The sequence below is a fragment of the Hibiscus syriacus genome, unplaced genomic scaffold (genome assembly GCF_006381635.1).
Source record: "Hibiscus syriacus cultivar Baekdansim isolate YM2019G1 unplaced genomic scaffold, ASM638163v2 tig00117021_pilon, whole genome shotgun sequence".
NCBI classification, from domain to species: domain Eukaryota; kingdom Viridiplantae; phylum Streptophyta; class Magnoliopsida; order Malvales; family Malvaceae; genus Hibiscus; species Hibiscus syriacus.
The window spans coordinates 314,731-458,909 of NW_024063527.1; the positions used below are offsets into that span (position 1 = coordinate 314,731).

Below are 144,179 nucleotides of genomic sequence, written 5' to 3' on the forward strand. Positions count from 1 at the left end.
GGAGTTACCCCTGCATTGCAGGAGTTCGTGCGTGGAGCTTTTGGGAAAGCTGGGAGGAATGAAGACATTGATAGAGTTTTAATGGAAGCAGGTGGAGATTCGCTGGGCGTCAATCTCGGTCTTTTGGACAGTCACCACGGTCACCCTCTAGACCTGCTGAGATGGGTGGATGGCAGTCATATGGTTCTCCACTGATGGGAGGAGGACAGCAATATTCTGGTTCTCCACAGATGGGAGGAGGACAGCAATATTCTGGTTCTCCACAGATGGGAGGAGGACAGCAATATCCTGGTTCTCCACAGATGGGAGGAGGACAGCAATATTCTGTCTCTCCACAGATGGGAGGACAACAATATTCCGGCTCTCCACAGATGGGAGGACAACAATATTCCGGCTCTCCACAGATGGGAGGTCAGCGATATTCTGGACCTTCTCATATACCAGGAAACAGTTATGGTAATGGAGATCAGCTTAGATATTGACGCAGGAGTGATGCAAGGTTTCATTTTCACTCTGGAACTCATCTTTTTGTGCTTCTATTTTTATTATGGTTTAACTATTCTTGTATTCAAGGAGACCTCACAAATATACTTGAAAGTTTGATACATTTCTTTATGTCATTTTTAAGTCTTTGTGGAGAACGCTATGCCAAAAATGTATTAGAACTGCACTTGTCTGTCAATCAGTAATAGTACTAATCCTGGCAAAATTCATCATTGTTTTATTTGACTGCAACTGCATCTTTAGTAATAATGTTTATTGAATTGAACATTTTGTGATTTTTTCCATATCTTTGGGCTTTGGCTGCAAATACTAGCTCACTTGATATCTCTGAGAGAGAAACCGCATGTTTCAGTCTTGTTTTTTAATACATTAATTCACATCATCACAATTTCATTGAGAATCACAATATAGACTAAGTGAGAGCTACTAGGTGAAAAGATGAAGATGTTTTTGTTAACAAGACACTTTTTTTGTTGGTCATAGTTCTTTGCTGGAAGGGCAACCTTTTGCAGTGTGTTGTCGTCATTTCTCTTATTAATAACTTTAGATTCTCCTGTTCCATCCTATCCTTCAGAAAAAGACTGATGTGCTAGATCAACCAGTTATATTTGCATCCCCCCTCCTCTTCCAAGAATACTTCAGCAGCTCTTCAATCCCTTGAGTTTATCCTTTCTGTAGATAATTGCAGGAAGGTCTTCAGCATTTTTTTATTCAATATGAGCTTCACTACTTTCTTCTTGCAGCATCTATGATGGAGGGTGACATTCACGTCAACTAGCCCATTCAAATGGTGCAAAGCTGGCTGTAGATGTTATTTTACCTGTTTTTCTTCATCATATTGGCTAGGCAGGTCTTGATGCTCGTGTTTCCACCCAAGCAATAAATTTTAGACTGTTATCAAAGTCAGGAGTACGTTCACCTAGAGCCAAGTTCACACTTCATTTTAGTTGGCAATGTAAATGTCTTTCGGACTGACCATACTGGAAGAATCCCCAGGTGCGGCTGAAACTTTTGTCTTTGTTTTTTGCTGTTTTAATCAATTTTATTGCCGCTTCTCGTTCACACCTGCTAATCCTAGTTTATGAGTCTGGCTTGCCTTCACATTAGTTATTTCCTTGTATGTGTATTCTGTCTGTATAAATACCTATATTATTTCAATAATAAAATGGCTTCCTCTTATCTCGCAACATGATATACTGAGCTTAAATTCTTTCTCAAACTTTTTTGGGGAAAAGTTTTCGACACTTTTTGCTTCCTTTGAGGGTCTCCATTTTGGTAACATTTTAGTCTCACCGTCAGGGGGTTGCACGTCCACTTTTCGGAATGGTTGTCAAAATCCGTCACGCTTTACTTTGGTTTCTACAACAGTGTCCATGTCGGCAGGTGGAGAGCGTGTAAAGGGTTTCTGATGCCATTTTTCTCCTCAGAGGGTTTCTGATGTCAACTTTCTCCTCATACATTGGTATTTTGTTTTAGTCAAACCCTAGTGATTATTTGCTGCTGCCTCCGTTGACTTTTTTGAGTAAAGCTGTTTCCTGTGTCGCTATTCATTGGTATGGTTTGGTTGTATTTCTGGTACAGTGAATTATAGGTTTTAAATTGAGTGTATATTTCAATTCGTTACATGTACATTTGGCTTAATTTTGCGACATTCTTGTTGTACCGGAGAACTCTTTTGTGGACTGACTTTGTTAGTGGACTAATTGATTTTACTTGGGTTTTAATGAAAATAGTTGATAGTGAGATGATCCCAGTTAAATAGGTCCGCCCATCTGGAGTGGAGTGACACGGTTCGTTTCTATCTATGGAGTAGTATAGGTAAGGCCGATCACTTGAACCTCTTATTGATGAAACCATATGATTTGGCTAAAGCAAGATTACAAGTCTTTTTTCCCCCTTTTGCAAATGAAGAATTCCGTGATGGTTAGGCAATTGGTCCTGAATTTGTTCAAAATTTGATGGATTATTTGGACGAAGAATCTAGTAATTTTTTAAAATGTTTTTAAGGCCTCCTATCGTACTAAATGAGGATAAATCTATCAATATGTATGTATGGAATTTTTTATTAAAATAAAGATAAAATAGTTTTGGAGGAGAAGAGAATATGGAGAATAGAGAAATTTTGGGAAGTTTAGAAAATCAAGAATGATGAACAAAATGAATTAGTTAGGATTTATTTTAATAAAAATCATTAGGAAATTTTAGAGAATTAAAACCGGTTGAAAAACTAACATAAAATGAGAAGAAATTACCTTGTTTTTAGGTCTTATAACTTTGACCCTCCTACGGTTTATTCTTTTTTAGCTTTAAAATTAAGATTAAATAATATTATCAATCTCTTGTGATCCAGATCTTTCAAATATTAATTAATTAATGGAACTTATTTTTTAGACCTTAATAAGTCTCAAATCCACATAATTAAATATTTGAGGAGTTCTTGTGTTTGTTTTTTTATTTTCGAAATTCAATCCGATTATCTCATCAAATTTCTTCATTTTTGTTAATCCAGATTTTGAGATGTTGCACAAAGAGAAGACCAAACTGAGGCTGATCATGGTGAGCTTCAGAGTTGTGGTCATGGGTATGCTACTGAGGCAACGACTCAACTTCAACACGTGCTCCCTCAGTGATTGGTAGTCTGATGAGTAGCCCAAAAATACACATGATCAGGACCTAAACTCTATTTGTTCTTGTTGAATGGTTAAGGCACTGGCAACTCAATTTTAAGATACTTGTAATCGTCGATTACAACATTTTCTAAATTGACTGTGATAGCCGCAACACTCGGTTCATACTCCATAAGTAGACCCCTTAGAATGGTAGCTATGTTGGCAGGTCTTAGGCTATTGGAATTCCACTAAATACATCAGTGATTATGTTTCCGACTATCACCAGACCCATCAGCGTAGAATTATTTTCTTCCACTTTGGGCTTGTCTTTATCTTTCACCTTTATTTATTCATATTATTCTAATCTTTGTTTTGTATTATCTTAACGAGACTATAAACACTGATAGAACTAAATCGTATTAATATAAAAATAACTAGGATTTAATCTTGTTAAATCCAGAATAAAATAAATACTAGATTTGCGGAAGCGTACTTAAATTAATTGAAAGGTTGAAATCTTTGAGTCTTTCTTTGATTGTGATATTCCAAGAGATATAATTCCCTTAGGTATAAGCTCTCTAACGGAATAAATAGAAATACGAGAGTATTTTTTTGATCATAACTCCTTTATATAATGATTTAAGAATCAGTTTATTTATACTTATAATTATGCCCCTATCGAATTATAATATAACTTTAATAGTATCTACACTTTTATTTTATGACACTTCTAATACATTATAATTTTATAACATAATGATCACTTAATTTATGTCATATTTTATTATAACAATACATTATAATATACTCATAATTATAGATTTTTAAAAAGTTTCAATCATGAATCCTGTTGTTTATTTTTAAATCAATAATTATCCTGCCCCAGATTTAAACGCTACTTAAAGTCTTTAGATTTTTTTATTGAACTCCTTTATATAACGATTTAAGAATCAGTTATTGTTTATACTTATAATTATGCCCCCATCGAATTATAAATATAACTTTAATAGTATCTACACTTTTATTTATGACACTTCTAATACATTAATTTTATAACATAATTGATCACTTAATTTATGTCATATTTTATATAACATATACATTATAAATATACTCATAATTATAGATTTTTAAAAAGTTTCAATCAATGAATTCCTGTTGTTTATTTTTAAAATCAATAATTATCCTCCCCAGATTTTAAACGCTACTTAAAAGTCTTTAGATTTTTTTTATTGAAACCTTTCTATACAGTAGACAAAGTTTGGAGTTTGGATGGGACCTATTTCCAGGGAAAGTCCGAGAAACAAAGCCTAATCTAAGGTTAAATAACATCAAGAGATAAGCTCAATTAAAATATAATAAAAAAATATTCATTTCGATTGAACGTAATTGAAAATGTCAAATTTTTAATACTTTTAGTTAAATCGAAAATGTTACAATTTTTATAACATTTTTCATAACATTTTTAGTTGACAATCGAAAATATTATATTTTTCATAACATTCAACTGAAAATATTAAAAAAAACTCTAACATTTTAGGCTATGTCCAACCGAATATAATATATTTTTTTATCGTATTTTAGATTGCATCCATTTGTTACTTTCCTTGACCTTAAATAAGTTGTCGTATCATAAAATTACCCAAACAAGCTTTCAAATTTATTTGGACCCTAGGAGATTTTATGTCAAGGGGGCGAATTTGAATTTATAAATTATAAGAGATAAAAATAAATTTTTAATAAAAAATATAAAATATATAATGATTTTAGATTTTTAGGACGATCACCCCACCTGTTCCCTTATGTACATCCCGATTTGGACCCGCAAATTATTCCGAGAATAGACAATATTGGAGAATCAAAGGAACCGGAGATAAAGTCGAAAACATCTTCTAACAAAGTCAACACGGACTGGAAAGTTTGATGATTGAAATCCAATTAAAATATATGCAAAATCAACAGTCAACACGTGTACGGTATTTTTAATATTTAAATAATTATAATGTATATTTTCAGCATTTTAGTCATCGATAATTAATTATGCAAACACAATTGTTCGAGCTATAATCCTTTAAGATAATATTTTTTTTAATCATTAAAATCACTTAACGAGTTCATGAATTTGTCAAATTTATAGAATAGATTCCAATTTAATCATTTGTATGCATTATTTGTTCTACCTTTTTAATATTTTATTTATAAAATGAACTTTTCAATAAATTTAAATATGTAATAAATATATTTAACTCATATTTAAGTTTAAATATAATATTTAAATTCAATAAATAGTAAACAATTTGGATTCTGAATCACAATTTACATATATACAACCTGAAATGCAAATGGATATGGATCGTAGGTGTCAAAGTGTAGGGACTTAAGTGTTTAAATAAGAAGTAAGATTACTTGAAATTAAGGGTCCTTGATTCCTAGCCCTATATAAGCTGCCCTCTGATGAATGATTGATGATCCCTACTCCCTAGCTTTTAGCAAGCTTGCCAAGCCCCACACAGTTCACAGACTACATCCCACACTGCAGAACCAGATCCTAAAGGAATGCATTAGATATATTATAAAATTTTTGTATCATTCACTTATATTAAAATATTTTTTAATTATTATAATTTTGAAATTAAAAAATAAATTTGAGATCATAACCCTCAATTGATCATAATACTGGATTGTAGTAGACATACAAGATATGCTACCTTTTTTTTTATTAATTTGTACTAAATATAGATAATATCTGCTTAAAGATAATTCTCAATCATGATATCAACCACTCACATCCATGACATTTATGATGCACAAACATGAAATATCAAGAAACGACAATAATTCATGGCGTTATAGTCATATTTAATGTCAAACGATTAAATTTAGTCTAATCTACAAACTTATAAATAGCAATCATATCTTAAGTGTAACACATGATGAGCGTCAATATATAAAGTCCTTGTAAGAGGAAGAGAGAAGGAAAACATTCTAAATTGTACATCTTTATTACACTTATGGGAGGGAAGATGAAGAATCTTTTAACAAAATAGTCGTAGACTACGAATTTCATTCAAATTAGGAGTGAGCGACTTACTGTCGACATAATACACATTGTTACTATCAACAAGTATTTATTGTATCTTATCAATATTGAATTATTAACAAGCGCGATGTTTTTTTGACAAATAAATTAAAATTTATAAATTTACTACGAATTATCTTTATCGGTTTGATAACTTAAGTTTGAATTTACAAAATTTTTTTTGAGTATATAAATTTAATTATTTTAATTCATAAATAATATTGAGAAATATTAAAAATTTTAGGGAAAAAGTAAAAAAAATCAAACATTTTGAGGGCACCTAATTAAAATATTAAAAAATGTTAAGGGATGTGTTGACAAATTATCAAAATCTTGGAGGGCCAAGGCTCTGAACTGGTGGTCCCGAGTCTTCAGTCTCCCACCCCTAATATGTTCAGTTTGTTTTGACCACCCACGCCTTTGGACTGGACCACATAATGCATTATATCATTTCGTTTCCGTTTCTCTCTAAACCAGGTAGAGTACAGATACAGAGAAAAGCTATAAATAATGCATGTGATTTTTTAGTTCATTTTCTTACAAACACTACGCCATGTATTATTGTTACTATCCACCCACTGTTGAACCCCATTTGTCGGCATTGCATCATCCCATGTGGGTCACTCGTTTTGTTTTGTTCCCGACCCAATGAATATCTCAACCAGTTATTTAACTTAACGTTACAGTCCTAAATCTCGTTTTAGTTACATTGCGTGTATCTTGATTATAGATATACAAACACTATTAAGACCATTACAGGTAAGATAACGATAGTACAATAATAATTTTTATTCCCATAATGGAAATCCTGATTTCGACCTCATCACTGCATACCAGTTGCAATATAAATCCGGCCTTACTGGTGATCAACATGGTAATTTTTTTAGTTGGCAAAAGTAATTAGAAGAAAGAAATAAAGGGTGATGTCCCAATCCGGTGTGTCAAATCAGTCAAATCTCTCAATGACCGTGGTGTCAAAGGTCCAATCATGTGTTCCAAGGGCAGCATAAACGTGAGCGTGAATGTGCAAGTGTCATGCGCTGCTCCTTTACCCCTTGATCCCCTGCAGCCTAACTCCTCTCCAGTCCCCACTAGGTTGCAATAAATTCAAGCTCCCTCCTCTGTTTGAGAAGGATCTGAGTGGATGAAAATGGAGGTGTGGCATTTGTGGTCTGTGATTGTGGAGTGGTGGGAGTGGTTTGCTTCTTGGCGTATAACAGCATGTGGTTGAGTTCGGAAGGGTGAGGAGGAAGCTGTGGGGCAGGGCATCAAGGGACCATCACGTCTTTCATATACGGCAACCTCCCGGAGATGCAGAAGGTCCAATCCCAAGCACTCGCCTCCGCTCCTCATAATGCCCATGATTTGTTGCCCACGACTACACTTCATCTGTTTTCCCATATTTCGTCAAGTGGAGAAAGGAATTCGGTAACGTCATAACTCTTCCTTTGCTTTTTTCTTCTTCATCAACTCGGGTACTTCTGCAAATTTCCACTCCTTTTTACAACTCTGCTATTAATTTTCTTTTGTCACTGTAGTACTGTACCATTGCCTTATCACATGAAAGATCATGTTTGTGATTTCGGTTTTCAAAAGAACTATCTCCAACAAGAACACAAACGAAGCCGAGAATTCCGGCATTTGATGTTTTGGTGGTGGATGTTCAAATCCCAGAAATGTTTGGGTTTGAGTAGTAGGAATAATTTCACAGTAACATGCTCTCGTGTAAGGCACGTATAAGGAGGAGAAAAAAGTAAAGGCAAGCCAAAGCTATTACTTTGAGATAAATATAAAATAATATTTATTTAAATATTTTTAATTATTTAATAATAAATATATTTTGGTAAACTCAGAAACTCGAGAAATAATAACAGTTGGTGCAGGAAAATAGCTTTAGAACATGTAACTGCTGGCATTGTGGCGGCAGACTCGGATTTCAGTCAACTGACCCCTCATTCATTCACGATTAAAAAAGAAATTATATCATAACAGTCTATAAGTAATATACTACTAAATTTTTTTACTACTGATGTTATTATTATTTTTTAATATTTTTGATAAAAAATTATTTAAATTATTATTATTTTATTTAAATATAATTTTTTTAATATTTTTAATAAAGTGTCTAATAATAATAAAATCGGTAACAAATATTTAAATAATATTTTATCGGATATGTTAATAAAATTGATAAACGTATAATAAAATAAAATTAATAAAATAATAATATTTTAAATAATTTTTATTAAAAATAATAACAAAATCAGTTATAGCAGGTGAGAGTCCTCTCGATTCAAACAATTAATATCCAACACAAATCAGAAAACTTACCATCCCGAACCCACTATTTTCTCTCTCCTTTATTTTTCTGTATAATTTTTGTCCGTACCTAAGCACGTGACGCGTGTAAAGTATTTTTCTTTTTTTATTTGTTTTGTCCATTTTGTTTATATGTTGATTATGATTGAGATTAGCATGAACATCATCAACCAATCAAGTTGAATTTGTATTTTTTTGGAACTGTAGGTCCAGTATACACATATTCCACAGGGACGAGACAGCACTTGTATGTGAACCAAGCAGAGCTGGTGAAAGAAATGAACCAGTGCATTAGTTTGTGTTTAGGTAAGCCTTCTTATATAACAAAGAGACTGGCACCTTTGCTCGGCAATGGCATTTTGAGATCCAATGGCCTCGTTTGGGCGCAGCAGAGGAAGATCATTGCACCCGAGTTCTTCATGGACAAGGTTAAGGTAAGTGTGTTCCAAACTCAAAGCGGTACCCTAGTATTAAATTGAGATTGCGAAAGTTTTGCGGACTTGATTTATTTTCTAAAAATAATTGTTTTTATGTTACGGATCTGATTTGCGGGGTTGCGGTGACTTTGCAAAACGTTACGATGCAACCACAATTTAATACTATTTGAACCTAAAAAGAAGCAATGATGAAACCGATACATTTAGGACATGAATTTGAGTAAAATGAAGTGAATGAGCAGGTAATGGTGGGGCTAATGGTGGAGTCCATGCAACCGCTTATAAGAAAATGGGGGGACAGCATTGAGGCCCAAGGTGGAGTGGTGGCAGACATTAGGGTGGATGAAGATTTGAGGGGATTCACAGCAGATGTGATTGCTAGAGCTTGCTTTGGGAGCTCTTATTCTAAAGGGAAAGAGATCTTTTCCAGCTTAGGGAACTTCAAACAGCCATTTCCAGGCAAAGCTTCCTTTTCGGAGTTTCAGGCTACGGTACGTATATGTGCTTCAACTCACTTGTAATATTTGGGAAACTTTGTATGTCACTCTTTACATTACATCACACATTGTTGTTCTCTTACGTATTCATGCAATTGTGAATGCAGACTTCTGCCGATGAAGAAGCAAAATGGGATCCATAGTTTGGAGAGAGACATCGAGTCGTTAATATGGGAAACGGTGAAAGAACGCGAAAGCAAATGCAAAGAGGCATGTTCTTTAGAGAAGGATTTACTTCACCTGATATTAGAAGGTGCCTGAATGACCAAAGTCTTGGTAAGGATTCATCCAAGCGCTTCATTGTTGATAATTGCAAGAATATATACTTTGCGGGTCACGAGTCTACTGCCGTTGCTGCCTCTTGGTGCCTCTGCTGCTTGCGCTGCATCCTGAGTGGCAATCTCGTGTTCGAGCGGAAGCGGCCGAAGTTTGCGGAGACTGCTTGCGGGATGCAGATTCCATCACCCTCCTGAAAACTGTAAGTAACAAAGGCCAAGCCTCACACTTCCACACACTCACTATGTAAGTAAAAATGATGCAAGGGTGTTGAATGGTTGTAGGTAACCATGGTGGTTCAAGAAGCTCTGCGTTTATATCCACCGGCGGCATTCGTGTCAAGGGAGGCCCTTGATGAGATCCAACTTGGGAATGTGACTATTCCCAAGGGAGTATGCTTATGGACTCTAATACCAACTCTGCATAGGGACACTGAGATTTGGGGTTCAGATGCAAATGAGTTCAAGCCGGAGAGGTTCAGTGAAGGGGTCTCGAAAGCCTGCAAGTATCCTCAAGCCTATATTCCATTCGGAGTAGGTCCTCGGTTGTGCTTGGGCAGAAACTTGGCGATGGTTCAGTTAAAAGTGGTGCTTACCCTCATAATCTCCAAGTTTACGTTCTCCTTATCGCCGAAATATCGACATTGTCCTGCTTATAGAATGATAGTAGAGCCTGGGAATGGTGTACATATTCTGATTAAGAACATCTAATACCTTTGAGGATTACACGTTGAACTTGGGAGTGGCCTCAGCCACTAGGTTTAGATGCCTTCGAGGATTCACCAGCTGGGCAGTGTCAGTCCTGTCGGTATAGAGTGAACTTGGACAATGATGTTGTAAACTGTTTTGCTTCCTCATCAAAAATAAAAAATCTAACATCTTCCTGTGCTATTCCTAAGTAGGTTACAGAGTAGAAATATTATGATAATTTTATTATGAGAAAATAGAAATTACAACTTCTCTCGATCTATTATGGAGAAAATAATGATAATTTTCTCTTGATAAAAAAGAAAACAACTCTCAAGAAACTCTCTAAATTCTCTAGTATTGGAAGAAAATTAGAATGTTTTGGAATAATTTTGAAGTTAAATAGGTTAATATATTTATAATTAAAATTTAAAGACTAATCTTGTAAATAACCTAAAAAAAATGATCAAATTAAGTATTTGACCCTTGTACATTCTCAACAAAATACGGCTAATTTTTTCGGTGCCATTAATTTTGCTCCGAAAGCAACCATTTGCATCAAATGGCCAGCCACTTTTGCTGACTTTTCAACAGTTTCTAGCATGTGAAAACTTTTCAAATTTTGCTTCTAGTTATATGTTTAATTTCAATAGTCATATTTTGAATGGAACGAAGAAGGGGCGATGATCGAATGAAACACAACTATCGTCTCCTCCATCTCTGATGACAATATCAGTTTTTATGTTACATTCATAAGATTTTTCCTTTCACCACCCAATTTCATTTTTCATTACTTATTTATAATGTAATATTGTAAATTAAGTATAATAATTTTTACTTTATACAAATATATTTATATCTTCTCTCGATTTCATCTGCAAACCGTATCTCTGTGACGCGTCCCGCTTATCAGAACCTTTGGAGTTTCTGAGAAGCCTCCGAAATTTCATGTCCTCTACATAACCAACAACATTAATGTTTTGCACGGGAAGAACCCGCATTGGACCAAAACTAACATTCAAACACTTGAATTAACAGAATTAAGCAACATGAAAGTATCTTCAAAAGTTAGACTGCGTTGCTCAAAATTGCCACTAATAGCTTAAATTGCGGCTGTGATTCCTTGTTATTGTGGAAATTCTCCTTTACACCGCTATTTATTGCAATCGGACTATTATTTGAGTCTCTGATGGCCATGTCTATCTGCTGCCATTGTGAGAGAGTTAATTATATTACAAGTGTTGAGTTAGCAAACACGTGTATTGTTTAGTTTGTATGAAAGTGGTTAGGTGGTTAGCTGACATGGGTTGTTGCCAACTGCATGAGGTGATTGGGTGTTATAAGCATTGTATTGTTTCCTAAAAATGGCAAGTATTATTCCACGTGAAAAAAGAAGTTCATCGTTTAGCTTCTGGTTATTAGAATGCTTTCTTGGGTATTTCATCAACAAAAAGCCTTTGGAAGAAACATCATGGAACTTTTTCCTTGCCAATTTCAAGTTATTGATGCCTGCAGAATAAAATTTGCCTTAAGAACTAAGTTTCATTCAGATTATAAACGGTGAAACCATTACCATAAGAATTCAACAGTTTGAAGAATAGATTTAACACAGAAAACAAATACCTAAGCTATCGGATTCAACAAAATTTATATTAAGATTGAGAAGAAAACTACAACGTTTGAAGCTTAAACAAAACTTCAAACTCTTGACACTCCTCTTAACGTGTACGCCAAGATGTTTTTAATTTTACGACGTAAGAAATTCTTAGGATATGCCTTACAATTTATTTTCTAGTTGAGAGAAGAGGACAAGACTGAGAAAATCAGTAGTAATTAATTCATATAATTATTTTTTTAGACCAAATTATTATTAATGCATTTTTTTTTGTTATTAAATGGGCATATTTTTTAAGGGTAAACTATATCATTGACCACTCATCTATTTAGTCATTTTACTTTTACCACCAATCTTTTAATTTTATTATTAACTGCAAGTGGCTTGATTGACAACAATTAAATAGATAGGTGGTCTAATTGACAAAATTAAAAGATAGGTGGTAAAAGCAAAAAAAGGGTTAAATAATTGAGTGGTCAATGGTATAATTTACCCTTTTAAAATGGGGAAAATTTGAAAATCAGTAATATGGATATAAAAGTTGAGTAACCAAATTTTGGCATTTGTGAAATGCATCTCTAACATCCATAATTTTAATATTATTCTTCCAGTTTAAAGAATGGTATGTGAGCTTCATGTGGATATTATAAAATAGGCTTCTAAATCATTTGAATATTATTATCAGTGATAGATTAAGGAGGTGAGTAGGGGCTCTCCTAAAATCTTCAAATTTCTCTTATCTTTTAGATTTATTTTGTGTATTTTTTATTGATAATATGTTTCTACCGTCTAAAATTTATAAGTTTGCTCACCTCTAAACTTATATAAATTCACACCTAATACAAAATCACGCGTGAAAAAATTCAAGGAAATTTGGACCTAAAATAAAAAAAGACCAGAAATTAATGTGAGCAAATTTTTTTATATAAATTATTAGTGTTAAGAGGAAGAATTAACTTTTGTTACAAATACAAATTCAATAAGCAATGTGGTAAAAGAAAATTCAAGGACCAGTATGGAAAGTATGTTAAAATTAGAGGACTAAATAAAAGTATCCTTTTGAAAACCATAAATAATAGTAGTAGATTGTTTCCGATTGTCTGGATCACTGTAATATTACGCCTGCTTTAATTTCATTGCTAAATAATCTCAAGCAGATAGTGGGACTTTCTCCTATTGGATGACCTTTTCCCTTCTTTATTATGAACGGATTGTATTTGTAAAACTCGTTGATAACTGTCTTATTTGAAATTTACTTAATCTAATTTAGAAGATAATTATATCTTATATACATTTATCAAATATTTTTCACACTCCAACATTCATTAATACAATATTGATTACTTTAAGATGAAATACAATAATTTAGCGGGAAAAATAGAGCTTTTTTTTTTATTAACACGAGGTAATTGCAATAGTATATTAAAAAAAGTCAATTGACAAACAACGGACATACACACTGCACACGCAACTGTTCTAACCCGATACCTCAATGGAAAAAATCACTTCTTTTTATCATTTAGACAGATAAATTCATAAACTTTTGGATCGAAATAGATAATCTCGTACATTGAATTTGACCAGTGTCCTAAATTCCTCTTTGCAGACAAAGAAGACCAATTATTGATTTGCTGAACAACCATGGGTTATACAAAAACATAGGAGGAGATAAATGGCCACCATCCCATTGATTTCATGCTAAGTATCACAGTAGGCATAGTTGATCATGTAAAAACAAAAACAAAAGCTCTGTGATCAGTTGTGCCTAAACAGTAACAACTGATCAGGAGGAGATAAAATGCCACTATGCCATTGATTTGCTAAATCTCACAGCAAGTAGTGTTGTCGTATCCTGGCTCGATTTTCTTCCCACCACATTCTTGCCTCCATTTCTCCAAATCTTTCTCGGCTGCAATGAATCATTCATACATATCAAGAAACAAACTATGGTTTCTTATTACTACTAACACTTCCATTAAATATTAAGCTCCCTTCTATAATTTGTAGATGGAGCCATGGGGAAGCGGACAAACGTCCCGTGAATTCACAGCAGGACAACCAGGGTCATGGAGGTGAGGGGGCCAGTTTCCAACTTGTGCTAGCAATAATATGGCCTTGGTTTTTGGATCATCTGAAATACACTGGAACCAACCTAATCAATCCAATAGGACCATGGACTTGTCTGCTTCTGTCAGCATAGTCCCGTTACTTTACTAGGAACTATTTAACTCAAAAAAGGTAATTATGATATCAATCTATCCCGCCATACTTCATCTAAGAAAATAAAATACAAAACCCTCCACTCAGAATTTAATCATGGAGCAAAATGCACAATGGAAGTAAAGCAAGGTAGACTTGAGGTCTCATGCTTCAGTCAAATAAGCAAAGAGCTAGCTGAATCCTATGATAATACATTTTAGATTTAAGCTGTTTATCAAAAGTTTGCAAAGGGCAACGCTCATTTTATTTACAGATGACCAACTCAGAAAACATTACGGTCATTTTCTTTTGCAAGTAAGGATTTGACCTCAAATCTTGACTTTAACCATTAATAGAACCTATTCCAAATGGCTTAAAGCCAACTCTAGAGCAATGAAGGACAGAATGGGCGGTTGGTAATAATCAGCAAGAAAACATAGGACCAAAAGAAAAAAAATTTGACTTTTATTCCATTGATTCCCACATCTGGAATAAAGAATATGGCTTATCATAGAGTTTAATCTTATAAGACTACTTGAACAGTTTTCACCTTTATTCCATCTATTTTGTATACCAAACAAAATACATACCTGAAGCGGACACGTTTAAGCTCACGAGAGCCACCTGGAAGTGCTCTAATAGTGAGGTATACCCCTGGTTCATCCTGCTCAACCCATTCGGTTTCTATGTCACTGGCATTACTAATGGAGGGCTCTCCAGAATAATCTTCTCTTGATGAGCTACTCCTTACAGAGCCATCTACAGATGATGTCTGAGTCTTGGCTCCACTAATGCTGGAGAGTTTCGGTGTTGAAGCAAGTGCAGCTGAGTCATAATATTGACGGGATTGCACTGGGTGATGATCTAGGGAATCCAATGAAGAGTAGCCCATTCCTGTTGGTCGCACAAAGTTGCGCGGCTGTTCTTTGTTCATGGGTGGAGTCACAGGACTGTCCTTTACTGATTCAACTCTTGATCCCTGTAGAGAGTGGACAAAAACTAATTTTAATACGAGAAGACTTAAAAAGCTTATGGGCTGTTTAAAAACATACGAAAGACTTCCACCAACTGATGTTAAAGACAATAAATAAGTTGATGGAAGAAGCTAACTTCATCTTCAGATCTTGAGGGAGTTGAAAGTGGGGCTGCTTGATGGTTTAAGCGTTGAACATTGTACAACTCCATGGCCTTGTCGTAGTTCTCTGACCACCACCTTTGAGCTTGCCATTTTGACTGATTAAATTAACAAACGAATAGATTAGCACTCCAAGCAATCACAAGAAACTATAGAATGAAAAAGGAGCAAAAGCTGATAATTGCAGAGCTTGAAGTTTCAAAATCCTTGAAATGACAAGTGTGCCGAAAAGAGTAAACAATTGGCTCTTCAACTGATCTACAGAAGCTTAGTGCCTTGATAATTCCAGTTGAATCCATTAACAAAATAATCATGAACATCAGTTGATTTCAAAATGTTATCAAGAGGAACCAATTAATTAACTTGCAGAGTCATAGATGTTTAAGTTTCAAACTGATATATAAAAGCACAAATGCTCTTTGTGCAATACTGTCCAAATATATTTTTATACAGTAATTATCAAACTAAATATCCCATCAATTTACCAGCCAAATATGCATATAAAAGGTGGGTCTTCTCTTCAAAAAAAATCAAGGAACCATTGCAGAATTGGAATCATATGCTTTCATATATTGGTGGTAATGTCCTTCGGTCCAGTATAGCCAATATTTTCTAGTTGAAAAGGCAAGAGATTACATTATCTCAAAGTGCAATACGAGGTTAAAAATAAAAATAAAAAGTAGAGGAATGGAAAAATTAGTCTGACTTTTTCGCTTTCAGATTTCTAATAAGTATATAATCATCATTTCTACAAATTATGCAGGGTGATAAGTCAGGAAACAACCAGGAATTTGTAGTCATGTATGTTCAAAGTCTTCTGTCAATATTATAATGTGAACATAATGAGATAAAACTGAAAAATGAAAGAACTCAGATTCAAACCTTGGAGATAATTTTGAAAAAGAAAAATAGTTAAGTGACCAAAATTAAACCAATGGTGTTTTGGGGTGGGGTAGTCACAAACCTCAAAAAGTTAGTGCTTATGAACCATAAAACGGACATAAAGGATACCTATTCAAGGATGGGATGTAGATTGAGCTTATTTGTCCATGAGAAACCAATATATTGTCCTCACTATTGCATAACCACTAGCAATGCAAGAAAAGCTATAATGCCTAGTTGGTCAAGCCATAGAGAGAAACTCACATCTAGGGGCCAATTCAATGATGGGATATAGATTTTTCACTCACAAAGCCTCTCATGAAAATTGAGATAGAAAAACAAACATGAAGTGACAAAGGATAATGTCAAAATGTCTAGCTCCAATTACCACAATCAACATACTTACCACTTGCAATAAAAAACCAACGAACAGAAACCTCCAGTATCAACCAAAGAGCCAAGAATGGCAACCAAAGCACAAGGAGACAATTCCAAAGCAAAACAATATAAACACTTGAAAAGCAGATATTTGAAGCGTTTGAATCAAAGAGTAAATCACAAATATGGCTACCATTTCAAAACAAAAAATGTGATCACATCCAGACAAATCATAACCTTCACTATCATATATACCATTAGCAAAATAAAGTACCTGAATCGAATTAGTTTCAGGTCATTCCCTCCTTCAGACAATGAGAGGAAAGTGATTAAAACACCAGGCTCCACATGTACAACCCATTCTTTAGCTTCATCTTCCTCCATAAACACTACTGATTCTGTACGGCCACTAACTGATGTTGGGGTACCTTCTGCACTGGAAAGTCCCTTCAGTCTCGATTCCATCTCTTTGCCCCAATTTCGGGGAGTATATCTTCCAGTTCTTCGGTAAGGGCAATAGAAATGTTCTGAGTCAGAGGCAGCATCAGAGTCAGCATAGTTCCGGTTATGATTCGATGAACCAGAACACGGCTTGCAGTTCTTATAAGCTCTTGATGCTTTCAATGCAATGTCCTTGATCTGAAATTTATATAAAAGGAAATGCCCACTGTCACTAAAAGCCTTTTGTTATTGGAGAAAGAAAAGGTAGAAAACAAAAACAAATTCAGTGATTTTTCGCTTTTCCCCTTTTCTTCTGAAAACTAAAAAATTAGAAAGAAAAACAAACTCGATAAAGATTTAAAAAACAAACACGAGCATAACAATAAAGCCATAAAAAATGATTCACAACTTAATTTTGCAATTAAGAACAGCATCAAACCCATCAAAGTCGAATTATTCACAATCGCCCTTTTCCCGCGTTTTCTCGGGAAACAAACAGAAAAAGAATATAAGCAAATTAGTACATATATGTATATGCATATAGTGAGTAAAAAAAATACCTGAGAAGTGAGAGCTTTAACGGCTTGCCTAGTCCTAGGAGTTTCCAAAGTATCTTCATCCTGTTGACGACCAACAGATCCACCGTTGTTGTTTAGCTGCTTTGAACAAGTTACACACGTTAACATCTTTCCTTCTCTCAGTCTCCTAATCTCCTCTCCCCCAAATAACAAAAGCCTAGATCAAATTCGACAACCAAAATTACTAACAAATACAAAATGCATCTGTGAAGGAAAATAAAGCTTTTTATGGGGAATTTATGTAGTCAAGGGTTCCTTTAGAATCAAAAGGAATAGGTCGGCTGCTTGAATTATCATTGTGTGAATGGAAGAGTAAAAGGAAAGAGAATAATCAAGGGGAACCAGGCAGATTGACATATAATAATAATAATTATGAGAATTTTGGATATTAATTAACGAATCCAAAAACCAAAAAAGTGGCCGTTAAATGTCATGATTTTTTTGGTTGGAAATAGAAAAAAATTGATCTGTTTCCTCTGCTTCTGCCTTTGTTTTAGGGTAAACTACAAATTTACTCACTCAACTATCATTCTGGTTTTATTTTGCTAACTATTATTAAAAACTAACAAACTTTTTTTTATTTTTAACAATTATGATACTTGAAAATCACCATTAATTCTCTAATGGATGACCAAAATAAAAATGAAACCAAAAATGTAATGTTAGTGATTATTTTAAAAGAAATAATAGTTTGCTAACCAAAACATAACCCATATTTTAGTTTGATGACTAAATACGTTGTTTACCCTTTTATGAATAAGGCTATTGAGATTTGGGCTAATTTGTCGAGTTTTCTTTCTTTAACTTAAATTTAAATTATAACGAACCTTGAGGTCGTGGGATCGAGTCTTATGGAAGACATTTCATAATTTGGAGGTTTCCTACGGAAACTGCTCTCAACCTAGTATCGGGGGTAACCTACTATCTTACCTCTCCCTTATCCCATTACACATGGGAACAAGGGACAACCATTTTATTAATATTATTAGATTTCTTATTGGACTCAAATAATATTTCCCAAAATATGCTAATGTAAATACGAAGTTCCCAAAATTAGGCTCAAATTAACGTAATCTTGTATTATTTTACTTAACTGTGGATTGAGAAATATTTTTAAGATAATATACATATATAATTTTATTTAAAATAATATAAATAAAATTTTAGAATAAATAGAATTAATAAAATAATTAATTATCAAGAAAATTTTATATTACAATATATACACGTGTTCATTCTCATATAAGCATATATCCGCTATTGATTTTACTCGTATCATAAGTGAGACCTAAATCTAACTTGCTTATACCCAACGTTTGTACAAATAGTCGTTATATCTTATATTGTTTTTTAGAACATTTTAATTTCGAAGTTTAAATTTTTCATTAAAATAACTCATGATAGATAAAAACTGTTAGTTAACTAACGTTAAATCATATTACAGACGTAACATGTTCACGTATGTGATCAGTGGTTTGGGATACATGCTTCTCTGAGGTATGATCAGTGATGGTCCTTCCCACCGTTTCAAATTTTTAATTTTTTTCCTCCCATTTTTTTTTGCCAGGTTCTCTCCTCTTCATGGCATTTGTTCTTGATTTTAATAGAGGATCGATGAATTGATTTTTAAGAACTGAAGAGATTAGAACAAGGGTTGAACGAGATAAGGACATGTCGTCGGGTTCTTGGGTAGGTAAAGTATAAGATTTTCAGTTGAGGGGATGACGATCAACGTGTGGGAGGAGAGCGGCTGAAGGGTAGCTTAAGAAATTTTTTGATCTGGATTGACCCAATTTATTCTTAGTTTGAATTAGACCCGTTTAGCATAGGATTGGGCCCTGAGCTGAACCATATGAATTTGACGCTGACAAACTGGACTTACCCTCGAAAATTATTTTTAATTGTGACTTTGATTGGGTAGTTGTTAACCTGATTAACTTTAAATTTATTTAATGACGGGCTAATTTGAATAAGGTTATTTTTCTTCTACCGAGATGAATTCTGTTTGATTACTGATTATAATATTTTATTTTCTGTATGCAGTTTTATTAGAGGGGTTGCAAAGGTTGATTGTCTAATTATTCATAAATGGATTCTTTATTGGTTGTGAATGTTTTCTTTTGTGTGTGAATAGTACGCGGTGATTGTAGGGTAATATTTTTTTATTAATTAATTGACAACGCATATATACTTTGTTTGAACCCATGAATTTAAGGAGAATAAAATTAATTTTTTTTACGACCGAGACTATTTGATAGATTCGAAGATGTTATCTTTAAAATAATAAAATTTAGTAACACCGTATAATCATTCATAAAATGACTACGTAGGTAGAATTTTTTTTTATAAAACTATGTGATTATATTTAATTTTTAATTTGATTTGATTTAATTTTGAACCTAATCATGTGTCATTTGATGCATATGTGAGATGTAAAGAATCAAACTTTTGTGTTTTCATCTAGAAATGAAGGCAGGAGAAATGGAGTAAATGTTTGTTTTCATACCCAACAAAGTGTAATTGATGTTACTAAAACCAAACACAAATAAACACCAGAATCAGTATGTAACCTATGTCACTATTTGAGCTAAATTATTGTCTGATAAGACACAATGGAAGAAAAAGAATATAAGGAAAGAAAAGGCAGAAAATAAATGGCATTTAATCAATTTGCCTTGTCGCCTGCCTCCCATTTGTCCTCCATATGTGGAAAAATAAAATCCATGCTATTGCTGCTGCTGCTGCCTGAATTGAACATTGCATCAGCCATATCCGCCACTGCCGGAAACTCGACAACCTCCCTTCCATATCGGCTCCCCATGGAAGCTGCACCACCACCGGCTGCTGCTGATGCAACTGCATCGCCGCCACCTCTTCCACCTGGACTCGAACCCGAACCCAGACTAAACTCCATTGAGAGCCATGTTCCCAAAGGAGCTACTGATGAAGAAGAAGTCGGTGGAGGTAGGGTAGGCTGAGAAACCATAGCCATGGGATCTTGAATCAGCGGCGCAATGGAGGGGGCGGTGGAGGACATGTGACACGTGTGCTGACCAATGTAGGTTACTTCAAATGTGTGAAAATCATTGTCTAGACGCTGCACTTGCTTCTTTGCCGGGCAGTTATACAACTTTTGGTGTGTGCACCTGTAGTATGCCCTGAAAACCAACCCCTCATGTTTATCATTTTACCTACTTTTTCACCTTTTTTTTTTTAATTTTAATTTCAAATCTAGACATCATCAACTTGATTGTATGCATGCATCCGATGGGAGATGCAAGGATTTCTCAGGGTAGTACTTGCATACTTTAAAATTCAAATTTTTTTATATTAATTATTCATTTCATTTATAGTATATACCCTAAAATTTTATTTATATTCATCCTAAAATAATTTTTTATTAATTAATATATATACCCACCCTCAAAAATATTTTTAGATCATTCGTTACATACATAATACATGATCATCATCGCTCATTTAAAGGTGTGAACTATGAAACATCCGCCCACCACTTTATTATCTCTACATAGGTTAGTATATAAAATGGTGAATTCTTTTATCAAGATTCATATATAGAGCAGTCAACTATTTAATTTTATTTTCGTGGGAAAAGAAGTAAGCAGACAAATATTAAAAAATTTATGTAGGAGGAGACCGGGTCAAATTTTAAGCGACCTCTTGTGCCTGATAAAAGTTTTGAATCTTCAAGAAACTAATATGTTTAAACATGCATGCATATATATGCCATGATTTGAATTATAAATGCATAAATAATGAAGTTTTGAATGAATGAAATGATTGATTTACCTAGGGTACCTCGAACCCAGAATTTCTTTCTGTCCATATTTCCTCCAAGTGTAGTTGTCCTCCGGAGGAAGGTCGGTATTCCCCATCTGAGGAGCCGGCACTCTCATTCTACATTTCTCTTCATCATGCTTGCTGCTGCTGTATTACAAGTAATGAGCAAAATATCAATATGATACATGCATGTATGTACATATGTGTATATACATATATATATATATATATAATCTGGGAAATTAAGTTTCGAACCTTCTATGTGAACGTTGAGACGAGGACGAAGAACCTCCAGCGGAATCCGACACCTCCATGGCCTGGATTTCTGCCCCTATGCTAATGCTGGTTCTGCCAGATTGAATCATATCCATTGCCTGTGTAATGACGCCATAATTCAACAATTCCTGCAAACTGGGATCAGTCTGCTGCTGAGATGAACCCTGGTGAGGATGAGCATTGTTCAACATTTCTTTGGCACTGGCAAACGTGTTTATGATATCATCGCATGACTTTGAAAGTGTTTCGGGCTGGTTGGCTAAATCCCCGAGCCTTGCTTCAAGCTCTTTAGTCAATCTGCAGCCATGGAGGATTAGAGACAAGGCTTGTTGTACTGGATCCATGGGGTTCTTTTGCTTTGCTCTGGGATCGAAGTGGAACATAATTTAAGGGGAAGATTTAAGCTTGTGAAATGGGATTTAAATGTTGTCTGCTTTTTTGGTGTGTTTCTAAGCTGCTGCCGATGAGTGCTAATTTTTCAAAGTATTTAACGTTCCTTCTACACGGTATATTAAAAAGGGGAAAAAAGGAGTTTGAAAAACGACCGAGTCTAGCTCTGATTTGCCCCTTCAACCATCCTTGGCCCATTGGCAATGGGAGGGAGAGTCTTCACCTCCACCTTGCCTCGTTGAAACCACCTTTAAGACCTAGAAGAAGATCGACGAATTTTCTTTGGTTTGAAGCTTTGACCATTAATTGGGTCTTGAATGGGAAATTCGAGATATTTTCATCTTCTGGATTCCATGGACTTAAGACCGCTCCATTTTGTTACTAATTTCCTTCCTTTATTCTTTTTATACGGCAGAATATTTTTAATAATCATTTTTTATTAATTTAAGGTTATAACAGATAATAACTTCTTTTCTAAAATTCTTAATCATTTTACAATAAATACTCGAATACCCTACAATCTTCATTCGTACTCGAACACAAGATCTCTAATTTCAATAAAAAAAATTTAACTCTTAATTTTTATTAAAAAATTTCGGCTACTTTATTCTTATGAAAGTAATGACATCATCTAATTTGTCTTTTACTGTCACTTCATCAATAAAATAATAAAAATATAAAAAGAAAAACTATATATATTATCATTTGAATAAAGATAAATTATCTATTTTTAAAAGGTATAATGTTAAAGTTAACCTCTTAATATTTGTTCCAATGGTTATTCTGACTTTTTTTAGTTATTTTAGATTATAATATTTTAATTTTTATCAAAATGATCCATGTTAAATGAAAGTTATTTAATTCACTAACCAACGATGAATATAGGTCCAAGTCTAATTAGGTCATGACCAAAATGGGCAAATTATTTATGAGATCACCTATTTATTTTTTAGTTTTATTTTGATCACCCAACTAATATTTATTTTAAATCACACTTAATGTTACGTTTTGATTATGTTTTAGTCACTCGTATTTAAAAAAATTAACATTGATGTATCATTATAAGATAATGTCATGCCATGATTGAAAAATAATTAAAAAATATCATGTTAACATCATTGTTATTTATTTAATGATTAGTGATCAATATGTAACATCACAAACTACGGGTTAGTGACTAAATCGTAAATTTTCAGAATTTGGTGATAAAAGTAGAATAGTTAATTAGTTCAATGATTTATGTAGAGATATTTCCTGAAAGTTATTAGTAATTATCAAAGGAATTAAAGGGTAAAATGGTTATTTGACAAGAAAGATATTTCCCCCTTTTATAAGCATGAATCACGTTGAGGGGGGAGAGTTATCTGAAAACTCTCTTATTCTTCTTCTCCTCTCTTCTTCACGTGTGCCAAGCTAGAGCAAATGTGAGTTTTCTATTTAGTTGATTATTTGTTGATTTTATAGTTGGGTTTTGATCATTAGATGATAACTAAGCTTAAGGAAAGCTTAAGTTATCTTATAATCAAAAGATAAAGGAGTTAGGGAAGATTAAAGATTTTGAGTTCTTGAATGAAATCTTGGAATAGAGTTCATGTAACATCCCAAATCAGGGTCAGTGACTAAATTGTAAAATTTGAAAGTTTTATGCTCAATTTAGAAATAAATTAAAAGTCTTAGGAGTTAAGTAAAAAATTTTAATATTGGATTAAATAGCAAAGATGGATGAACTAAAGGGGCAAAATGGTCTTTTCATGGGCAAGATTTTTATCTTCCCTTTTTGAGTATTATAAAACGTGGGAAATATGAGAGAGTTCCAAACTTCTCTTCTTCATTCTCTTCTTTTCCACCGTGAAGCCATAAGCAAAGGTAAGATCTCTTGTTAGTTGATATTTAGTTGAATTTAGGATTTGGTTATGATTATTGGATGCTAATTAAGCTTAAGGAAAGCTTAAATCATCTTAAAAACAAAGGATGGTGGAATTAGGAGAGATTAAAGATTAAGAGTTTTTGAATGAAATTTTGGAATATAGTTCATTACTCAAATTGGAAGTTGAATTTGACTTGTCATCTATGAGAATAAGAAGCTAGAAGTGTTAGAATTAAGTTTAGGTAACATGGAAAAATTGGTATGATTCTTGAATGCTATGTGGAGGAGTGGATTTTTAAGTTAAAGAGATATTGAATGAAAATTTATTAGTTTAAGTATGTATATTTGAGTTAAGAATATTAAAGGAAGTGAAATAGGAAGTGTGGAACTTAAAATGAAGTGATTTTCGAGCTCAAAATGTGATTTATGGGCTAGGAGAATCGGTACCCATTCAAGGGGAACCGATACCCCCTCTAACGAACCATAATTTACAGAATATCGTGGGGGAACCGAAACCCCCACAGGAGGGAACCGATTCCCCCTAAAGGAAAGTTGTGAATATTGGTTTAATAGGTTCGTGTAAGTTGCTAGTATCCAATTACAAGGTGTAGGTATCTAATAATTGCCTTAAAATGTACATTTATGTAGATTCTAAGCGTAAAGCAATTCCGAAATATTTGGCAAGTAAGATTGATCAAGGAAAAGATAAGAGATCGATATTGACTAGTGAGGCCAGGTGAGTGCATATTATTATAATATACGTATTGAATATGGAAATTGGACTTGCGACAAGTCTGTTTCCAATATGATTGTATGAGTAGAAGTATGATTATGTTTGATATTGTGTGAATATGTTTTGTTCGTATTATATGTTATGTGGTATGAATTTATATGATATAAGTTATATGACAATGATTTATGTATTATAGGAAAATTGTTATATGAACATGTGATATAAGTTATAGGATCACAAATTATGTAAGGTAACCACGACTTATGTGTTAACAAGAGAAAGTGACATAAAATATGGAACAAGATATAAATTACCTGATTTAGATATAAGGGAATTGGTGGAATCAACTTAAGGGATTAAATAAAATGTGAGATAAGTTAAATAACATTGACCTATAGAACAATATGAGATTAATAGATATAGATATATATATATTAGAAGATATTGATAGAACTGGTTATAGGGATATGTAAGACCAATTATATGGTAAAGATCTATGAAGCTATAGGAAGATGTTATAGGAGCTTTTGATGATAATTTATTAGAAGACTTGCATATGCGATAAGTATGTGAAACTGAATTAGGTAAACATGTGTAAAGGTTATATAAATAATAGAAATATAAACGAGACAAGTAAGTAATGATATGATCAATTATGGGAAATTGTGCATTAGAGTTATAAGATTTATGGAGAATGGAGGAAAACTAGATAAGACTGAACTATAAAAGGAACTGAGAATAATATATCACTTAGGAGATTTGGATATAAAGTGATGATATGCACATAGAATATAAAATGCATGTTTATAAATATGACCATGAATGATGTGAATAGGAATAATTTAAGTACTATATAACTATGAGTATTTGAGTATGTATCTAGGTGATATGATGTATGAGGTCGTATGAAATATTATAAGACTCTGTGATTATATGAGAAACCAAATAGGTACAGGTGAATTATATGGAAATGAACTACGTGAATGGGTGTGATCTTATGAAAATTTATGACGAGCCATGTGAATGAACTATAAGATTATGTGTATATGTAATTATGAAAAGTCATAATAATAGAATGTAAGCAAGGTGTCAAGAAATGTAAAATGACACGAAAAGTTATATAAGCTACGTGATATGTGAAAGTGAACTATGTGTTATGTGAAATGATAAGTATAAAAGAAAATGCACATGTTATGTGTCTTGAGAGCTAGGGGTATAGTTGGCATGCTAAGAGTCGAGGGTCTACGCGGTCTTTCGGGATATAAATATAATCTTTGGAACATGTGTGAAGTCTTGTGAGACACATACTTGATCCCTAGTATATGTATATGATTCTTAAGGAATGATATGTGGTCCTTATGGACATTATTATATGGCACTACGGTGCAATTCTACGCAGCACTCCGGTACAATTCTACGTGGCACTTCGGTGTAATTATACGAGTTGTGGTGACAGCATTAATGCACAACCTCTATAGACTCACATATCTATGGTTCTCACATGTGTACATGGGCTAATAAATGAAATAATATAAAATAACCTTGCATGATAGTATGTGATTGGTTTGTAATCTTTATGGTGTGAAGTGATATATGTGATATGATGATGTGTATATAGCTTGGTTAAGAGGAATTGATGCAATAACATATGACAAAAAGATAAAGAACAAAAATAAGACTAATAAAGAGATAATAATAAATACCTTACATATGATTTACATATTTTGTGCTATGAAATCTGTTATAAGAATATGTGAATGATGTGTGTGTACAAGTGGATAGTGGTTGCATGACAGAATGTATGATTTTGTATGATATAATAAGTATAGATTATGAATGCATTAGTAGTGGTTATATGTTTTTATGACTCACTAAGTCATCGACTTAGCGTGTGAGTGTTTCACACGTAGGTTTCGGAAAGCTAGAAGAAAAGTGAAGAGGAGTAAGACCGGTCAGTTATTTCTTACCGAAGATCAGATAAGAAAAGATGTGTTGAATTAGATGTATTATGTATATTGAATATAGTTGGCATGTACTAATTGATTGAGTTAAACAAATAACTGTGACTTTAATGAAAGTTTTAAATTTTCTCGAGTTTTTGTCATGAGTCAAAGTTTGAAAAGTCAATGTGACACCTCGGACTCGTATCCGGGTCGGGTACGGGTTGGGGGTGTTATAGTTCATAATTAGAAGTGGAAGTCAAATTTGACTTGTCATAAGTGGAATTAAGAGATATGAAGTGATATAATTGAAATTAGAACATATTGAAAATTGGGGGTATGATTCTTGATTCTATACGGAGAAAGGAATTGTGAGGTTAAAGATGGTTTATATGGATATTATGTAATGGCAATTTGGTTTAATGACATGATAGGGGTTTAAAATAGAAGAATTGAGTGAAGAGTTGATGATTTTCGGGTTGAAATAGTGAATTTTCGTGCATGAATAGTGATTTCTGGGCAAAAATTTACAGATTATGCAGAGGGTATAAATACCCTATGGGGGATATCAATACCCCCTAAAGGAAAATGAAATTTTGATTCATTAAATTAGTTTAAGTTATTAACATCAAGTTATAAGGTTTGGGCTTCTGATAATCGTCTCGAAAATTATGTTTATGTAGATATTGAGCCTAAACAAGTTCCGGAACAATCAAAGAATTAGGATCGAATCAAAGCAAGGCTAAGGTGAGTGCAATTTAATTTGTGCTTATGTTATAGAACGAACATTAGCTTGCGATGAGCCAGTTAAGGAGTTACTATGGTAAGAAGTAACTCTTAAAATGTTATTGTATGTGACATGAGTTACATGATTATATGTATATGTGATATGTTTAACATGTTGCTATATGTGTTGTGTGATATATATATGTGCTTACATAAGAACAAGAGAAATAAAATAAGTTATGTGATAAGGATATAGAGAATGAAATGAATGACATGAAATGCGTGTATACTTGATTATATTAGTGGATATGTTATTGTAAGTGTTAAGTGGCTTATGTAAATAAATGAAAAGGTGAGATAAAATAAGTAATATTTACTTATAAGGTAAAAGGAGATTATATGAACATATATTATTGATAGGGCACATAAGACTATATGTCTATCCTTTAATGTAATAAAGCGAAATAAGTCAAATGATATTGAAGTATGTGAATATAGTATATGTGATAAGTGATGTATGTGAAGCATATTATAATAAGAGATGACAATGATTTACATGTCATATGAACACAAGAGAAGTGTTATATTCTAAGTGACATATGATTATGAAATCATATGAAAAGTGAAATGTGCATGTGAATAAGTGAAATGATATAAATGATATTGCCCATGTTATGTGATATGAGAGCTAGTGGTATAGTTGGCATGCCAAGAGTCGAGGGTTTACCTATGTTCTATGGAACATATGGACATAATTACCTATGTCTTTCGGGATATATGGACAGTATACCTATGTTCTAAGGAACATATGGACAGTTTACCTAGGTTCTTTGGGACCTATGGAAAATTGCCGAGGTTCTTTATGACCTCTGGATAGGTCATTCGGGACATTTATACGAGTTGTGGTATCGGTTCCCTTTTAGCAATCTGAAAATTTTTACCATTCGGGTATTGTTCACGGTATTGTTCATTATTGTTAACAGTATTGTTCATTATTGTTAACAGTACTGTTCATTATTTGTTCACAGTACTGTTCATAAAACGTATATTTTCTTAAATTAGTTATAACGAATACAATTCAATAATATATGATCATATTTTCTTATCAAATGTTATGTTATTTTGCAAGAATAAAGGTTTTGAAATGTCAATGTGACATATCGGACTCGTATTCGGGTCAGATATGGGTTGGGGTGTTACACAATATATATATATATACACACGAAATGTTTTTAGATAATATTTTTATTATATTTATATTGACTCAATCTATAAAATTTTTCTGGATTTGTCATTGGCACTAACGATTAATAAATATTACTAATGTGTACTAAATTGCTAATATCATATGTCATGTCACTCGAAGTGATGACATAACACATATCACATCACTTAATATAATAATATAATATATATATCACATCATCTAGGATAATGACATAATATATGTCATATCACCTAATGGGAAGATATAACTATATTATGTCACTAAGATGATGACATGACACATTCCACACCACTTAAAGTAATGACAAAACTTGTGACACGTAATCAATTAAGTACACGCATAAATACCACAGATGGAAATGTTTCAAAAAAAAGAACTAAAATAATAACTCGAGTAAATATTAGAGAGTAATTTTAACAATTATATATATTTTTTAAAATTTTAATGACGTGATAAAAGTGCAAAATAATTTACGTCAACGTAAAACTATGATTATTATTATTATTATTATTATTCCATCGTATCTAGGCTTAGCTTAACAAACAAATAAAATTCTGAATCTCAAAGGAATACAATAAAAATTTAAGAATTAGGATAATTAAACTGAGGTAAAAAGTCATCCTATATTTTAAAAAATGAATAGGTTTTTTACTTTTACCGTTTGTGGCGTAAGAGGGTCGAACCCTTTTCGCACGTCAAGGATCTTGACCCATTTGGTCCACAGGATCGCTGAAAACACAAATCATTGGTGGTAAATGCTAGTGGTGACAACATGCCAATTTTATAAGCTACAAATCTACAACTATAATAAAAGAGTTGCATTAACACTCAAGTTGAATAATTCAAATGACATTTTTTAAAAGGGTAATTATAAGAAATTTTAAAAATATAAAATTTCTTAATTTTAAAAAACTAATATTTCGTATATTAAAAAATATTATATAATCTTTTATATTTATTTAATTTTTTTTACAAATTATAATTTTCAAAAATTTTGTAAATTTTCAATTATATAAAAAATATAAAATTTTCAGAAAAGACTATACTTTTTTTCTAGAATTTATTATTTCATGGAATTTTAAATAATTTTTATAAATGATAAAATTTATATTTTTAGGTTTTTTATTTTTGAAATAATAAAATTAGTATTTTTTTTAATTTATATAGTTTTTTTATATTTTAAAAATAAGTTACGTGAAACATGAATTATAACAATGATAATTAGTCTAGAACGTACATTTAGACATTTGAGAAGAATTTGGCATACCAAGTAATTTATGTAACATTTTTATGCAACTAAAATGTGCCAAAACATTTAAACATAATAAACTATGTCTATTAATTTTAACCTATCCTCACAAGTTTGTATGCTTGAAATCTATATTGCAATCTAGATGACATGAAAAATGCATCAACGTAATAGGATTAGACATTCTCAAGTACATGTGCAAACATAACATAGTATTACACATAACACAACAAAGTTCACTATTCAAGCATGATACCCTTACACGAACCAAGCAAGCTCAATGATTAAGGGATTGTTGTTATCTCTTGAGGTCTCAGATTCAAGCAAAACGTCTACAAGATTGTACAAGTGTTTATCGTCAATTAATTGAGAGTATTTCGAACATATATTATCTTATATTCACCCTAGACAGACTAATAGAAAAACATGATGTTCCTAAGCACCGATCATATATTATTTGAGGGAAATGTTAATAGATTATGAACGCATGATACACGTTGATAACCAAAAGGTTGAAGCGATTGATATGTGTTGTGTTGAATTGAGAGACTGGGTCAAGACCAAATATTGTGAGCATAATTCCATGCACATTTTCTTAGTTGTTTCCTTCCCATTCATGAAAAGAAGGGGTTTTTACTTTTACTGCTTTGGGTTTGGGCTTTAAACAAAAAGGAAAAGAAGCCACGAGTAAGAGCAGCTAAAGCGAGTCAATGTTGATCTGGGTTTGAATCCTTCCCATATTTTAGGATCGGATTCTCACCTATATATTTATGTGGATGTAATGATTGTAATGTACATATTGCAAGTGGTTGATATATTCTTCTAAAGTGAATGATCTTTTTAGGGTAAGAATTGAACCCTGATCATTAGTTGTGATAGAAAAAGACCTTTCATTCCATTTATATCATGTTTTTTTTCCTTCAACTATCTCAAGTCTCAAAAGGGTTATTACTGTTTTGACCAAGTAAAAGCCATTTTTGGCTATCTGTGATCTCAGTTTGGGATGGTAATTTTTTTCAAATCCGACTGATTTTGACCTGTTTCGATCCAGTTGGATTGATTTTTTTATATAAAAAATTAAATTCGAGTTGGGTCAGGTCGAGTTCAAATTTAGGGTGAAAACAATCTAATATGACCCAATATAATATTATAAATATTTTGTATATATTTAAAGATAATTGTAATAATATCTCTTTTTATTTTATTTTTCAATTAGGTCAACAATACTTGCGAGTTTTCGAGTCGAGTTGAGCTCGACTCAACTCGTTTACAGCCATACTCGAGTGACGTGACCAAACAAATTTTCATTTAGGGTAATTTAAAAAAATGGTTATTATATTATTTCAAAATAATTTTTTTGGATGTTAAAATTTTAAATTATAAAACGAGTTTTACATTTAAGGTTTTATTAGAAAATAAGTAGCAAACCATTAACTTTTAGTAATTGTTATTAAATGAGTAGTATTTTGTTTGTCTCCTCAACTGTGTATAGTGATTAACCTAGTTTAGGCCAAAATCTTAAACTCAACAATATATATATATATATATAATAGTAAGTGTAAAATAGTTTAAATATAATTTTGATAAAACTATCACAACTAACCTGTCTAGTTGAATGGTAAGACGCTTGGACTCTTTTCAAAAGGGTTAGACTTTGATTCCTTTTTGTAAAAAAAAAATCTCATTAACTTTATTTTCATAAAATAATGACATGTATCATCATTTTATTGGTCGAATAAAATTATTAATAAATTTTAAATCATCGATGACGAGGAAAACATAATGTATAGATAAAACAATAATAAATATTATGTCAATACCATCATTGATTTTTTAAATGCATAGACCAAAGCAGTTATGTTAATATTATTATTAATTTTTTAATTATAGAATCAACATAAAAACATATCGTTAAGTATGACTTTCAAGAAATAATCAAAATATAAATATTAAAAAATAAGTAAACAAATAAATGATTTATTCTTTAATTTATTTATCCGAGTTCACGTACTCTAAAATAGAATTGAAAAGTTAATATACAAATAAACGATGATTGAAATTAATATGACAATAACTCTAGTCATCACTGCACAGTTGGAACCCAAACCACATATTCCAAAATTAATTGTAGTTTTGATTTCATCCTTCCAAAATAAAGAATAATAGTGTCTCATTAGAATAGAGACCACGTTTTTCATAAATGATCTATTATGATGCATCAATCAACATGAACAGTCGTCGGTAATGATAGCATGAACTACAGTGCGATGGCAAAATTGGATTAAGTAAGATGTTGAAAAAAATGGATAGTATAAGATGACCATAAAATTATTTCATGAGATTGAATAATTGCTACAATAATATCAAAAGTCTCGAATGATTTGAAGTCTTTTTTATTAGGAGTCGTGTTTGTGTCTTTTATTTTCCCAAGTTTCAACAATGAGTTGATACAGAAGATGTGTTTGTGCATCAGTCAGCTTTCAGACGTGACATCTTTCAAGTGACACTAACAATCGTCCTATTTCATCGAACAATTTTGCGGGAGTATTATCTGAGAAATTTCACCCCCAAGTTTTTATCTCTTACGCCCATCGTGGTGTATAAAAATAAATATTTATTTTATCTTATTAAATTTGTTCTTTTTGAATTTTAAAATTATTTCATTTAAAATATCTTGTTAAAAAAGTTAACAACTAATAAGATTTATATATTTTTTTATCTTTATTCTTTACGTATATCAAAATAAATATATTGAATTTATCCATTATTTTTTAAAGATAATTTAATTCATCGTCTTATTTTATATAATTTGATATATGACTAAATAAGTTTGTTAAAACTGTATGTTTGAGGAGAATAGTTATGATTCCGTCTTCCTTGACGCATAGAAAAGAAAGAGAAGGCTTCATTATTTGCATGGGTTTGGGCTTTGCAATTAGTTGGGTTAAGATATGAGCGTATTTCATGAGCCTTGTTTAGTTTAGTTAAAGATGAGCCTCACAAAATCATCTGTTTTAAGCCACTGAAACACGGGTGAAAAGTAATGGCTTTGGCACACACCCTCGTCTACGGCTGCAACCATCACTTGGTTAAAATCAAGTTATGCTCAGATTCAACTCAGACACCTAAACCCATTGATTTCTCTGGTGGATCCCAACCAAAGAAGCGTTGCTTGAGGTGCAAAACCCTGTTCTCCGATGCTGATAATTCTCCTACTGCTTGCTCCTTCCACGGCCATGCCAACGGTATCTTCTTTCTTACTCTCTATCTATCCAAAGTTCCAAACCCAATACAAAGATTTTGGTATAAGCTGATTTGGTTGTTTGCAGGGGAGAAAGGATTGTTTGCACTGGCACCACCACACCAGGGGATTGATGGGGACTGGAGCGATGCCTCTGGGGTCATAGTGTACAAATGGAATGAAGAAAACAATAGGCCAAACACTGGGCGTCTCAATTGGAAGAAGAGATGGAGTTGCTGTCAAGAGTATGATGAAAATGCTCCTCCTTGTTCCCGTGGATGCCATGTCTCCTACGACGATGGCTTCACTTTGTATTAGATTTTACAAACTCTTACCTATATATTTAGGATGATAGAACAAACCAAAAGATCTTAATATTAAAGAAATAATTGTTATTCTTAGAGATTCCGAGTTGATACAACAGTTGAGTTTAACGTGTGTTAGTGTTATCCTTTAAGGGGAAGGAGTTGAGTAATTGATCCACCAAAGTTTAAAATAAATATCATTGCTAATTGCTATACATATATTTTAGTATACAATTAATAAGTGCGAAGCTTAAATCCCAACAATTACACCTGTTTTCTTCATCTCCATATTACTAAAAAAATACAAAATTTTCATAACAAAAGTAGACTATCCAGAGAAGAATCTGGTGAAGAAATTTCCAGACTTGGAGTTCTCCAAGCATGCAACATGAGCATAGCTTCCGAGCTTATCAACTTGCCTTGCCTCACCTCTTGTATCTTTCTTGCACACCTTGCATGTTTTGTCCACCCATCCTTCTTCCACATATTCTCCATCCACTGCTCTCGGTTCCAGTCCGTTCATTTATATATTCGACAAAATACAAAACATTATTTAATTAAAAAAACCCAAAATTATATCTAAACCCCCCAAAATACTCATGCATACCTTCAACATAGGATTTGAAGAAATCCTTGTATGTCCCTCCAATTTTCCTTCTCAGAGCACCATACTGCATGCATCAAACAACACTTGTTTAGACTTCCAAATTTTGGTTTAATTTAATTTTGCTCATCCTAAAATTATGATGACACGTAAGTGTCGTCATTAAATTTTTTTAATGAGGGACTAAAATGAAAACAAAACGTAATATCATGTATAATTTTAAAAAAAGATAGTTGGATGACTAAAACATAACAACATGTAAATTTTTTAACGATAGGTGATAAAAATGAAATCAAAACGTAATGTTAGATATGATTTAAAAAAATAGTTAGATGATCAAAACAAAACTACAAGAATAAGTGAATGACTAAATACATAGTTTACCTAATGAGTTGAAATTAGAAAGAAAGTGTCACCTGTGCCCTTGACATTCTGCCACCTAACCTGGTGGCATCTCTAGCCTCATCCAAGAGCTTGGCATTAGGGATGGCAAACGGGCAGGTCGAGTGTGGATACCCCCTCTCTTATTCCCATACCCACCTAATATTTTTCAATCTACCACCCATCCACCACTCATGATGGGTACAAATTTTCAAATCCACACCCCTCCACGAGGGTACATTTTTAAATCTATCCCCACACCCACTACTCACTAGCGACATATATACTCATCTAGACTCGCCTGACAACAAACTAATGGGATGTTAGAGTTGGTTCCCAGACAGTTCGTGATGGGGTAGCAACGCATGCTTCAATTGGTCAGAGGAGTGGCTCTACGAATGTTATGGAGACAGATTGTTGGGAGCATGTAGTCGCAGAGCTGGATTGTTGAGTTGCTTTCGATATTAATACTCATAGTGCACCTAATATGGGTTTTGAGGGACTAAAAAATATAGAAACTGCTGCTTTTGATGTTAATGCATATAGTACGGCTAATTTATGTTTGGATGGGCAGCATGGGCTAAAGAACATGGAAAATGACGTGGTTAGTGAGATTATGGATTTAATCAAAGAGCCGAATATTTCCCTAATTGAAGATCAGATTAAAGACTAAATATCCTTAATATTTGGTTAAATTATATGTCATATATTATACAATATTAAAATTTATAAATTAGTCTCTAAAATTACACCTAAATTTATAATGGTCCAAAATCTAATAGATATTTAGCTGGGTGGGCGGATGTGGGGCGGACGGATGCGGGGCGGATAATGTCTCAAACCCATTACCCTCCCACCGCCCACGACGGGTACCACTTTATAAATCCACACCCGCCCACTACCCGCTAAAATTATACCCATTCCCGTGGAGCGAATACAGTACGGAATCCATGAAACTGTACCCGTTTGCCATACCTACTTGGCATCCTTTGCTGACCTAACTTTAGAGAAATCCAGAGCCTCAATCACACTGCTAAACAAAGATTGTTTGCTCTTCTTCTTTGTCCCTTCTCCCTCAGCCTTCTCCTCTTGTTGTTTAGCTGAAACTCTAAACAATGTTGGGGAACTCTTGCCTCTTAACCTTTGGCTGAGAATATGTTGCTCAGGTATAATGCTTTGAGAAGGTGACAACGGAAGAGCCCTTGGTCCCATGCTTGCTTTGGTTTTGGCAATGGCGTCCTCCACGAGGTTAACCAAGCTAGCTTTTTATATATATATAGAATCATAGTCACCTGGTGAATTTGGTGGCTACAAGTCCAATACGTGGCCCTTTCACAAGCATACATTAACAAAGCAGAAATGTCATAATAAAAATTTCATGGCCAACAACAGGCATAGATTGTAGATTAATCAGACACCACTTTGTGGTAGAGGGTAATTGCATTGTGCTTGGAGTGTAGCATACAAGGCTACAAAAACTACTTACATCATAGGCTTACACCACATAAACCATGCCCACCTCTAGTAATGATACGGGTGGAACCTTGAGTGCCACGTCTGTTCCACGGCAGTTCCTTCTCAAGAAATTGTGCCCGAAATTGATGGCCAGTCTCTTCAAAACCGATGATCCTTGCTTTGCTCGAACATGTGAATAGCCTAGTATGAATGCAGTCCCGGCTTCTTGGGCTGCTATCAGATCTTGTATCTCTTCTCTAAACTGCAACTCCGTGTTGGTCCGGACACTGGATTCGGAGTGGTCGTTGATGGCAAATCTAACTCTTCTTTCAACAGCACGCACAGGCTCCATTTCAATGACATCCGTGACACTCTCTACGGTCGAGAATCCAACAGATACACTTGCTGGTTGCATGCTTTTCTCAATCTCGTAAGCTGGTGTGCCAGAGAATGCAATCGTCCCTATCACGGTTAATCTACATTCACTTGTTGATTCATTTGAGCGGATGACAACATCAGCCTTGGCGGCACGGGGACTGTCCTGGCTTAGATATCAATCATACTGAATGAAATCAGCCAGTTTGGAAATTAGTTATGATTCAAAAGAATCAACATCCTGATGCATCTATCACGGTTAATCTACATTCGCTTGTTGATTCTTTGAGCGGATGACAACATCAGCCTTGGCGGCACGGGGACTGTTCTGGCTTAGATATCAATCATACTGAATGAAATCAGCCAGGTTGGAAATTAGTTCTGATTCGAAAGAATCGACATCCTGATGCATGTCTCGGTAACCATAACTAACAATGCACCTATAACAGCTATGAGCAGAAGGACCTACACGACCCACAAAATAACGCTCAGCTGGGGGTACAAAAGGGACAGGTACTGATTTTACACACACAGAGACAAGAACGCAATGGAAGGCAGGAAGGTTTGTGACAAAACGAGAGAAGTTGGCCGGGATTCGAGGTTCGAAAAAACTAAGCCGATACCAGGTACTTGAGCAATTCCTAAGCTTGGACCTAATTCTAGTAGCCATTCTAGTGATACCTTACTGCACTAAGTTAATTAAAGATTGCCGGTAATTTCCGAGTTAATTAAGCGAGGAGTTCACGTTTCGGATCATTTGTGTTGTCCTTTCTGCACTAAGTTTCCAGAATCTATTAATCATTTACTGCTGAATTGCGAGTTCGTATGGCAGATTTGGCAATGCTGGTGCTTTGTGTGGAACAGTAGTATGATGTTTCCTTCGAATGTTAAAGATTTGCTGCAGGTATGGTATTCTCAGAACTTCAAAAAGAAATTTCGGGCTTTATGGATCATCGGTTTTTTCGGTATTATCTGGAATATATGGTTGTGGTGAAATAAGAACAGATTTCAAGGCAAGTCGTTTTCGGTCGATCAGATTTTTCATTCCGCTATGGTTCTGATAGGTTTGTGGGCTAATTCACTTTGGCCATCGCTAATTCCCAGTATTCAAGATTTCGTACGTACTCCAGATTCTTTATTGATTGGAAATTGATGATAGTGTATTTGATTATTCTGTAAAGTTTCTCCTTATTATGTCGGAAGTTGGGTTTCAGCTGCTCTTTAAGGATGTTCGATTCCTATAATTCCAAGATTTTTTGTTCTTGTCTAGTTCTTCTGATGCAATCAAAGTCTAGCATTTACGGTTCACTATTTTGAGTTGTCATTGATTGAGCTTTTGAAGGTTCTGGGAAATTGTAATGTTGTTGTTCGTACCAGTTGTCTGCGAGGAGTTTAATAGTTTTTGCATATGAATTTTCTGGTTGCTAGAGTTTTGCTAGGCCATTTTTATCCTTTTAGTTCTCAAAGCGTTGCAATTTATATTCAGTAGAGGTGAAGGGCAAAGGTGTTTTATATATGGGTTCTAAGTTCAAGGTTGGAGCACGTGTTTAGTGGTTGTGGCAAATGCAGCTTCCTGCTGTCCATGATTCTGTTTCGAGCCTAAGGTGTCTTTTGCTCGAAGATTGATGTCCTTGGTTTAGATCGATGCTTAGTGTCTGGTTAAATTGAATGGTCTATATCTTTGTTTCTCCATGTCTGGAGTTAGGGATGGTGGTTGTTTTGTATGATCAACTTTATTAAAGATGTTCTTTGATTTTATCTACCTTAAGGATTACTCTTTTTCCTCCATATAGGTTTAAGGAGGGTTTTTAATGAGGTCCTTGAGGTAGTGTACTTTGTAACATTTCAATACAAAATACCTTATTTCAAAAAAAATTAGATCATATTTAAATTATAGATAAACTACATGCATAATCACTTTATTATAGAAGGATTTTAATTTAATCAATTAAACTACTTAATTATTTAAATATTACTAATCAAATCATTTGTCATTAACAGCGTCCTCTATAGGCGATAAAAAAAATAAAGAGAAGACAGTGAAGACAGAGAAAGCGACTCAAAGAATGGAACTAGTAGAGGAGGGAGAGTGTTTGGCAGAATATGGTGAATTTAGATCCTAAGTTTAATTTAGTCTTAAAAAATTCTAAAATTCTCCATTGAATCATTGAATTTCGTATTTTATTCGATTTAGTCTATACAACTTCTGATCAGATCCAATTAAGTCCCTAAAGTTCTATTTTTTTAATTAAGTCCCTAAAGTTCTATTTTTTTTAATTAAGTCCCTAAAGTTCTATTTTTTAATTAAGTCCCCAAAATTCAAGTTTAACAAAAAATGACTCAATTAAAATTGAAAATAAAAATTTAACCCCAATTGAAGGAGTGAAAACCAGCCTTCGCTACCTTTGGCTTGTAGTAGTTAATTAATCAGTGTCAAAATCATTGTGCTAATTTTGTCTTCAAAATCACATCACTTTCCATGGTAAAAAAAATATAGCCACTGTCATTATAATCTACACATTCCACCACAGTAATCTCAAATTACACAAACGTATCGACAACGAAGGCTTCAATTTTATTTTGTCTATAGTTTACTGTCTTGAAAATAAACACACGACTATATATTCCATTTATTTACAGAGGAATATATTTATATATGTACATAGAGACAGATTAGAAATGAAATATGTAAGAAAGAAGGAGAAGAAAACTTGAGATGACATGGCAGTCTTAACAGATAATACTGAGGTCAGTGACCAATCCCTGGGCTTGGAACATCACCTTGTCTCTTGTAGAAACCATTGTAATCATAATCATCAGGGACTTGAACATATCCTGAATAATCGAAAAGCCTTGTTCTTCTTGTTGTTGTTGATTCCATATGGCATGCAGATGCAGGCTCACAACTCCACCTAAATTTGCTGCTGCTAAACATAATGGACACTACAAGCAGTAGTGCAATCACAAGCATCAGCTCCTTCTTTGCCATCTCGCAAACTGCTCAGTTTCGGATTAATATGAGCAGGTTAGTTTTGAAGGAAGGTAAGATATAGCCAGCTGAATACTTCGCAGGCCACTTACCTGGTAGCATCATGATTATAATGAGATAAATAAGTATTATTGCGTTCATAAGAAGTAGGGCCACAATAATCATGATAACAGCCATCGAGCACACAAATCAAGTGCGTGGGTACGACATTTGATCTGTTCGAACCTCGGACGTGATAGATGGTCAAACTATGTATTCCAATTAAGTTGGTTATAGCATTTCAACGTTACGGGTTAACTGATTTATGTTTTATTCACTTTTCTTTATTGATTTTGAAAAAATATATAATATATGATCACTTTTATTTTTATTTAATTAAGATATAATTGCAAGGGTTAATTGCAGTTGACAGATTAGGTGTCGTGACAGTTAAATATTTTGGTATAATCACATATTTTGTCTACGTTATTTACCTCAATTTAGTTATACTTTTAATAAATAAAAATCAATTTAATCCTCCAATCGAATGATGCCACATGTCATTGGTGTCATGTGTCATCATTCGGTTGGAAGACTAACTTTATTATATATAAAAAACGAAGAATATGTAAATAACAATGATCAAATGTGTGATTATATCAAAATATTTAACTATCACATCACCAAATCTGCCAACTGTTAACGACAGTTAACCAGTGGTGACATCTTAATTAAATAAAGGCTTACATATACAAAAGGTTCCCAACGTATGTCTTTCGTTCTAGTTTAGTACCTAACGTTTGTTTCGTTCTAGTTTGATGCCTAACGTTTCATTTCGTAACTCAAATTGGGTCAGACCGTAACGGACTGTTAAGTGACATGTTTCACAACCTGGTAATTTTAAAAATTTTATTTAAAATTTAAAAATTTAAAATTATATATATATATATATATATATATATATTAAAAAAGAAAACACAAATTTTGAAAGAAACCTAAAACTTTGAAAACTTTCATTTCAACCCCTAAACCCACGTTGGCCATCACCTTTTGCCGTCGATGAAGCTCCACCCGACCTCCCCTCCCCTCAGCGACAAAAACACCCATGAAATTGTGACCGATCGACAGTTGATCGACCGTCAAAATCGTTTGGGATCGTGATTTTCATCATAGGGTTAGTAGGGTATAAACGTTGATTTGTCATCGATTAACCGTCAATCGATCACGATTTTATGGGGGTTTTGGTCGTTGAGGGAAGGGGAGGTCGAGTGGAGCTTTGTCGACGGCAAAAGGCCGCGGTCGACGTGGGTTTAGAGGTTGAAATGAAGGTTTTCAAAGTTTTGGGTTTATTTCAAAATTTGTGTTTTCTTTATATATATATATATATATATATATAATTTTAATTTTTTTAAATTTTTAAAAATTACAAAGTTGTGACACATGTCACTTAATAGGAAAATTAACGTCACTGACGGTCCGAACACCTAAATGAGTAACGGAATGGAACGTTAGGCCTCAACCTGGAACGAAATAAACATTAGGCACCAAACTGGAACAAAAGGCATACGTTGGGCATCTTTTGTATATTTAACCCTTAAATAAAAATGAAAATGAACACGTCTTAGTTAAATAAAAATGAAAGTGGCCACATCTTAGTTAAATAAAAATAAAAGTGACCATATATTATGGTTTTTTTTAAATCAATGATGCAAGTGGACAAAACTCAAACATAAATGATCAGTCATATAATTAAACCAACATTACACCCACTTTAGTCAATTATTTTTTTCTTTTGAATAGTGTGAGACTACAATTGTTTGACTCTAATTATTTCTACCAAAGGAAACAATATCCGGTAAAGCTTGGCATGCTCATCTCACCCTTCTACCATAGAAGATTTCACATTCCAAATGTCAGCTAAACATGGATTAACGTATGATTTTATGTTAAAGAATAAACTTATAAAATATAGGAGTATAAGCACAAATTATCAATAAAAAATACAAATTATATAAAAAATTAAAATTTATAGAAGATGACCACCCAGCAATCTCTCCGAGTCTATCCGTGCTGCCAAGGTCCAATTGTGTTAGAACCATATTGGAACAAACCCAACATTAGTCTTTAATTTCCAGAACCAAATGGAATTTAAGTAGATCCATCAATCTCTCTAGAGGATAATAACTTGTCAGCATATAATAACTTGTCAGCATCAGTCCATACACTAAGTCTCGGCCAATGGCCCATCGGCTTATGCATTGATGATGCCCATACCTACAACTTAACAAACATTCATTCCTTACCAAATATCAGACATGAAAAGAAAAAGTTTAAATATGGATTTCATCCCTTACCAAATGTTGATAACTTTTAAGGATCTAATCTTCATAATTTATAAAAGTTGAAAAATTAATTTAGTTGTCTTGATGGTAAAACATGTGAAATTGAACTACTAATTTTTGTTAATAATAAGCACCACATCGTTAATTATCGTTAAAGGGTAACATGACATGCTAAATTAATAAAAAAAAGTCTTAGTTGTCTCTTAATTATAATTTATTGATGGGAAAAATTAGGGTATGGTGGCTTATGGCGGTTCATCCCTTAGATTTAGATAGAGAATCATAGCCAATTACTCGATGGAAGATAAATAGAGAGCAGAAGGCGTTTCAGTAGTCGTCGAGAGAGAAAGCCGGAAAGAGGGTAAAGACATCTTTTTTAGTCTTACATGGTGACTTATATATATTGGTCCTTAATTTTGATGTCAGTCCTAGATTGATTATGGTTATTTGTTGGTTGACAGTTAAATAGATTTGACTATCAGACAATGAATTGCAGATAATACAGGTCTGTCGATGGCCACATCAAGGTGTTGTAACTTTTTACAGGGTACATAGTTCTGACCACTTCAAGGAACACTAGAACTTTGGAGGAACAACAATTGAAATGTGATTTTCGACATAGATTCAAATAAGGTACAACATATCTAAAATTTCATTTTTAATAATTTTAAAATTTGTAGGCTACAATTTAAAAAAATTAAAAAATTAGAAAATATATGAAGAATTCAAAATTTAATTTTAAAATCATAAAAACATTTCACCAAATTGTAATTTTTTAAAAATCATATATTAAAAAACATTCACTCGGATCATTTAATATGCACTATGCAACATATCTATTCTTAATTGATTAATTAATTAAATTTCAATAGTTATATAAAGAAATTAAAGCCGTGATATTATTCATAAATTTGTTCAAAGCTTGAAGTAAAGTCACGAGTCTATATGTGTTATAGAAAAACAATAGGAGAGCTGAGCGTACATGGTCATGGTCGGTTGAGGTAGTTGAGTCATTTTACCAGCAACGTGCAGTGTTAGGTGCTCATTAAGATATTTCAAATCACAACAAACACGTGTCTCACTCAACTAATTAAATCCAGTTTAATTAACGATAATCCCTATTAACATCTCTAATTACATTTTAATTATACAATGTATTGGAGCATTTTCAGAACCATCCTACACAACTTGTATCTGATTATTGTATGCTCATATCTTCAATAATTAATTAAAGAGTTCGTTTTGCTGCCCTTTACGCGCGGCTTCGAATTCCAACTGGAGCACTTCGTTTTTTCTTTTAACTTTTACATAACAAGAGAACTATATATAGGACTCCAAGGAGATTTAAACTCGAGATTTGTCAGAAATTACATAAATAATTCTATTTCATAAGCAATTGTGTTCGAAGAGTCGTCCTCGTAATGTACCTATGCGGTATTGATATGAATTAGCAAATCAAATAGATTGGTTACCGATGTTGTTCGCTAAGATAATACTGGATAAAGATTGTTTGTTATGAAGAAACCATTCAACAAATCGATTCTTGATTCAATCAGTCCGATTGATGTTCCAACAGCATTGTATTTAGTAGGATAGAAAGTTCCCACTTCTTAAAGAATTCAACTAATTAGAATGTAATTCCAAGGTTTGCCATATGAAAATTAGTTTATTTTCTTTGGAATGCAATACTACCTTGAGAGTTATTTTCTCACAAACAATGAAAGTGATTCCCTAAATAATTGGTTATAAAGTTACTTTCTCATGCACGTGGAAAGTTTAAAAAAATTAAGTAAATTAATCTTATTTTATTAAAGAATATGTTTTAATTGTTTTAATAGTTTGGAGTAATTATAAGTATAGTATCTATTCAAAATCTTTATTAATCATTTACAATATATGCACATCCTACATATACAACTATACATATTTAAGACTAAAAAATAGAACGACACTTGTCTTTTAAAATAAGAAAAATTGTATATCTAAATTTAAAAAATATATATAATTTTAATTTTTTAATTTTAAATAAAAAATTTAAATTATCAGGTTGTGACACATGTCATTTAATGGGAAAATTAACATTCTTACTGGCCGAGGCACCTAAATGGGTAACATTTGTAACGTTAGACGCATGGATGAGACGAAAATTAGTTTAGGCAACCTTTTGGAAAATAGATATAGTTTGGGCACTTATTTTGGTATTAAGCCTTAAGGGTGAGCAAAACTCGACTCAATTTGACTTCGAGTTGTAATTTCATAAACTCGACTCGAAAAAAATTTCAAGTTCAAATCGAGTTGTAAAATGCAACTTGAATAACTAAAATAACTCAAAAATTTTAGTTATTAATAGATTAATTTTCAAGTTTGAGTCGAAGTTTGAATCGAGTCCCTCGATTTTTTATGGTATATGTAAATCACATATGAAGAAAATACGAAAAAAATATATATGTATTGTATATGATTATAAAATATCATTTAAATTGAAATAAAATAATGTCATAATATTGTAAATATTTATAATTAAATTTAAATAGAAACTCGAAAATTTGACTCGATGCGAATTTTATAAACTCAACTCGAAAAAATTTCAAGTCAACTCCGAGTTATGAAATAAGACTCGTCAACTCGAAATTTTTTTACTCGACTCGATCGAACGCTCACCCCTATTAAGCCTTCTTTTTATTTCTATAAACTTTTTATCTTAACTCTATATCCATTTTTATTTATAATCATTGAAGAATTATAAACAATAATTTATCTCTTAATCACTAACTCAATCTATGTGAAGATTATATTTACTCATTACTTTATTACTTGTTTCGATTATATATTTGCACGAATCACTCATCTATATTTATACGCAACAAATCCTTATTTCAATCAACACCAAATCATACATCATCAAATTTCTAGAAATCTCAGTTGAGAACATCTAAGAAAAATCATTAAATCCTAGAACTCTCATTTTAATTTGTCAAACCAAATTTAAAAATCTCTTAATAAGTTTACATCATCTAGATATCAAATATTAATCAAGAAAAAAATTACCATTTTGAATTAAAATTTCGAATGAAAAATCTATAAAAATTGAAAATCATATTTAGAAAAATCAAACTTTGATCTAATTAAAAGCAAAATCACTTAAATAAGTGATATACGAAGTAAAAGAATCCATTATTTGTACGAGGGAGAAGCTGTACAAAGTGATAAAAGTAGGGCACTATTACGTAACCTAGAAGGACTATAATTAGTAATTACAGAGTCATAAAAGGTTGTGTTTGTATATGGCATGAAAAAAAAAGTGATAAATTGTGAAACCGAATGGCCATTAGCAACCAAAGCAAAAGGACATGACATATAGACGTTGGCCATGTTAGTGGTTAAGTAAAAAAAAACATGGCAACTTAATTTTCTGTGACTTGCACGCTTGAATCTTTGCTTATTTTCTATTTGCTTAGCTTAGGCTAGGCTGCATGTTTACTCCCCAAATCTAACTAACCCTACATTGAAACTTACTAAAAAATATATATAACTTACTTTAAAGTTAAAAAAATTAGAAATTGAAAATGTAATAAAAATTATAATATTTTAGGTAGTTTGCCCTAGAATTAAACATGAGTGAGTTGAATTTGGGTCCCTTTAAGAGGGTGTTTGGATCAAGGAATGTGAGATTCCCATGGGAATGGAATCCACATTCCCATGTTTGGTTGGTCGGGAATCTCATTCTCGGTAATGTTTTATTACTAATAGTAGATTTTTTGGGGTATATTATCAGGAATGTCATTACCTCCCTTTCCTTAGGTATTGTTGTATTACCGGCGTTTTGGACTAAAATGCCCTTAATTTTTTTTCCTCAAAAATATCATTCTTCTGTCATTGAATAATAAAAAATTATACGAATGTTAAATTAAAAAATTATCCTTAAACTATTTTAGATTTACAAAAAAAAGTCTATAATTAAAATTTATATAAAGTTCAGGGGTTAAAATAAAATTTTACCCTTTCATTAAGCTTTTTTATATTTTCAATTTTGTAAAAAATATATATATAAATTTTATGAATTTAATTTTTTAAAGAAAATATATAAATATTTTCCAACATGATAAAAAAACAAAACTATAATAAGGACAATTTGGTCAAATATACAATCATCTATTATTCCTTTAACCAAACACGGTATTACTGCTAAACCAACCAAACACAAAATATATCATTCTCAGTAATCTTATTCACTGATAATCTTACATTCACACTGGTAATCTTACATTCCGTGAACCAAACGCACCTTAAGAGTTTTACTGTGGTAAAGGATAGTATATTTCTCACAAATGATTCGAACTCGAGTATCATTCTTTAATATACGTATGTTTATCCAAATTAAAAAAATAAATACTACTCAAATAAAAAAGAGAGAGGCGATAATTGGGACCTATAATCAAATCCATTCAACGTTGCAATATTCCAATATGATATTTAGTTGATGGCTATGAAATAGACAAAAGCCAAAACAATAGAGTACATGTATTTAGTGTTTTACTTAAAAACTATGTAGATCACAATTTCTTAAGAAAAAAAGGCCTAGCGGGTGCCCAATTAACCACCTCAGCAATAGACAGCCACCACTTGGAGACACAGAGCCTCTCAAATACCTTCCCCTATCTCCAGCAATGGCTATTGCAAACTCCTCTAAAACTGCCCACCTTCAAATGTTTGTCCAAACTGCCAATTCCCAGGTGCCACGTCGTAGCTGGTGACTGTCCTTCCGTCACTGGTGGTCACTTGGAAAGACAAGCTCTGGCCATTCAGGTAAGAGTTACTCTGCCAATTTTGGCCCCAGTTTCTAGACATTGATTGCCATCCTGTCTTGGAGCCCTTGATCGACACAGAATGTACATCTCCTGCACCTCCAACGTTTGTGATCAACACCAAGTTGAAGTAAGAGTGGCCGTTGATTGTAAACCTGATCCTTCCTTTCTTCACACAGGGGACCCTGTTTAATTCACGCCAACATTTTTATTACGAATGTTTATGGATTTATTCGAAAAAGGGTGTGGGTTGTGGATGCTTACCTTCTGAATGAAATCGGAACGATTCCGGCGCGGTATTGAGCGATTTGCATGAAGGCAGGCTCCGCCATGTCGAAGTGTTGGAGGGGAGGATTGCACCACCCACCGTTGTCGTTGGACAATGCCGGGTTTGGTGGGCAGAAGTTGGTTGCGGTGACGATTATGGAACCGGGCAGGCACCATTTGGGGTCATTGTCACACCTCATTTCGTAGCACGAACCGCAGCTCAACCCATTGTTGAACAAGGCTGTGCTGAGTGCTGCGGTGTTGGTCCCGTACCCTTGGCTGTACAAGTTGCCGTATCCACAGGCACCTCCTGAAAATAGCATAGCAGTAAGCCATTTGATGTTAGTTACTGCACTTTTGGGAATTCAAACTTTGCTTTAACTTTTCACTACTTTTTCACGTTACACGTACTAAGCAACTTCTCCGGTTAAGGGATGGTTGTTATCTTTAGAGATTTCGGGTTTGAGACCGTCATTTGTAAATGATGTTTGAGCGTTAAATATAAAATAATTAAGAGTTTCTTAAAGAGATAATATCTTGTAAAAAAAATACTACTTTTTAAGCTCACCCATTGTGCCGGATGCGTCACCTCCGCCATAGAACGTAGCATGGCCGCCTTGCCATCCTCCACCGTAGTCACCGAAGACGCTTGGTAGGCAAAAGTTGAAGACAAATAGTAGAAGAGAAGTTGCAGGAAGTGCTGTCATTGCCATTGTGAATGTTAACTAAAAGGGTTGTGTTTGATGGTTTGTGAGTTGCTGGTTAGGGGGAAAGGGGGGTTTATAGGAAATGAATGGGAAAAAAGGGTAGGGGGCGGTGGAGTTTAATAGAAAGAAGAGATAAGTTGAGGGACGAAAACATATTTTGAGGTCATTTACAAGGGATCAAAGCCTGCACATGGTAATGTTCCAGTTAGACTACCAACCCTCTCATGGGCCCCACCTCCCACATGCATTTCTCCTCCCGTTTCGATCTTGTTCTTGCCTTGTCTCATTCACTATCCAAAAATAAGAACAAGAAGGCTAATAAAAGATAATGATTACTGTTATACTAGTTCCATACGTCCATTGTGCACCATCTAAAGTACTGTTTCGGAGTTAAAAGACCCTTGTTATCATTGACGTCCACAATCATGGTCTCCTTGTTATATATCAAGGATTCGACTATAGATTTATTAGACGACATCTCCTTATTCTATTAACTCTTTGTTTTCTTCTACCATGGCTTCCCCAGTAGATTTGCGTAGTGCTCTCCCTGGAGAAATCTTTATTGCCTTTGATGTGGGGCTGCGAGCTCGTCTTTTCCCGGTCTACTTTGGTAGGCTACAGGGGGATGAAATAAGGGAACATTGTAATAATTTTATTTTGAAGAGTAGAAGCTGTCCCATTTGTAAAACTCACTCGTTGTAGACAAATTCGGGTTTTGGTGAATCAATGACCAATCAACGCATTCAATACGGGAAAACCGGTAACAAGGACATGTCTGGTCTTGAAATGTGAATGTATTTTAATGTTGCTTCAGAGGTTTTGATTGTAGGAAAATAAAAATTCCCCTTGGCCTTGCCATTTATTACACTACAACTGAGACCTTCATCTTCAGCTATCTAAACAGGGAAAGCCTGCCAACCTCAAAGCAACGAGCATCTGAGCTTAACACCTAATGATATTCTAATACACAGTTGAAATAGTTTAAAATAAAATTTCATTATAAATATCCATGAAGTAGTAAGAGAGAGAGAGAGAGAGTAAAAATTAAGAATCATTTGTCGGCAATTTGATCATCATTGATTGATGATTAAAATCATTAGCATACGTGGGAGATTTAATATTTTTTTTTCATAAACTTGAGAGGATTGGCAGTTATGAGAATGATTAAATTACATCTTTGTTTAAGTATTAATTATTTTTTCCACAATTTTAGGGGATTATAATTTAATATATTTGTAATATTTTTTAATTCATAGAAAATATTATATACATTTTACGTGTATAATTATTCAAATTTAATAATTTTAGAGAAAACAACACTACTAAAGTTATATATGGGTTTTTTAAACATGAAAAGTAAATAAATAAATTACATACCAACAGTGATTTAAAATACTAATTCCCTTAATTAAGATCATAAATTCAAATTTTAACATACATGAATGGAATAAATTATATAAAAAGATCGTCTGATAATAGATATATACAACACTCGATCTAAATTAAGAAACAAATAAATAGATATATTATTAATAGTAAAATAAGAAAGACAGTTAATTAAAATTCTGTTAAAAAGGAAAGATGAGACTTGATTAGGGATGGAAGGGTCCCTACCATGTTAGGGAGCACATGGAAGGCCGGGGTTCACGGTCCAAGCATCGTTTTCATATGAATTTATATGGTTTCAGATTCTAATCCTATACTGATATAAGATTAAATAAAAAAAATGAGATTTGACACATGACTATGATTTGATTTATAATATTTCACATCAGTCGGTAAGAAGGAAATATTTTCATAGCCTTTTTCTTTTTGGAATATGAAAGGTTTACCCTTTTCTTTTTCTTGAACTTTTTCTAAGTTGATTTAGATTTAAATAAATATATTTTGTTTTCATTTTTCTTCACATATTTTAAAATATTTATTTTTATGTTTTCATGATACAATTGTTCATTTATTTTCATTACACAATTTTATCTATCGTTATAATAATTTTACATATCGTATTGTATTCGTCACGATTCACTTATTGATCAGGTAAGGTTGACGGTCTCATACAGGGATGGGTATGAGACCAGAATCTGACGGGTTTCGACCTGACCCGACCACATCGGGTCGGATTTAAAAAAAGGATTCGGTTTTAGGGTGAAAAATAACCGACCCGATCCAACCTCGAAAAAATATAATTTTACCTTTTATTTAGAGATAATTGCAATAATACCCTTCTATATATTATTTTTTTCAATTAAATATTTATTTTTTATTGAAGAAAATATTTTTTAATAAATATATTATTTCAGGTCGGTTTCAGATTTTATCTCAAAAGCGTAGGTTGGGTGGATAATTTATAATTTAGGGTTGAGTCGGGTGGATCGAAAATATGACCCGACACTACCCATGTCCATCCCTAGTCTCGTATTGTTAGATCTTTTTTTACAATAGTTTATCAATATATTCAGAATCATTTTATAGAATAATCTATTAAATTGGTTATCTCAAACCCCATGCCTACATTAAATTAATATTTTGTCTAAATTCAAATATAGACCGAAAAAGTATTGATATTTAATTATTTTTTTTAAATAAAACATGTATTTAAGGAAAGATTTTTATTTTTATTTTCTTCACACCCTTTGAGTTTCATGTTGAATTTGTGTTACTTTTTCTACCTTGCCTTTTAGTTAATGAAATCGTAATTTTTTATTTTTATTAAAAACATTTCAAATTGAATCTATTAAGTGGACTCGGTGGTTGAAGGGAGTGTTGTTCTCCTTAGATATCTCAGGTTTGAGTTGTTACGTCTGCAGGGTGTGTTATCAATGACTAAAAGAGATTAAAACATATACTATCTTGTAATTATCCTAAATTATTTTTAAAAAATAAAAATTTTCTATATAAATTTATGTTATTATATGAATCGGATTAAAGATTTGTGAGAAAAAAAAGCTCCCACCCCAATATTTATGGGGACAACATTAAGCAAAGCTTGAAATGAGAATGAGATCCACATAAAAGCCATGGGAAAGATTATCCAAATGTTGTGTGTTAGGAGCCATTGAGAGTACCCTTTACAAGGGATTGTCTCATAGCCCCCACTTGCAAAGAGCCTAACATCATCTCATTTCCCTACAAAATCTCCATTTCATTGGGAAGGGGACCATTCAAGGCAAGTGAACAGTCAATTTACTCACTTATTTCAGCCACAAATATAACCCACTAGGGAGGTTAAGAAGGTTGAACCCCTTCCCATGTGCATTTAATTGGAACCTATGGTTGTAGGGCTGCTTTGACCCTCATAAGGTGGCAAGCTTGTTAAGTTTGGTGTCCCAAACCACTGATTTTGTCCACTATTCAAACTATATGTTCCATTTGGTAAAAAACATCACCGTCCTACCACAATGTATTTATGATCGAGTTTGTTATGTGAAAGGGAAGTGATGACCATGGATGTACATGCTTTTATACCTCTACCCTTCTTTTTTATGACCTTTATTGCAATGATCAAATTTTTAAATAAAAAATGTGTTTTAATTTTTGAGAAATACAAGATTTTTAACTCACAGGAAACAATATCTAATAAAATACATTTAAAAAATATATAAATGATTATATATATAGGCATGATCCGTTTACACTGTGTAAAACTAATAAGTTTTACACTAACTTAGTGGTTATATTTAAATAAATAAATAGATTATATTTAATTAAAATTTATAATCCATAAATAAATATCTTTTAGCTCACAATAAAACAACTCTTTTACCTTGATCTCAAATTCTAAACTTTGAACACTAAACCTTAAACCTTAAACTTAAAAAGAAAAAAAATATATTATTTTACTGTTAAAAATATTATTTATGAATTATAAATTTTAATTAAATATAAGTCATTTATTTATTTAAATATAATGGTTATAAATTAGTGTAAAGCATATTAATTTTATATAGTATAGATGTATCCTAACCCTAGGGGTGGCAACGGGGCGGAACGGGACGGGGCGAGACGGGGGCGGTTTTGCATTATCCATTTCGTCTCCAACACTTACGGGTATTGTTTTGGGGATTTCCCATTATATGTTTCGGGGATTTTTTCTCCCTATACCCATCCCTCACGTATCCCTATGGGTTTCGGTTAATTCACATCCCAAAAAATAAACAAATATTTTTAAATCAATATAACACATAAAACTTGTAAAATATATCAGATTGTATCAAATTGGTCTTTATCTATAATATGAAAGTTTCAAACATCAATATTCATCTAACATCAAATGTATATGTACAATCTTAACAATTTTCAATCTCAACAGATCAATGTATATTAAATGAGAAAATATCTAAACTTCAATTTTAGTTCATTTGAAATGTAACAGTGACAACACATAATCTCACAATCTTATTATATATATTATTAAATATATATTAAAGGTATATAGATAAATGATTATAAATATATTTTTAAAATTTTGTAAAATGTCGAGGATCCCTATAGATATTTTTCGGAGATCCCCATAGTTATTCACACGAGTATGGTTCGGTTATCCTCAAGGTTTAGATAAACAATCCCCGTCCCCATCTCCATTTGAGCTTTATGGATAAAACTTTCCTCATTCTCATCCCCGTGGATGAAATTTCGATTATTCCCTATCCCTATTAATTCGAATCACCACGATTTTCGGTTTTTTCCACCCAATTGCCACCCTACCTTACCCATATATCGTCTGATATAATATTAAAAAACCAGATTTTATTAAAATTGATCGCATAGCTTGAAAACCGGTGATCACTTGATATCAATTAAATTAAGGAATTAATCAAGAAAATTAAATTCAATTAATTTGGTCGATCAGATTCAAATATAAAGTTTTGAGGTGTCACCATTTCAACTTTAATTTTGTTTTCAAGTATCATTCCTTCACGATCTATTTTTTTGTTCGTGGCTTTGATGTTGTCTTCATTGAACTTCGAACTTTATTACAACTTTTTGAAATTTCTTTTGAATCTGAATTCTCTCTTAACCTGATGTAAAAATGACGAAGATATTGAATCGGTAATCGATCAATTTGGTGTTTGCATGAACAATCAACGGTAACGCCTCCTTTTTTCTCTGAATTGAAATAATATATGAGGTGTACGAACCAAACGATCTCAATAGTAAAATAATTGTTGTTTTTCTTGAAGTACAGTTCGAGCATCATGAATACCAAGAGTAACGTTCAATGCCAAATGGTTTGAAGAAATACAAACATGCAACTAAAACAACAACAATCTGAAGAAATTCACTAGCAATACAACTTTAAAACAATATTTAATCGACAATACAATGGGAGATGCTAGAATAAGACGTTGCATTGATAAACGCCCATGGATAAAACTTGTAACCCGATATAATTTCTCCCAAAAGGAAAAAAAAAATCAAAATTCACAACAAAAGAATCACATTAAAGGAATTGAATTCAAATGACTAGTACCTTTCCATGTCAACGAGGTCAGTCTATGAACAGTCCAACAAATAGGGGAGGGAGCAAGGTGTAGATCACAGAATTTGTAATCATACTTTTCCACTGCTTTCGGCGGTAGAAATTAGAGGGCCTTCGGATTTCACTAAGTCGAACCCCTGCTACTGATATCAAGCCCTTGCCAGAGGCCAAGAGGATCTCGATGCATCATATCAGCAAAGGCATGCAAGTTGGAGTTGGAGGCAGCTACCATAGAAGGACATGGAGTCAATAAGTTAGATTGGAAGTGATGAAATGGTGGCATGTGTATATTCTGGGGAGAAAGGAAAGATGATTGGGTGTATGATATATGCTGCATTCCTAAATTAAAGGTATATGTCGCTGTTGTTATCTCTCCGGTAGCAGTCTTGAGCCTCTCTACTTCTTTCTTCAACGCTTCATTCAGAGCTGTAATAAAAAAGGGACTCTAAGAAAAACTATAAATGAAATACCAAGGAATTGATACAATCATGACTACTTATCTGCCTACATGTAAATGGACAATATTAGATTTAATGCTATCTAAAGCCTGGCTTTAAAATTAATGCCTAGAACACTACTTAAAATGGGCATCCATAGTTCTGACTAATTCAATGCCAGTTATTATCATTACTAACATTCAACTTCTGTAGGAAATGAACATGCACATGAATATGATTGTGCATATAATCCTGAAAGCATGCCTCTTGGACAGAACGTACCATCACATAGGTGAGCCTGTTGTTCCATTTCTTGCAGCCGAAGCTTAAGCTCAGTGTTCTCAGTACTCAAGCCTGTCGTATCTCTCTAGAATATACACACAAATTCAGACTGTTAATATTTAGGTGTTATAATAAGCAACATAAGATGGTCAACAAGGAAGACTGACCCCTCCACTGTACCACTTTTAAGGATTTAGAATTAATCCTCATACGAACCCCTATCCTTTATCAAATAGTGACGGTATAGATTTTTTATTGTAATATAAGTTGACATGAGAAAATTGTGGCAACCTGGAATGACACATGGGGTTATTTTAGTTTTTATTCTTTATTATAATTAAATAACAGAACTTAATAAAAATGTATTCAACGGTAGAACAGAAAAATAACACAGAAGCATGTGGCCATCTGGCCGAAAAATTGCATTTGTTCACGCCACATCACTCAATCTGACAGCAGAAATTCACATCATGACCAATTAGACCGTCACATTTGATAAAAGTACAAGGATCAAATTCACTGAAATCACAGAAGAAGGGACTAGATCCTTAATGTGATATAGTACAAGGGAGTGTCAAAATATAATGGCATTTCCGGAAAATTGGATGCCTTCAACAGATAAGAAGCATGTGAAATCAGGAAGTGATAAGAACTAAAGCCCCAATTGTAAAACTCTTTCAATTTATTTGAAAATACAATTGCCGAATATTGATTGTTTAATATGTAGATATGAGATTCTCATACGGAATGCAAACAGCAGCAAAAACAAGACCCAAAATTATGTAATGAGACATGAAAGTGTTTGACAAAAACCTGGAATAGGGTTAGGTGTGTGGACAGAGTAGTTGCTTCAGTTTGAAGTGTTTGGACTTTCCTCTCCAGTTCAGACATATATAGGGCTTTCCTTTCTTTAGAGCGGGTAGCTGACCTCCGATTTGCAATGATCCTACAAAAATAGTATGTACTTTGTTAGCAAAAACTTCAGTGCCAACCTAATCCCACCACATGACGAGATTTGCCAAATTTATTTTAGCAAATTTTGTTCCAACTAAAGGTGAGGTGTGTTAAGTGGATAGATGAGAATCCATCTAAAGGTCAGCCACCTCACTAAACTAAACGCTTATGCTTTTAAGGCAAGATACAAGTTATCATTACTATATATGAGAAAATGAACAACAGAAAATGTTACAGCATTCCAGATATTGGAAATCAGAGTGGAATTCCTTACCAATCCCCACTACCACAAATTCTGAAGTTTAGAAAGAACAGCTCATTGCTTTAAATCAAACTTAAATGAAAGTAGAAGTGCTCAAATGTGCCAAAATTCCAATTATAATTTTAACGAATCCCATAGCTACCAATAAGTCTTTTTATTGACTGTTTGAGTGATATTGAACAGGTCGGTAATTTGTGATATGCTAATGGTAATGTAAGGAGATAGTATGCAAAGCAAATTCTGATCTAATTACTAATAATATTAATCCGTTAGAATTCATGGCATCTATTAAACGATAATCAAAGCAGAAAAATCAGGAAAAATAAATTAGATCACATTTCCGAAGGAAATGGAAAAAGAAAGCAAACCATTGAGAAGCCCGTATAAATTGAAGATAAGTGGTAGTTCACATGAATTTGATTCATAAAATTGCATACATTTAAGTTCTCGTAAATAAAACTTCCTAATATAACAAAATTTCTTTCATCAAGGGGTGAGAAAAGTGAAGGGGAAACAAGAAATTGAGCTAAGAAACATCAATTCTTAAAGGAGCAGTTATAATTAGGAAAAAGAACTCATAATTGACATGAATTGATTAAATAAAATAAATACTTTTTAGAAATTCTACCAATCCTCATATTTCTTTCTAAATTGAAAACGAAGTTTCAACTTCGTTCTTCACTTTACTTCCTAAACTGCCCCAAACCCCATTCACACACAGCCAAAAAAGAAGAAAAGAAATCATTTTTTTAAAAAAAATCAGCTTTACCATCATGATAAACAAACACTAAAACAAAACCATCATAATTCCTTTGGGGGGGGGGGGAAGAGCTAAATATATTTATCATAACCGTTTATAACCCAAAAATACAATTTCTTTCAACAAGAACATGTCATCATCTTCGTCTAATAGTTTCGATGTATACAGAAACGAAAATAAACAAGAAAAAAAAATAACTTTATACAAAAAGCTACAAATTTACAACTTCTTCAATATCATAAGTACCTTAAACCAAATGCATTAAAACCCAAAAAAAAATTGTGGGGGGGGGGGGAAATAGAATTGATTCCCAAACCTTTTAGCTCTCTTCGGGTCAACAGCCCACAATTCAGCAAGCTGATGAGGAGCCATGGCTTTCTTAGCTTCGATTGACTCCATTATCGACCACCCATCAACCGAATTACTATACCTATGCCTTCCATTCCTTCCTCCATTATTATTCTTCTCCCCGTGGTCGGACCCACCAGTCATTTCCTCTCGTTTCGGGTTCTGAGCCGATCCACCGCTCAAAGACCCAGCAGCTAACTCTCCTTTGTCGACTACAATTGATGATTCCCCTAGTTTATCAATGTCCATGTAACTACAAAACAAATCTTCTTCGGATCCTAACCCATCGAACGGGTCGGAGACGAGATCCAAGTCGACTGGAATCCGAAATTGGACTTCGGATTGGGTTCGCCTGTGGTAAGAGCCCCTAAATGCGGGTGGGATAGGAAAAGACGGTATACTTTGCGGGGTTGATGGTGTATTCGAGGGAATTTGTGGATCTGGGTTCGGATTCATATTTTGCGGATCCTGCATTTCTGGTCCTTCTTTGTAGATTTGAGATCTCAGTAGGAGAACTCAGAGAGTTACAGAGCTGACCCGAATAATTTCCTTTTAAGCTTTTTGTTTTTAATCACAAATGATAGTTAAATTATAGGGATAACTGTATGTTTAGTGTCTTAATTATCACTTTTATTTTATTTTAATCACTCAATTATGTTTAATCACTTTGATTTAGTATTATGTTTTAATTTCGTTTTTGATCCCAATAATAATAATAACTAAACTGCATTTAGCATCCGTAGATAAGCCGCGTCTCATCCTTTCGACATTGGTAAGCAACCGGTTCTTAAGAATAAGCCAGAGGAAGGTATTCACACATTGGGACCCATCAAAACCCCAGGCCAAATTCCACACATTAGCCTTTCGATCCCAGGCATCATAATGGAGTTCTTGGTAAGCTGATTTGATAGTGCAATAGCCAGAGGGATTCAAACGCCAGATCGGTAAATCAGGGCCTGAATCCTTATGAGGCGGAGGGACAACAGTGACTTCATGAATAAGATCCTCGGTAAGGTACTGGAGGAATTTAGCAGTGTTCCAAACCCCATCTTCATTAGTGAAGTCTCCAACCGACTCTTCAGGGTCATAAGTACAAGCACTGCTAATGCGATCCGCCAAGGGAGGCTTCCTTGGGATCCAAGCATCGGACCAGAACCTGGTGCTCTCCCCGTTCCCCAAAGACTAGCACATATTGTTTCGGATAAAACACCATACTTTGGATAGGGAAGACCAAACGAAGGAGCAATTCCGGGCGTTGATCTGGTCAGGGAGAATGATCTTGAGTTTGTACTTCGAGCGACACAACCTAACCCACAGATTATCAAGTTGCATTAATAAACTGTAGCCAAGTTTGATTAAGAAAGCTTTATTCTGACCCCGAAGGGACTGGAGGCCAAGTCCGCGATAGGATAAAGGTTGGCAGCAGGACTCCCAGTTAACCAAAGAGATCTTAGGAGACACAGTAGTACCCCAAATAAAACGGAGAGCTATCGTCTCAATTTGATCGCACACATCTTTGGGTATGGCAACAGTCTACATGAAGTAGTTCAGAATGGTCAACAAGGTTGATTTGGCAAGAGCGATGCGCCCAGCCAAGGAGAGATTCGAAGCCACCCACTTGCTTAGCTTTGTTCGGACCTTGTCAATAACGAATTGGAATGTGCTTTTTGTGACTCTGCTATGAAAAAAAAGCATATCCAGATACGTGCCCAAATTGTAGGATCTCTGTAAGAGCAAGATGGAACAAAGGTTCGCGGCAAAGAGTCGGTCACATTGTTCAAGAAAAACACTTTGGTTTTGTTATAGTGGGCCTTATGACCTGAAAACCAGCTGAACTGGTCAAGGATGGCTCTGGTGGAGTCGCTTTACAGAAAAGAAACAGATCATCTTCAAAAAAACAAATGAGATAACGGGGACCACAAAACAAATAAATGCGAGAAAGGGGCAGCCTTGGCGGATACCTCTGGAGGGTTTAAACTCTATAGTTAGCGTTCCATTCCAAAGGATCTGCATGCTAGAAGAAGTAACTGGGTGCACGATGATCTGATGAAGCCGGGGAGCACAAGCACAACCAAAATCCCTAAGAGAATCGGAGAGAGACTCCCAGGTGACACGGTCGTAATTTCAAAGTGATTGGTCATAAATTGAAAATCCAGAATCGGAGTATAATTTCAAAGTGTAGAATCGAGTAGTAATTGCAAAGTGATTGATCTGATGATCTGATCTCCATACTAATGTATTTGTTTGTGGTGAGAAATTAAAAGTCTAGAATCGAGTAGTAATTTCAAAGCTATTGGTCATAAATTGAAAATCTTTCATAAAGGAGAAATTTTTACATGCCTCGTTAACTTTGGTTTGGACCACCCAACTTATTTGGACGATTGAAATGTTTCAGGGCTCCGTCCAGCGAAACAATGTTAAACCATGGAACTACTGAAAAACAAACTAAATGCTTTATTTAATTTTGTACCTTTTTTTTATTTTCTTCCAGTTCAATTTCTGGGATATTTCGATCCACAACCTTCAGAATTGGGAAGTTCCACCTCCTTGTCCACCATCACTCTTAAACTATCTTAATCCGAACTGCTTACAAATCAGGCAAGTTTCCTTTCCTTTTCATTTTTTTGGAGCAATATGCTTTGTTCTTCATTGAGGATAATGTAAAGTTTAGGTGTGGGAGAAGATTTTGGCGATACATATTATTTCCTTTATAATAATTAGTGGTTATTTTCATTTAAGTTTGTGAAAAAAAATCATTTCTTTTTAAAAACTGTTTTTTTCTTTGATTTTGGTGTTCTTCGATTCATATACGATGATCTTCCCTTTTTTTTTCTTGTTTTGAAATCTCGAATATTTTGTTTAATATCATGGAATACTTTGTAGATTTTGAATACAATTTTTGTTTGAGTTTTAATGTACAAAAGAGACAGCATAGTTAGTGTTTTCTTCAAAATTGGTGATGGGATTCCATTGGTTGGTTAATTGAAAATTGCGCAAGACTTTATTCAAATTAACCTTGACCATGATATCAACATCATAATAATCAACTTCTTAGATTGTTTATGTTAGTCGCATTTGTTGGGCATAGTTTATTGATTTCAAACTACAAGAAACTGATATAAGGGTTGGATCAGAAAACATGTTGTTGACATTGGGAGTTGCCAATTAAGATCATCCTTGTCCTAAAGAAAACAAATATTAGTGGATATGTCACCAGCAAGCTCTTAAAGACTTTGACTGGTAAATACAATGATAGTTCTGTCAGGCATCATAATGTGCAACAAGTATCTCTATTTAATCAAGCATGTACCACTTCTACCTTTGTGCAAGAAACTATGGATGTCCTCTTTACTATTGAACTTCTTTCTTATGAAACCAATCAACAGTGATTACCTTGATTACCATTGTTGTTGCATACTTCAAGTTCAGGATCTTTTCTCTTTTAGATAAGAAACTTCCTCCAGGGTCATTGGGGATTCCTCTCATTGGGGACGCATAAAAATGATAGAACTGCAGATTGGATTCGAAAGCATGTAAACAAGTATGGACCGGTGTTCAAGACCTCACTCATGGGTTCAAACGTCGTGGTTCCAGGCCGGTAATCGTTTCGTACTCGGTGGGCGAGACAACGGCATCTCGAGCAACCAAGTCGGAACAGTGGCAGCCATACTTGGAAAACACAGCACCTTTGAGCCTCCAGGGCCTCGGCATAAGCTTGTGAGAGGTGCAATAGTGCGCTTTTTGAAACCTGAAAGCATCCAAAGATTTGTTTCCTCCATGGACTCATTAGTCCATCAAAAGCTGCTCCAGGGACTAAACGATAGGGATACATTAAAATGGTGGGAGTCATAAAGAGAATCACTTCCAATGTCAGCTGCAGTTTACTCTTCAGAGTACAAGAAAACAAGGAGAAACATGATTTGTTTCAAGATTTTCTTGTGGCCATCACAGGGTTGTGGACTGTTCTATTAAAATTTCCAGGGACATCATACTGTAAGGCGTTGCAGGCACGGGGCCAAATCTCTAGGCTTCTCTCCAAACTAATAAAGGAAAGGAAGAAAGAAATGGAAGAGGGGAGACAAGGCTCTTTAGATCAGAATGATGTTATCTCTGGTTTGCTTATGCTGAGAGATGAAAATGGTGACCCTTTGATGCAGGAGGAAATCATAGATAATCTGATCTCTGTGATGATTGCTAGCCATGACACAACATCATCACTCGTCTGCCATGTTATAAGACACCTTGCAAGGGATAGGGAGACTTTCAACAGGGTCCTTCAAGGTAGTTGGAAATCAAGGTTTGCTTTAACCATTTGATTCGACACTTGTGTGTTTATGAATATTTCATTTGCATCTATGTAGAGCAAAAGGAAGTAGCAAAGGCCATTGAAGGAAAAGATGTGAAGTTTATAACTTGGAGTGAAATACAAATGATATACATGGACAGTAGGCCAGGAGCTGTTGAGGTTGCATACCCCGGTTTTCGGTAACTTCAAACGCGCTAAGAGAGACACAGCTTTCGATGGCTTCGACATCCCCAAAGGATGGAAGATGATTCAAAGTTGAAATTCTATTTAGATAGAAATCTAACATATCTGAACATACATATATACAAAATGCAGGTGTTTTGGTTTGCAGCAGCTACACACGTGGATGACAACATTTTCAAAGATCCAGAGGTGATTGATCCGGGAAGGTTTGAGGATTCATCGAAATTGCTTCCTCCTTACAGTAACATTCCATTCGGAGCCGGACCCCGGATCTGCCCTGAAGGCGAATACGCAAGGATAAATGCGCTTTTGCTTATCCAGCCATGGGTATTCCACTTAAGCTTCACCAAAGGAATGGTCAACATACTTAGAATGCACTACTATAAGCCTAAAGCTTATTCATGAACTGCAATATCTTTTGATATGACACAATCTTTCATGCAAACACATCAATAGCAGCCAGCCAGCTGCAAAATGGTTTACTTGTGTACGTAAATAACAGCACAATGCACGCATAGAGAACCGAACTTTCATAATGGACTAGAATTTTCCTTCTTTCAAATCAAAGGAGATCTTTATCGTCTTCCCATGCATAAGCATTAAATTTAAAGGTTTTTTACCTTTGGGTCAAAATCTATCCAATCCAAAACCCAAAATATCGAAATTTATAATTGAGTAAAATGTATAATGATTGTATTTAACATACAAGGTTATATTAATAAAAAGAAAAACATACAAGGTTATGATACACTAAAGGGTAAATTATGTGTTTAGTACTTAAACTATCGGCTTCGATCTATTTTAATATTTAAATTTAAATTTTTTCAAGATCATACTTTACATTTAGTTTTTGTGTCATTTTAGTAACTCGCCGTTAAAAACTTAACGAGTGATTTGCAGGTGACACTATTTTTATGAGTAAATTACATAATGCATCACCCAACTATCTTCTAACTCCTATTTTGATCATTAAAGTTTATTTTTTTTAATTTAACTACTTAACTTTCAAATTACTCCTAATTTACTCACTCTAACTTTCAATTTTTTTTATTTTTAACTATATATTAATAAAATAATAATAAAATGTCATGTCATAAAAATTATTAATAAAATAACTTGGAGTGATTAAAATATGAGCAATTTGAAATTTGAGTAGTTAGATTGAAAATTTTCAAACTTTAGTATCAAAATAGGAGTGAGACTCATAAAAATGTTGTTCCGTTAAGTTTTTTATTAAAATAAAATAAAAACTAAATGTTAGGTATATTTTAAAAAAAACTAAAAGTTTAAGTACTAACACATATCAAAACCAATAGTTTAGATACTAAACACACAATTTATCCTACATTAATTTAATATATAAATATATATATATATGGTGGGTATGTAAATCAAATAAGAAAATATGAGGCAACTTGTGTAAGGTAGAGTCGGATTTATACTTCACTCCCACGTCATGTTGTTGCCATGTTGTTGTACATATTACATGTTCAAGGTGTGCAATTATCGAGGTAACATATTCTATTTATTGAATGTTTTTCGTTGCATTACTCTGTGAATATTGTTATTGTACTTTCTTGTGAAAGCATGAATTCTATTTTATATGTTTTATGATTTGGGATAAAATATTCGTAAGTTCAACTAATATGAACATTTTGCATCGGTCATGTCATGCGAGTACATTTCTAATCCAGTCACATTTAAATTTGTATCAATTTAACCAACAGCTAGTTGATCTAGTGGGATGAAACACTAGATCCCTTAAGCAATGTCAGAGGTTCGAATCTTGACGTTTGTGAATAGAGCAAACTTAGTTGGGAGGGTCGCCCTTGTCTCTGTAGTACCCGATCTAGATTAATCGATCAATATATTATATACCAGTGATTACTTAAAAAAAATTGTATCGATTTATATCCCTTGCATCTTCATGCTAGACAAAGTATTGTCTTGTACTTTCTACACACAATTCACAAGTGGTTTATTTTGAGCATGTGATAAATTGTTACAAAGGTCTCATGAGATATAATATAAAACCATAATTTTATGGTTCAAATCTCCACCTTTATCAGTTAAAAACATGCCTCAAAAATTTTAAAACATCCATTTTTTCAACAAATAAAACATGTTTAATGACTGGGTTTCAATTCTATTATTAGTGACCAAAATAAAAGTTTAATACTTTAATGATCAACTGTTGTAATTTATCCTAAAAAATGTTTGGATGGATTATATTTAAAAAATCATTTTAAATACCATTTTGACATGAAAATCACATGGATAACGTTAAGAAAAACGGTTTGAGGGAGGGCGGTGCGTGTGCCCGCGTACACTCTGCATGCATCGAAGGCGTGCGACCACGTGCCACCACCAACTGTCCTATTATCCATCTCTCACCGTCTGATCAAACTTCAACGGCCATGATTCTCCGACAGCCATACGTGACCAGACATCATTAAAGAACGTTTCAGTTACACAAAAGGACCCGCTTTTTTGGGTACTGTAACTGGGATTGTCTCAGGAAAGGTGGGTTAATATACGGCTAATATACAGCATTACCGGATACATTAAAATGTATTTAATAAATTCGGTTTAGCGGTACCTATTATGTTGACAACTAATAATGTTTTAGGTAGAAAATATGAAAAACTATTAAAAAATTTGGTAACCGGTAAACTTTGGTTATCGGTAAGTATCTATCCTTTTTATAAAAGTGTCCATACGTTTAACATATCAAGTAAATTTTACCGGTTTTGTCATAATGAATTTGGTTTTGTCATATTTTTACCTGTTATATTGTAAATTATCTATCCTTTTTATAAAAGTGTCCATACTTATTTCACTGTGAAAATATATTTATTATTATCTTTAGTTAATATTGTTAAATTTAAAATCTAAATAATATTTTATAAAATATCAAAACAATCAAATAATTTTTTGTGTAAATGAAATTATTAAATTAATATTGTAGGAGGAAAACATGAAACACTATTAAAAAAATTGAAACATAAATTACATAACTTTCAAAAAAGTATATATCATTTTTATAAAAGTGTCCATACTTATTTCACTGTTGAAAACATATTTATTATTATATTTGGTTAATATTGTTAAATTTAAATTCTAAATAATATTTTATAAAATATCAAAACAATCAAATATAATTTTGTGTAAATTAAATTATTAAATTAATATTGTAGGTGGAAAACATGAAACACTATTAAATAAATTGAAACATAAATTACATAACTTTAAAAGCAGTTTTAAATCCTAAAAAGTGTCGATACTTTTAAAAAATATCGATCCAAAACGATATACCAGGTAAAATATGATAAAACCGGTAACAAAATGATAAAACCGGTAAATTTAAAAGTGTCGATACGTTATATAAGGATCGACACTTTGTGAATTTAAAAGAGAAACAGTTATAGCGCCTATAATGTGTCGATACTTTAAAAAAATATATCGATCCACAACGATATAACAGGTAAAAATATGATAAAACCGGTAACAAAATGATAAAACCGGTAAAATGATACCGGATATATTGAAAGTGTCGACACTTTCGTAAGTACGTGTAATAAATTATCGACACTTTCAAAGAAATAGGTAATTATCCTTTCGAAAGTATCGACACCTGACATAAAAGTATCGACACTTTTGTATTTGTATCGATTAAATATAAATAACATATCCGATGAAAATATAAAGGCCATAGCTAAATATCCTCTGAAAAAAGATAGAACGGACGAGTTTTGAAATCGAAGAGTAATTGTTGCTGCATTTCAGAAGGCGTTTCTAAAGCGAAGTTTGTTTGTTTGTTGCTGCAGTCGAATCGAAAAGTATGTTGTCGAAACCCTAATTTTTTATTATTACAGTAATCGCGATAGGGTTTTTTATGTGTTGTTTGGGGTTTTGGAGTAAGGAAGCATTTGGGACCGATTGCAGGTAGAAATAGATATTCAAGGAAAAATATAAATGTCGATACTTTTATTAAATATTATAGGTAGAAAATGATATTATAGGTTGTATAAATGTGCCGACACATTTTGGTGTGGCCATTCAAATTCTTTTGAAGAAAACCGTTTTACCACAAGAGTAGTTATCTATATTTGTATATTGAAAAGTGTATGTAACAAAATAATTTGATTTGCGTAAACTGATATATGAAGGAAAAATGGAGTCAATGGGTTGGAAAATTGTTGGTGGAGCAGATGACTTTGAAATTGAGACCGAGACTCGAAAGCAACCAAAGGGTGGATATATGTACTTCTAGTAAGTATCAATGTCTTTTGTTATTATTGTTGAAGTGGTAATTGGATTAAAGTATCGATAAACTTTAAATTGATTACAAATTTTAAATGTTAACAGTATGGCCGAATGCAAAAGGATGAAGGGAGATGGCACACAGAGCGGTTCGGTATGTAAAATGAAATTGACATTGAGTAGTATTAGTATTTAGTGTTAATGTATTGATTAAGAAACGTTTATGTTTAATATTAGGTGAAAAAAAAATGTGAGGTCCAAATGGAATTCAATGAGTGATGCTGAAAAGGAACCTTACATCACACAGTCAAGGAATGATAGTAAAGAATACAAAGAACGGAGGAAAGCACATGAAAATAAGGTATTCATTAAACTTGTAAATACGTTGATACAAAATATATAAGAACTATAACATTATATATTGTTAAAAAATGTAGGAAGTGTCGACAAGGTGCAGCATTAAAAGGGTGAATTTATTAATTAAACACCTTAAGGAGAAGGGTCAGTTGAATGTGCTGGGAGAAATAGGTTTTGGATCGTTGATCGGAGTAAGGGATCGACCTATTCGGAGGGAATTGTGTCGATCCTTGATGGCACAATTTGACGTCAGTCAATGTATGGCTAAGTATGGTGATTATTCATTCCCTCTGGGGGTATCGACTGCTGCAGCCGTATTGGGGGTACAAAACAAAGGCAAAAGTGTTATAGAAGTCTGTAGGAGTAAGAACTGGAAAGCACTTGCCTCCAAATATGGTTTGAATCATAAGGTGACATATACTGAAGTTGAAGAGGATATCAAAAGTGGATCTTACTTGGGGGATGAGCTGAAGGCCCGAGTTCTATTGTACCTTGTCGGGATATTTCTTTGTCCAACGGGTGATACGTCAACGAACAAGGAATATATGAAGCTCATTTGCGATGAAGGCTTGAAGGGTGAATTCAATTGGGCTGAATATATCCATTCGAGATTGATTGAATCAATAATCACCTTTAAAAAGGGCAGCCAGAGATACCTCAAAGGGTGCATAGCAATCTTAGAGGTAAATGAGTTGAATCACTTTTTTGTGTTTTTATATAAAAATATAAATTTTATTATAAATGCAGGTTGCACTGTTCGATTTTTGGTCGGGCTGTGAGGCAGTGCCGGCTTATGAAAGAACCGGAGTGGCACGCATCCGTGCATGGGGGAAGGAAGAGGTGGTTAGAGTGATGGTGAAGTTGAAGTTGGATAGAGAGAAGAAGCAAGAAATGGTAATAAATGTAATTAAATAATATTAAGAATATAATCAATGTCTTAATATTGTAATTTAATTTTTTGAAGGTTATTGGCAAGGATGTAGAGGAGGCAGTGGAGGCAGAGGAGAAGAAAGGAGGGATGGTTGTATTGGGGGATGAAGGTGAGTGGGACGACGGTGAAGCAAAACAGAGTAACTTCGACATTTTGATGTCTGAATTGGCTGATATCAAAAAAATCCAATTTGAAATCATGCAAAGACAATCAAGAGTCGAAGAGAAACTTGATCAAGTCGTAGAGAAACTCGAGAGAGTCGAAGATACACTCGAGAGGAATAAGGGGGTAGTGGAAGGAAAAATAGATGGAGTGGTGAAAGAAGTAGAGGTGTTGAGGGGTGAAGTGGTGAAAGAAGTTGGGGTGTTAAGGGGTGATATTAAGATGGTGACGGGAGAAAAATTTGAGGGAGTGGTGAAGGAGGTTGTTGATTTGAGGAGTGAACTTACGGGGGTGAAGGGGGTGGTTGATAAATACTCGGATGAAGGAGCTCAATTGAAGGGTGAAATAAAAGATATGAAGAGCTATGTAGAAAAAAAGTACGATGAACTGAAAAGATCACCGACTGTGAGAAGGTAAGACACCATACCAATTGCAAATGATGTTTTCGGATATAGAATGTTGAATTTTGTCAAATTGGGTGTGAAATTTGTTGCAGATAATGATCACAATAAACTACCATAATTCACATTGGTATCTGTTGGTGTTGGATATGGTAGATCATGTTGTAACAATATATGATAGTATGTTTACAACTGAAGCAGCTAAACAGAGAGTGAAAGATGCTAAGAGATTGGTATGTATGTCTGTATGAAATGACATTATGTAAATTATAATGCATAATTTTTTTGGTGCATAACTTCTTCTATTTTAATGCAGATTAAAATATTAGATTCTTATAATAAGAAACGCATTTGGGTTGAGTCATGCGGATCTCTAGGAAAGTATCCCTTGAAAAATTTCAAATTTGTGGAGCATAAGAAGAATAAGCAATTGAATGGGTATGAGATGTTATCACAAATAGAAAGCTTAATTTATGCAGTATTCATCATAATTGACATGTGTGGTTTTCAAATTTTGTAACAGATATGATTGCGGCATGTATGTGATGATGTGGATGGAATCGATCGGTTCTACAGGGGCAACTGGTGATTTTGTAAGTGGATAGAAAAAATTGTTTGTGGTAAAATTGTTAAAAGTCGTAGATTGAATGCTGTAGTTGACAATACTTAACGTTCTGACAATTTGAATATAGGTTGTTGGAGACTGGGATCGATCGCGAGTATTAAACGATCTCGTAAGCCACAATCAAAATGAACGAAGACAGGAGATAACAAAAGCTGCAATATTACATAAGAATAACAAAAGGATGCAATGATGTAAATGTCGAGTTAATTTTGTATAAGATTTATAATTTTGTATACGATTTATATTTTTGTATGTGAATATAATTATGAATGAGATGAGAAAAGTTAGCAGAGTATGTTGTTGTACATGTTTCTTATACACATTAAGGGTCATGTCGAAACTTGGAAGTAAAAGGCAAATTTACAATATGGCCAACAGGGTGCACCCATAAAGTGTCGATCCATATATAAAAAAGTGTCAATCCCAAAATCATCGAACCCAAAAGTATAATGTAATATGTAATTTTTCAATCTAACCGGTACAATTATACCGGTTTTATGAGAGAATATGTCTAAATAATGTGTCGACACTAATATAGTTTGTGTCGATACTTTTTTCCCAGAATGAATGGAAAACAAGGTGCACCCATAAAGTGTCGATCCATATATAAAAAGTGTCGATCCCAAAATCATCGAACCCAAAAGTATAATGTAATATGTAATTTTTCAATCTAACCGGTACAATTATACCGGTTTTATGAGAGAATATGTCTAAATAATGTGTCGACACTAATATAGTTTGTATCGATACTTTTTTCCCAGAATGAATGGAAAACAAGGTGCACCCATAAAGTGTCGATCCATATATAAAAAGTGTCGATCCCAAAATCATCGAACCCAAAAGTATAATGTAATATGTAATTTTTCAATCTAACCGGTACAATTATACCGGTTTTATGAGAGAATATGTCTAAATAATGTGTCGACACTAATATAGTTTGTGTCGATACTTTTTTCCCATAATGAATGGAAAACAAGGTGCACCCATAAAGTGTCGATCCATATATAAAAGTGTCGATCCCAAAATCATCGAACCCAAAAGTATAATGTAATATGTAATTTTTCAATCTAACCGGTACAATTATACCGGTTTTATGAGAGAATATGTCTAAATAATGTGTCGACACTAATATAGTTTGTGTCGATACTTTTTCCCCAGAATGAATGGAAAACAAGGTGCACCCATAAAGTGTCGATCCATATATAAAAAGTGTCGATCCCAAAATCATCGAACCCAAAAGTATAATGTAATATGTAATTTTTCAATCTAACCGTACAATTATACCGGTTTTATGAGAGAATATGTCTAAATAATGTGTCGACACTAATATAGTTTGTGTCGATACTTTTTTCCCAGAATGAATGGAAAACAAGGTGCACCCATAAAGTGTCGATCCATATATAAAAAGTGTCGATCCCAAAATCATCGAACCCAAAAGTATAATGTAATATGTAATTTTTCAATCTAACCGGTACAATTATACTGGTTTTATGAGAGAATATGTCTAAATAATGTGTCGACACTAATATAGTTTGTGTCGATACTAATTTAAATATCAAGTGTTTTCCACCGTTTACGATATATAGTACTCTTAATCGAGAAACCCTAAACATAAATGCAAGCAGGCAGATCTTCCTCTTTCTTCTACCGTTATCATAAGTGACGATCAGATATTCAGGTAAATTTATCGATATTCTATGGGTTTGATTGATTTCTATATTGGAGTTTTTATCCTGAATGTGTTTGTGTTCCATTGTAATAGGGGTAGCATCCAACCAAAATGGCTCCAAAACGTCAGCGTCAGAAGCGAGGTCTTTCTCAAAGCTCTTCTCAACCCAGTTATTCTCAACCACCTCCTTCTGTAACAAACGATTCTTCTGAGGAAATCAGGTCCTTCGAAACTCTGAACTTTAGATCCGACATGGAGAAACAAAGATGGCATACGAGTTTTAAAGTAAGGAAGATTCACCCCGAACGTGTCATTGACCTGGGTTTCTTGTTTGATGATAAATATGCATTTAGTTTTAAATCCACATTTACATCTTGGGGTTGGCTTGAATTCCTTGGTGTAGAACCAAGATATTATCCCAACCTAGTTAGAGTCTTCTACAACAATGCTTCCTTACAGCACGAGCCTAATAAGACTAATATAATAGGAATTAATACACATGTCATGGGGAAGGATATATATATATCTCCAGAAACGATTGCGGAGGGTTTAGGTGTAGCGAATACATGGGATTCAGATGAAAATGGTGTAGATTGGTCTACAATTAAACGGGTTACTAGAAATAGCCAAATTCACCTCGATGTAGAGTCGAGAGTGTTTCACAAAATGCTCACATAGTATATCCGGCCTAGTGGGGGAAAACATTCAACGCTTCGAGACAGCGATTATTGGTGGATAGCAAAGTATAAATCCAAAACGGCTCCAAACATTGCAAAACTCATATTTAATACAATTGTATATATGGTCACAAAGGGAGCAACAATTTCAACTACACTACCATATGGATGTGTCATCACCCATCTGTTGAAGAAGAAGGAAGTTGATTTTTCGCATGACGCCCCTGTTCGATTAACCCGCAAGATTGACATGGTATTTATTAAAAAAGCGGGATATGATTTTGTTGAAAAACTCGGTTGGAAGCGTGTCAAGGAGGTCGGATTAGATCAAGAGAGGGAGGAAATGGACCCCGTTGGCCATGAAGAAGAGCAACCAAGTGGAGACGCAATGATGGAAGAAGCTCCAGTTGCAGAGGATGTCACAATTAAGACCGTGATGGAATACATGGTCAATTTTCGGGAGCATATTGATTCCCTTGTGAGTGGAATGCGATCCGATATTTCATCATTGCAACGTGAAGTCTCCATGTTGCGTAACGAATTACGTCAACGACATCAAACGAGTTAGGTAATTCATTATCTATGTTTCTTAACATTACACGTTCTGAACTTTATTTTATTTTCTTTTAACAGATGTGGACAACCAAGCGGTCGCAGAAGATGAAGCTGACGATGATGATGATGATGACGATGAAGCTGGCGATGAAGATGATGACGACGATGATGATGATGATGAAGATGATGATCCAAACAAGTATATCGTGTCTGCAACGCCGCCTTCAAGAAAACTTTTAATTTTTGATCTCAATGGTGTCCTTGCCTACATCCCAAGACTGCCGGCAGGTTTTAATTCTATTCTTTTGTATCCATTATTTTAACATATAAGCGTAGAACTTTAATCTCATTTTCTTCATGTTGTAGATGTTGTCCTCAGAAGAGGATTATTTGAATTTATGCAATTTTGTGTCGACAATTTGTTGTTGCCCTTTGGTCTTCAAAGATGAGGTTAGAACATGTTTGAGGCAATTGAATTACTGTAGTCAAAATCGTTAATATACATTTGAATGTTAACATTCAAACTTGATTACAATCTTAGGCATAACGTCGACCGTGTACTTGAGAAACTACCTGTATTTTCCGAGCATTTTCTATTCGTGTGGGTAAGATGAATGTCATTACAGTTTGCTGACTTTTCGTTGTCTATGATTCCTACATATTTATGTTCGACTGTTTGTGAACAGGATCAAAAAAAATGCAAAACATACGATTCTGTTACCTACTGTAAAGATCTCAATGATGTTTGGAACGCGTGTCCAGATTTTAACGAGCTAAATACACTTTTGGTCGATGATTCAGCGGAAAAAATGATTTATAATCCGGTAAGTTGCATTTATGCAATATGTTTTTCCAGTTGAACAGGTGTTCAGACATTGATTATTTTAACAACTTATGTGTTTATATAGAAATACAATTACATATGTCCACATACCTTTGACGCTGCTTCCCATTCGAACGACAAAGCTCTAGGTATGACACAAATTTATTCATGCTTATGCGAATTTAATTTATTGTTAGTAAAATTGCACCTCATTAGTTTGATAATTGAAATTATTTATGTATGTCCTCAGAAAAAGGCGGAAACATACGAGAGTATCTGGAAAATTTGTTGAAGGCCTCTAATGTTCCGGACTTCGTTAGAAACAACCCTTTTTCATCGGATTAATTTTGTTTGTCGGTACATTATTTGAACATTCTTGTGTATTTATAATTTGGTGTGATTATATTGTGTGTATATTTTCATTAATTATTCCATATTCGCTTCTATGTGTACATGTACATTTGAGGATTGTTGAAATATCAATACTAATATTTTACATCTACTTGCAAATGTATCGAAACACATGACTATAGCATTGTTTTCGATATCCACAACAAAGTTTTCACACTTTTTAATATTGTGTCTGTACTTTATGTCCAGAATGAAAGAAAAATGTGTCGATACCATTTAAAAAAGTGTCGACATTTACACATCGGAACCCATATTTATAATGTAATAGATAATTTTGTAATATAACCGGTATAAAAATACCGGTTTTATGAGCGAATAGGTTTACAACCTTTATCGACACTTTCTAATATTGTGTCGGTACTTTATGTTCAGATTGGAAGAAAAATGTGTCGATACCATTTAAAAAAGTGTCGACATTTACACATCGGAACCCAGATTTATAATGTAATAGATAATTTTGTAATATAACCGGTATAAAAATACCGGTTTTATGAGCGAATAGGTTTACAACCTTTATCGACACTTTCTAATATTGTGTCGGTACTTTATGTTCAGATTGGAAGAAAAATGTGTCGATACCATTTAAAAAAGTGTCGACATTTACACATCGGAACCCAGATTTATAATGTAATAGATAATTTTGTAATATAACCGGTATAAAAATGTGTCGATACCTTTTTATAAAAGTGTCGATACTTTTTTCACTGTGGAAAACATTAATTTAAGGTTATCTTTTGAGTGAGTTTTAAGATATTAATTTAGTAATTATAGGCGTCTAATGATTAATTTTTTACGGTATATATATTATTAAATTAAAAATTCTTAATATTATTTTATAAAATATCAAAACACTCAACTAATTTTTTGTGCAAATGAAATTATTAAATTAATATTGTAGGTGGAAAACATGAAACATACTTAAAAAATATTGAATCATAAATTACATATCTTTAAAAAAAAGTATCGATCCTTTTTATAAAAAGTATGGACACTTTCAACATATTATAATAAAATAGGTCCATATGGAAGAAAAATGTGTCGATACGATTTAAAAAAGTGTCGACATTTTAAACATCGGAACCCATAATTATAATGTAATAGATAATTTTGTAATATAACCGGTATAAATATACCGGTTTTATGAGCGAATAGGTCTACAACCTATATCGACACTTTATAATGTTGTGTCGGTACTTTATGTCCAGATTGGAATAAAAATGTGTCGATACCATTTAAAAAAGTGTCGGTAATTTGAAGTAACGCGGTTTTTCTTCCTTCATTCAAAATATTTATATGTACATACAATAGGAGTGATGTTGATACTTACGATATATTATATGGAGATCATTCCATTCCGTCTTCGATCAGTTGATGTAGGCTGTGTGCTTGTCCTCAAACTAAGCTTGACTTGAGGACATGTTAGTTTGTTATGCCCCTCACCGTTGCAGTACCCACATCGCCTAATTTTCTTCTCGACCTTGTTCTTCGGCACTTCTTTTCGCTTGCGTTGTTTTCGTTGAGGGTCACGAACATTGTTTACTACAATGCTCTGGTTGACTGAATGATTCAAACCAAACGAGTTTTTCTAATTCTTCTATTAGTTTTTTCATCTCATCTCTTGTGGTTTTGAAGACTCGTCTGTCTTTGATGCAATGTAGCATAACCTACTTGACGTTGAACGTAGAGCAGCGAACCTTGCCATTTGCATCACTTCTGGAGACACATTCAAATCAACATAGCTGGGTGCAGAAGCCTTCGCATCATTAGTCCACCTACTTTGAATCAAACTCCCGGGCAAATATGTGTAGTCCAATTGCTTCAAAATGTGAAGTTGATGGCGACACGGAAGTCCAACGGTCTCGAATTTTTTGTAGGAGCAAATTAGAGTTTTCGTACGAGAATCAAAACTAATTTCAAATTTCCTATTTTTTTCTGCGTACTTTGACAAAATAAATGTTGACATTCATCTGATAAGGACTTAATCTCTGCCTCAATCCGGTACAATGTCTCCCGTATAAGTTCATCTTGGAACACACGAAAAGATTCGCGGGTAAAAATCGCAGCGGCATGGCTTTCAAGGTCGACCAGTTTTGTGATCTGGAAGGGCTTCGTATGGGAACTTAAGTAATCCGCTTTCAACTCGTTCATACGCATTCTACTAATTCCATCTTCAATTGCACGAACAACATCTAAATATGTCTTCTTGTGTTTCAGTGCAATAGCTAGTGAAGCTTCATAGACTCGCACCTTTGTGTTGAGCGAATATTGGCAAAGAAATGACCAGTTAGATATGCTTGTGCCCATAAGTGTCGTGTATTTCCCTTCTCAATCACCCATGGATGCTTTTGGACGTTGAATTCTGAAACAATCGAACGCCATTGAATATCAAATTCCTTGGTTGTCCACCAGGAAGCCATGCATTTTGAGAATGCTGCTGTAAACTTTGGGTCACCAATGTTAGCTTGTGCATTGCGAGAAAGATGCCAAGAACATAATCTGTGCTTAGCATAAGGATAACAGATTTGATAGCCCTCTGCATTGCCCTATCCCCATCGGTTACAACAGAAATAGGTGATTTATTCATCATGGCTTCTAAAAAATTCTGTAGCACCAACTCGAAAGATTGAGACGTTTCGTCAGCGATTATGGCAGTGGCAAACACAATTGTGTTATGGTGATGATTGACACCAACAATAGGCATAATTGGTCGACCATACAAATTATCTTTGTACGTTGTGTCGAACGCAATTACATCACCGAAGCATGTGTAATCCGATCTCGATGTAGAATCCGACCAAATAAGATTATACAATGCCCCCGATTCGTCTACCGAGTATGTCATAAAAAACCCGGGATCATCATGTTTCTTATAATCAAAGTAGGCAATAAGCGCATTCACATCCCCATCGACGATTTCCTTTGTTTTACCTCTTTGAAGTGCATTGTAGAGGTCTTTATGTGTAAATCCAACATTATGATAGCCCCCTGCCTGCTGCGTTAAATAGTTCATTACTTGTGACGTGCCAACACCGACCTCTTCAATGTTGTTGCCTCATCGATATCAGCCTTACTTACAGCTCGATTAGAACGCATAAATGGTGTCATAGCAGATGTGCACAATGCATGATTATGTTTCTGATCAGACTTACTTATACCCACTGATCGTTTGTATTTGTTGCTGTAACTACGACTCTAGCCTTACATCCTGTTCTTGTGACTGGCGTATGAGCACGTTGACGATCAACAGTATTGACTTTTGATACTCGAAACCCTTCTTTGGAACAACAAAATTCTTGTGTCTTCACATTCCCTTCCACGTCAAGCCGTGTTGTTCCCTTACGTGCACTAAACCCATGTTCCCGTGCGAATCCCTTGTAAAAGTGCCAAGCTTGATCACGTGAACAGAAGAGCTGACCAACCAATCTGTCAGATTCATCAACATTATGTACTTCATGGCATTCCTCGGTTGGCTTAACATTGTCTACATCAGTATTATCCATGGCAAAAATTTTGTTGTGCAAGTTCAGTGCTCCAGGAGTTGATGGATATGTAAACGAAGGTTCATTTTGAACATGTTTCTGTCGTGCTGCTTTCAATAGGATGTGGCATTGGTAGTGGTAGTTAAAGGGTGGGTACAACATTAAATTCGCAGTACATATTTAGGTATGTACAATAACTACAAGTATATTATCATTTTAAATTCGCAGTACACTGTTAAAAAAATTGAAACATAAATTACATAAGTTTTAAAAAAAGTATCGATCCTTTTTTATAAAAGTATGGACACTTTCAATATAATAGGTAAACATATGATGTAATAGGTAGCCCTTATATAATGTAATAGGTATCGTTTATATAATGTAATAGGTAGTGGTTATATTGTAAAGTGTCTATCCTTTTTATAAAAGTGTCCATACTTTTTTCACTGTGGAAAACATTAATTTAAGGTTATCTTTTGAGTGAGTTTTAAGATATTAATTTAGTAATTATAGGCGTCTAATGATTTATTTTTACGTTACGGTATATATTATTATTAAATTAAAATTCTAAATAATATTTTATAAAATATCAAAACAATCAAATAATTTTTTGTGCAAATGAAATTATTAAATCAATATTGTAGGTGGAAAACATGAAACACTGTTAAAAAATTGAAACATAAATTACATAAGTTTTAAAAAAAGTATCGATCCTTTTTATAAAAAGTATGGACACTTTCAATATAATAGGTAAACATATGATGTAATAGGTAGCCCTTATATAATGTAATAGGTATCGTTTATATAATGTAATAGGTAGTGGTTATATTGTAAAGTGTCTATCCTTTTTATAAAAGTGTCCATACTTTTTTCACTGTGGAAAACATTAATTTAAGGTTATCTTTTGAGTGAGTTTTAAGATATTAATTTAGTAATTATAGGCGTATAATGATTTATTTTTTACGTTACGATATATATTATTATTAAATTAAAAATTCTAAATATTATTTTATAAAATATCAAAACAATCAAATAATTTTTTGTGCAAATGAAATTATTAAATCAAATAATTCAAATTGAAAATTAAACAACAAATCAATTAAACATTGTTGTGGGTACATTAATTGAACATTGTTATGGGTACATTATTTGGATTAATTTCGTTGAGATGGGTTATGTATAACAAAACAATCTATCTCGCATGTGAGTACTTTATTCCAACCATGTGACAAGTGTGACAACTCCATCAACTCACAACTCAGCTTTGAACTCAATCAATATTGTCTTTTAGCTTGATGGTTCATAAAGCATGTTACTTGAACAGTATGAATCAATTATGCAATTTTCATGTTCAATTTAACACTGCATTTCAAATTCATTTCATATGTAATTGGAGTTTGAATTTAAATTTCAATTTGAGTTTGAATTTCAATATATATTTCGGCTCCACTATAAATATTAGCCCAAGCCAATATGCATGTTATCATTGATTATTCCTAATTTCCATTGTTTTTTTTCCAACGTATAAACGCGAGGGAAATCCCGACCATTTTATTTTTTGGTCAACTTTAAAGCGTCAGAAACGTTTCGGGCGTATGATCTGGGTGGTATACAAGAAATGTAACAAATAGCAACTAAAATCATAAGTTGAGTACCACCCAAATCATAAGTCTGAAATACTTCCGATGCTCATCAAAATCCAAAGCTCATATGGTGCCAAGCAAAAGGAAATCAAAATCCAAATCTCATATGATGCCAAGCAAAAGGAAATCAAAATCCAAATCTCATATGATGCCAAGCAAAAGGAAATCAAAATCTACAACTTGAGTTTGAACATTGATATGATATGTTCAGTTGTTATCATGTTGGGATTTTCTCGTTTTTGATTGCTTGGATAGTTGTTCTCTTGCTTCTTCAAGTGTTCTTAAGGTTATCCTTTGAGTGAGTTTTAAGATATTAATTTAGTAATTATAGGCGTCTAATGATTTATTTCTTACGTTACGATATATATTATTATTAATTAAAAATTCTAAATATTATTTTATAAAATATAAAAACAATCAAATAATTTTTTGTGTAAATTAAATTATTAAATTAATATTGTAGGTGGAAAACATGAAACACTGTTAAAAAAATTGAAACATAAATTACATAAGTTTTAAAAAAAGTATCGATCCTTTTTATAAAAAGTATGGACACTTTCAATATAATAGGTAAACATATGATGTAATAGGTAGCCCTTATATAATGTAATAGGTATCGTTTATATAATGTAATAGGTAGTGGTTATATTGTAAAGTGTCTATCCTTTTTATAAAAGTGTCCATACTTTTTTCACTGTAGAAAATATTAATTTAAGGTTATCTTTTGAGTGAGTTTTAAGATATTAATTTAGTAATTATAGGCGTTTAATGATTTATTTTTACGTTACGATATATATTATTATTAAATTAAAAATTCTAAATATTATTTTATAAAATATCAAAACAATCAAATAATTTTTTGTGCAAATGAAATTATTAAATTAATATTGTATGTGGAAAACATGAAACACTGTTAAAGTATCGATCCTTTTTATAAAAAGTATGGACACTTTCAATATAATATAATGTAATAGGTAAATTTGCAATGCTATCGGTATAAATATACCGGTTTACTTATAAAATAGGTAAATATAAGCGCTACCTATTACATTATATAAGCGCTACCTAGTATGTTATTGTACTTTATAATATTTCCGGTTAAATAATATAACATAACCGGTCTAAATTTTAACCGGTCACTTGTTTAACCGGTCACGCCGTATATTAACCGTTTTTTAGACGCCGCACCGCAGAACCACCCACTGTAACTTAGATAATTATATTCTACGTTTCGTCTAACTTGTACTCTTCTGCAGTCAGCAAATAGATATCAAGCTAGAGTCCATAATTGTAACTTCCCCTTATATATATATGCTTTTTCTATTTTATCCCTTTTCGTCTTTATGATCACGCTTTTTTAACTTATAATTTAATTAAATTTGATTTTGTGAGTAATATATCCATAACAGAGTTGATAAGAAAACATAATATCAATTTAAAAACTTACGAATTTAAGAGGAATCAATTTTTCTCAAAAATTAATTGAATCTATAAATGAGGAATTTCACGGTATTTTTATATATTTTAATTTGATTTTTGTTATGAAATAAAAAAATAAGAAAAAAATATGAGGATAAAAAGAAAAACCTCTATTATTTTCTCAATATGAATTGTGCATGATTTTTTTCAAGTTCTATATTTATAGATATGAAAAATAAGTTTTATATAAAATTTCAATTCTAATAAATTTTAAAATTCTAATAATAAAGTACATTGAAATCACATTTAATAGACAAAATTATTACCATAATAAATATTTGTGTAAATAAATTTTAAATTTAAATTTTTTATATTTTAATTGTTTTTAAGAATTTGATTAAATTAAACAAATCAAATATTTCAAAAGAAATTAAGTAGATGAAATAAAAATAATTTTTATTTATTTGCATTAATAAGTTCTCCGTTATCACATTTAATTCAACACCCCACTTTTTGACGCAAGGGGTTGCACGAATTTGCCGTGTGGATAGGAGTAGATAATCAAAGCCCGAGTTGTACTTTCGTGGAAGCCAAACAGCCTTGAAGTAAAGAGAGCCTATTTCCATTCCCCGAATCCAAACTCTCTCTCTATATATAAATCAATCAAAACTCCTTTCGTGCAATATAATAAAACACCAATTAGGGCTAATTTCTTCATTCTCCGTTCATCGTAGTTGTTGTTGTTGCCTTGGGAACGGTAGGGTTCATTCCCCAGGGGAACAAGAACATCAATAATGGCGGTGGTGGGAGGCGTTTCTCGCGGTGGAAACGTTTGTCTTCAACGCCAAGAACCCTCTCATCTCTTCAACTCCCATAACCCAAACGTGCGTCCACGTTCTCTCATGGTTTCAAATCCACAATCGTTGAAACCGAGACCGCCGACCAGGATCTCCACATCCAAGGTAAATCTCCAACCATTGCCCAAACGACAAGAGAAGAAAAGTAACGCAGTGCTCTACCACAAGATCGACGAGTGGATGAGAGATTCGGTGGCCGATATCGTCAAGAACCTGCAGGAGTCGCCTCTATTGGTCCACGTGTACTCCGACGATGACAACACGACGAGAACCAGAACGGAAAAGGCCGATGAACTCAACTGGGTTTCGGTGAAACAAAGATGGGAGAAAGGAGAGAGTACAGTGCCTGACGGGCTGATTTTTGTAGAGCAAATACAGGAGGAAGAAGGAGAAGGAGAATATGAAAAGGGCGATGCGTGTTGCAGGGCATGGGGGATTGCGGTACAAGGCCAAGGGCGTGGGATTGCGCCGGCCTGCTATCTGTTGAAGACTTGTAGAGTGAGTTCGGGGCTAGGGTTAAAGTGCACCCATTTTTGTTTGGTGAAGGTTCAGAGTTTCAGAGAAACTGCTTTTTCTCAGCTCAAGAACTGTTGGCTGTTGCAGGGGAATTCAACCTAAACGAACACATGTGATTCTTTCTTCTTCTAATTTTTCTTGTTGATAAGGTATTATTGGTAGCAATTTGCAGTGCCTTTGAATATGTAATTGTGGTCCTCTTGATTAATCTCAGATTCTTAGAGAAATCAAGAATTCAGAAATTAGATTAGTCGGTTATTAACCATCATTGCATGTTTGGATCGAAAGAAAGTTGCGCATTCCAACAGTTGGAAAGAAAATTAACAGTAAAAACAAAACAAGTTGAATATTAAGAATCTGTTTCCGGCCAATCCAATTCAAATGTTTTCAAAGAAATCAATTTTCGGTCAGCTTTCTAATGCATGGATGACGAGTGGGGGTCATCTCATGAACCCCCATGGCAAGATAATAACAGCTTGGTCCATCCTATGAATGTCTACCATAGACTGTATCTAAATAATACTTTTTTTGTCCTATTAAATCAAGAATTATTGATTTTGTTGTTGTTGTTATTTTTTGTATAATTTTAACTCATTATTATTTAAAATTTATTATTGAAAAAATATAAAAAAACAGATTTTAAAAACATTCAATGAAGTAGATTTTTAAAATTACATTTTATAAAATTTAATCGTTTAACATATTTAATGGTACATAGTGAGTAATAGTTTTACTCACTCTTATCCTCAAGTGTGAATAAACATATTATCTTCAACAAATCTTATATGTTTAGTTGCAAATCATTGAATTATCATCATTAGAGTTTGATATCATTAAGTACGAATGAGTATATTATCTTCAACAAATCCTATCTCTTCAAGTGCAAAGAAGTGAAATATCATCTTAAAAGTATTAACACCATGAATTTAAATTGCGATTGCCGTTGTAATTTTGATTATGTTACATTTATTGCGATCGCGATAATAACAAATGTTATTACAATTCTTTCGGGTATCGCGATTGTGGAACTACGATTTCATACACTACATTTATTAATATATAACAGTCGCTATTTCGATAGAAGACGGTTATTTAAATCCTTGGTTAACACTAAATTCTACTTGAGTCCAAGCCTGAACATGCTATGGGCTAACCTAGAAGCCCAATCCAATAAATCCCCTTATCTACATTGACATATAATAATCTTTAAAATTAAACTTACCGTATGAACCAAGAGATTTCGATAGTAAAAATAATTGTTGTTATTTTTTGAGGTCCCAATTTGAGCACCATAAATGATAGGGGTGTGAACATTAAATATAAAATTATTGGAAGTTATCTTTGAACATATACTACCTTGTGTTTACCTAATAAAATATTTCTCAACTCTTGTCCCTTTCCCTAAACCACCAGGAACGAGTGGCGGATGCACTAAGCCCTCATAGGGGCCAAGTGCATCCCATTATTTTAGAAAATTGGTTAAATTTAACTTAACGTGTTAAGAAAAAAGAAAAAAAATTACAATTTTTGCATACTCATTATTTTTAAGAAAAGAAAATTAAAATTTTGGACCCCATTCTTAAATTTCTGGATCTGCCACTGCCACTGCCAGGAACCATTCAACAAACACCCTAAAATTCTTCTATTTAAACCCTGCTTCAAAAAGGAAATAAAAGGACAGGGGAACCTGCTGAAAAGGAGAGAAGAAAGAAAATCATTAATTCAAACCGTAAGAAGTTGAAACCTGAAAAACAACATATATGACATATAATTATAGGGAACGGTTGAAAACATAGGTTGGAGAAAGCGAAGTTGAATGGTCTCGACACAGAATTATATAATTTAAAGTTTTCTTAATGAAATTATCGAATTTAGACTCGGAGGATCGAGACATAATTATTGTTGACTTTTAAATCTTATCGATCATCGGTGACGACTGTTGATACGATGTTTGACGAAAAAAGATATGATAACCGATAATAACTTATTTAGAGACATAACACATGGAAAAAAATATAGGAAAAATGATAAAAACATGAATTGAAAATATAGTATTTAAACCCTCCCAAATAATATCAGGCTCAAATTGATGCTGCTTTAGGCTATTTAATCTGATGTTAACCTGTGACCCAACTGATTCGGCCTGAATTCATTTTGGATCCACATGCTTCAGGCTTTGGGCTAACTGCAATTTTAACCCCTCTACTTTAATATATAATTCACTTTATATTTTCCTTTTTTTTTAATATTTTCCTATTGTTCTTGCCACTTTTATTTATATTTTTGTTCAATTTAGTATTTTTCATATTAATTCCTTTTTGACCCTTGTAAATTTTATTTCTTTTAATTTAGACCTAACATGTTATTTATTTAATTTCTTTTAATATTATTTATTTACCTATTTATTGTATGTACAATAAATATTTATTATTATAATTACCATTAATATATATATATATATATTTCATTTATTTTAAAAAAAATTGATACAATATGTATTTTCTGAATAAGATATTAGTTTTTGAATTGTGTGGGAGTTTTTTTAACTCTCCTCACTCTAACAAACTATTGAACTCAACCTTGACCCTAAGGGGGTGTTTGGATTGGGGAATGTGGGATTCCCATGGGAATGGAATCCACATTCCCCCGTTTGGTTAGCCTGGGAATCCTATTCCCGGTAATGTAAGATTACCAATAGTGGATTTTTTGGGGTATATTACCGGGAATGTCATTACCTCCCTTTTCTTAGGTATTGTTGGATTACCGGCGTTTTGGACTAAAATGCCCTTAAATTTTTATTTTTTTTCAAAAATATATTTATTCTGTCATCGAATAATAAAAATTTTACGAATGTTAAATTACAAATTTATCCTTAAATTATTTTAGATTTACAAAAAAAAATCTATAATTAAAATTTTATATAAAGTTCAAGGGTTTAAATAAAATTTTACCCTTTCATTAAACTTTTTTTTATTTTTAATTTTGTAAAAAATATATAAATATTATGAATTTAATTTTTTTAAAGAAAATATATAAATATTTTCCAACTTGTAATATTACACAAATATATAATTAGGACAATTTGGTCAAATATACATTCCAATAATCTTTTATTCCTTTAACCAAACACGGTAATCTTACATTCCTGCTAAGCCAACCAAACACAAAATACAACATTCCCAGTAATGCTATTCCTTGGTAATCTTACATTCCCACTGGTAATCTTATATTCCGTGAACCAAACGCACCCTAAGTTTAAACTTAGACTCTAAAATATCATTTTTCTAAAAGGTTTAATACAAAAATAAGTGCCTAAAAAATACATTGAAAAACGTTTCATTGCCTAAAGAATTTTTCGTTAAAAATAAATGTATAAAATTTTCTCCGTTATATTTTTAGGTGTCTACTGTTAAAAAACCATTAGCGAGCATCTAAAAATATAACGAAAAAAACTTTAGATTCATATTTTTAACGAAAAATTATTTAAACACCAAAAGTTAATTTTAAATATAGTTTAGGCACTTATTTTTATATTATACCTTTCTAAAATGTTTATATGTATTTAATAATACCTAACCTACAATAATTAATGATGATTCGATTTTCCGAAAGTGCGCTCTTCAAGGCTCGATATTCTTAATCCATCACAAAAATAATGTTGAGAACTATTTTTGAAAGAAAAAACTCTTATGTAAACATTTATAAAAAAAAATTAAACCCTCACTTAAATATTTGTCCTAGACATATAACCCGGACTAGCACCAAAATTTGTGTTAGGAGTACAAACATAAAAAAAATTATATTAAAATTTTAAGAATATAAAATTATAAAATCTTAAGAATACGAAATTAAATAATTCACACAAAATATAAAAAAATATATAAAATACATACGATTTTAAATTTTTTAGTTGATGACGCCGCAGTCCAACATGCGAAAATACATTGATATTCAATATTTTATGTGAAAAAAGGGAAGCAAACAGAAGGGTTGAGAAGTGGGCACGTGATTTACAAAGGCGGGGGGCGGGAACTCCCTCCATTAAAACCCGCATTTGAAATTGAACCATCAAAACACATGAACTTCACTTCAAAACAATCCGAATTACTTTTACCTATAAAAATTTCAGAGACAGAATCGTTTGTTAATCATCCAAAGGGCGCTCTCCCTCTCTCTCTCTCTCCTACGAATTCAAATCCAAAAGAAACAAACACCAAATCTCAATTTTGAACTAACAAACAATAGCATTCAAATAAAACCCGGCAGATCTGATCCTCAGTAAAGTCATCAATCTCTCTTCACTTTGAACTTTACTTTTAGTTTTACATAATCTCGAAAACCCTTTTCAGCAATTTCTCTATTGTTCCAAAGTTTAGAGCTTTTCTTGATTCTTTCTCAACCCTACTCGGTTCTTGTTGAACTTTTGAAATTTAAAATTTGGGGTTTTCAAAGAGATGGAAGACCAAGCCGATTCTGCCATGGTTTCTAAAGGCTTGGTTTTGATGCTTGTATCTGATTCCAAGGTTGGGTTTTTGCTCCCTTTCCCCCTTTTTTTTTGGTTTCGTTAAATTTTTTTGTATTGATTTTCTTGGTTTTTGATTGTTTTTTAGACGGTGGGCGTAAAGAGAAGTATGGATGAATTGGAAGAAAGAAATGATGTTTCCCCTAAAGGAACAAAAATGAGAGATTTTGATTCTGTCATACGCTTCGAGGGTAAATTTTTATGCTTTTTTTTTTTACTTGAAGTATTGGTAAATTGAGCTTCTTAAATCATTTGGACTGAAAATTACTTTGCAGCCTTATCTTTTTCCTATTTGTTATACAAGAATGTGTGTTTGTTTTTCACCCATTTGTGCAACAGAAATCAATGGCCCCAATTCGAAATCTATGAAACGAAAAGATTCTAGTCAGCAATGGCAGTTTAGTGGAGCAGCGGTATCTCAAGTTACTGGGGTTCCAGTAACCTTCAATTTTGATGCCTCCCAAGTCGAAAGAATTGAAGGGGTAAAAATATCTCCAATGGCCCATCCTATCTGTCTGCCTCTTGATCTTAACTCTAACATTCGAATCAACGAATCATGTGATAACAATTCGGAATGTGAAGAAAAGTTTGACGGACCGTGTTCACAAGAGAGTAAATGTCTACCCTCGAAAGGCATTGATTTGGATCTGAATGTGAAAGATGTTTCTAGCTCGATAAACCATGAATCAATTCGTCACAGGCATATCAAGAATATGAAGCCAAAGGATGTTTCAGAGTGTGGAAGTTCTATCGGTCCAGCCGAGGAGAAAGACTCGCTAAGAGTTTGGAAAGAGATGAAGCAAAATGGTTTTCTTTCGTCTCCTCATGGGGGTATATCGATTCAAAGTGGTTTGCTTTCATCTTATCGTGGAGGTATGTCAATGCAAAATGGTTTACTGTCATCATCTCATGGGGGAATACCAGTGCCTAAGCAACGTGGGAGGAAAAGTAAGAATGATGTGCTCAAGAAGATGGAGCTTGCAAAGAAAGAACAGGCAGACAGGTTCACAAAAATCGGGGCCCCAAGTGGATTGCTCAATGGATTAAACCCTGGAATTATAAATCATGTTAGAAATCGAAAACAGGTCCATTCCATAATAGAGGCCTTAGTGAAGTCTGAAAAACTTGAAAATTTGCATTCTGAAAGCAAGCAGGCAAGTCATGTCAAATGTGGAACCAGAGATGATGATGGTAAGGGAGACCATGGAAATATGGATGGATCAGGATTTCATCATCTCCGACGTTACCATGAAGATGGGCCTCCAAATACTACTACTATGACGACGGCGAATAATAAGAAAGCAATAAGTTATCCGGTGTCAATGCATCAGCCATTTTCTTCAATTTCAGAGGAAAGAAGTGGAGATGGTGATTCAGGCATTGTAAAACCAGTCAGTGATGATGATGCACTGGCATTGAAGTTATCATCATCAACTAAAGTATCTGAGAACATTGGCTCTTTGTCTAATGTGGAATCAACGAACTTTACTAGTGACTCTTCTCTTTCTGTAAAAGGTCAGAATTTGTATTTTTCAGTTGTTAAAAATGATTCATGTTTATATGGTGATTGTAATAAAGAAAAGAGTGCCCTCATGATATAAACAATACATCGATGTTTCAGCTGCCACTGTTGCATCACAATGGTTGGAACTTCTTCAGCAAGACATTAAAGGACGTCTTTCAGGTATTTCCTATCACTTAATTTGTTCTTAATATAGAATATCAATTTATTTACCTTTCTTGTGTTGTTCATTGCACTTGCAGCATTGCGACGTAGCAAGAAGAAAGTACGAGCTGTAATTACCACAGAATTACCTTTTTTAATATCAAAAGAATTCTCCTCTAACAAAGGGGGCGATCCTAATATTGTAATAGCTTCTACTGATGGGCTTCCACATGATGCTACTGCCGAGATGCATCTAGCCAGATGGAGTGCACTGTTTGATCAGATGGATAAAGCTCTTTCTGAAGAAGAGAAGCAGCTTGTAAGTTGCAAACAACTTGGCATGTTTATCCTTATTTAAAGGAATGTACTTGAGGTTTCACTAGAAAGAAACTATACGTACTGTCTTTATGTGTACGAAGAGAGCATATATAATCTATCTTGTTTTCCCGCTTATATTCCAGGAAATCTGGTCGAATCAAATAAAAGGTATGCAACTACATTGTGATCAGGGTTTGCAACATATGCATTGGAATTTGCTTTATGGTTTACCACAACTAGGAGCATCAGAAAATAATATCAGGTTTGAGTACAGTTTATTCTCATGTTTTTTTGTTATGATGATTGGATAATATGGATAAGCCCTAGATTTTTATATCCATTGGAACCTCCCATGAGTAATAACTTCTTATGACAACAAAAAATATTGAAACTGAGTATCCCAAAGTAGTTTTGCTATTGTGCTAAGATTTAAAGCACTTTTGCAGTCATTCATCGTTCTTGATACCGATCCTTGACCTCCAATATTTCATTCAAGTGCTTGGTGGCTTGAAATATCAACCCTTATCGGTTAAATCCGGTTTATTGCAAACCACAATGAAAGACCTATATATGCTGATATAAAGCTCAAGAATTTAGCAGATATCAGCATATAGAGTCTTCATTGTTATATCCTTCTGCTTTTGTGTCTCGAGTGATTTATAATTAATCATTTTACGTAACCGTCATGAACATGTGATGCAGATCAGGAATTGGGGATAGCTTTGACAGGGAATTGGCTGTTAGGGCAGCCGCTGCTTCCATTTATTCGACTTGTGATTTTATGTCGTCAAAGGAGGATGTATCATGCTCAATAATCTGATTAACTTTGGCTCATACTTCAGATTTGTCTTTCTTACTGTTATCTATAATCTATCCTACAAACATCAATGTTCATTATGCAAACTAGTTATTAGATTGACTTTGGCCTCTTTGGGTTGTGAATTAATTCTAACACTAGAAGCCTAGAACTGGGGCCCTTCCCCCCCCCCCCCCATTTATATTGTTAGCCTTTAGGCTTTATGAGCACAGGGGCAGAGCTTGGTTTTAGGATTGTAATTGTTGCACTCTGAGGTTCTTTAAGAGTACATTTCTGGAGAATCTTCAAAGTATATATATAAATTGTTCAAACATTTTGTGCCATTTTCTTGTAGCTTGTTCAATTATAGCATGTTGTAACCCCCTTAATTTCTTTTTATGTTAGAAATTTGTCGTCGTCGACTCTACATTCAGTAACATTTCAAAATTAAATGTTTTGGACTGACCGACGATTAAACTGACTCGAATTGAAGTTTTGATTGAGAAATTGGAGGATAGTTTAAAAGTTTGGGAAAGAATTGAAAGAAATAAAAGAAAAGAGTTTGATAGGGTAATTTACCCAAAGTCTTCCATAGTGGAAATGCTGGGTCATTTTCTAATTGAGCTCTTCATCGGACACCCAGATAGTAATTTCAATGGATTTTATTTCTGTTATTTCTTTCTTTATTTTGATTTATTGGAAAGGGGAAATGAGTGTGAAGAAGAGATACCTTCTTCTTCGTGGGTTCTTCCATTCGTATAGGAGAAAGAAGTGAAAAATGAATTTAGCAATGGAGAGATACCAAACTTGTGTTCCAGAGGTGTATTAAAGAACCTTAGAGTGCAATGGAAAAGGGAAATCCATGTTTATTTGTGTTGGATACTTCCGAAGTCAAAATGGAAATCCATAAAAGGGAAAGGGAAGTAGAAAATGGAAATTTTAAAACTTCTATTTTGTTAAGTGCAGTCGCGGATGTATAGGTGCTCACCCTAGAATTTGAATTTTTCTAAATTAGTTGTTCATTTTGTTAAAAGTGTCCACCCTAAAATTTTATTTGTATATATCTCGTACGAATTTTTTTTATTAGTAATATATATATGCCTACCCTGAAAAATTATTCTGGATCTGCCATTGGTTACGTGATAACTTTTTTTTATTAGTCTTATGTGATTATAAAGTATAATATATGTTCATTAGATTTTCAACCACAATAAATGTCCAAATATTCCGGCATACATCGTATGCTCAAACCCATAATCTTTAATAATAACATTCATATTTTTAAGAGAAAATAACCTCAGTGACCAAAAATGTCTTATAATATACGATTTTAACCAAATTTTTTTTGGATTTGCCAAAATGACCAACTAAATCGCAATGCGATCGATAATTCGCAACGCGATCTCCGGTATCGCAAATCAGTTTCTAGATTCGCAATGCGAACTTCGACTATCGCATTGCGATTTACATATTCGCGATGCGATAGTCGAAGTTCGCGAAGCGATAGTCGAAGTTCGCGTTGCGATTTATTCCAAATTCGTTGCGATAGTCCAAGTTCGCGTTGCGATTTATTCCAAATTCATTGCGATAGTCCATGTTCGCGTTGCGATTTATTCCTCGTTGCGATTTGGTATTGCATTTGTTTCTTAAGAATTTTTTCTAAAAAGATAGTATTCGCGCGGACGTGTCAAAGACACGTATTACCACGACCACGACCACGGGACGGGACAGCGGCGGCGGCGGCGGCGGCGCGCGAGAGTCCCCCTTGTTCTCTATCACTCAACAAGGAAGTGGGAAAGCCAAGCCTTAAATACCATCCCAATAGTGTTTCCAATACTATGTGGGATTGAGAATTACCAACACTTGTTCCTAATACTATGTGGGATTGAGCCTTAAATAGTGATATTATTTTTGAATGTTTTGCTTAAAATTGCAATAATCACGATTGATTGTAGATTGACTTTTAATTATAACATATTTAATCGTATAATACTAAAGCAATTGGTTGATGATTCAGTTGTTTTAAGGTGCATGATTGTTAATTGTTTCCTGAATAATCACATTGTATTGGAAACAAGTGTTGATAATGCTCAATCCCACATAGTATTTGAAACACTATTGGAAATGGTATTTAAGGTTTGGCTTTCCCACTTCCTTGTTGAGTGATAGAGAACAAGGGAGACTTTCGCGCGCCGCCACCGTCCGTCTCGTCTTGTGGTCGTGGTCATACGTGTCTTCGACACGTCCGCGCGAATACTATCTTTTTAGAGAAAATTCTTAAGAAACAAATGCAATATCACCAGTCGTTGCGATTTTGGAATAAATCGCAACGCGAACTTCGACTATCGCAACGAATTTGGAAAATCGCAACGCGAACTTTGACTATCGCAATGCGAATATGTAAATCGCAATGCGATAGTCGAAGTTCGCGTTGCGATAGTTGAATTTGGAAAATCGCAACGCGAACTTCGACTATCGCAATGCGAACTTGGACTATCGCAATGCGAATATATAAATCGTAATGCGATAGTAGAAGTTCGCTTTGCGATAGTCGAATTTGGAAAATCGCAACGCAAACTTGAACTATCGCAATGCGAACTTGGACTATCGCAATGCGAATATGTAAATCGCAATGCGATAGTCGAAGTTCGCGTTGCGAATCTGGAAACTGATTTGCGATACCGGAGATCGCGTTGCGAATTATCGATCGCATTGTGATTTAGTTGGTCATTTTGGCAAATCCTAAAAAAATTGGTTAAAATCTTATATTATAAGGCATTTTTGGTCACTGAGGTTATTTTCTCTATTTTTAATCACGGAAGTCACATAATAATTTAAGATAAAGGTTGGTGCTGTTACTAATATTTTATTTGCAAACTATTGCTTGAAATGATGAATAAAATATTTTAAGATACGTTCCATAATTATTTTTTCCAATTATAAGTATATATAGACCTATCAAGTGATTTTATTTTTCAAAATGAAACCGGAACGACTCATTTATCTTACTTCAATTATATCAAATATTTTAACGGTCACACCAGCTTCTTCATTAAATATTAACGACAAATGACTTAATTGAATGCATTTAAATAGTTAAGTGACCTGATTGAATTTTTTTAAAAAATATTAGTTAAAATGGAAAGAGACAATAGTTAGGTGGTCACTGTTATAGTTTACCCTTTATTTTAAATAATTCATCTTTAAAATTTTAATTAATTTATAATTATACGTTGAGTTCTTTATAATTTAATTTTTTATAAATTAAATCAACAGTCATCATCGTTAGTGGCGCTCATCGCTACAAAGGGATACAAAGGGAGGTCATAGACGTTTTTATTGTAAAATTAATTTTCAACGATATTAAAATACGTAGTATAGAATTGTAACCATATAATACAATCCTGATCAACATGCATTGTTACATTTATGTAAGATTAATTCAACTGAACATATGATCAAGGAGACTTAGATTGACGAGGGACATTCTAAGTTTCACCCCCCCCCCCGCTTTTAAATATTTTGATATTTTAATAATTTACAATTTATTATTTTATAGTTTATTTTTAAATTTTGATTTATTTTTTAGATTTTTAATAGTGTTTTTAATAAATTTTTTAATATTTGATTTTAAAAATTTAAAATATTTTTAAAACTTTTTAAACATTTTTTAGTTTTTATTTTTTTCCGATTAAACAATCCCTCAAACTTTCTAAAATATCAATTAAACCTTCAATTATTCTAAAAAAAATGATTAAAACTCTCTATCACATTATCATTTATAGGTGAACCACCACATCGACATCTATGAACTATCATGACTAATGATATTTTTGTCGGTCTAAAAGTAACCTTGATTATTGTTTTTACTTAAACGTCACGTTATTTTTTTAAAAAAATTAATAGTCACATTAGGTGAGAAAAATAGGGGTCACATTATTTTTTATATGTATAAAGTTACGAGGGTCGCAAAAGCCCTTTGAGGGCGTTGCCAGTTAGATTTCAGTTATTAAATCAAAAGAGTAGAGGGGGTAAATTCCCATAATTAAAAGTCAAAGGACGAGATGTGAAATATGTAAAAGTGAAAGGACTTGTATAAGAATTAGACCCTTTGACACAATTTTAGTTCAAACTGATGTTTAAACCGGGTTGGATTAAGGATGAAAGTTATTTCAACACAACGTGGTTGGTCAGATATGGGTGAATTTCGTCGAAGAAAACAAGTTACATTCCAAGTGGAAAAATCCAAGTCAACGGAGAAACCAAAGAGAGAGGCTTTTGGATGGATTGACCGAGAAAAAAAAAATGAAATTCCTTGTAATTGGGTAAAGAAGAATCATTAATATCAAAGCTGAGAGAGGACAGGTGTGATTCAAGACACAGAGACTGTTCTGTCCATCAACAACATCAAACTATGGATTCAAATCAATTTGTTTCAATCTTTTCTTTCCTTTTACTCTTTCATCAATCACAAGCTCGAGCTCTGGCCTCTCCCTCTCCACTGGTATTTTATTCATTTCCCTTTCTTCTTTAATAATTTCGATAACAAAAAGGAAAAAGGGTGATTTTTTTTCCCTGGCTTTTAGTTTTCCCCATCACCGGCGCCTGAGCCTAGTAACATTGGGTGTTGGCTTCAGCCAAATCGTAATTGTCATAACAGAAGCTTAACGGCGTGCGTCGATCCTTCGTCAGCCGGTAAGTTGTACGCATTATCAATGGCTAAGAATGATTATGAACGGTTATTATCTTGTAATTACTCTAAAAATGATGTCTGATGTTATGTTTATGTACGAAGGTTCAAAGGAAGTAATATTACTTGTGAAGAATGAAGGCGAGACAACCCTAACAGTGAACGTTAGTATGTTACACGGCAAGGCCAAGCATGTAAACACCACGCAAATACCACCTCACCGAATTAAAGAGGTTTACTTTCCATTCTCTCTGCTGTTTTTGATTGATTCAATCAAGACCTGGTGGTTTATTTTTTGTTGATTTTTGGTGTTACAGGTTAAAATCACAACAAATATTGGTGGGAATTCGTCCGTACAAATTGAAGCCGAGAACATGGGGTGTGTGATTTACTTGGTGTCTGCAGCATCGAGTGGCGGCGGCATCTTTGATTACATCCCTTTGGCTACACATATAAACCCCATTAATGGAGCCTCGTTGCTGATCCTAACCGGTCTGATCATCGGCAGTTGTTGCGTCTGCTACAAGCGAGGCATAAGGGGCGACGGAACCCCGTACCAGCAGCTCGAAATGGCGCAGCCTGCTTCGACTAACAATGTGGAAACGACTCGAGGTTGGGAACAAGATTGGGACGACGACTGGCGTCAAATGCCCAACGATTCGTCAGTAAATGGCCTTTCTTCAAGGCCTACTAAGCGAGATGATTAGATAGCTCACATTGTTGTTAGTTTGAATATTGAAAAACAAAAGGCCCACCAAGTGTTTGTAGACTGAAAGCTGATGACATTTGATTGAGGATATCATATACATGGTTATATTATTGCCTTTAATTTTTTTTGTAGCAAAAAATATATAGCATTGGCATTGAGGAAGAAAGGGGTGTCCTTCAACCAAAAGATTTGCTCAGTGTTGCAATTTATGCAAAAAGCAGAGGGAATCACTGCCGTCTCAGATGTATCTCTCAAGTTTCAATAATGTTTTTTTTATTAATATGGTGTAAATGCAAAACGTCTGTTTAAAGATAATTCTCAATTGACATTCATGACTATTGAACTCGGGACCTGAATGTATCTCTCAAGTTTCAATAATGTTTTTTTATTAATCAGGTGTAAATGTAAAAAAAAAAATTTGTTTAAAGATAACTCTCAATAATTTGATATTAAAATCTTACATTCTTGACATTCTTGACGCTTGAACTCGGGACCTCAAAAAAAAATAACAATTCCTTTATTATTGAAGTTAAATTATAAATTTAGTCATCGTATTAATCTCGAGTTAAAATTTAATTTCTGTGCTTTAATTTGACATGAACTGATTCTTTACTTTTTATAGTATTAGTAGTGAATTGAAATTCAACATTGTTTGTCGCAACGAGGGATGGAAAATGGTCAAGTTCAGTGAAATTTTCGGCCTACTCCCTCACGTGACACTTCATTCGATCCAGTTTAGAGAAGTTTTATTTAACCCAAAATCCATTCTAAATATTAGGACAAAAACTCAGTTTAACTCAACTACTTTTTTTTTTTAATTTTTATTAAAAAAAATAAGAATCTAATTAAAAAAATAGAGAGAAGTTATAACAATTATCCATAAATATATAAGAGGTCAATTATATTATTATTTTTAGGTTGGAATAGATATTTTTCACCATAAACCTAATCTACTTTCATCCTTCACAATACTCGACCCGATTGATTTGAATTTAGTTTCTTTTTTAAGAAAATGCTAATCTTATAGGACGAGACAAATAAAATATGTCAAGTTCAAGTCAAATTATCATCCCTAACTACATGGGATAAGGTGGTGACAGAATTTTTGCAAGCATTTCAGTCATTATGACGCGGAAGAAGTAAAATAAACTGGGGGATTTGTTTACATAACATACTCTTATAATATTTAATTTGGGTTAATCAATCAAATAAATCAATTTTATAATACTAAAAATTTAAATTTATTGTTTTTTACTTGATTGACTGAATATATATATTTTCTTTCACAAAATGATGACTAAATTTCAACGTGCTCCTAATTGAATAATTAAATAGCAATCCAAAATCATAAACATATTCTACTTTATAACCATATTATCTTAATAAAAAAAAATAGCAGTCCAAAATCACGAACAGAGCGTAGATTTTCTACATTCTTTCCAAATTTCCAAAATACTTCAAAAAGAATATTTTGAGGGGGAAAAAGTTGAATATTACGGTATCAATACACATCCGAATAGCATAGATTAGTCCAACCAAATCAATGCAAAAAGCAAGAAATCATAAATTCTGATAACAATTAAAAAAAAAGGCAATAAAATAACCTTTCATTGCAGTCAAATTCATAATTCTGACTGCCGGAGATCTTCCACGGAAGTTGCTCTCAATCTGATGTTGGGGGCAGCCTGCTACCCTACCTCTCCCTCACCCCATTACATATGGGAATAGGGTCAGCTAATTAATGGGGTAAGGGGGAGATAGGATAGTAGGCTGCCCCCAACGTCAGGTTGAGAGCAACTTCCGTAAGAGACTTCTAAATTATGAAATGCCCTCCATGAGACTCGATCCCACGACCCCAAGGTTAAAAGCCTTGTGCTCTACCAACTGAGCTGGATGGTCATTTCTTTAGAGATAATACTATTATTAAGGTAATCGAACTATGTATTTAGTTGCCCATCTATTCCCGTAATTCTATTTTGGTCACCCGACTATTTTTTTTTCTCAAAATCATATCTAACATTACGTTTTGACCAGCCCCTGTTAAAAAATTAACGGTGATACTAATGTTTCATTGTAATATAATGTCGCATCATCATTGAAAAAAAAATTATCACGTTTATAGTTCTGTTTATTTTTTAACGACTGATGGCCAAAACAAAAATAAAATATAACGTTAGGTATGATTTAATAAAATAGTTATCATAAAAATTAAGAGAGATAAAGTTTAATTTAATTATTTTTAAAGATAATTTTTTTAAAAGGTAATCAAATAAAAAAATAAAAGTTAAGACTTAATTTCATTATTTTAAAATTAACAGATCTTAACAATAATTAAATCAAAAAAAATTAGGAGAAACAATAATTTAATTATAATAGTTTTGAAACTATTAATAACGTAAAATAGAGTTAGACCATGACACTATAATGTTAATATATTAACTTTGATGTAAATATATGAATAAATAAATTTTGTTATGCGAATATTTGTGTCACCAAATGTAAGGTTGAAAACCCTTTATTAATACGAAAATTTTGAACCTACTGAGGGAGGTTGTTTATATAACTTTTATGTTACATCCCAAGCATGTTTGAACAACCTTATACTTCGCTTAATTTTCATATTAGATTTTAGAATTTTCTTTTAATTTTTTTTATTGATACTAAAAGGTTTTGAATCAATAAAATCGTGACACGTTATATTTAGATTATATCAACGTTGTGTGTCATTAACAGTTAGAAAATTTCTTTTATTAGTTTGTGGTGATTATAAGATGATATCTGTTTAATTTTTTTTTGATCATTGACAACGTACACACCATACAGATGCAGCTACTCAAATTCATGACCTTTAAGGAAAATAATATTCTCTTTAATCATTGAAACAACTAAATGACTTATTGTTGAATTTTTCTATGATGATTGATTTTATCTAAAGAGAATGAATTTATATTTATATATTTTTATAAAATATTCAATAATTAAAATATTTTATAAAACTAAATATAATTCATCTTAATAAAATTTAAATTAAATATTATTTTTATTAATCTTGTGTCATCTATTCAGTTTGGTGTAGAAATTAAGCTCTCGACCCCTATTCAAAGTATCTTAAGTTTGAATTTGTTCTAATCAGTGACGTAGCCATACAGGCCACGGGGCCACTGCCTCCAAATTTTTTTACTATTAAAAATAGGGATAATTATTGATTTAGATCTTTAAATTTTAATTTATTTTGATTTTGTATCCCATTTTCTATTGATTTTTATACTTTGTTCTCCTGAACTAAAATCCTGACTCCGTTCCTAGTATTAATACAAATTTATTTCATCAATTTAGTGTATCTTTACTTTTTTTTTTAGTTGAGTACAGGATCATGGGCTTTTTAGGTGCTCGTTTTATCAATTAGAATAATCTCCTCAACTTTTTTAGGGCAAATACGCAGATTGTTATATTTTAGTTGAGTACAGGATAATGGGCTTCTTAGTGTATCTTTACTTTATGGATAAACTTCTGGTTTCATTTCAGTTTTATTTCATCAAATTAAAAAATATATTTTGATGATTTATATTGTCGATTGTTATATTTTGATAATTAAATTATTAACTCCATTTAGTTTGATGGTATGAAGAGCTAATAAAATGGATAAATTTTAATTTATCCTCTAACCTTTAGACTAAATATCATGTTGGTCTTAAATTTTATATGAAATATCAATTTGACCATTGAATTTAACTAAAGTCTCCACTGTCGGGTTCCACCACTATTGTTGCCAATGATTGTTTGGATCGCAAAATTTATAGTTCATTCTTCATCAACGTGAATCCGATATCTGTTTTACCCAACAACAAAAAATCATGGAAAATACGGTGTATAAGATCCCGATTAATACGTTCTCTGCACGCGGAACATCATGGTTCCATTTAGTGTCCGAAGATACCGTCTCGTGACGTAGCAGGCCGATCGAACTTCCCCTTCGAATCGAATGGATAGCGAATCCTAACGAGTCAAGCTCACTACTTCTCTACTGATCAATAGCAGTTGCTTCATTTACCATACCCTACTCCATATCACTCCCATCACAAGATCCCGGAACCTGATTTTTTTTTATGCGAAAACATTTTTAATGCTGGGTTAAAACTCGAACTCGTTTGTTCCAAGGATAAACCATTCATCCGAGCATTCGGATGCATCGAATGGGGTGAGGTTCACAGTCGACACTATGGATGTCCATCCACAGATAGTATACGAATTACGAAGTGTTTCAAGTTAAATGCGTTGAAGCGCTGATGGAAAGGCTTCTTCCACAATCCATTTCTCCACCTTCTGCTTATGGACCAAGGCAACCACAGCTTTACCGTGAACGGCACGAAATCTAGTCATGTTGAAATTGCTCATTATGGACTAAAACGGTTGGTATATAGTTGCTTTATTCCGATTATATACAAGATCCCATAAAAAGAAATGGAAATTTCAGAGAGGTTTCAGTTTCCGGACCAAATGAGAGAAACTAATAGTTAGATAAATTCCCTACATCAAGTCATTACTAACTCTTTTGAATAACAAACTAGCTTGGATCAAGGAACTGAAGGCAAGACTTGAAGTCTGGTCTTGGATATCAACATGACGGATCGAATGGGGCGGTGAGGAGATCATTCGACAATATTAAACACTTAATGTTCGAATATAAGACCTTTATGAATAACAATAATCATTTTACCACTGAAGCCCCTTGATTCGTGCTCAAAACATGATTTTTGACTGGTAAAGAATTTGAGATGCATATATTACGAAAGTGATCTAATAAATACACTAATTTTAGATGCATATATATAAGTGTAAGAACGTACTAATCCTCCTGTACGAACGCTAACCTTGGAATTAATCTACATCCTTGTTCTATATGGTATGTGTTTGCAAATGATATTGAATTCATTAGGAAAAAAAAGTATAACTTGCATTCTCTTTAATATAATTCTTTTACTAGTAATGGAGAGCCTTTTGAATTACTAGAACCGAACCCGAACCCGAACCACCCATGTTTTCCAATATGTCGTTTGAATCTGTCAGGTGTTGGGATTGGGGAAGGGAGTTTGTGTTTCTTACATCTCTTCAACTTGGGTTTCAGTCCACTTTCCCATTCTCCTTCATCTTTTTCTTTTTTGACTTACGTTTCAGTTCTTTCCAGCATTGTTGTCGAACGTGAACCTCAGATTCATCCCAATGTTTCCTTGCTTACTCGAAACTCTTAGAATCAAGATCATTGGTTTTTTAACCAAAAAGGAGTGAACTATAAATTTTGGCATCAATTATCGTATATAAGATGATGGTGAATGATGTTGGATAATAAGAGACTTTAGTTGAATTTAAGGGTCAAAATGATATTTCATTTAAAATTTAGAACCAAATTAGTACTTTATGTAAACTTCATGATCAAATTAAAAATTAATTTATTTTAACTAGCGTGCCACATTATGATACTATAGGATTTAACGGTTTAGTGACTAATAATTGATAATATAAGTGATCAAAATTGAAGAAATGGATGATGTAAGTGATCGAAGTCTAAATTTTTGAATTTAGAGAGAAAAATATATACAAATATAAAATGAAAGTGATCGATATGATAATTAACTCATACAATATTCTTTTAATTTTGATATATCGATTTATATCATAAAATTAAACAAATAGATAGAATTGTCAATAATCAAGTCGTTAAAAATTTTTAGTTGACACCTTCCTCTCCCTTAGGTTATAGATTCATTATCTATTAAAAGTAAAATTTCTCTTTCTTCTCTCTAAGTCGGGGGAGTCATTTACTATCCGTCAAGTATGGAAACTTGATCGAGATTAAGCTTTAAGGTAAACTATACCTATGATCATTTGTTATAAAGACTAAATTATTTAATTTGATATTGAATTTATTTAATTAAATTAAAATAAAAAATAAATTGATAAAATATATAAATATTAAGGACCAAATATATAATTATCTAATGTTTTTAGTATTTGTGTCATCTCCTCCGTTAAATATTAATGAACAATGGTTTGATTGAAAATAATTAAATAATTAAATAATCTTATTGATAAATTTAAAAAACTTAGTGATCAAAATAAAAAATAAACAATAATTAGGTTTATAAATATAATTTATCCTACACTTTAGGGTACAATAAAGTTCAGGTTTAAAAAGGTCAAACTTTGCAGTTTTTATTGTAATTAATGTTCATTTATTATTTTATTGGTCAAATTCTCATTATGTGAAAAACGACGTCAAACTTTGCGTTTATGAAAAGTGAATTTCATATATTTATTGTGCTTTTTTATTAAAAATTAAATAAAATTATTTAAAAAATTGATAGACATCGAGCCTTATAAAACGTGAGGTCTAACTTTATATTTTCTATAAAATCGCGAAATTATCATATATGTACGATTTAGGGATTCCCCCCCCCCCAATTAATAGCGTTTGGGGAGTTGTTTTTCTAATAAAAATAATAAATTAGAGTTTTTTTTTATTAATGAGTGATGTGATAAACCCAACCCTAGTGGAAGCAAAAGATTGAAAGAATGTACAAGGAAAACCTAAAACCTAAAACCTTGGCCAGCAGCTGAGAAGAAAACCCAGAAATCAAACAAAGGGAGAGAAGAAAACGCGAGTAACAAATCCAAAACCCAAACCAAAGAATCGGAGATATTTGCTTCGTGTTCCTTCTCCACTCTCCAGCCTTGGCCTCCACTCCACTCTCTCTGACCCGCTACGAGGTTGCCTCCCCTTGTTTTTGTTTTATAGACATGTTACTTGTGGTTGCCTTTCGAATTGATTTAACATTCTAACCCTTTAAACTCTCTTGTTCTGAAAAAATGTATTTCTTCTTAAACAGAAAGGTTGGGTTTTGAATATCCAACTCGTGTCCAAGCTCAAGCTATTCCTGTTATACTCTCTGGTCGTCATGTGTATCCTTCACTTCTCTCCTTTTCTACTGTTTTGTTAAGTTTTTTTAATGTATACTCTCCCTCACACACACAAACGCTGTTGGGTTGTTTTCTTTATCAATTTTGTTGTTTTCTTTCACTTGTAATTGGGCTTGTTGTGGTGCAAGTTTTCTTGTGTCCTGAATGGGCATGCAATACCTCAAATTTTTATCTTTAAATTTCATTTGTGATACAATTATCTTAGTTTTCGTTTCAGATTAATCATCTCAAAAATTTTAGTTGACTCTGTTATTTAAGCTATCATATCTTTTGTACGATCTTTTTCACACAATTAACCCCTCAAAAATCATAAAATAAATGTACATATAATTAATCGATAAGTTAAGACCTTAATAGAATATATTGAAAGTTTTTAGGCGAAATTAAGAAATTAATTGCAACTTAGGGACTAAACTAAATATCCTAAATTAAATTGTGAGATCGAACTTAAATTGGGCATGCAATACCTCAAAATTTTATCTTCAAATTTCATCTTGATACAATTACCTTACTTCTCGTCTCAGATTAATCATCTCAAAATTTTAGTTGAATTTACTATTTAAGCTTGTGATCTTTTTCACACAATTTAACCCCTCAAAAATCATAAAAATAAATGTACATACAATTAATCGATAAGTTAAGAACTTAATAGAAATATTGATTTTTTTTTTTTGCAAAGTCAAGAAATTAATTGCAACCTAGGGACAAAACTAAATAACCTAAAAAATTAGTATGGCCCCGTGAGGGATCTCTAGCATTTCCATCTTAAAGTATTTTTTTGGATAAATCTGGAGTAAGTACAAGTCGGTATATGTTTAAAGGTAACTCAAAACTTCTTGACAATGAATCTTACACCCATGACATTTATGGTACTCGAACCCGAGTCCTCAAAGAACAATAACAATTCATTTATCACGGAGACCACTTGATTTGTGCCCATCTTAAAGTAAATCACATGTATCTTTACTTAGTATATGCATTCATGAGGACTTGTTTGTATTTAGTATGTAATTTTGATATTATTATCATTTTGATTTTATATTATTTTTATTTCGATGTTCCAATTTTATTTAAATAATTTCATTTGTTTAAATCAAATTCTTATCTTACCTAGAGGGAGAAGAATGAAGACTTTTAGGAAGGAAGATGAGTGTTCCTAGTGGGTCTAAAACCATCATCTAAGGAAATATGAGGGAACAATGATGAGTAGTTCGACCAACCGATCAAATGTGCTTGTTCAAGTTCATTAAAAAAAATTAAAATTCAATTTTGGTGGTCGTAATGGTGGATTAATGACATCTTATATCCATCGTATATTACAGATTGAGCTTGGGGTGTTACGAATGTTGTTATTTGTCATGTGTTATGTTTAATTAATAATTGTTATTATGTTTTTACTAATTAACATTATTGTTTCTATAATAATTTTCATATAAATTAAAAACATAATAATTTAAATATTGAAATAGATAAATCAAGGTCAAATTAGGGGGGAAAATATGATTTGAATCGGTCGCTAAAATTGAATGTTAAAATTCTTGGCTCAGGCCAATATCATTTTTTGGATCACTAAAAATCAGAGAAATTCTAGAAAATGAGCAGTTTTTTGTTCCTTTTTAATGGATAAAAATCCGAAAACGACGCCAATTTCAATAATGGGCATTGCCATCCAATTTGCTCAAGCTGAAAAATCAATCCCAGTCTATTTGACTAAAATGGGTTTGGACCTATTATAAGTCTATTTATCTATGGATGACAACAAAATAAATAAAAATGCCCTTTTATTTTTGTCTTCTATTTCTTGATAACGATACGAGGGAATAATTAAATTAAAATATCATCATTTATTTTATTTTATTTTTCTTTTAAGAACAAAAAAAACTCTAAATTTAAAGGCAGTTTAACTTGTTTAAAATATAAAGACTCGAGGCTATACGAGGTTCTTAAGCCCTAAATAAAAATACCAATGTGATCTTTAAATAATTTTACATCTAATATAGTATTAATGTGATAGTTCATGATGTTGACTGACAGTTTATATTACTGTCATGATAATCCACGATACTAACAGATAGTTTATGATGGATGATGATGGGGTAGACAAACTTAATTGATATTTTGATCGAGTTAGAGAATTTAATTAATTTTAATAAATATTTTATTCAATTTGATGAATACTTATTACAACTATAATAATTTATTAATAAACAGATTACAAATAAATTTTTTATATAAAATATTTTTATTGACACATATAAGTATGATGAGATCTAATTTATATTATTGTGAATGATAAAAAGATAAAACGTGCATATTTACTAATACTAAACAATCGAAATTGATACAAAATATATTTACTAGTACTATTCATTTCTTATCATATATATAATATTCCTTTTGTTCTACAAAAGATCAAAAACGGGCTTACAAAGTTATTTGTGCAAAAGAGAAAAGAAGACAAAAGTAAAGATACGAGAAGGCGAAGACCTAAACAGGATCAAGCTCCGGTGCTTTTACACTTGCATTGGCCGCAATCTCTCTTCTTTTCACGAGGCCATATTTTACCAACAAATCCATCGCCCAATTCCCTATGTGCAGTACGATGTATGTTCCGATCCCACCAATTAACCCATATGCTATGGAATAGCTCAATGGCATCAAAATCATTGTCACAAATGCTGGGATCGCCTGCCTCATGTCCTCCCAATCTATTTCCACCACCGCTCTCATCATCAACACTCCCACCAGTATTAGCGGAGGCCCCACCGCCCATGCCGGTATGGACGCCAACAGTGGCGTGAAGAAGAAGGCCAGGAAAAAGTATCCACCTACAGTTAATGCCGTTAATCCTGTTCGTCCGCCTTCTCGTATCCCCGTCGATGATTCAATGAACGCCGTCACCGGTGATGTCCCGAGAAGTGATCCGGTGACGATTGACATCGCGTCGGACATAAAAGCAAAGTATTGGCCCTCGAAGTCTCCGTTGTCGTCTGTGAAACCGGCGAATCTAGCCATGGAGTAGAGGGTGCCCGTCGTGTCCAATATGTCCACGTACAAGAACGTGATCAAAGCCTCCCAAAAGTAGCCTTTGCCAATAGTGTCGAAACTCAACGCCCCAGCTGTACTTTGGATTAAATGGATGTCAACGACTTTCTTGAAATAGTCATGGGCGGAATCACCGGCGTCGGTTTTCGGAAAAGCCGTCACTTTAGTGTCGCGGAACCACGAAACCGCCGTCACAAATAATATCCCGTAAATCATAGCACCCTTAATATTCTTCACCATGCAATAAGCTATGATCACAAAGCCAACGATTCCAAGCCAAAGTGTTGGGCTTTCCATTCTGTTACGTAGGCAAAAAATGTCGCCGGAAACTGTACCTCCGGGTATCAGACTGACGGTTGAATTAGCCAATTGTATGACCGGAGCAACGGAAATCCGGGACGAACTCGGGCAACCGGAGAGGGTCACAAGTGTTGATGGATTAAACCCGATTAATCCTATTCCTTGATTGTTTTGTAACCCTATAAACGCAAGGAAAAGTCCGATGCCAGCCGATGAGCTGATCCGGACCGGATTGGGAACCAACTTAGCTAACTTGGCCCGGAATCCGATCGCGGAAATGAACAAGAAGATTAACCCTTCAATGAAGACGGCCGCTAAAGCATTCTTGTAAGAGATATTACCCGACCCGTGAAACCCGACAACCGTGTAGGCGAAATAAGCGTTGGTACCCATACCCGGAGCCAACGCTAGGGGCAAATTGGCGAAAGCACCCATGATTAAGCAGCCAATAAGCGAAGAAACAACAGTGGCTACTATGAGATCTTTACGTACTTTCTCTAAACATGAAGCGTAACCCGGGTTAACCGGGTCGAATTTGCATGACACATCGGGTTGGATGACTCTGAGTGTTGACCCGTTACAGTTGGATAATGGAACAGAAGGGTCGGAGCATAAAGGAACACAATCTGAGACGCTGCAAGGACCGCCGGAGTCGGCGAGGATGGAAGCATTCACGGCTAAGATGTAAGCCATGGTGAGAAACGTGGCTGTGCCGGCACGTAACTCAGTCGTGAAAGTGGAGTTCCGCTCAGTGAGTTTGAAACGTTTCCCGACTCGACTGTTGGCGACGGCAGAGTTGAGACAGTTTAGGAACTTTTTGGGTGGTGGGTGAGGTTCCATGGCGACGGAAAATGAAAAAGGAAGAAACTTTGTTAGTAGATAAAGGAGGAGAGAGTATCTTAGTATTGTATACAAATACCCAAATAAAGATGGAAAAAAAAAGAGGTTTTGGTCTGATTTATTTTCCGGGAAAATTTGATGATTGGTTGAAAATAGAGAAGAGATTCTATAGAGGGAAAGTGAGAAGGGATCTTTTTTTACAAGAGAGTATCTGAGAATTTTAAAAGGAAATCAGGCGATGATTTTTAAGACCATTTTTAGTGTGAACCACGACTGCTTCATCCACACTTAATGGCTCTATGTATCTTTTATCTATTTTATTTATTAAAAAATGAATTAAAAATAATAAATATTGCAACTAACCCAAGTTCATTTACATTATTATGTGTTTTTCATATTAGCATAATAATATCTTTTAAAAATAATAAATTTAATGCTATGGATTATTTACCTCATTGAAACATAAACTCCGACAATGAAATTGAAAAAATATGATTTGAAAAAGTATACTTAATTAGCATTAATCATATAGTAATGAGGATTATTTTAAAACGGAGGGTGTCTACAATGAACATTTGATGATTAATTGGGTTCGACAAGATTAGCAAATATCTGAAACCGTAGCAACTTGCAAGCACGTTTCAAATCCGAATATTTGACCAAAAACAACCTATAGAGTTTAGCTCCATTTTTATATAAATTAATAAGCTCACATGTATATTGTATTAAAAAAATCATATATATTAACTATAAAAGTCATAATCCTCTCAAAATTGACTTCTTAATAATAAAATTAATTTAATTACTAGTGTGAAAAAGAAGAGAAAACTATGGACTGTAGTAGTCAGCGATCACATAGTAAGGTTTGAAGGTTTTATTAAATAAATATTAGTGTTACCACTATTTCAGGATCTTCCCTATGCCACTTAATCCCAACATATTAGTCACTTAATCTACATGTTCCTCTTTTCTTTTTAATTTTTGGACGGTCACCACATGGCGTCCTCTTCTTTTCCATTAAATAAAACCAATTTAATCCTATTTGAAAATTTTACGTTATTCGATTTGTCCAATCTTTTTGATAATATCTTTTATTAGAATTAAAGAATAAAATTAATAGCGGAAGGAAGTCATGAAAGCAAATATTAGGATCGAATTTGAAAATCCAAAAATAAAAGGATTAAATTCTTAAACTGGATATGGTGTAGAGATGAAAATGACCTATAATTTTGATATGTGAATGGGCAATTAATTTTGAGGTAGCAACTTCACGAGACCAATGCCCTCATTTGCGGACATTGTACCTCTTCAGTATTCAATGCTTTCATCTACTACCCCCACAAAAGCATGACGTTTTAATCCATAAAAAAATAGCCTCCCCAATTACATCGCTTCCTGTTTCAAGCCCTGTATTTAAGGGCACTCCCCCCTTTTTCTTATATACAATGGATAAAATATTTAAAAGTTCAAGTATATATGAATTCACTTATATTTATATCTCCTTAAATGTTTAAAATACTACGTAGAATGGCAATCATTAATTGTTGTCTTCTAATTTGATGTATGGGACCTATAAGTTTGGCAAGCTTCCACTAGTGAAAAATGAGAATTTATTGGTAAGCTAACACAAAACTGAAAAGGATGTTTTTCTCTTTAAATATGAGATTAGGTCGTTGTTGACGGAAAATTTTACCATCGAAAAGCGGTGAAGAGCACCATTAACGATGAGCATAATTAATCTAATATATAAAATTTAAAATTCTAAAGAACTAAAATTATAAATATAAATTAGTTAAAAAATAGAGGTAAATTATTTAAAATAAAGGGTAAACTATAACATATATCACTTAACTATTTCCCTTTTTCATTTTGACCACTATTTTTAAAATTTTATCAATCAGGCCACTCAACTATTTAAATACATTCAATTAAGCCACTTGTCGTTAATATTTAACAAAGAAGCTGACGTGACAGTTAAAATATTTGATATAATTACACAATTGGTCACGGTTACTTATATATTCTATCAATTTGGTTCTAATTGACAACACACACACTTTACATACATAATTGCTCAAATTCGGACCCTCTAAGGAGAATAACGTTCTCTCTTATCACTGAGGCCAATCAATGAATTTTTAAGTTTTTAAGTTGACAGTTAAAGGGATGCGTTTTGATGATTATGGTTTCGACATTCTTAAAGTTTGTTAATGGTGTAGTGTGAAGACCTTCTATGTTTATATTAATTTGATTGTGCATGAAGTTTTTAAGAAATAAAACAACATGCATACCATGGGAACTAAAACTTAATCCTAATTTGTGATTCTTGAAATCTCAATGCATCATTAAGGTTGGAATTATATGGGCTAATGATGTTGAAACTTGCTTTTATTGTGATTATGACATGCACGAAAGAGATACTATTTGTTATATGTAAAGCCATTGGGCGAAAAAGCTTCCTAAATATTTACCATCCAAAGAAGTTTTTATTTATTAATTAATTACTCCAATAGGCAGGCCTACACTTTTGTTATCTAAAGTGATTAATTCAATCTTATGTACAAAAGTACTACATACTTTAATTTTACTTCTCCACTTGTATGATCATGTATAATAATATTAACTTTTTTTCTATTACAAAATGCAAGATTAGATGTTTTTACTATAATCAATGGATCAAATATTCAATATTTAAAGTTAGGCAAATACTAGGGTTTGTTGCTTAATCATAAGGCGTACAAAAGGACGAAAAATAATGAAGTTTCCAATGATGACATGTGACCCACAACTTGGTATAATCATGAAGCAGTGAAAGGTGTTCTAAGAGCTTTGTTTGCATTAAGAGTTGCAAGCCAATGCAGGGCAAATCAAGCTCTTTGGTGAGTGCAAGTACAATTTGCCTTCAAATCACCTCAATCCAATTGATTAGCTTTGGGGAATCAAACTCTCTTTATTATTATTCGTTTTCTTTAATTCCTTGAACTATAAAATTCACCAGATATCTATGGTTTACACATCAATTCTTCTTTATATCCAAAACGAGATTGATTGTTTCAAATTTTCTTGACTGACTACATATGCCTTTATCATTTGATACTCCATAACCTCTTTTTTTTAATTAATCACTGTTATCTGATCTATTAACCGACTAATCCAGATCGAATTTTGCATAGGTCCATTATGGAGGCGACCATCCCAACCTAGTCTGCTCCATAAGCAAATGCTAGAATTTGAACATTTGACCTTATTTAAGGAATCTAGTGTCTCATCCCACTAGACCAACTGATTGTTGGTAATATAACCTCTTATTTCAAGAAAGTTAATGATTTGTATTCAGGCCTTAATACATGTCTAATATTAAGGGTTTATATACAAATTAAAGGGTCTGGATTTTTAGTTTTAATATTGTGATTCAATCTCACAATTTCAAAATTAAGATATGACATTTGTGACTGAATTCAATTGATTCAAACTAATATTTAGCACATTTTCTTATAATAAACCACATATGCTTTATTAAACAAATGGTTATCTACATTACTGTTAATGATATTTGTGTTCCTCACGCCCTGAGATCCAAAGATTTTATTATGTTTCCTTTCCCATGCTTTGACACATATCATGTGAATATTAATTTTAGGCCACTTTTCCATCGCTAAAGATACCTTGTGAAGGGCTTATGGTACTTAAATAGCCCCTATCAACTGCTGCCACAAGTACAACTTATGGTGGCCAGTGAAATTAAGAGCAGGCCTAACCTAAATATTTCTCATCTTCACAACATTGGATTATTCATATTATAAACTGTGATACTATGGTTTCTTTATTTTCTTTAAAATATTCTTATTAAATTTGCTGCTTCTTGTACTTCTTCCGAGTTTCCTTTGAAAACAATACATCCGCTGTTACCCCTCCGTATATTAAAACTTTCAGAGTTTCACATCTTATGGGTAACACAATTTTTTGACAAGACCAGTAGTAGGTCAAATTTATGTGATTTGTTAGAAATAAATTTTCCTTTTGATTGTTGTATTCATTCACCTCGTCAGCTTACGAATAATCATCACGATCTTAAGTCTAACATCAATACTAAAGATCAGTAAATAAGCCACCATACATGACTAGATAAAAGGATATGAATTCTCTCTCTCTCTTACTTTATCATTGTTTATCATCTTACTCGTCTTATCACTTTTCTTCTCCTTCATATGATCAAAGACTATGATTTTCTCTCTAAATTAAAAATGTTTTAACGACATTTAACCTTTACAAATCTATTTTTCTCACCAATACTGTTGATATATGTTTGTTTGAATATCTAAAAATATTGTTTTTAAAAAATAAATTACCCGACCTGAAAAGTGCCTCAAAAGAAAAAAGACAAAAATAAAATGACACATAGGTATGCATATATAAAAACCGTAGAAACGAGGGTGGCGTAGGGTAATTAGGACAAGAAGAATGTGCATGAAAGCAAAAGAATCTGTTGATTAGAGTAAAGGCATGAAATGGATACTGTGGAGTCAATTATAATAATTGACCAAAACCTTACAACCATTGAGTTACACTCAGATCATCCATGTGACATGTGTTGTTTGCCCCACGTACCCCCACCTCCCCAACTTTCATGACTAGTTGCAGATGAAAAAAAAGTAATTTAACTTAATAAAAAATTAATAATAGTGTTTAATGAATTGGATTTGAATTTCAAATATGGCTTGAGAGAAGATAAGATGAATAGAATGTCAAACCAGGTTTGGAAGTAAATGATGCCTTGGCAATAACAAGTGGAAAACTCGTTTTGGTCTGTCTTCTTCATTATCATGGGAATGTCACCTTTATTTTCCTTTTTCTTTTTTGTCTTGTTTTTATTTATATATTCTCTGAGTATTTCGCCTTTTTCCTTTAATTTATAAATATAATTTTGGTCATTATCTGGACATGTGGGCCATCATTGCTTGCGGATGTTTTTCTGATAAATCCTCTCATGCCACCATATTCATTTTGGACAAGTGTTTTATTTATGAAATTAGATTTAAAAAAAGACAAATTTAATTTATTGAACTGATTCTTAGACCCTCCACTACATGACACGTTTACACTGCACAAATATGAGCTATAAACTAATCCAAACACAAATAATACCTGATTTGTCAAAACTACATGCATACGTACGTGATAACGGTTTACTCTTTAAATAATAATATCTTTATATTATCTCTCATCGTCATCGACAGATTTAAATGCAGTATTATGGTTGAACAAGATTAAATGACGCATAAGAAATTTATACAAAAATGAGAACAATACATTATTGCATAAAATGGTAGTGAAAAACAATAGTAAATTCAATGTTGAACAAATACATACTTCTAAATCAATAAATTTTAGTTGTTTAACTATCCCCTATTTGTTTGGAATTCCTGCCTAAGAACATTCCAAATGCATAAACTGATCAACATGTTATCTCATATCTAATGAATATCACAATTGACAAAATAAAATTTGTTGAGTACTAAATGGTGTAAACATGATGAATTTAATTGATAGATTTAATATTTTTATTATATTTATATTTCTTTTTGACTATCGTAAATTAAAAGATAATCTTAATTTAAATATTAGTAGAATAATTACTCTTTGACTATGTCAATTTAAAAAGGCATTTATTATCTTTTTAACACTGAATATTAAAGATAATTATATACTTTTATATATTTCAAATTAAAATAATATCTATTTAAGTTTGAATGATAAAAATAGTTTATCTTTTGAGTATTTCAAATTAAAATATATCTACAACATCCTAAATCCGATTGGGCCTAAAGTGCCACATTGGGCTACTGAGGCAACCCCCGAATTTTCAAAACCTTTCGTTTTCTTTTAAAACATACCGAATGATATCATATATAAAACATAAATAATTGTTATAAAAATATTTATAAAACTGGAGCTCTGTGACACATAATTTAAAATCAAAATAATACAACTCTAACTTTAACAACTGAATACATGAGTAAGGTTCTATGAATACATATGAACACTAAAGTTATAGTACAATACTTTGCCGGAGATGCTGGAAGTCCTACTGTAAATGGTGCTCCACGAACTGCCCAAGCTACTGACCTGTCAACGAAACATTCGAAGGCTGAGCTTACAAAGCGCAACAATATAGTCACTAATCTAGAGCAGCATAACAATTTCATAAGCACAAGCATGATGAAGACATGATACTAAGCAGATAAGAATTTCATAAGCACAAGCATGATGAAGACATGATACTAAGCAGTAGGTACATACATGATTTAGATCAAGTACTACGTATTTAAACATTATTAGTATATTATTTATGTTGTTTAAGGCCATAAAGAGGCATCAAATAACTTAACAACACATAAACTTAAGATTTTCCATGAACATGCTCTTAATCCTTCAAGACTAATGCAAGTTACATAAATGCATGGTAATGCTTACAATTGACATAATGAGGTTATAAGAGTGTTACCTTAAGGTCTTGGTAGCTGAAAAGAGTCTCAAATTACCCCAAAGTTAACTTCTTATTCCCTTGCTTTGGACCCTTCTCCCACTTCTTTCACTAATGCATAAAGAAATGATGTTACTAGCTTATTTAGGAAACTATTAAGAGTCTAAAACATTTCTTAAAGTTCATCCTTCTCCAAACACAAGCTAGAATCCTCTATCTCATAAACCCCCACAAAAACTCATTTTCGTTTAAAGCTTAAAACTTACATATGTGGCTTAAAATGGAGCTCCAGAAATGAAGAATTAACTTTCTTACCTTAGATAACTCAACTAACAATTGGAATCCTTAGAGCTTCACTTAAGGGAGAGGAAGGTGAAGAGAGAAATGAGAGATATAAGGAAGAGTGTTTGGTGAGGAAGATATGAGAGTGATTCATGTTATTATAAGGAAAAATAAGGAGTTTAGCTCTTGATTTGAAAATGGTAAAATCACAATTTAGGTCATCTTCCTCTTATTTCATGACAATCTTATCCCCAAAGTTTAATACTTGAGCCCAAACCAAGCCTAAATCTTATTAAATTTTTGATCCAACTATCTTACTAAGTCCTTTGGGCCTTATTAACGGGTCTCAGATCGAACTATAAATCCAGGATTTAGGGTATTACATCACGGATCATTCGGATTATAGCACTCTTCTCATCAGTTTGGATTGTGCCGTTGAGTATCCCCACTGCCTTTGAGCAATCGGACTCAAACTCAATTCTCCTAAACCCAAAATTCCAAGCATGATTTAGCGCATCATAGATAGCCCATAATTCCACTATAAGAACGGAGCAGATACTCAGATTCCGAGCAAAGACAAGGATCCAACGACCATGCTCATCGCGCAAAACCCCCCGATTGCAGCCATCGTAAACAGACCACAACGACACCATCCGTATTAACCTTAATCCAATTGGTAGGAGGTCGACACCAATTGATTTCAGCACGCTGAACTTTACCGTGACTTGCTTTGACCATTACATTTGCCAGGATCTGTCTAAATATTATAGTATTCATATGAAAAATCTGAAACTTCATCTGATAAACTAAAATAAACAGCATAAATTTAGTTGACTTAGTTGTACTATCGGGAGAAATTATTAGATGGTCCTAATTCACCACGTCATCCGTGTTTTCAACCAATAACATTTGTCCATATAATTTTGTTCTAATGTAAATCTTCACATCTTTCTTACATGTAAATAAAAAATGGACTATTATTTGGAAGTTATTTTAAAATTTGTAGATGTAATTTATTGAGACCATGGATGACGTGGTGAGTCGAGTCCATGAAATGATTTCTCTACTATCGGTGATCATATTATCCTCTCAATATATATATATAGGAACATTGGATGAGTGAAAATAGATGACTGAAATTAACTCATTATTATTTTTCTGGTGAATATCTTCACATTTCCTACTTTTAATCTAAGTCATCTATTTTTACTCATCCAACGGTCATAAATATGTGTAAAACTAATACACTTACACAATGTAAATCTCTTTAGTTTTACACAGATTTAGACAGTTTGATGAATAAAAATAGATGGTTGAGATTTACTCCTTGTTTTTTCCAGTAAATATCTTCATATTTGTTTAAAGAACAATCTCAACCGTTTGACATTTAACACTCATCCTCGAGCATTCTTGATGCTCAAACTCGAGACCTCAAATAATAACAACAATTCATTTATTACCGATATCACTTGATTCGTATATATATATATATATAATACTGTCAAGCAAATCATCACAATTTCAATGCCTTTTGACCTATAAAGAACGTGGAATTCTACCCATAAATATCTCAGGGCTGAATTGTAGAATACTGAATATAACCCAGAGTTCAGAGCAGAGACAAATTTGAAAACAAATATCCAAAGAAGCCAACAACGTGAAAAGGAAAAAAACAACAACAAATAAAAATCACCCCAAAACAGCCTGTTTCCCATTGTTACTTCTATATGGTCATAAATTTTTCCTCTTTTTTTTAAGTTCGTGGTTTCTTCTTGTTTTGCTTTGCCATTGGAAGAGATATGTGGATGAACCCAAATTTTCTCCTCTGGGTTAAGTACTGCCTTTGATCATCTCCATGTTCTTTTTGATGACCATGTACTTGAGGAAATGTCAGATCTTCCCTTAGTTCAGTAAGCATTTGACTCAAAGCTACCTTTTGCTTTTCTGTATTGTGCCCTTCATTAGGCCTTTTCACCGCACATTCTTCAGGAGTAACGTGTTGTTTCCTACTCAGAATATCCCTCATCGAAACCGTTGGCCTTAAAACAGGCTTTGGCTCATCATCCATAGTTGGGTTTTTCTTGTTCATCAGTTCATGTAAGGGTCGAGGAACACACTGATGTTGATGCTGTGGTGAGTGGAAATGGTTGATCCTTGTGGCGTTATAAATCACCCGTTTTTTCTCTTCTTCATCTGGAATCCATCTTCTCAGAGCTTCTACAGCATCGAGTTGCTTTCTGTTTGCGATTTCGACTCTGTTAAGAGCCTCTTCCAATGCTTGTTTACTATGTTTAACTTCTTCTGAAGCTTCCTCCAGCTTCCTCAAGATTGACAGTTTGGAGATATTTCCCTCAGCAAATTTGTGCATTGCATGGATTACTTTCCTGCAAGAAACCTCTTCAGCCCTTGTCACTTTAAAGGGTCGAGGCAGCGGTTCTGGTTCCGGCAGGGAAAATCCTGATGCATTGTCATTGCTTGACAAACCCTTCTTTCCAGTAAGGACACTCCTTTCAATTAGAGCAAGTTCCTCAGCTGCCCTGGCGGCTTCCTCCATCTTCTTTGCTGCAATCCACCTCAATTCAGCAGCTTTGCTGTATGGCCTATTGTGTTCATTCCCTGGAACTGGCATTGATCTTGAAACTTCAGTTTTGGCAGGATCGAGATCGACCATTTCCTTAAACTGCTCGAGCTTCGAATCGTTGTCAACCTGCGGTTTCACCTTCACCCCTGCAAACTTACAAGTTAGCCTCTCACGGGTCATTTCAAGTAAACGTTTCTCTTTCTTCATTTTCTTATTTAGAGACTCAACAAAAGTTTGAATCACCCCAAGATCGTTGATGTTTTACCAAGGTTCAGTTTTGCTTGTTTCAACTCCATCAAGATCAAATCGGGAGATGAAAGCGGGCAGGGATTTGAACTCCCGATCGGGATCTGTTGGTAGTGTTCCTTGTTCATTTCTTTGATAGCAGCAGGAGACGGCATGTTGTGTTCATATGGAGTAGGAGTGGCAATGCATTTGAATGCTTCATTTTGGAGCTGTCTCTTTAGATCTTCCACAATCCTTTTGTAGTTCCAAGTTCCTCAAGCACATCTAGAGTCTCCAATTCTTTCACTATCAGATCTTTCTCCAATTCCGCAGCTTGTTCTTCCACTTTCTTTATGTCAAACTCTTCAATTCCATTCTGCTCATATACATTAAAATTAACAGGACATTGACAGATCTCAAGTTATCTATGCTACTTTCATCCCATGCATACATAAGTGTTACACAACAATTAACTTACTAAAAAACAAACAACAACTTACATATGCTTCTCCAAACTTGTACAACGGCAACCAAGGTCCGCTGCCACCAAACCGGGTTACTGCCTCCTTAACCGACCCGAAAGGTGGTGAGGTGTCGATCTCTGCTCTCAAACTAACCCTCCGTATTCCCATACTTGGATCAGTGCAAAACGAAAAATTCTCAGAGCCGGACTCGGATCTCACATCCCGGATTCCTGGTGTACCCGGAACCCCTACCATGGGGGCCTTGAGGCTCTGCTGCCATTGCATATGCACACAAATAAGCTTGAATGTGAATGCAAAAGAGAAATGTCTGTTTTAAAAGTGTGTGCATATCTTAGCTTCAACATGAGGGAAAGAAGAGAAAAGAAAGGAAACCTTACATTATGAGAAATCAAGAATCATGCATGATTATGTCCATTGTCCCACTAGGTGAAAGAGAAAAGGTGGCACAAAATGATTTAATTTTCTTCTTCTTTTGGGTGATTCAATGAGGTTGGACGTTTGATGCTTAGTGACGTGTTTGATGAACATTGATTCAGATGGTTGGTGGGTCAAGGGTTTTGAATGTAAACCAATCGTATGATGACAAACCAGCATGTTACAATGAGTTGGAATTTATATGATACGGGTGGATTTATAAGCATTTGGCCTTTGATTGCGGTTTTTATGGGATGGTATGTTGGGAATTGCAGATTTTGCTTTTTGGAAAGGCAAAGCAACCTCAAATCATGAAATTAAACGCCATAGTTTTTTATTAAAATTGAAGATTGTATTTGATAAAACAAAATGATAAACTACATAGATGGTCATTAATAATTAAGTACATTTTAGTTTTCCCCAATGAAGTTTCAAAAGTAACAAATTGGTCACTAACGTTATCGATTTATAACAAATTGATCGCTCGCCGTTAACGTATGTTACTAAGATAACGAGATACTGATTTGGCACGTTAAACTGATGAGCTGGCACCATTTTGTCATACGTTTGACCCCCAAAACCTTTGTCTAACATCTAAGGAAAAAGTTATCTTCTTCTCCATTCTTTTTTCTCTCTCACCTTTCCACTTAAAATTCAGCGCAGCTACATCCCACCATGAATAAAGGAGTGTTGCAGTTTTGCACAGCTCACCAACACGACGTTGATGGGATGAAAAAAACCTAGTTTTCCACATGATGAAGCCTCCACATCCACATGGATCAAGAACTGAAATCCCATTGTTCACAACTATTAACAAATTCACTGTTGTTTACAACTGTGTATATACACAGGTACGAGTGATCAACATTTCAAAACCCATTGTTCTTCTGATCATCGTTTCTAAATTATAGTAATTACATGCAGAAAACAAAGAACAAAAAGGTGAATCATCCCTGATGCGATTGCCGTTTCTGTATATGCGTCTCTTGTTGTATTTTCACAATCCTAGCTAGCCAGTAAACGCTAATTAAATCCGAATGCCGTTTGTCGTAAAACGTCAATATCAGTTTCCTCTTTCTAAACCGATGTTTGATTAAACAACTTCTGTCAGGGACTGTATTTTATATGAATATTTTATTACATAGATTTCGAGTGGTTTAAGGTTATCTCTGATAGAATACAGGAAGAAAGCAAATTTGTTCTTTCAACCAATGTATCTGTTCAGTATTCACAAACTTCATATCGAGAATGTTTAATGTTTTTCCCTTTGAAAATTTTTAATTTACAAAGTCTAATAAAGGATGTTGTAAAAGTCCTCCTGCTGCCCCTTTATATATTTCAACAAATAGGCTACATGACCTGCTACTTATTGTCAATTCTTAGAAAAGAAGAACGATCCTATTGCATGGAATCATAGACTAAATTGATAGTAAAGAGCCAGCTCCATGAAAGGATGCTATTCCATTTAGTCAACACTCTTTACTTTCGAAATAATTTTGCTAGTTTATATTGTAGAATTACTTTGTCAAGGTACGGAGGAGGCAGATGTTCATGATTTCTTAATGTAACCCAACTTGACATACAGGACCGACGTAGAAATTTATATAAAGGGTGCGAATTTAAGAAGTTATATTAAAAATTTTAGGAGTGCGAAATTAGATAATTAATAAAAATATATAAAAGAATCTAATATATAAGGAAATTTGAAAATTCTAAGGGGTGTGATCGCACCCCTGCACCCTCTCGGTCCAGCAGCATATACTTGATAATATGGTACTCCTAAAATCCGACAATACAAACCTATAGACAAAACTAAAACAACAAAAAACAACATATGTTTTGTAATATTCAAACCCATATACTTGGTCAGATTTCAAAACCCCATGTGAGTATTTACATGGTTTTTCACTAAGTCTGTCTTCTTTGTAGTAATATCAAACGAACACGCACAAATTCACTTAGTTTTAAAGTACGAGGATTCAATTGCATTTTTTACTATAGTGCAGAGACTACCTAAACATTTTAACCCATACAAATAATTAACTTATTTTATCCTCCTATCCTCACATTTTTATTTTGACCACTTAATTATTTTTTTATAAATATACCTAATAGTATTACATTTTATTTTTATTTTGACATCCCATCATTAAGTTTGACCACTGATTTAACAGAGATACTGTTGTGTCATGTTATAATTACAATTCTAGTCTCCAAAATTTACACATTCTATCAATTGTCAAAGTCATCTATTGTCAGACGACCATATCCATTTGTCCTATCAGCTTACGAATAGTAATCATAACTCTAGACTTGACACTAACGTTAAGGATTAGTATAAAAGTTAACACACATAATTAGAAAAGGGGGATTGTACTTCAATTTTGAACTCTCTCTCTCTCCCTCAATTCCTCTTTTGAGCTCATCCTCTCTACAATTCATCATTCTTTAATTCTGACTGTATTCTTTTAACATAACATCTAGCAGGTTTATATGATTTGTCAGAGTCATCTATTGTCAGACGATCATATCCATTTGCCCTATCAGCTTATGAATAGTAATCATAACTCTAGACTTGACACTAACATTAATGATCAGTATAAAAGCTAACACGCATGATTAGAGAATGGGGAATGTACTTTAATTCTGAACTCTCTCTCTCTTTCCCTCAATGTCTCTTTTGAGGTCATCCTCTCTACAATTTATCATTCTTTCAATCCATTAAATTATCGAGTACGACTCTTTATCTAAATTAAAGAGAGAAAAATGTTTGCATCAATCACAATTCCACTCTCCCTATCAGCGGGACTAATAAGACGAAAATGATCCAACCCTTTTTGGTGCCTCAAGCTAAGGAATGAGAGATATGAACGAATTATTCAAAATTCTGTTACGTTATATATATGAGAACTTCCATAAAGGAAAACAACTTAAAATTGTTCTTTTATAGTAAAAACAACAACGCGCAAAGAGAATTACGGAAGCTAATTATTGACTTGTCTTTTCTTACACGCTTAATCATTCTTTTAGTGTTATATATGTACAGTTTAATGGTGGATAAGTAGCAACTACTAGTTTTGATTCCGATAAAAAGCCCTAAATTCCAATGAATAATAGTGATGTGCTATAATTTCATTTGTCTTTTGTTTTTTTAACTTGATATGCCAAGTAATTATTGTTCGGTTATACGTGTTGCACCAGCGACTGCAACAGGGTGATTGAGCGTTCAATATCAAATGATTGAGAGTATTTAGAATAGATATTACTTTGTAATTACCTTAGTTTAATAAAAAAAATAGAAAAAGATATCTCATAAGAAGAAATATTTCCATCATTATGCGAATTTATATAGTATATGAGACACATAGACAGGAAAATTTACAAATAAATAGACAGAAATGAGAATAATTCAGCCCAATAAATCTTCAAATCTCATTCCCTTTTCAAAGTTAAGTTTCGACTGTGTTTATCGCTCTTAAATCGCATGTTCAGCAATTTTTTTAAACAATTTCTGATTTATCTGAATATTTTTTCATCTTTAAATAAAAAAATACTAAATATTTAAATATATTTAATCATATAATTTTCTATACATTATGCCAACATTAAAACCTCTCAAAACTAAACTCGATTGATTCATGTGCTACAAAGTTTATTTTTAGAGAAATTAATAAAATTATTATATACATAGATGAACCGTGATATAATATTCTATTAAATTGTATGATACCTTAGATAGGACGAAAACATGTAAAATATAAAAACAAAATATGAATACAAATTGGTGTATCTGTTTATTACTCAGCCTAAATTCTGGTGGGCAAATTGTAGTGCCAAAATCAGGGGGTCCATTTATTAACCTTAATGGCTATGCTAATTACATTTAAATACGTTGTATTACCTTTCAAAAAGCTTATTCACCTCCTTTTTATTAGAGGATAATAATATATTGTATTTAAATAAATCATTTTGTTTAATTTAAGTAGAGAGATATTTTCTAAAATAAATATCAAAATTTACACTTACACAAAATAAAATAACATGAATATCAAATCATTCGGTCAATCAATAAATCTCGAATAAACCTCGTTGATTTGGAAGGTTAAACCATTTTCTAAAGCAATCTATATCTGTCTAAAAAGGCAGCTTTCGATTAGATCATGGACCACGATAAGCTCTCATTCATTTTGCTAGCCTGTGACCAAAATATCCTCACTGCTCAACTGTTTTTCATCACTAAATGTACAATTGGAGGTCCATATTAACCCACATAATCAGCCTCATCAATGATCTAGATTCTTCCCCCCCCCCCCCGCCCAAAAAAAAGAAGAAGAACATTATTAGTAAGTTAGAGCTACCCTATTAAATGTCCCCTACCCTCTCTATCCACCATACCTGTTCCTCTCACAAGTTTCGTCATTTTTATGAAACTGCATTTATATTACTTGAATTCGGGCCGAGTTACATATAAACGTATGTTAAATGTGGATCGTATGTTAAAGATTCTTAATGATTTATCCCTAGTTTGAAACCACGAATTGACTCTCTTCCATTGAAAAATGTTAACAATTATCAAATAATTTATGATTGAGATGTGATAAAGTAAGTTTGTCAACACATTGTTATTGTTATATATATATATATATATATATTGCTAATGTTTGTGGTGTTTATCTTTCATAATCAATAGTGGTGTTATTTTATATCTATATTTTTTAAGTTGTTTGGTTAGGTTTTTTAGTTCTTCATTGTATGCTATTATTATATTCTCTAGCGACTAGTTTTTACACTTCGATAGTTTTTGGAGAAATGACTAAAAACTCAAATAAAATCTTTAAAATGTAAAACATCTTAAAATATTAAAAAAAAATTTGGAAAATAATTTTTAGTTGTTTTTTAGGGTTTTCAATTTTAATGATATTTTACATTTTTAATAGTGATATGAATTTTTAAATTTTAAAGCTAATTAATTAAAAATCGTTACAATTTTTATTTTTTTTCAGAAATTGTATTTCCCCCCCTAAAACTTTATTACAATTTGCATATTCTAACTGTCACACGACTTTTCTAACTATAATAGTAAAGGGGTACAGTGTTAAACGAAATAGTAGTGAAACAAACTTAAAAAGAAAAATAGTAAGGTAGAATTTACCTAAATACAAGGAGGAAAAGTGATATTAAGCCTATTATATAATTGGCATTGTTTTAAGAATATAACTTAGGTTAAAAATAATATCATTATTGAGAGGGGTCAAAGATAGATCTAGAGAAGACAGGTGGGGTGACACGTGACAGTCCTAAAATATTTAAATTCATATATATTTTAGATATTTTTATTAAAATTATGTTTTTAATCCTTAAAATTTTATAAATTCTCTCCTAGGTTGGTATTCGGGAGGGATAACATAAAAGAAAAAAAACTTCTGTAGAGGTTAATTATATACCACCAGAATAGACTTAAAGAAGTCATTTATCAGGTTTCAACTTGGGATATTGAGCCTTATTTAGAAACTACAGATCTACTAAGCTTAGCTGACAACTGAAGGCACCCACATCGGTTGCCGAGATAAAAAAATGTTGAGCGACGAGCTTCATCAGAAAGGTCTGCAAATCAAGCAGGCTGACAAGTTCTTCAGCAGGCTCATGTCCAAAGAAACTTCAACGGTCAACTCTTCTTGCAGGGTCTACTACGGCGGAGCTTCCGGTGCCGTTCCCTTCACGTGGGAATCTCATCCCGGAACCCCCAAACACCCTTCCTCCGACGCTGCCCTTCATCCTCTCACTCCACCGCCTTCATACTATTCCTCTTTCGACTCAAAATATAACCACAAAAAGGGCTTCAAATCCACACTTTTGAGCTCCATCTTTCCCAGGAAAACCAAGGCTTCCCCTTCTCCTTCACGCTCCTCTACATCATCTTCATCGTCACGGTCATCGTTGCATGATCATGGTTCTTCAACGAACCGTAAATTGTTTCATTGGCGGATCAGCTATTTTTCATGCTCGAGGTCGCCGGTTCATAACTGCATGGATGAAGATGATGATGGTGACGGTGAAGGGCTTGGATCACCAACTTGGATATTGTGTTTTGGGGTTAAACCAAAGAATCTGAATGGGTTTAAAGGATGTCAGTCGATGATGAACGTAAAGAAAGCGTTGCTTGCAATGGTTAGCCACGGTTCTGGTCAAGTTACTAGTAATTAATTTCATCAAACACCTTTCACTTTCAAATGTTCTTAATTTCTGGATTTGATCTTTATTTTGGTGTATTTCAGATGAATGATTTTTCATCGTTGAACAGTTTGTTCAAACTCATTCAAATCCAATGCATGTTGTGAAAAATATATTAGTATAAAGCAAATAAAAGTTATGAATTCATGATGTTCACGTAATTTGTGTAAACATTTCAATAAAAATATATTATTGGATATTTTAAATATTGTATCAAAAATGCATATTTATTTATTAGTTTACTGAATACTTATAGTGTGTTTAGTAGTAACTATTTAGTAATTATTTAAATATTTGTTTCTGAAATTTTATTTAAAAAGATATTTCCACCATACTTGTCCTTGCTTTCATGGCTGTTCACGTGGTAGTTATGTAACACTCAGACCCGTAAACATCGAAGAATACGAGTCATATATGTCACATTAAAATTAAAGTCACAAATGTTCATTATTGGCAATTGCTTAAAATTTTATTGAGAAAATAACTTCAGTGACCAAAAATCTCAGATAATATACGATTTTGACCAACTTTTTTTGGATTTGCGAAAATGACCAACAAAATCGCAATGCGATCTCTAATTCGCATTGCGATCTCCACTATCGCAAATTCGCGTTGCATTTCGCGTTGCGATAGTTGAAAATCACGTTGCGATTTTCCATTTCGCGTTGCGATAGTTGAAAATCGCTTTGCGATTTTCCATTTCGCGTTGCGATAGTCTACAGTCGCGTTGCGATTTTCCATTTGGCGTTGCGAAACGGAAAATCGCAACGACAACTGTAGACTATCGCAACGCGAAACGGAAAATCGCAACGCGACTGTAGACTATCGCAACGCAAAATGGAAAATCGCAACGCGATTTTCAACTATCGCAACGCGAAATGGAAAATCGCAACGCGACTGTAGACTATCGCAACGCGAAATGGAAAATCGCAACGCGATTTTCAACTATCGCAACGCGAAATGCAACACGAATTTGCGATGATGGAGATCGCGTTGCGATTTCAACTATCGCAACGCGAAATGGAAAATCGCAACGCGATCTCCAACTATCGCAACGCGAAATGGAAAAACGCAACGCGATTTTCAACTATCGCAATGCGAAATGCAACGTGAATTTGCGATAGTGGAGATCGCAATGCGAATTAGAGATCGCATTGCGATTTTGTTGGTCATTTTCGCAAATCCAAAAAAAGTTGGTCAAAATCGTATATTATCTAAGATTTTTGGTCACTGAGGTTATTTTCTCAATTTTATTTCTTTTTAAAAAAACAATGCCTATTTGCAACTTTTAAAAACTATTTATATCTACTTTGGACTTTCGTACGATTTAAAAACACAATATTATCTATGTATATATTTTATGTATATCAAATACCGGTAACTTGAACTAGTTAAATTAAACAGCTATAATTTACTATTACAAACCATTTAGTCATAAATGATAAAGCAGACTAATAACATAGTTATACATCCCACTACTAGTCAAAATAAACATCAACGATGTCTTACTAATACTGATAGTATAAATGATCTCCACACGATGCTTGAGAGACTCCTCACAAAAAGTTTGTATCTCAATCAGACCTTAAGCATGAAAGTCATCACGCGCTAAGTATAACTTAGTGAGATAATAACACTAAAGGTGAGAATAAATAAATAATATATTGAAATATACAAAATTATTTAAATTAAAACAAACAGAATTTTCAGAATACTCAAACAATATATCTCAAGTTGTTTCTTTTTTAGAAACCTGAAAAGAATTATATTATGATTTTTACAAAATCATAATAAATAATATAAAATAGAATAATCAGTCAGCATTCATTTATAGAAAGACACTTTTCAGAACTTTTATATTTCATTTTTATAGCACAAAGTATATTTAAGAGAATATAAGGTACGTGAGTCAGACGAGTGTGTGAAATACATATCTTAGTGTTATCATCAGAATCAGAACAGATAAGCACACACAATGCTATCACATCGGAAATCACAATATGCACACAAAGTACAATCACATCGGAATATATATATAAGTGTACACTCTGGTACACCACAGTATATCAGAATCGAAATAATATCACTTCATCTCATGACATGTCAGTTGTAGTTTTGACTCTCAATATAACATACAATGGGCTTTCAGTTCATTTCGTAATCATTTGATAAAAATCATATCAGAATCAGAAATATATTTAAATTACATTCGTAAAACATGACATGGGCAGTTCATACCTAAAGTCATTCATAAAACTCATTAAAATATTACGGATATAATTCCGTAATCAAAACATAATTCATTTCTTTAAAATAAACAAGGTGAGGTTGACTTATTGCAAGTCATCATCGATCAAAATAATTAAATAAATAAACTGCACTCACATTTGCCTCTATAACACCCTTAACCCGTATATGTCTCAATATACTAGTCAAAGATGTCACATCAACTTGAAAACATTTACTGAACTAAAATTTTCGTAAAAATTTGTTTCTTTTGAAAACACTCTTGTTCTAACTTTAAAAATATATTTTAAAGTATATTTCAACTTATAATTTATTTCTTTATTACAGGAAAATAAATTCATTATTTATTCAGTAATTTTACTAAACCATGTCTTTTTGTAAAATCTTTTAAAAACATAATAATGTAATAAATTCTTGTCATGCATAGATACCGATAAAACTAAACTAAGTAAAATAAACTAAATAGTTCTAGTTTATTATTACAAATTATTTAAAATAACTACGATAATTAGAAACTACTGACATAATTATACATGCCACTATAAGTCAAAAGAAACATCATAGATGGCTTACTGATACTGATGATATGTATGTCTTTCCAGAAAGATGTTTCGATAGCTCCTTACTTATCGTACTTATCCTTATTAGAACCTACGCATGAAAATCATCACGCGCTAAGTATAACTTAGTCAGGTAGTAATAATCTAAAGTGAGTAAAATCTGAAAATATCATAAACATAAATAAAATAATTCAATTTAAAACATTAAACTGACAAACCAACTTATCCAAGTCGATTTCTTCACTAAGACCTGAAATTTCTTTTTAAATCATGAACTCATGAAAATTCTGATAAATCATATCTAATAAAATAAGCACATCATGCTTTCTGTTAACTGAAAATCATTCACAACTTGCATATTCATTTTTATAGCCCAATGCATATTTATAAGAACATAAGATACGTGAGTAAGGTGCACACTATGCACAACACGGTGCAAATCGTAACTGATATTGAGATATGATGCACTTCAATGCCATCATAACATGAATAAGCACCAACGGTGCTGGACATTGATACATGAATGTACCAAAGCTGATATGATAACGTTGATAATACTCAACTAATGGCATGCCAAGTGTACCAGTAATTCTCATTATACATGCAATGGGCTCATATACAATAATTAAATCCATAATAAAAAATATCATGTTTGGGCAGCTCATACCCTAAATCATTCATAAACTGATATAGAATATTATAAAAATATATTCTTTATAAACTTTATAAATCATATTGTAAATTTGAATGAGGTTGACTCATCGCAAGTCGTCCTCGATCAAAAATAAATAAATAAATAAATTGCACTCACATTTGCCTCACTACAGAACTTGTATATAATAATCATAGTCACGAGCTTTGTCCTTTCCTTTCGAATCGTTCGGATTGCTAGATTTAACGTAGTCTGGCAATACCAAATTATAAAACAAAAATTGTTCGAACTACATATTAGTATCGTACTAATATAAGCTCGTTTTAACATTTGAAAATCTATATAATAAAATCGATAACTAAATCGATAACAACCAAACTCATAACTCCATTATAACTTCAAACTTATCGAAACACTTATTCAATTCCATAAATAATTATTTTCAGCATGATTCTTCAACTTTTACGAATTATAAAATCTAACCACATATTTTAAATTCTTTCTAGAATTCAACTCAACTTTTCCTTTAATTTCATAATAGCTCTTCACTATTATGATTATTTCCCATCAAATATATAAAATTTCCAGCAACTAAAATAAAAGTTCAAATCAATAATTCAACACTCAAAAGCTTACAATTTCATCCTAAACTTTCTTAGGCTTTTCAATTTCAACCTTACAACTTGATAAACTTGAAATTCAATCCCAACTTAAAACTTAAACTCCAAAATCAGCACATTATTCCAAAATTTCCAGAATTATTCTAACTCACCCAAATGGTACTTTTACCTCTTTAAAAATTAACACCCAAGTCCCACCATTATCAAGGCTTTCCGAATTCCAACCTAAAAATTCCAAAATTTTGCAATTTAACTCAAATCAACTTTCTAAATTAAATTTCAGCATCTCAAGTACCAAAAATCAGTATTAAATCTTTCAAAAATTACATTCTTGCAATAAAGTCTCAAAATTCTCAAAACTTGGAAACTAGCTCTTTTTTCTTCTTATCTATGCTTCCAAATTGATCCAAAAGAACTCCCAAATCACATAGAATACTTCTAATATCATTTCTAGACCATATGAAATTTTTAAATATTTTTTTTAATTTTCCTTGTTTGGCCGAATCAAGAATTTTTTTATTCATGTAAAAACCATATTTCATGGTAAAACCACTATATCACATTTACGCACATATCAAAACAAATGAAATGGCGCTCATGTTAAACTGCAAGCCACTAAAGCAAAACTTAAAATTCCAACTTCACCATTTCCTTCATGTAATTCCTTGGCCGAATTACTAAACAAATCCTTCCAATAATAATTTTTTTTATTCCACCTTCTTGCTTAATTATAACTCCACAACACCCCTAACATCTTAATTCAACTTTATTTCATTTAATTCTAATTTTCCCTTCATCCACCATAATCACCACTTTAATAATTTAAGCCATGAAACAATGAAATAATTATACCAACTTGTAGAGAATTTAATGGGGATTATTTTCTTATTTCATCCTTTAGTCCAAAAACTCACTAAATTTGATCAAAAATGGAAGAAAACAAATTGGCTCACCTTGGCTATGGTTTCGGCAGCTTGTTGGAGGAGATAAGAGGAGTTTCACGAAAATTCTCACAAAATATCTCCTACTTGGGCCTTTAAAAACAATTTAAAACTAATTTTTTATTCATTTGGGGTCAAAAGACTAAATTGCCATTAATGACTTCCAAAAATTACACACATGTCACTCCATTATCTCTAATTTAATATTACCAAATAGCCATCAAATATCATCTCTAAATTTTCACTTTTGACCCTCAAATTTCCAAAATTTCATTTTAACCACTAAATTGCACTATCTCACTTTATCGTGCAATTCTCGCCAAATTCCACAAATCCAACTTAAATTCTCACTATTTAAAAATATCCTTATAATTTTTCCAACCCCAATATACCTCCCTTGAGATTTTTATAAACTTATGATTCGATCCGGATATTGTATTTCAATATCAAACTTTACTGCTTTATAAAATTCCACTAAAATATATGTTTTAATCCAAACTATTTATTTACAGGCTAAACTATATAACTTTTAAAATTACAACTTCGGTTTCTATACTTTTCAAATTCTATACTTTAGCCATTACCTTTCAAAACTTATATTTTAGTCACTGGTCAAAATTTGGGGTATTACAATTCCTCCCCCCTTAAATAAAATTCGTCCTCGAATTTTCCATATGTATTTACATACCTGAATTAAATAGATGAGGAAACTTTTTCTTCATGTCTTCTTCTCGTTCCCAAGTTGCTTCCTCAACTTTATGGTTCTGCCAAAGAACTTTTACTAATGTAATCGTTTTATTTCTTAGTTCTTTGACTTCATGTGCTAAAATCTTTACTGGCTCCTCTTCGTATGATAAATCTGGTTGAATCTCAATTTTCTCTTATGTAACTACATGTGAAGGATCTGATCGATATCTTTGAAGCATCGATACATGAAATACATTATGAATCTTGTTCATCTCAGGAGGTAACGCCAACTGATAAGCTACTGGTCCAACTCTCTTTACAATCTCGTATGACCATATAAATCTTGAACTCAATTTCCCTTTTCGTCTAAATATTAAAATCTTTTTCCAAGGTGACACCTTAAGAAATACCTTATCACCTACTTGATATTCAATCTCTTTTCTTTTTAAATCAGCATAAGCTTTCTGTCTATCTGCTGCTATTTTGAGATTATCTTGGATTACTTTCACTTTGTCTTCCACCTCCTTAATTAGATCTGGACCAATTACATCTCGATCCTTTAATTCGTACCAATTCAGTGGCGTTCGACATTTTCTTCCATACAATGCTTCAAAAGGAGCCATTTTGATACTTGATTGATAATTATTATTATAAGCAAACTCTGCTAAAGGCAAATACTTTTCCCATGATCCTTTGAAATCAATAACACATGCCCTTAACATGTCTTCAAGTATCTGAATAGTTCTTTCAGATTGGCCATCTGTCTGAGGATGATAAGATGTGCTGAAATTTTAGTTTGGTTCCCAATGCCTCATGCAAAGACTTCCAAAATCTCGAATTGAATCTCGAATCTTTATCGGAAACTATCGAAATGGGTACTCCATGAAGTCGTACTATTTTTCTAATATATAACTCAGCATACTTGTTCATAGAATAATCTTCTCGAACTGGGATAAAGTGTGATGTCTTTGTCAATCTATCCACTATCACCCAGATCAAATCTTTCTTACTGGGTGTCAAAGGTAAACCTATCACAAAATCCATGGTAACTCGTTCCCATTTCCATCGAGGAATTGAGATAGGTTGCAACAACCCCTAAGGTACTTGGTGTTCTACTTTTACCTGCTGACAGGTTAGACATTTAGAAACAAACTCAGTGATAGCTCTTTTCATACTTGCCCACCAATACCGACTTTTTTAAATCTTGATACATTTTGTTTCCTCCTGGATGTATAGTCAAAGGACTATAATGAGCTTCAGAAAGAAGATATTTCTTCAGTTCTTCGTCATCAGGTATGCAAATTTGATTCCGATAATACAAACATCCATCAGGCTTAATTTTAAAATATGCCATTTCTCCTTTCTTTGCTTGCTCCATTCTATCTAAACACTTCTTATCTTTATTCTGAAGATCCTTGATACGATCCAATAGGGTAGGTCTCAATCTCAATTCTGCAATTAATGCACCATCATCTTCCATTAATAGTTGTGCATCTAACGCTCTCATAGCAGCAAAGGTTTTTCGGCTAAGTGCGTCAGCTACCACATTAGCCTTCCCATGATGATAATCAATAATCACATCATAGTCTTTGAGAAGCTCAACCCATCTCCTTTGTCTTAGATTTAACTCTTTCTGAGTGAAAATATTTTAAACTCTTATGATCTGTATAAATATAGCATCGCTCACCATATAAATAGTGGCGCCATATCTTCAGAGCAAACACTACAGCTGCTAGCTCCAAATCATGTGTCGTATAATTTTGTTCGTGCGTCTTTAATTGCCTTGAAGCATAGGCTACCACTTTACCTTCTTGCATTAAAACACATCCCAAACCATTATGGGACGCATCACTGTATGTTACATAATCTTTTCCTGACTCTGGCTGTACTAATACCGGTGCCTTAGTCATAATCTCTTTAAGCTTCTCAAAACTTTCTTGACACTTTTCATTCCAAACGAATGTTACATCCTTTCGAAGTAGTTTGGTAAGTGGAGATGCAATTATTGAAAAATTCTTCACAAATCTCCGATAATAACCAGCTAACCCCAAGAAACTTTGGACTTCCGAAACATTTTGTGGAGGTTTCCACTGCACTATAGGTTGCACCTTCTTGGGATCTACACTGATTCCTTCTGCTGAAATCACGTGACCCAGAAAGACAACCTCTGACAGCCAAAATTCACATTTTGACAATTTAGCATATCACTTTTTATCTCGCAACGTCTGTAGTATGATACGGAGATGTGTGTCGTGCTCTTCCATAGTCTTAGAATACACCAAAATATCATCAATGAACACAACCATAAATTGATCCAAATATGACTGAAAAACTCGATTCATCAAATCCATAAATACTGCTGGAGCATTGGTTAGTCCAAACGGCATCACAACAAACTCATAATGACCATATCGAGTTCTGAAAGCCGTCTTTGGAATATCTTCCTCTTTTATCTTTAGCTGATGATACCCTGATCGAAGATCAATTTTTAAAAATACTGAAGCACCCTTGAGCTGATCAAACAGATCATCGATCCTTGGAAGAGGGTATTTATTCTTCATCGTCACCTTATTCAGTTTACGATAATCTATACATAATCGCATCGAGCCATCTTTCTTTTTAACAACAAGTATTGGTGCACCCCAAGGAGATACACTCGGTCTAATAAAACCTCAATCTAATAGCTCCTATAATTGTGCCTTTAATTCTCTGAGTTGCGTTGGAGCCATCCTGTATGGAGCCATTGAAATAGGTGCAGTGCCCGGAAAAATATCAATTTTAAACTCCACTTCTCGATCAGGAGGTAATCCAGGTAATTCATCAGGAAATACATCTGGAAATTATCATACCGTTGGAATATTCTCCAATCGAATTTCAGATGCTCGAGTATCAATCACATTTGCTAAGAAAGTTGTACAACCTTTTTCCATCATTTTCGTTGCCGTCACTGCTGATATTACATTAGGCAAAGATCTCGTTTTTTCTCCAATTACTATTATCTCGTTACTCTCTACATCCTTTATAAATAATCACTTCATGCGACAATCTACCCAACCATAATGCCTAGATAACCAATCCATGCCCAATATAATTTCAAACTCATCAAACGGTAACTCCAAAAGATTCGCCGGGAATATAACCCTTTGAATCTTTATCGGACAATTTCTACTAATCTGCGTGACTCTAGCACTATGACCCAATGGATTTATAGCTATCATATCACTATTGATGGGTTCTAATGGAATATTCTTATTTTTAACTAATTCCGAACTAACATAGGAATGCGTAGAACCTGGATCAATCAAAACAAATGCAGGCTTATCAAAAAGATAGAAAGTACCTGCTATGATCTCTGGATCGTCACGATCCTCATTAGTCTTGATGTTGTAAATTCTCGTTGGAGCACGAATATCAGACTGAGAGGTTGTATCTGAATATCCCCTCCCTCTACCTCTGCCTCGACCACCTCTCTAAGGCATTGCCACTGATCTCTCTATTTGAACAGATCTCTCTTCTGCCATTGGACAATCTATGATATAATGACCTGCGTCTCCACAACGAAAACAAACTCCTGATCCCGCTCTAAATTCATCAGAATGATTCTTTCCACACCGTGGACATAATGGGTGTTTTCCCTGAGACTGAGCTGATCTGCCAGCTCTTGTAGTCATTGTCTGTACCTGACGCCCTTTTTCCTTAGCCTCGGATCCTCTGCGACTAGGTGCACCAACTTCGGATTTACTCTGGTGTTGATAACATGAACCTCGACCTCTTTTAGATTGAGATGAGAATGATGCTCCTGATCTTTTAGATTGTTGTCTCCGCTCTATCATAAAATTCTCATTTTGCGCCATTTCCAAATCTTTTGCTTTGTTTACCACTTCCTGAAAAGTGGTTAAGTTCGCAGCCAACAAAAGTTCTCTAAGTCTGGGCCGGAGACCTCGAATAAATTTCTGACATATATCTCTCTCTCGGTGGGAACCATCTCTGAGGCAATTCGAGCAAGTTTATTAAACTCACATTCATATTCGTAAACAGATTTACCACCCTGGATCAGATTAAAGAAATCATGCTTCATCTGAGTAATAAATTGCTCTCCGATATATTTCTTTTGAAATGCTTCTAAGAAAAACTACCATGTGATCTGATCTGGAGGAACACGTGTCGTCACGTTCGTCCACCATATACGAGCCTGACCTCGTAACAATGAAACTACTCCCCCAATCTCTCATCCTCCGAACAATGAAGATTGTCCAACATTATTTTTACATTATTCAGCCACATGTCTGCCACTACTGGGCCTTCATTTGCTTCACCTTTAAATTCTGCAGCTCCTAAACTTTTTAATTCTTTCGGAACCGATATTCTTGGAACTGGAGGAGGAGGTGGAGGAGGAGGTGGAGGCGGAGGAAGGGAAGGGGCTGTTGCCGGCTGATATCGAGCTAAGATATCCTCTAGAGCTTGTAAGGACGTTCTTTGATCTGGAGCGGGTACTTCCTGAGGTACATGTTCTCCCTGACGTTGGGGTACGTGCTCTACCTCGTTACTACTCCCACTACCGATTCCCTCAGGAACCTCTTGTTCGGTGGCCCGTCTTATGCCTTCCGAACCCGACATCTAAACAAAAGCAAAAATTTATGTTAGTAAGGAGCAACATCATAAATAAAATCATCAGATCATACCATACCAGTAATTTCGACATCCTAGTGGCATGTACATATTTCCGACATATTATAGGCTCGGTTTAGGCCGAGAATCGGCTAAATCTGTAGTTTTGATACCAATAAATGTAACACCCTTAACCCCGTATATGTCTCAATATATTAGTCAAAGATGTCACATCAACTTGAAAACATTTACTGAACTAAAATTTCTGTAAAAAATTGTTTCTTTTGAAAACACTCTTGTTCTAACTTTAAAAATATATTTTAAAGTATATTTCAACTTATAATTTATTTCTTTATTACAGGAAAATAAATTCATTATTTATTCAGTAATTTTACTAAACCATGTCTTTTCGTAAAATCTTTTAAAAAACATAATAATGTAATAAATTCTTGTCATGCATAGATACTGATAAAACTAAACTAAGTAAAATAAACTAAATAGTTCTAGTTTATTATTACAAATTATTTAAAATAACTATGATAATTAGAAACTATTGACATAATTATACATGCCACTATAAGTCAAAAGAAACATCATATATGTCTTACTGATACTGATGATATGTATGTCTTTCCAGAAAGATGCTTCGATAGCTCCTTACTGATCGTACTTATCCTTATTAGAACCTACGCATGAAAATCATCAAGCGCTAAGTATAACTTAGTGAGGCAGTAATAATCTAGGGTGAGTAAAATATGAAAATATCATAAACATAAATAAAATAATTCAACTTAAAACATTAAACTGGAAAACCAACTTATCCAAGTCGTTTTCTTCACTAAGACCTGAAATTTCTTTTTAAATCATGAACTCATGAAAATTCAGATAAATCATATCTAATAAAATAAGCACATCATGCTTTATGTCAACTGAAAATCATTCACAACTTGCATATTCATTTTCATAGCCCAATGCATATTTATAAAAACATAAGATACGTGAGTAAGGTGCGCACTATGCACAACACGGTGCAAATCGTAACTGATATTGAGATATAATGCACTTCAGTGCCATCATAACCTGAATAAGCACCAATGGTGCTGGACATTGATACACGAATGTACCAAAGCTGATAGGATAACATTGATACACGAATGTACCAAAGCTGATATGATAACATTGATACACGAATGTACCAAAGCTGATAATACTCAACTAATGGCATGCCAAGTGTACCAGTAATTCTCATTATACATGCAATGGGCTCATATACCATAATTAAATCCATAATAAAAAATATCATGTTTGGGCAGTTCATACCCTAAATCATTCATAAACTGATATAGAATATTATAAAAATATTCTTTATAAACTTTATAAATCATATTGTAAATTTGAATGAGGTTGACTTATCGCAAGTCGTCCTCGATCAAAAATAAATAAATAAATAAATTGCACTCACCTTTGCCTCACTACAGAACTTGTATGTAATAATCCTCGTCACGAGATTTGTCATTTCCTTTCGAATCGTTCGGATTGCTAGATTTAACGTAGTCTAACAATACCAAATTATAAAAAAAAATTGTTCAAACTACATATTAGTATCGTACTAATATAAGCTCGTTTTAACATTTGAAAATCTATATAATAAAATCGATAACTAAATCGATAACAACCAAACTCATAACTCCATTATAACTTCAAACTTATCAAAATACTTATTCAATTCCATAAATAATTATTTTCAGCATGATTCTTCAACTTTTATGAATTATAAAATCTAACCACATATTTTAAATTCTTTCTAGAATTCAACTCAACTTTTCCTTTAATTTCATAATAGCTCTTCACTATTATGATTATTTCCCATCAAATATATAAAATTTCCAGCAACTAAAATAAAAGTTCAAATCAATAATTCAACATTCAAAAGCTTACAATTTCATCCTAAACTTTCTTAGGCTTTTCAATTTCAACCTTACAACTTGATAAACTTGAAATTCAATCCCATCTTAAAACTTAAACTCCAAAATCAGCACATTATTTCAAAATTTCCAGAATTATTCTAACTCACCCAAATGGTACTTTTACCTTTAAAAATTAACACCCAAGTCCCACCATTATCAAGGCTTTCCGAATTCCAACCTAAAAATTCCAAAATTTTGCAATTTAACTCAAATCAACTTTCTAAATTAAATTTTAGCATCTCAAGTACCAAAAATCAGTATTAAATCTTTCAAAAATTACATTCTTGCAATAAAGTCTCAAAATTCTCAAAACTTGGAAACTAGCTCTTTTTTCTTATCTATGCTTCCAAATTGATCCAAATGAACTCCCAAATCACATAGAATACTTCTAATATCATTTATAGACCATATGAAATTTTGAAATATTTTTTTTAATTTTCCTTGTTTGGCCGAATCAAGAATTTTTTTATTCATGTAAAAACCATATTTCATGGTAAAACAACTATATCACATTTACGCACATATCAAAACAAATGAAATGGCGCTCATGTTAAACTGCAAGACACTAAAGCAAAACTTAAAATTCCAACTTCACCATTTCCTTCATGTAATTCCTTGGCCGAATTACTAAACCAATCGTTCCAATAATATTTTTTTTATTCCACCTTCTTGCTTAATTATAACTCCACAACACCCCTAACATCTTAATTCAACTTTATTTCATTTAATTCTAATTTTCCCTTCATCCACCATAATCACCACTTTAATAATTTAAGCCATGAAACAATGAAATAATTATACCAACTTGTAGAGAATTTAATGGGGATTATTTTCTTATTTCACCCTTTAGTCCAAAAACTCACTAAATTTGATCAAAAATGGAAGAAAACAAATTGGCTCACCTTGGCTATGGTTTCGGCAACTTGCTGGAGGAGATAAGAGGAGTTTCACGAAAATTCTCACAAAATATCTCCTACTTGGGCCTTTAAAAACAATTTAAAACTAATTTTTTATTTATTTGGGGTCAAAAGACTAAATTTCCATTAATGACTTCCAAAAATTACACACATGTCACTCCATTATCTCTACTTTAATATTATCAAATGGTCATCAAATATCATCTCTAAATTGTCACTTTTGACCCTCAAATTTTCCAAAATTTCATTTTAACCACTAAATTGCACTATCTCACTTTATCGTGCAATTCTCACCAAATTCCACAAATCCAATTTAAATTGTTACTATTTAAAAATATCCTTATAATTTTTCCAACCCCAATATACCTCCCTTGAGATTTTTATAAACTTATGATTCGATCCGGATATTGTATTTCAATATCAAACTTTACTGTTTTATAAAATTCCGCTAAAATATATGTTTTAATCCAAACTATTCATTTACAGGCTAAACTATATAACTTTTAAAAGTACAACTTCGGTTTCTATACTTTTCAAATTCTATACTTTAGCCATTAACTTTCAAATTTTACATTTTAGTCACTGGTCAAAATTTGGGGTATTACAGCCTCACTACAAAAATTGTATATAATAATCCTAGTCACAAGTTTTGTCCTTTACTTTCGGATCGTTTAGATTGCTAGGTTTATCGTAGTCTGATAATACCAAATAATAACACAAAATGTTCGAACTACGTATTAGTATTGTACTAACATAAGCTGATTTATACAAGTAAGACACAAATTATGAATTCTTTTTAGAATTCACCTCAACCTTTTCATTTAATTCATAATGGTCCTTCACCATTATGATCATTGCACATTAATTACTAAAATTTCAGCACTTTAATAAAATACCAAACTCAATACTTCAACATTCAAAACATTATAACTTCAACCCAAACTTCCCTAAACTTTCGACTTTCAACTACCTAACTTTATAAATTTGTAATTCAACCCCAACTCAATATTTAATTCAAAATTCAGCATACTAATAAATTTTCCAGCGTTCAATAATTTACCCCGAATAATACCTCTACATTTAATAACTTGCAAACAAGTTCCCAAGGTTTTGGGACCTTTCGAATTCCACTTCTAATTTTTACCAAATTTACAATTTGGTTCCAAACAACTTTCCAACTTAATTTCCAACATTACAAATATCAAAAATAAAAATTGAACCCTTCAAATATTGCATTCTTACAGTAATATCCCACAATTCCAAGAACTTGTAAATTAGACCTTTTCACTTTCAATGTTCCAAATTGATCCAAATCAATCTCCAAATCACATATAATACTTCTAATATCATTTCTAATCCATAGGAAAATTTTCAACATTCCCCCCCCCCCAATTTCTTCCTTATGGCCGAATGCTTCATGTCACCTAAGGGGACTTTTTGTTCAATTTCAAGCATGAATTCAACCTCCTATGATTAAATTCATGCATTTCCAATCATCACAACATCAAATTGAATCAAAATCCTAACACTTCCACTAACCCTAATTAAGCTAAACCTTATATATGTATGTACAATTAATTTTAATCATCATACATGCTTTAAAAATAATCACTAACATCAAAAACATAAAAATCCTTCATCAATTCTTCAAGATCACTAAGCCCTCCTTAAATCCTAATCATCAAATCTCATCACACAATCATCTTCACCATGAAATATTTATATCAATTGATAGAGAATTTCATGTAGATTAATTCTTGATCTAATAGCTAAATTCAAAAATCAAGTATATAGCTTCAAAAATCAAAATCAAAATCTTACCTTGGGAGAACTTGTAGTTTCGGCCAAATGAAGAAGAATAGCTAAAAATGTGTTGATTTTTTCACTTTGGCTATGCAATTTTTGAAAATTGCATTTTAGTCACTAAAATTCCACTGTTCGGTTAAATATGAAAAATTACACTGTTCTGAGACAAATTTCTCTGATCTAAAATATTAAAATAATATTTCCAATCATTTTATAACATCCTTCAAATTTTCGTAAAATTCTGATTCTATCCGATTATCCGATTTCAATACCGAACTTTATCGCTTTATAACTTTTAATACAAATCCTGTACCGAAAATCTGATTCCCACAAAAATCATTGTTTTAAGCCAAACTATTCATTTACGGTCTAAAATATATAACTTTTAAAAATTACAATTTCGGTCCTTAAACTTTTCAAAGTTTATACTTTAGCTACTAAACTTATAAATCTTACATTTTAGTCACTATACAAATTTTGGGTATTACAAGTTAGGTCTTCAATGAGATTGAATTTCCTTGTTTTCTCAATAAATAAATAAATAAATAAATAAAATTACTGGCAAATTAATTGCATTAAATAGCCATGTGTTATCCATTAATTTACTAAATACTGCCTTCATTGTCTATTTTTTACATAGCATCAAACTAATAAAAAATACTAACAAGGATTAGTGAAATCAGAATATGCATTGTACTCCTAATTTGAAAGGAATAGAATTTTGATTCAATTTTTTTTATGAATCTAAGATGGATTATAAGTAATAGCATTTGTATTAAACATTCTGAATCATCTTACAATGAAAATTCAAATATTTTACAGTTGTTAATGCTCAAATTTAGGACCTCTAGGGATAATAATATTTCATTTAACCATTGAGGTAGTTTGATTCATGTCAATTTGATTCAATTAAAAAAAATTAATTAAACCAAGTTGTTTAAACTATTTAATTTTTTAAGTTTGAATTCGGTTAAATTTTACAAATTGATCCCCTTTTAAATCTTAATAAAAATAATAAATTGATATAATTTTTTTTTTAAATTTCTCTTTATTTTAAAATTCTACACATTGATCCCTTTCAAGACTTAACAAAAAGAATAAAAAATATTTTATTTAAAAAAATTACTTTTATGTATTAAATTATTAAAAGTTATTCCAAAATAATTAATTTAAATTCTTAAAATAAATTATTAAATCAAATTTATCATGTTAATATATTTTTTGTCTTATTTTATTTTGAAGTGATTTTTAAATACATATGATATTAAATTTACTTGATCTAGTCACATTCTCACCAATGTTTAAATTATTAACATTTTATTCGATTTGACTAGATTTAAAAATTTAACAAATAAAACTAAAATGATAAATGTAGGATTCACTAATTCGATTAACTTAAAATTTCTCGATTCATTATGGTTGAATGTTCACTCCTATTCCTAAAGAGATAATTCATGTTTAAATCTTCAAGATGACATTGTTAAGAGAAATAACCATAAACTTAAAAGATTAGTTTTCTTAAATAATAGAATAGATATATAAGATAATTTAATTATACTGAAGAATAATAAAGAATTAGAAAAAGAAGAAAAACTTAATTCAATTAATTTATAGTTTGATTTTGGAATATATGATAGGAGTATAGGGATCTGCATAAGTCAGGTCGGGTCAGATTTTCGATCCACTCGGCTGGACCCGAAAATTATAAATCCTACACTTGACCCGAATCCAACCTGAAAATATACACCTTCCACCCGACTTGATTTTTGAGATAAAATCTAGACCTGACAAGACCTGACCCGAAATAATATATTTATTAAAAATATTATTTTTATTGAATAAAAATAGGAGTTTAATTAAAAGAAAATAATATATAGAAGGATATTATTGTAATTATCCCTAAATATATAAGGTTAAATTACAATTTTACCGGGTTGGGTCGGGGATTTTTCACCCTAAGCCCGAACACGACCCAACACGTACACAACCTTTAAAAAAACTCGACCTGATCTGAACCCAATCTTTTTAAAAAAAAATCCAGTCGGATCGAGTCGAATCAGAACCTGTCGAGTTTGAGTCTCATGTCCATCCCTACATGAGTAATAGAGGAGAAATGATTCTGACAATTTTAAGTGATGCTCAAATTTAAATTTTTGAAAAATATAATCTTCAAAATTAATGAAATTAAAAAACTCTAAAATATATAATAACATTAATTTTACATGATGTAATCAAAATATAACTAAAATATAATTGATATAAGATTAAATATAAGAGTTATGTTAAATCATTGAAATTAGAATACTAAATTAGTGGAAGCGTATCTAAACTCATTATTTGTGATCAATTAGAAGTTCGGGGTCTTTCAAGAAAATAAGTTTTTTTTATATAAAAGTGTGAATAAAAGAAAATATAAATTGATATATTTTTTTAGGGATAATACCTCTTTAAATAATTAAATATTAAATAATCAAAATTTTAAAAATTTATAACTTTACTCCTTATAAATTATAAATAACATAGAGTATTTACATTTCGATGACAGATTAATTTTATTAACATTTTTTTTGAAAAGGGATTAATTTTATTAATAGTTGATATGGGACGGATTAATTTGATTGATAGTTGATATGGATCGCATCTAGAAATCACAAGTTAATCTTTATAGCACCAAGAAATTCCTTACAAAGCAAAACAATATAAATAGAAATATATTAGTGTGAAAGCCGATGTTATGTAGATGAAAACTATAAGTATAGTTGGCATGCCAAGAGTAGAGGGTCTACGCGATCCTTCGGGATAAAATTATACGTGGTCCTTCGGGACATATATGTATTCTTTGGAACATGTATGAGGTCTTTTAAGACACCTACTTGATCCTTGATATATGTATATGATTCTTAATGAATTTCTATGTGGTCCTTAGGGACATTATATGGCACTATGATGCAATTCTACGCGGCACTTCGGTGCAAATTTCTACACGGTACTTCGGGACAAATTCTACGTGGTACTTTGGTGCAAATTTATACGAGCTGTGGTGACAGTATTTATGCACAACCTCACAGTACTCACATACCTCGGGTTCTCAGTATTGTATCATGGGCTATTGAACATATTGAACTTATTATATGAATTCATGATGGTTATTTTGATAAGATTACATGTAAGATACATGGTTATGTGACTTGCATGGATTGAATATATGATTTCATGATATTGCAATTCATTATGACATTTTCATTATATTTTATTCTCATTATTATTATTATGCCTCACTAAGTCTATGACTTAGCGTGTAAGTGTTTTACACGTAGGTATTGAACAACAGAGAGATCCATTATAAGTTATGCAGAACAACATAACTCCACTTGAAGGTCATATCAGAAATAGATTAAATAGTATGTATTATTATGGGTTAAATAGGTTGGCATGTAAACATAATCGGTAAATTAAGTATTTATGCTCTGATCGAGTTTTGTAATATTTTAAACGTAGTTATGTAAATGTAAATGTATAGTAATGAACGGTTAAATTTTTACGAGTTTTATGTACATTTTACGAAAGTCACTGTAGCATTGCATTGAAAATTTATATTCGAAATTTTGTACACCGATGCACTGTAGCAATGCATCGGTACACTGTGGCACTGTTCATGGTATTGTTCATACCATATTATACTGTTCATAAATACGTTTTTGACTTAAATTTTTATTATGAAGCATAATTTAATAATATATTATTATATTTTCTTAATATGAGTTCAAATGTTTTGTTATTTTGTAAGAATATTATTTCAAAAAGTCAATGTGACATCTCGGACTCATATCCGGATTGGGGTGTTACACCAACAATTTTAAGTGATGCTCAAATTGAATTTTTGAAAAATATAATCTTCAAAATTAATGAAATTAAAAAACTCTAAAATATATAACAACATTAATTTTACATGATGTAATCAAAATATAACTAAAATATAATTGATATAAGATTGAATATAAGAGTTATGTTAAATCATTAAAATTAGAATACTAAATTAGTGGAAGCGTATCTAAACTCATTATTAGAGATCAATTAGAAGTTCGGGGTCTTTCAAGAAGATAAGTATTTTTTTTTGTATAAAAGTGTGAATAAAAGAAAATATAAATTGATATAATTTTTTAGGGAACACTACCTCTTTAAATAATTAAATATTAAATAATCAAAATTTTAAAAATTTATAACTTTACTCCTTATAAATTATAAATAACATAGAATATTTACATTTCGATGACAGATTAATTTTATTAACATTTTTTTTGAAAAGGGATTAATTTTATTAATAGTTGATATGGGACGGATTAATTTGATTGATAGTTGATATGGATCGCATCTAGAAATCATAAGTTAATCTTTATAGCACCAAGAAATTCCTTACAAAGCAAAATAATATAAATAGAAATTTATTATTTAAAATACAAAATATCATTTAAAATTAAAATTTTTGTACGAAAATAATTGTATATATTTTAATATTTTACAAACAATGCATGCACGAGTATATTTTAGTTACATTTTCATTTATTTTCTTAAAATAGAAAAAATGTGTTCATGTAGAAAGAAAATTTTACGCTGCAAGAAGAATATGCAAATTCATGCCTGCCACGTCACAGACATAGGGATGAAACCAATATTAAGGTTTAGTTTGTTTTCACTGTCCAAGTTCTTCAAACCAATGTCTGCGTCGCGCAGACATTAGGTTTTGTAGACTGTTTGTTTTTTAGAAGACAGAAACTCTTCAAACGTTTGCGCGAGCTCTTTTTGGTGCAGACATGATTTTATGTCTTCAAAGGTCTTCAAACCTCTTCAAGAACAATTATAAAATATAGTTATTTATTAAAATAATTTTAAATAATTTAATAAGGTTATTTATTTTAAAATAATTTATTATAAAATGATTTATTATAAAATAATTTATTATAAAATGATTTATTATAAAATAATTTATTATAAAATAATTTATTATAAAATAATTTATTATAAAATAATTTATTATAAAATAATTTGTTTTAAAATAATTTATTATAAAATAAATTATTTTAAAATAAATTATTATAAGATTGATTTATTTTAAAATAATTATTTTAAATATTTATTAGTATTGATTGATTTATTTTAATTAATTTATTAGTATGGATTGATTTATTTTAAAATATGGATTGATTTATTTTAAATAATTTATTAGTATGGATTGATTTATTTTAAAATATGGATTGATTTATTATTGTAGTTGTATAGATTGATTTATTTTAAATAATTTATTAGTATGGATTGATTTATTTTAAAATATAGATTGATTTATTTTAAATAATTTATTAGTATGGATTGATTTATTTTAAATAATTTATTAGTATGGATTTATTTATTTTAAATAATTTATTTGTATGGATTGATTTATTTTAAAATATGGATTGATTTATTATTGTAGTTGTATGTATTGATTTATTTTAAATAATTTATTAGTATGGATTGATTTATTTTAAAATATGGATTGATTTATTTTAAATAATTTATTATTATAGTTGTATGGATTATTTAAATTTCAGTATTGTAAAACTAAAATTATTTAAATCTCAGTATTGCAAAACTCTTTTAAGTTTAAAAAATCATTTTATTTCTATTTCAGTTCATTTTAGCAGTCTGCAGACGTTAAAAAACAAACAGTCTTCTTCTTGCAGATTGCAGACTTTTGGTCCACCTCTTCTGCTGCAGATGCCTGCAGATGTGGTCCGCAGACTGCAGACCTTTTACCTCTGTAAAAATAAACACCACCTAAATATTGGGAGGGGTAAGATATTAAATTTCAAAATAATAAGAAATTATGTATTTAATCTATCTAAAATTTGAGGTGGCAAAAATCCAAGTTTTCTTCAATACAAACACATAAGGACCTAAAATGTTATTAAACCAAAAATTTTGGAAGGGGCAAGAGTCTCTCCCACTCCCTCTATAGATCCGTCCCACAGAGCACATATATGAAAAAACAAGTCATGTTATTTTTTTTTTTGGGTAAAATGAACAAAATATTTTGAAATTCGAGAAAAAAAACATAATTTGAATTTAGAATTGATGAAATTATAATCAACAAAAAGAAATGTACATAAATTTCTAGTAAAATACCTAATAAATAAATAAAATCCTATACTAAATCTAAAAATAAATAACTTTAACATTACAGTTGTTGTGCTTTGATTCAATTTTGACTGAATGGGTAAGATCATGTATGGTGGCCTTGTTTAGCATTTAGTGAGAATGGACTCTTGGACTAAAAGATAAATTTGTTTATCACCTTTATTATTAATATCCGAATTTTAATTATTTAAAATTTTATTTGAATATATGAATATGTTAAATATTTTTATTTATTAAATATAAAAAATAATATTTAACGATCTCAATGATAATGGATTTTATATCTCCTTAAGTGATCTGAGTTCAAGCATTATTGTTCATACAATTTGTGCATGTTTATTCAAACAAAAGAAAAAATATGATAGGTTTTGAATCATTGAATGATAAAATAAAATGTTATTCTACCTATAAAACTCGAATTTAAATAATTATATCTGTAAGGTGTATGTGCATGTCGATATCTTGGAACTTGTATGTAAAAAAACGATCTTTCTAACTTGAAAGATATAAATGGGAATAATTATATTTCTATTACTTCTTTTATAACAAAGTCCCAGCAACAAGACCTAAGCCATTGAACACTTGTGGAAGAAATTAAACACAAAAGACACACAAAACCTATTTCATAATCTTAACTGTCACGAACAAACAACCGCTTGTAAGGAAACAAAATTCCCACTTGTTTTATTTTCTTTTAGTTCCCATAGGCAAAAGCACATCGATAACCCCATTTATCATTAGTTCACCCTTCTGCAGTTCCTCCTGATCTCTCCGCTTGATCCCGTTAGGGGGCTGATGTCTCCCATCTTGATCATCGCGGAGACGAAATCCGAGTTAAAGGAGCTCGGGTTGTTACCGTAACCGCGCACAATCGAGTCGGTTGATCCGCCGTTGAACAGCTGTTGATCGGAGTGGAGAAGTCCCTGTTACCGACTAGATTCTTGAAGTAATTGTTGTCGAAAGACGTGGGAGTTTGGACATCAAGGGGTGCCAAATTGTTGTCCCCTGAGCCGGTCGCTCTTGGGCAGTTTCTTTGCCTTGTTTGAGCAAAGGAAGTGTCAATGTTGCTCTCGTTGTATATACGAGCCCTGAATGATGTGCACCTTGCTTGTCCAATTGTGTGTGACCCTGAACACTCGAGACCTTCAGGATATTGATTATGCCATGAGGAAATACGTGAAAGGTATTTATGATAGATTTTTTTCTGCCGCGTTTATGCTCGATTTATGCTAACAGTTCAAACATAAAGTGTAGTTGCAGGAGAGAGATCAAACCGGATAAAGCAACCAAGTCCCTTGTGGAAAGTCCGAGAGCATTGAACCTGGAAATGAGCTGGTTCAAGTTCGAAGTGGGCGGAGGAATTCCGTTGTTAGCAGCGGACTGGCTAGCCGTTCGAGCATCTCTTCTTCCAAGTTTCACATTCCAGGTTGGACCTCCCAACTGCAGATCAAAAACAGGGTTATTCTCCCCAATTACTTGCTTATTTGAAACCTTTTACTAAGAGGACTTACAATTTCAACAGAGTCTCTAGCAGCTATAGCCAGGATATCCGCACAAGAAACTACACCAGGGCAAACATTCTCAACTGCCGACTTGATGTTGTCGACGACGTCAAATCCACGGGCCGAGTTACGATTCGGATTAGCGTTTTTCTCTCCGGTGAAGGACGACGTGTCGTCGAGTAGCAATGATCCGTCACATCCCTACCATGATAAATCATATTAAAATGACAGGACCAAGTCAAATTATGAAATATAAACTAGGGGGATTAGAAGAAGAATTACATTGACAAAGCAATCATGGAAGAACAATCGAAGAAGAGAAGCACCCATACGAGCCTCTCTGTTAACAGCAGACCTCACAGAGGATTTGACAGTGGAAAGCAAGTTTGGGCATGATTTTGAGTAAAAATTGGTCGAAAGTTGAGCATCGCTGCTTCCCAATACAACCACAAGGAGAAGTAAAGACAAACACAACTTAGAAAAGCAACAAGCACAACCCATTTTAGTATTAAGAATTGAAGTTATGTTATGGGTTTTGGGTTGGGAACAGACCCCATTGCCTTATATACACAATTTTTTCCATCCTCATTAAAAGCTACGGCTTTGGGCAGGTTACCTAACACGTAGACTCTTCAAATCTGCATGCATATTTTACTCTGACGTTCTCAAAAGATAGACATTAAAATAGACATTATTTGATTGATGATTATAATTCAGATAAAAAGAGAGAGTAAAGATTATAACGCGTATTTGTTTGAAAACATCAACATACTCGGCAACGACTTGATAAAGTGTTTTCACATCAACATTTTCCAACTACTTTAATCACATTTTTTATTTGGCGGACACGAACTTTAGATCAATGATATAGCTAAGATACAGCACAATTTCACTACTTCTCTTCCCAAACAAGCAAATTAAAAGTAATACGTGTAAATTAGAAGAGAATTTAGCCTAACTCGATTGTCAACACGTTAAGATGATTGTACTCATGTCTCTTTCTTTACCTTTGATTTGCGTATTTATGTTTATGAATTATATGAAGTATATCTACTAGATGTATACCATTCAGTTTGTAAAACTCAACGTTCAAATTGTTTTCGTGTACATACTAGTAGATTATGTTCGTGTCAAAGGAGCATTGTCGTCGAGAGATTTTCAATACTCTTACATAGAGCACAATACCCTGATTGATTTTAGTGAACACATACATTCATAAGGCTTTACTATATTTTGGATCGTAAACTTTATTATTATTTTGATTTACATTTGAACTAATTTCGGAGCTTCTACTTTGTATAGTTATTTTAACGTATATATTATGACTTTTCTTACACAAATGATTTGAGATGCGATTTTAGTAATTATGACTTAAATATTTAATTGTTTAATTTATTGATCGTTTTAATACTCTAATAGTATAACATTATAAATCCTTTGAATATTCAAAATCAGATTTGGAAGATTACACTTGTCAAACAATAGTTATATTCCAATATTTCCTTTTCTTTCAATTTTTTGAACATCAATTTAATTAGTTAACTATCACTGTTAGCAGTAAAAGTCACCATCAATCCCTCCCCATCTCTCCCTTTGCCTTGCTCTACTTGTGTTTTCTTCAAATTTGTTTTCTTTTTTTTTAACCCACTGATTCATTTAGTTTTCATATATTTGTTCATCGTTTGTGTTGATAATTGACGTAAATAAATAATTCAATCACTATCTGTCTTTATTTTATAGATTTATTATTTTTTTGTAAGTTTTTTCTTTAAAAAAATCTAAAATTCGATAGTATGTAGAACACATTTTTTTTCTATTTTCGCCAGTTAATTTTTAACTAAAAT

The 144,179-nt window shown here is 32.8% G+C and overlaps 10 protein-coding genes and 6 pseudogenes across 11 annotated transcripts; 7 read left to right on the plus strand and 9 right to left on the minus strand.

Moving 5' to 3' along the window:
* LOC120195814 overlaps positions 1–605 on the plus strand; it is a 2,286-nt pseudogene extending 1,681 nt beyond the window's left edge.
* Positions 606–6,745: 6,140 nt separating this feature from the next.
* On the plus strand, positions 6,746–10,609 carry LOC120195899 (annotated as a pseudogene).
* Positions 10,610–13,768: 3,159 nt separating this feature from the next.
* On the minus strand, positions 13,769–17,964 carry LOC120195787 (annotated as a pseudogene).
* Positions 17,965–20,285: 2,321 nt separating this feature from the next.
* On the minus strand, positions 20,286–22,095 carry LOC120195786 (WRKY transcription factor 55-like). Its single transcript, XM_039197708.1, has 3 exons — positions 21,692–22,095; positions 21,446–21,580; positions 20,286–20,793 (listed from the first exon to the last, which is right to left on the minus strand). Exons 1-3 carry the CDS (start codon positions 22,093–22,095, stop codon positions 20,301–20,303), a joined length of 1,032 nt encoding a protein of 343 aa, XP_039053639.1. The 3' UTR covers positions 20,286–20,300.
* A 10,759-nt stretch (positions 22,096–32,854) lies between these two features.
* LOC120195797 lies at positions 32,855–33,445 on the plus strand. 2 transcript variants are annotated; one of them, XM_039197719.1, is made up of 2 exons: positions 32,855–33,087; positions 33,172–33,445. In XM_039197719.1, the coding sequence occupies exons 1-2, from the start codon at positions 32,889–32,891 to the stop codon at positions 33,402–33,404; spliced, it is 432 nt and encodes a 143-aa protein (XP_039053650.1). In that variant the 5' UTR covers positions 32,855–32,888; the 3' UTR covers positions 33,405–33,445. The 2 variants fall into 2 exon arrangements, with proteins under 2 accessions (XP_039053650.1, XP_039053649.1); XM_039197718.1 differs by having other exon boundaries at positions 32,855–33,090; positions 33,175–33,444.
* Positions 33,446–33,719: 274 nt separating this feature from the next.
* On the minus strand, positions 33,720–35,604 carry LOC120195900 (annotated as a pseudogene).
* A 10,481-nt stretch (positions 35,605–46,085) lies between these two features.
* LOC120195767 (expansin-A10-like) lies at positions 46,086–47,330 on the minus strand. The gene is made up of 3 exons (XM_039197690.1): positions 47,157–47,330; positions 46,586–46,898; positions 46,086–46,506 (listed from the first exon to the last, which is right to left on the minus strand). The coding sequence occupies exons 1-3, from the start codon at positions 47,299–47,301 to the stop codon at positions 46,203–46,205; spliced, it is 762 nt and encodes a 253-aa protein (XP_039053621.1). The 5' UTR covers positions 47,302–47,330; the 3' UTR covers positions 46,086–46,202.
* A 5,319-nt stretch (positions 47,331–52,649) lies between these two features.
* LOC120195772 lies at positions 52,650–56,344 on the minus strand (annotated as a pseudogene).
* Positions 56,345–59,203: 2,859 nt separating this feature from the next.
* LOC120195866 (beta-amyrin 6-beta-monooxygenase-like) lies at positions 59,204–60,808 on the plus strand. The gene is made up of 2 exons (XM_039197800.1): positions 59,204–60,098; positions 60,179–60,808. Exons 1-2 carry the CDS (start codon positions 59,654–59,656, stop codon positions 60,304–60,306), a joined length of 573 nt encoding a protein of 190 aa, XP_039053731.1. The 5' UTR covers positions 59,204–59,653; the 3' UTR covers positions 60,307–60,808.
* A 22,740-nt stretch (positions 60,809–83,548) lies between these two features.
* On the plus strand, positions 83,549–86,626 carry LOC120195901. The gene is made up of 8 exons (XM_039197838.1): positions 83,549–83,617; positions 83,705–83,807; positions 83,956–84,447; positions 84,490–85,131; positions 85,238–85,300; positions 85,381–85,601; positions 85,744–85,862; positions 86,303–86,626. The coding sequence occupies exons 1-8, from the start codon at positions 83,549–83,551 to the stop codon at positions 86,418–86,420; spliced, it is 1,827 nt and encodes a 608-aa protein (XP_039053769.1). The 3' UTR covers positions 86,421–86,626.
* A 4,140-nt stretch (positions 86,627–90,766) lies between these two features.
* LOC120195852 lies at positions 90,767–91,881 on the plus strand. The gene is made up of 4 exons (XM_039197792.1): positions 90,767–90,900; positions 90,983–91,091; positions 91,192–91,319; positions 91,404–91,881. The coding sequence occupies exons 1-4, from the start codon at positions 90,811–90,813 to the stop codon at positions 91,791–91,793; spliced, it is 717 nt and encodes a 238-aa protein (XP_039053723.1). The 5' UTR covers positions 90,767–90,810; the 3' UTR covers positions 91,794–91,881.
* Positions 91,882–101,242: 9,361 nt separating this feature from the next.
* Positions 101,243–102,970, minus strand: LOC120195790 (adenine/guanine permease AZG1-like). Its single transcript, XM_039197713.1, has one exon. The coding sequence runs from the start codon at positions 102,953–102,955 to the stop codon at positions 101,258–101,260; it is 1,698 nt and encodes a 565-aa protein (XP_039053644.1). The 5' UTR covers positions 102,956–102,970; the 3' UTR covers positions 101,243–101,257.
* Positions 102,971–111,304: 8,334 nt separating this feature from the next.
* Positions 111,305–113,365, minus strand: LOC120195809 (annotated as a pseudogene).
* Positions 113,366–118,960: 5,595 nt separating this feature from the next.
* On the plus strand, positions 118,961–119,753 carry LOC120195823. The gene has a single exon (XM_039197759.1). The coding sequence runs from the start codon at positions 119,001–119,003 to the stop codon at positions 119,628–119,630; it is 630 nt and encodes a 209-aa protein (XP_039053690.1). The 5' UTR covers positions 118,961–119,000; the 3' UTR covers positions 119,631–119,753.
* Positions 119,754–128,834: 9,081 nt separating this feature from the next.
* LOC120195902 (protein diaphanous homolog 2-like) lies at positions 128,835–129,981 on the minus strand. Its single transcript, XM_039197839.1, has 3 exons — positions 129,634–129,981; positions 129,347–129,412; positions 128,835–129,248 (listed from the first exon to the last, which is right to left on the minus strand). The coding sequence occupies exons 1-3, from the start codon at positions 129,979–129,981 to the stop codon at positions 128,835–128,837; spliced, it is 828 nt and encodes a 275-aa protein (XP_039053770.1).
* An 11,539-nt stretch (positions 129,982–141,520) lies between these two features.
* On the minus strand, positions 141,521–142,856 carry LOC120195800 (peroxidase P7-like). Its single transcript, XM_039197724.1, is given in 5 exon segments — positions 141,521–141,761; positions 141,764–141,961; positions 142,108–142,273; positions 142,345–142,536; positions 142,618–142,856. Coding segments are annotated over 5 exon segments (966 nt in total). The 5' UTR covers positions 142,837–142,856; the 3' UTR covers positions 141,521–141,570.
* Positions 142,857–144,179: the final 1,323 nt, after the last annotated feature.

Coding starts and splice junctions, on each gene's coding strand:
- LOC120195786 (XM_039197708.1), bottom strand. CDS start 22,095: ATGTTCCACTTCGATCCCAGAGCAAAGCAAAAGAACCCCATGGATCCA. Junction 21,581..21,691: donor TCTCAACGTTCACATAGAAG/GTTCGAAACTTA, acceptor GTAATACAGCAG/CAGCAAGCATGATGAAGAGA. Junction 20,794..21,445: donor CTGGGTTCGAGGTACCCTAG/GTAAATCAATCA, acceptor GTTGGTTTTCAG/GGCATACTACAGGTGCACAC.
- LOC120195797 (XM_039197719.1), top strand. CDS start 32,889: ATGGCTTTGGCACACACCCTCGTCTACGGCTGCAACCATCACTTGGTT. Junction 33,088..33,171: donor CTCCTTCCACGGCCATGCCA/ACGGTATCTTCT, acceptor TTTGGTTGTTTG/CAGGGGAGAAAGGATTGTTT.
- LOC120195767 (XM_039197690.1), bottom strand. CDS start 47,301: ATGGCAATGACAGCACTTCCTGCAACTTCTCTTCTACTATTTGTCTTC. Junction 46,899..47,156: donor TGACGCATCCGGCACAATGG/GTGAGCTTAAAA, acceptor TGCTATTTTCAG/GAGGTGCCTGTGGATACGGC. Junction 46,507..46,585: donor GTTCCGATTTCATTCAGAAG/GTAAGCATCCAC, acceptor TGAATTAAACAG/GGTCCCCTGTGTGAAGAAAG.
- LOC120195866 (XM_039197800.1), top strand. CDS start 59,654: ATGGTGGGAGTCATAAAGAGAATCACTTCCAATGTCAGCTGCAGTTTA. Junction 60,099..60,178: donor TTTCAACAGGGTCCTTCAAG/GTAGTTGGAAAT, acceptor GCATCTATGTAG/AGCAAAAGGAAGTAGCAAAG.
- LOC120195901 (XM_039197838.1), top strand. CDS start 83,549: ATGGAAGACCAAGCCGATTCTGCCATGGTTTCTAAAGGCTTGGTTTTG. Junction 83,808..83,955: donor TTCTGTCATACGCTTCGAGG/GTAAATTTTTAT, acceptor TTTGTGCAACAG/AAATCAATGGCCCCAATTCG. Junction 84,448..84,489: donor TCTTTCGTCTCCTCATGGGG/GTATATCGATTC, acceptor CTTATCGTGGAG/GTATGTCAATGCAAAATGGT.
- LOC120195852 (XM_039197792.1), top strand. CDS start 90,811: ATGGATTCAAATCAATTTGTTTCAATCTTTTCTTTCCTTTTACTCTTT. Junction 91,092..91,191: donor CGTCGATCCTTCGTCAGCCG/GTAAGTTGTACG, acceptor TTATGTACGAAG/GTTCAAAGGAAGTAATATTA. Junction 91,320..91,403: donor CACCTCACCGAATTAAAGAG/GTTTACTTTCCA, acceptor TTGGTGTTACAG/GTTAAAATCACAACAAATAT.
- LOC120195790 (XM_039197713.1), bottom strand. CDS start 102,955: ATGGAACCTCACCCACCACCCAAAAAGTTCCTAAACTGTCTCAACTCT.
- LOC120195823 (XM_039197759.1), top strand. CDS start 119,001: ATGTTGAGCGACGAGCTTCATCAGAAAGGTCTGCAAATCAAGCAGGCT.
- LOC120195902 (XM_039197839.1), bottom strand. CDS start 129,981: ATGTCGGGTTCGGAAGGCATAAGACGGGCCACCGAACAAGAGGTTCCT. Junction 129,413..129,633: donor CAGACATGTGGCTGAATAAT/GTAAAAATAATG, acceptor AATCTGATCCAG/GGTGGTAAATCTGTTTACGA. Junction 129,249..129,346: donor CTCGAATTGCCTCAGAGATG/GTTCCCACCGAG, acceptor ACCACTTTTCAG/GAAGTGGTAAACAAAGCAAA.